Source organism: Castanea sativa, chromosome 4 (assembly GCF_040712315.1).
Source record: "Castanea sativa cultivar Marrone di Chiusa Pesio chromosome 4, ASM4071231v1".
Lineage (NCBI taxonomy): Eukaryota > Viridiplantae > Streptophyta > Magnoliopsida > Fagales > Fagaceae > Castanea > Castanea sativa.
Window position 1 is genome coordinate 48,871,120 of NC_134016.1, and position 144,179 is coordinate 49,015,298.

A 144,179-nucleotide genomic window follows, 5' to 3' on the forward strand; every position below is an offset into this window, starting at 1 on the left:
AGAAAAAGAGGGTTTTTGCTCCTGAACGAGACAATGCCATCAAAGAAGAAGTCCAGAAGTTGATTACCGTGGAGTTCATCTTAGAAGTTTATTATCTGGACTGGTTGGTGAACGTAGTCATGGTAAAGAAGGCCAACAGCAAGTGGCGAATGTGCGTCGACTTTACTGACTTAAACAAGGCTTACCCCAAGGACAGTTATCCATTGCCACGCATTGACCAGCTGGTGGACTCGACGGTAGGTCACAAGTTGCTGAGCTTCATGGACGCCTTCTTAAAGATGGACGAGGTAGATCAAGAAAACACCTCATTCGTTACTAGCCAATGGTTATTTTGCTACAAGGTAATGCCCTTTGGTTTAAAGAATGCAGGGGCGACTTACCAAAGACTGGTTAACCACATGTTCCGTCCTCAAATCGGGCGAAATATGGAGGTTTATGTGGATGATATGCTGGTAAAGAGCCTGGACAAGAGAAGCATCTAGACGACCTTCAAGAGACCTTTGATACACTTCGGCAGTATAACATGAAATTAAATCCAAGCAAGTGTGCTTTCGGAGTTTCGTTGGAAAAGTTTTTGGGGTTCATGGTTTCGTATAGAGGAATTGAAGCAAATCTGGACAAAATTCAGGCAATACTAAATATGGAACCACCGAAGAACATCAAAGAAGTCCAGTCTCTTACTAGACGAGTTGCCGCCCTTAACAGTTTTGTTTCGAAAGCTACTGACAAGTGTTTGTCATTCTTTAAAGTCCTCAGGAAGGCATTTGAGTGGATGGACGAGTGTTAGAGGGCCTTTCAAGACCTGAAGACTTACCTCACGACAACACCTTTGCTGAACCCATCTGTACTTGGTGAAGAATTATTTTTGTATTTGGTAGTGTTCCCACACGCTGTGAGTTCGGCGTTAGTTAGAGAAGAAGGACGAGTTCAGAAACCGGTGTACTATACAAGCCGCGCATTAAGAGGGGTGGAAGGACGATACCCGATGATGGAGAAGCAAGCCTTTGCCTTGATCACGGCCTCCAAGAAGCTGAGGCATTATTTCTAAGCTCATGTTATCAACGTCCTAACAGATCATCCCCTAAAGAAAGCAATGCACAAGTTGGAAGCTGCGGGGTGACTAATTCAATAGGTAGTGGAACTTAGTGAATTTAATGTCAAATACCAGCCAAGGAACGCGATAAAGGCGCAGGCGTAGGCAGATTTCATTGTAGAGTTCACCCCCAGCCAGGATGAGCTGGACAGGGACGAAGGAGTTGAAAGGTGGGTTATCAACGTAGACAGATCGTCCATGCTATATGCAGGAGGGATTGGAATCATACTCAAGTCCCTAGAGGGTGATAACTTGGAGTATGCAGCCCGTCTATAGTACCAAACCACCAACAACGAGGCTGAGTATGAAGCTCTACTCAAAGGGCTGGAATTGGCTAAGTCCTTAAGGGTGGAGTCAATAATAGTCAAAAGAGATTCTCAGCTAGTCATCAACCAAGTGAATGGAACATGTGATGCTTAGGAAGATCGGATGAAGAAATATCTATGCAAAGTGAGGCGGCCTGCCCAAAAGTTTACAGAAGTGAGTTTCGTTCAACTCCCAAGGGAGGAAAACATGGAAGCAGATGCCTTGGTGAAAGTAGCTTCGGGAGGAGGAGTTATGGACTCGTACAACAGAATCCAATACATGCTAAGCATAGACCTCCTAGATATACAGCAAATAGGAGGGGGAGAAAATTGAATGAGTCCAATAGTACTCTATCTTAAGGATGGAAGGCTTCCAGAAGACAAGGATAGGGCCAAGAAGCTGAGGGTTAGAGCAGCGAAGTATGTCCTCATAAATGAAGTGCTATACAAGCAAGACTTTTCTTAGCCCTACCTAAGGTGCTTGGCTTTTCTCAGCCCTACCGTTCATTAGATTATCAAAAGTAATAGTGTATGAAAATTATATATATAAGGTTAAATGAAATATCAAAAAATGGATTTTAAAATTTTCTAATTTTATTTCTTATGTAATTTATACTATTACCAGAGAACATCTCTTTTTTAGTTATGATTAGAAATATGATTTCCATAGTTAGAATTTGATTAGTTTTAAGTTTATATTTAGTACAATGATTGTATTTAATTTTTGATTACTGATTTAATTTTTTAAGTGAATTTAACGTACTATACTGTAAAGTTGTTAATGTACTCCATATGGTCATCTCTATTTTATTTTTTACTTGTCCTTACAACCTCTTTGTTTTCTAATTAATAGTTACTAATTGACGTTTGATTTTTTTTTCTTTATCTATACTTTATTACTTTGTATTGTTTTTTTTCTTTACCATCTCTCCCTCTCTCTCTCTTTCTCTCTCCATTGGCAACCTATCGTTTTCCAAAATTTGATGATGATTCTATGACATTGAATATGCATAAATAGTTTTTATTTATTTATTTTAATTTAGTGTTTCCAAATCGAGTTTTTTTTTTTTTTTTTTTTTTGTATTCCATTTTTCCTTTGATGCATTGGCTGTGAGAATGAGTGTTTCCCTAGCATTACTCCACTTTATGCGGACAATTTTATTTATTGAATTTAACGAAAATATTATATGTTTAATTTTTAAAATAAAAGGAGAGGAAATATAAATAATTTGTTGATATATGTGGGGGATGTGGCTAAATTTAAATGTTGAATAAAATAATATGAGAAGAAAAAAAAAGTAAAATAAAATATATAACAATAAACACCAACTTATCCAAATCATTCTATGTAATATAATAATATTATATTCTTATAAACTATCTTTAACAATCAAAGTGAACAAAAAAAAAAAAAAAAAAATTAAAACACAAAACTAAATTGCATCAACCCAAAAATAGAGTTCTAAAGAACACAAAACTTTATCAAGCTCAAGTAGAGATGCAAGAAAAATGAAAGAAAATCCACCAAAAAATTGAGGGAGAAAGAGAGGGAAATAACCATTTTTTGTGAGGAAAAATTATGTAAAGAATTGAAGAATGAATGACAAATTTTTACTAAGAGGATCATTATAAAAAGGAATAAAATAAAGGAAGATAAAGGGAAAAAGGAAGAGTGATATTAAGGTAGAAGGTTTGGGGAGATGAAAAGGTAAAGGGAAGGAGAAAGGTTAAAGGAAGTATAAATGCTAAAATATTACATTTTTTTAAAATTTTTTTAAAACGAAAAGGGAGAGAAAATATAAATAATTTAATGATAAAGAGGTTGAATTTCAATATTGAATAAAATAAGATGAGAGGAAAAAAATAAGTAAAATTAAAAGATATAACAATAAACACTAAATTATCCAAATCATGCTATGTAATAGAATAATATTATATTCTTATCTACTATCTTTAATTCTTTATAATGTAATCGGATAACATTTAATAATCAAAAAGAACAAAAAATAATAGTAATAACTTAAAAAAAAAAACTAAATCGTATCAACCTGAATTAGAGTTCTAAAAAACACAAAAAAATCTCAACCTAAAGCAAAGATGCAAGAAAAATAAAAATCCTCCAAAACATTGAGAGAGAGAGAGAGAACATTTTTGTGAGGAAAAACTACGCAAAAAATGGAAGTGAGGATAACAAATTTATAGTAAGAAGGAGTGAATAAGAAAATACAAATAAAGGAAGAGCACTAAAATCTTTTAGGGCCAAAGTGTTGATTTTTCATTATTGCAAGGCTGCAAAGGACACAATCTAATAATTAAAAATTGTGTAGGACAAATATAATTTTGTCATGATAATACACATGTAATCTTAAGTCAATAAACTTGCGTAAGTCACAAGATCATCAGGAGAATCAAGATTTCAATTTTGATTGAAGCTTCATATATATAGAAAAGGAAGTGGTGTCTTAATTTTTGGGTAAGATATTCCACTTCATATCCACGGGACATCTTGGAAATCTTATAGTCTGATAATATGGTTCATTGAACATGGGACTTTTAGGTTTGTGTCACAGGACCAATAATTCAAAGCAGAAGCATATATTTGTTTATTGAAAAAAATGATTTAGGCCAGGTTATTTTTACAATTGTATCATACAAGCAACCTTATATTTGACCAATCAACCTGTGAGAGCATGATTAGAGCCTCGGAGCCCTTGTTCAAAAAATATGAGTGACTTTTAAGTCTCCATGCATGCAGTTAGTGTGTAAGGTACTTAACAAAAGAAATTACAGTGTGAGGAACCTTTTTTTTTTTTTGGAGTGAATACTGTGTGAGGCACCTACCTAGAAATTATTGTTTGGGGGAATAACTACTTGCATAATCCACTTTCATCCAATTGTAATTCCATTGCATTTTTTTAATTAATTAAATCTATATTCAATTCATAGTCTGAAACTCTACCCTATAATAGTGTTAACTATTTTAGGGAAAAATAAAAAACTCATCCCCATCTTTTAAAGTGTGTCTATATATATATATATATATATATATATATATATATATATATATAATTTAAGAATCTGACTTTTAAGCGTGCCATTCATCACAGTAGCTTTTGTTGATTCAATTTCCTTTCTAAAATCTTCTCAATTTTTTTTCCCTTTTTTTATTATAAAGATTTCTCAATTGTTTAGTCTTCTATATTTTATAAAAATTATTCAAATAAGATAGATTCAACCATTTTCGTCATATAAGAGGAATAGATCAAGTGAAAAGCATCTGCAACATTTATGCTTTCAAACCATGCCGAGTTTATATTTGAAAACCTAAACATATCAATACCCAAGAGTACTTAAATAAATCAAAATACTAATGTTTATTTGGACCAATGACTCTATAGTTTGATAATGTAATAGTCAAAGAGAAAGACTAGCCGGGTAAAATCTATTAAAGTATACCAAACTTGAAAACTTTGCAACCTACTTTTTTTGGTCTTTCTTTAGCAAAAAAGATTCATTTGGGTAATAATAATAATAATAATAAACTACCCTACATATATACATACATACATATATATATATATATATATATATATATATATATATATAAATAATGTTAGGGATATTTTGTGGTATGATTGAATGGGATATTTGTGGGATATTTTGTGTTAAGTAATTGTGCACGTGTATTAGTAGTGTAGTATTGTATAGTGTGGGTTGTAATTGCTGGTGTTGTAATATGCAAGGCAGTGACAGGGCGGCAGGTCAGTTAGTTAGAAGTTAGTTAGGGAATTGGGTTTAGTTGGAGTAGTATCAGACACATTAGTCAATGGTATAAATGGAAGGGCTGTACAGACTACAGACATGGATAAGATGAATGTTCCCAATTTTGCTTTCTCTTTCTCTCTGATCCTTTCTCTGTTATTTTTTTCTTTTCCATTGGAGAACCGGCTGGATTCGAATCCAGCTAGAGAGACCAAATCCATTCATTCCATTCCTAACAAATAAACTATTATATTTTAGTTTTGTTATACACGTGTGTAACTTATTATTCTAATTATCTTATTAAAGTCATAAAGTTGGTTCTAGTTAGCTCAACTGGTAAAGTTTCTGATGGTTATATAAGAAATCTGAAGTTTAATCTCCGCTTACACCAAAAACTGATTGGTGTCTTGATCTGATAATAAAAAATTATCATAAGGAGCGGACGCCATATGTTGAATTTCTCTAAAAATATAATAATTATCTTATTAAATCAATGCACCATTGTCCTCCTTATTCTCATTTTTTTAATTAACAAGTCGCCATCTTGTAATAAATAAAAAATCTAAAGACTTTTTGGCTCTTGATGTAAATAAGATTTTTTTTTTACACTCACTCAATTTGAAAACAAAATTTTTCATAATTTTTTTCACAGCTGCTATAATATGTTGTGATTGGTGCTACTAAAAATAGTATTAGACTATTAGTGGTAGATTTATGTAAAAATGACAATAATCTAATTGCAACTTATCACAACAAAAATTACAAAAAAGATTATAATTTTTTTTTTGTATCCTTAATATTAATCATGGTATATTTATTTGCACCACCTCGCCTAATGCATAATTGTGTTTAAAAACATGTGTACGCCGATTTGGGCCCATTTCTCAATGTTTGTTCCTTTCAGACTGAAGGTTTCAGTTGAAAGCCCAGTTCAGCCATCTCCATTTCTGTATTTTCTTTTGAACCCAATAAAGAAAAGCCCAATGACCTACCCATCACCTTGGGTCTCACAAACGAGTCAGTTGTGTTTTTTTTTCCATATAAATTTTCAATGGAGTCAATTACATTCTAAAATGATTTTCACTATTGTGTAATTTTAGCCATTAGTTATTTTTGCCACAACTCGTCACGTGGTGAGTTGTGATTGGTAGATATACGATGGTGGGCTATGTGGGGCATACATTTGCCAATCATAACTCAGCATATGGTAAGTTGTGGCACAAAGTTGTGGCAAATTATGTGTTCCTAGCATTACTCGTAAGTAATGTTGAGGACACATAATTTGCCACAACTCATCATGTGGCGAGTTGTGATTGGTAAATGTATGATAGTGGGCCATGTGGAGACACATCTTTGCCAATCACAACTTGGCACATAGCGAGCTAAGGCAAATTATGTGTTTCTAGCATTACTTAATAGTAAGATACATTTTCTTCAAATAAATATATAAATAAATGGTGAGATACAATAAATTGATTTCACAGTACAAGCGCATTAACCATGAAAACTGCAGGTCAAACTCATAATTGAGACTCATGTGGACTTAGGATGTTGCGAAAGCAGGAAAAAAAAATTATAGTAAAAGCTAAATAGACAAAAACAGGAAGAAATAATGGAGCAAGGAACTACTGGGAATAGAAATTCATAATTTAGTTTTAACAAAACATTTGCAGCAATGCAAATATTGATGTTTATTACATAAATTTCCTCCAAAGGAAGTTTAAGATAAAAGTTCAAGCTGCCCAAGTGCTTGTTCCACAACTGTCGTGTACACATGCCAATATATCTCTGTACTCTCTATGAATAGTGAAGGAATCATATACCTTTCCATCGCTGCTTTTCTTGTACTCAAAAAGAAGAGAGGAGCGATTGAATGCTGTTAGTTTGACAAATCCAAAGTCGAAATCTCTGTATAAACTCCAATTGGGGATCCCAATGAAAGATGTTCCTAGGTGATGCCCTCCCCCTCCAACAACAACATGGATGGTTCCGTTCATGGTGCCCGAATAATGGGACACTTCTGAATTAACACATACATTCTACACCACCAGCATTGATAATACAAGATTAGAGAAAATGGAATGCAAGTGATCTTAAAGATATTTGGTGAATGCACTATCTGGAAATTCAAAAGAGAAACTGTAATGCTAAGTTAAAGAGTTGGCTAAGAAACAAAAGCATTTCGGTCTACATTGCTTATTGTGTTACCCTATATTGCATACCAATAGGAGTTTGCATTAAGTAGTGCAGTTGAGCCTCTGACATTACCTAGAAAGCCTAAGAGTTTATATTCAACCTTTCTAATGGTTTCTAAAATGTCCAAATATTATCCAAAACCTTCAATTATATATTTTTTTAATGGCTACCTTGTCGTAAGTGTTCACACTATGCCAATACCCTTAAAATCAACTCTAAAAAGACATACAAATACTAGCCTGTGATTAAGCACCTCCAGGCAGAAGTTTCTGCATCTACACAGCAATGTAGAATGCAGCATTCGATGATGGTGTGTCATGAGTTGCATAGAGACTAACTCATGGTGAAATCAATTAATTTAGCTAATGTATACATGAGAAAGAGATTAAAATGAATGCACATTCAAACTAAATCTAATTTTGCTCTATCCGTACCTGGTATATGGGGCATGTCCTTTCATAATCATGTACATGGCCATAAAATGCAATATCTACCCTGTACTTCTGCCAAAGCTTCTGCATGTCATCCCTTCCCATGGGCTCTGAAAATGAGCCCTCTTGGCCAAACCAATCGTTAGAGGAATACCCAAGGGGACGATGAGCAGCAAAGATCAACCAAGGTTGTTTTCGCCTATCAACTGATGCAAGGCACTTCTCAATGAACTTATATTGTTCTGAACCCTCTCTCCAGTCATGCTCAGTGTCAGCTATACAGAAGTGAAACATGCCGTAATCCGTTGAATACCTATGTATAAATGACAGTTATGGTCACAAAACTTAGAATGAAGGATATACTCCACAACAAACAAATTAATGTAAGAGAAATGGACCAAACTGATTGTTGGAAAGGTTTGGCAACTCCTCTAAATTTACTTTCATCTAAAAATAAAAACACCTTCAATTTTTGTAGGACTCTCTACATTCAAACAATAACAAGGGTGTGCAAATGTAAATAACATATAAATTCAATTTACCAGAACTTAGCTCTGTTCTCAGCAGGAACATAGTATAAGGTCTCAGCAATCACACCACATTCCCCACCTGAATCTGTACCAGTATAGAAGGAACCTGAATCCGGCCAATCACGTTCATGATTACCACTGCAAGATGATCAATTGAAAGATTCATTAACCAGTTTTACCAAGTAAGGCATATAATCTGATTTTTATTATAGATGGAAACAATTAGTGATCAATTACACAAACCTTGCAACCATATATGGAACAGTAGATGTAATGGGCTCCACCTGTTGCAGGAATTGATCCCAATCTGCGATGTATCCATCTGCATATGCTATATCTCCTATGTGGAATACTATATCATAATTTGGCAAGTCCTTGATGAGTTGGTCTGTAGTGTTAAGTGCACCTGGATCTTTATTAGCATATTCAGTTGAACCATCGCGTTCTCCCTAAAAGCATACAAGAAGAAATGTGAATTTTTCCCAATCCATCATTTACAAGAAACTCAAACGTGACTCAAATTTTTAACATTATACCAACAAATTTTTGATGGATTTGTATTAATATTTGGTTTGGTACATATAAATTTTTTTTCCTCAAAAAATTGTGACTGCTTCATTCAAAATTTTTTGATTGGTTATTCATTTGAGTTTGTTTTACCTTCCCCATGTCACCAAATATTATAACACGCTGTAATGAGTCCTGCCCAGGATATGGGGAGGATTTGAAAGAATGAGTTTTGCTCCAGATATATGAACCATTAGATAGGATATGACCCATCCTGTAAGAGTACCTGAAATACCATCATAGCAAACTTTAGCATATATTATTAAGACTTTCATAACACTTCAATGTCAAGAAATGAGTTAAATACATACACAGTGTTTGGCCACAAATTTGTTAAGAAACTCGTATGCGTAAAACCAAGATCGCGCCAGCCAACAGTCAGTGCAGGTGCACCTACAGGGTAAGAAGGAAATCTCTTGATGTTACAACATATAATTCACAAAATTTCTCCAATGAAAAGTGGGAAGAAAAAAAATTTAGTTGTAAAAATTTGTGCTCAAGAGTAATAAAAAATCATACTCAAAACATTGTATCCATTCATAAAGAAGAAATAAGCAAATTATCAATCAAAACATTGTATCCATATATAATATTGAATTGTCAGGATTTTCAACCATAAACTTTCTATTGTAGCTTTCTTTGAATGGCCACAATCGTGCACTGGTTATTAAAAATCTGTAGCTTTCTTTGAAGGCAAGAGGACAAATCCCATGTTATGGTGTGTTACCATTTACTATAAGTCACTCGAGAAAAACAGTTGCCAGCAATCCAGGAAAAGGCATGGTAATTTATAGTTTATATTGTGGAAGCACTCTTGTATGGGTAATTAGGACTATAGGTGAAAAGTTTTAGACAACTTAAGAGCTTCAACATATAGTAGTAATATTAGTTAATGATTGCAAATCTCAAATGCACTTGACAGCTGTTGATTGCTTTGTGACAGTTTACTAATACAAGAAATAAGTGAATAATCAAGAACTTTTATCATCATTAAATCAAGCACAGTGTGATCTAATTAGAATTCATAGTTAAATTATGTAATGTGGTGAAGTCAGGAGTAGGTGAAGTATAACATACCACACATGCTGTTTTGTTCAATCGTCAATGTTCCAGCTGGGGATCGCATATGTGTTTCTCCATGGAGACCCCACTCAACAAATGGAACAGCTTCATCTATGCAATAGCCACTCGTCCATGTTACTGTCATCTGCATAACATCAAAAAATTATTTACATATTTTTTCTCATCTAAGATGTACACACGTCTCAGCAAAGCTAAACTAGTGTCGATTAACCAAAGTTCTAGAGTTAATTTAAGTAATTCTCCTTGCAAACATGCTTTGCACATAAATTTACAAGAGAGGGAAAAAACAGAAAAGATTAACAAAGTTATCATATATTGCTTAGAAACTGAGACCTAAAAAAATTATTTCTATCAGAAGATTCTAAGGGGAACTTTCAATTAGTGCACACTTACTTCATTCCAGGATTTTCCATTAGCGAGGCGTGCAAATAGAGGTGCTTTAGGATTGGCAAATGAAATGTAATTTGAAACTGAGACCAGCTTAGGCTGCAATATTTAATAAAGTAATTACTTATTAGTCACATGATATAGTTATTGACAAATCATGGTGAAAATTAGTTAGGTGTTATAGAAGTATAGTAAGAGATGCAGATGGTTGGACACACATTTGACAAACCGCCTGAAAACAATGCAAAGGAGAAGTCTGCCCTTTGATTGATCAACTGGAACTTCAAAGAAGCTTTGCCCGTTTTGGCATACTTTAAATCGGAGAAATTTGCGTACTTATACTGGAAGAAAAACATTTATGTCACATAGGTTAGAGAAGCAAAAGCCAAGATGTTTTATGTGTTACTTTAATCTCAGTTTCAAAATTTACACTGTACACACCTTTATTGGGCTTGTACATAAATATGGAGACTCAGCTTCATCATTTTCTGCTGGACAGGTTGATGAGCTGCCATTTCAAAACAATCAACTTCTAGCTAGACTAATAGAAGATGCAAAATTGCTACATAATACTGCTCTCAATGGAATTGTCCTAGAAATTTTTTTTAATCCTTGAAGTTAATATGTGTTCTATTCAACATTGCTGAGTCCAGAAAACAATTGGCTAGACAATTCATAGTGACACAAAGGTGTACATTACTTGAATTTTGCAGGAGAAAAAACTGCAACCCAATCATCATTGGAAGGATTTGGATTTACAAGAACAACGGTCACCCATGCTGCGTCCTCACCCTGTAATCATATAACAAACTACCTGTCATAACCTTTGTACATGCAAAAACAATGTTATGGTCACAAAAGGTTGAATGTATAATCCAAGTTTCTGACAAAATTTACTTACTGGAGTGTCAGCAATTGTTATTTTGGGCCAAATTATGGGTCATGACATGGTTTCTGGTGTCTATGTCTATCAATGACACAAATAGCCAAAATAACCAATTCAACAAGAATAAGGATGTCAAAAAAAAAAAAAAAATGCTAGAGACACAAAAAATACTAACTTTTGCCACTACTCGTCACATGACAAGTTGTGAGTTGTGAAAATATGGATCTATCATTTTTTCTCTACTACTCACAACTCGCCATATGACCAGTTGTGGATTTTTGAGTGTCCTTAGCATTGCTCGCCAAAAAAATCTTATGATTTTGTGACACTATTTTCCTTTGGAAGAGAACTTAGGTTCAAATCTCTAGTCTTCCACTTGTGAGGAGGAGGGATTTTAATGTGTATTAAATCAAGAACAAAATTTAAGCATAATTCCTTAAGTGTAACACATTAGCTTCTCCAATCAGATTTAATCACGTGACTGCATTATAAATCATATAGTTTAATTTCATTGTCCTTAAGAGAAAATAATACATCTTATGCTAATCAATACAGTCGTATGGATGAATTTAATTAGGAAATTTATGGTATAGCCCTCAAGGAATTGTAACCAAGTTAGAACATATACATAGTTAACAATTAACCTCAACTTTCCACATATAAAATCCTCCCGATTCTTTTCCCATCTGTATAGGGCTATTTTTTTTTTAATTTTTTTATTTATATGCACAACCAATTGTTCCCAAAAACCCAATCCATCTTATATATATTAATGCATGCAGACTCCAGAGACACACCTACCATACACAGACAAAACAGATATTATAAAAAAAGATCGATGTATGATGTAGCTCAATGTTTGAGCGAGGAGTCGAACTATCGCATTTTTTTTTAAAAATTATTTTTTAATTTGGTAAGGCGAGCTGCAGTCACATTACGGGGATGGAGAAGAGAAGAAGATTAAGCGTTAAAGATAAAAATGAGAATACAAATCCTCCATTTCATTCTTAGTATTCCACTTCATACTTCACCAAACTACAGAATGTCATATGATTAGTAGAGTATAAAATCGAACATCAGGGTAGGACAAAGGATATTTAATTAGCGGTACCTTCAAGCCGAGAATGAGCGGGTTCGCTTTGAGGGAGACCGAGTCACGGAGTGCAACAGTGGTCTTATAAATGTCGATCTTGGATAATGGATGCTTGTCATATTCATGAACACGGTGAGCCGAAGCCAAGCACCAAAAGAACACAATGGTAAACAATTTCAGGCAGCTGCGAGAGCTGTCTTCCATGTCTCTTAACTTTTTTTCTTTTTATTATTATGGTTTTGTTAAGAATAGAATAACACTGAGTGAAGAAATATATAGAGAGAAGAAAGCAAAGAAACTAAGCTAAAGTAGCAAGAAAACCATGCATTAAAGGTTTAGACAGTACTGCATGAGAACTAAGAAAACGATTCTAGGGGTTATTATTATATAGAAGCAAAGCGTCGTTCCAATAATAATAAAATATACTGTGGAAGTCCACGTGCTTTTATACTGGTTCACAAGCTTTTCACAAAGTTTACAGATCTTATCCTTTTGAATAAATTATAACTCATTTTAAATCAATGGGTATGGGGTCCTATCAAGAAAAAAAAAAAAAAAAGAGGGTACGGGGGAATAATATCTTTATATATATATATTTTGCTTACAAAGTTTATATTCAAAGGTCCAATTTTCTGGATCGTTGTCTAGCAAAGAAAATTCTTATTGGTCATATCGAGATCTGCCATGTGCAACAGATTGTTTCATTATTTTTTAATTTCTATAAAGCATGCTGAAGCTGAACTCGTTTTTCTATAATATAATTCATCTCTTGTCCTCATTGTTATCACTTTTTATTTTATTTTTCTCTCAACCAACTCATCCACACCTTCAAATTCAAAAAAGAAAGGCAGAAGAATCCTTGCTATAATAATGGAGGTTGGAGAGATTTTTTTCATATGCTCCATATTTGTATTTATTTTGTTGGAGTTTCAGCGCATTCACACGAACAAGAAATTAAAAACATCTACTTAAAGACAATGGTCCGTACAAATGTGGAAACTCAAACCTCCTAAGTCTCAATCACTAGCTAGATAATTCTCAATGCTTTATTTCAAAATTGAAATAGACTACTTTGATTTATAGAAAACTTACCAACGTTCAAAAACATGAGAATAGGAACACCAATAACAAATCAGATACTAGCTAAAAACAAGGTACAATACTTGATAGGCGTAACAACTCAATCATATGCTCCCTAAAGATTGTGAACTACTTTGATATAAAACCAAATCAGGATCTGATATAGTCAAGCACCCACGTCCACCATCTCTGCACGTACTGGTTGCATCAGATAACAATGTTAGATGTGGTTCAATTTATTCCATGTATACATCTATATGTACTGCTCCAATTGATTGAGATCATGTCGGGTTCATATAGGGTATTCCACCATATACAAATGCTCTTAATGGCCGAAATTCAAAGTTAAAAAAAAAAAAAATCAATTTCAATTTTAATAATTAAATTAAAAAATTTTAAAAAGTAAAAAATTTTGTGAAAAGAATAAAGGTAATTGTACCCCACGCAATACCATAGATATTGCATGTTGCGCTAGGATATTGCATGGGATCCTAATCCGCCAAAATCCAATATTATTAACAAAATAGATTACAATTACGCCACATCATCCTCGTATGCCATATTCATAAATCACTTCACAAACATCACAAATACGTACTCAAAATCTCTTATATATACAAATTAATCCAAATCTCATTACAGTTAAAACAAACTTTCAATGTTAATTAACAAACTTGACACTCACAAGCCTCAGATTCCAATGCACCCCCCAATGGTGCTTTCATATTAACACAGTAAATAAACTTTTAGCTCACACAAACGAGCATTTTTCAATATTTAAAGAACTACCAAACGGAAAATTACTGTTTAAAAAAACCCAACATTGAAGGAAAATGTAAGACAACTGGATACATCGAATGATCGAGGGATAAGAATGAATCTTATCAAATCAGATGGCTATAGTTTATTTCCGTCTGTCAGATTAAAACTTTCTTTTGTATAGTTGAATAGATTAGGTCCCCATGAAAAGATAAGAAAATTAAATACTTGTCTTTTCTTTTGTATTCATCAAATATGTTGTAGAAGGCAGTCAAGGCACCAACAAGCTTTTTATTTTTATTTCTTTTAGGTCCCCCTACCCATTTTTTTTTCCATTAAAAAATTTTTATTTTTTTTTTATTTTTTCATTGGAGAGGGACACCAACAAGAAATTATTCACACATAAGTATATTTTCCAAATATTTTATAAAATCATTTATAATAACATAGCCAGTTGCTCACAAATCACAACTAGCCGTCCTTAACCACTGTTTTTCATTGAAAATTGTGTAAGTTTTATATAATTGGGCCAATTTTACTTAATTCGCCTCTAGTCCCTCACTCTCCTTCTATTCAAACTAGCCCTAAATAATTTATAATCTCATATACACTTGCTAGCAAGGAAGTCAATACCGTACCGGAGGCTGTACCGGTTTGGCCACCGGTACGATATATTTCGGATACCGGTCAATACCGGTGTACCGTTTCGGATTTACCGCTATTATATATATATATATATATATATATATATATATATATATATATATATATATAGACACACACACATACCAAAATCTCTAGAACCATGTTTATAAACATATAATATTTCACTTATATTATAGTAAATATAAAAGTTTATTATAAAATATTACCTCAATTCAAAACAAATTATTCATAGTTTTAGACTTCAGTATCAAATAAAAGAAAAAAAAAACACAATATAAAAAATAGAAAACTTAGTTGTTCATTGCATACTAAGAAAACAAATAATACTAAGAAGTTAATATAAATAAGTTACCATTATGCCTTTACAAAAATTTAAAAATTACAAAACTAAAAAATTAAAAAAAAAAAAAAAGTTTTTTTCTGTACCGGCCGGTACGCCCGGTACCGGCCGGTATTGCCCGAAATTGGCCGGTACGCAGCCGGTATGGCCGGTATTTTTTCCGGTACAATATAGAAGTGTACCGGTACCGGTGCACTAGCCGGTACGGTACATACCGGCCGGTACAGCCGGTACCGGTACGGTATCGGCCACACTGCTTGCTAGCCTTTTTCTTTGTCTGTTATAAATTAAAATCTTGCCAAACTTTAAAGCTTTTCGCTTACCAAAACTACATTAATTTTTTAGTGTTTGTCCAGCAAAAAATATTCAGTTCAGTAACAAAAACTACTAAGTATATTGGTTTTTGGTCCATAAAAAAAGAAAAAAAAAATACCATGTGCAACTCGGGGTTACTTCTATATTTATTTTTTCTAAGAACATGTGTAACTCCTTATTAAACTAACACGTCCTTATCGGGAATAAAAAAAAAAAAAAAAAACACGTCCTTATCCTTATTTTCGTTTTTCTAAGCAACCAATCGTTATCTTCCAATTAAAAAGAAAGTTTCAAAGATCATTGCTGTAAACGAGGATTGAGAAATTTTTTCGACTCACTCTATCTATATTTATTTGCATCACATGGTCCAGAATGCAAAATTTAAGTTGGTGGGTAGGCATTTTTAAAACGTGTCCATTTTTATGTGAATAAAAAAAAGTGGTAATTATACAAGTACAAATTATTTTATGCATCTGATATATACATCATGTCTAACAGCATATTTGTAAATGTATAGAATTCATCAAAAACTATGATAAGGAGGTTTTGTATGTAGAATGCACGGGACACCTTCTCCATAACTAGGATCAAATTACAGTAGATTGCACCTACATCTTGGAAATGACCATGATTTTGATTTGTGAGATTTTAGTCATTAGACTATGAGTTTAGCCTGTTTAGGACATTGCTCCTTGGTTATGCAGGACAAAACAAAGGAAAAGAAGGAGTCATAAAAAAAAAAAAAAGATATCAAATTTTTTATTACTGTAAAAAAATAGTTATAAAGGCATAGGTTATATCAAATGGGAATATAATATCATTTCTAAGCTATTAAGTATTATGTAAAGTTGTTATTTACAACTATTTTGTGTTGGTTTTAATTCCATGCCAAATTTGATTGTAATTTTGTTCAATCATGTTTATCCTGTATTTTATGTGGAATTTCATTGTATGGGTTGTGTGTGAGAGAGAGTGTGAAGACTCAAGTTTGCATTGAAGAAGGAGTGGTTTTCGCGGGTATCTCGCAAGTAAACTTCCCACGAAATAAAGCCATGTGAAGAGCACATGATTGGAATGCGAAGAGTCATGACAATCTGGTGACAGCTGGTTTTTGCCACTATCTCGCTGGTAAGGCCTTCCTGCGAAATACCCACGAAACTTTCTGTTTTGCTATTTTGGCTTATTTGCTTCCCCATGTCTTCACCTACACTATATATACCCACATTACCCACATATTGTAACGAGTGTTTTTCAGAAAGAAAACCCTAGCATACACACTTGAGAGTTAGAGATTGTTATACTCACAATCATCTACACGATCTTTTGTGGTTTTCCTTATACTCCTACCTCTCCATATCCATATCCATGAGAGGTTGATAGCCCAAACACTTACCACACCTAATCAGAGTGTCAAGTGAGGTTTTTGTGTTGCTGGGAAGTATTGGAAGAAGCCAAGTTTTAGCGGATGCAATCGGGTGCATTGCAGGATTCGGCAAGCTAGACAAGACACAGTTCTAAGAAGCCTTATTTGAGTAGGAGCTTGGAGGGTTTAGGCGCATTGGGTAGATTAAGCTTGGAGGGTCTCTTGCTATTCATATATCTCAACTTATTGTCTAGTGGATCGATTAACCGCTTGGAGGGTAGCAGAGAGGTTTTTTGCCGAATTCTTCAGTTTCTTCTTCGATAACACATCAGCATGTTATCTTGTGTTTGTATTTCTCTTCCCTACTCTTTTAGCTTTCGTTTTGTTAGGACATATGTGTTTCATGTTAGGAACATATATGTGTCATCATGTATTGGCTAATCATTTGACAAAACGCACTTTACTTGTAATTGGATAGATCTAGGATGTGTTTTATATTTCAAGGAACAATGTTTCAAATTCAAGTGTTAAAGCCATGCAAGTCTGTCCAAGAAACAAGTGAAGAAGTGCTGGTTTTTTAAATCTCGACAATTAGCTCGACAGCTAGTATCTATCAAGGTTTAAAAAGTTGTTCTAGCCTGATGCTTGGCAGCTTCTCGATAGATAGAGTATTTATCGAGATTTATGAAAATCATATTTATGAAAATCAGATTTTCAGTTTTGATTTCATTTCAATCCGTGAATAGATGTCTGGGCTTTCTTTTCTCACAACCCTAAACATATATAAGGATTATTTTAAGAGCCGTCATAGGTTGCACAGTTGCACGAGTGTGAAGCAAAGTGTTGTTCATGCTAATTGTGATCGGAAACCTAATTTGCTCTAGCTCTTCTTTCTCTTAAAGAAGCTACTACATTTGTATGTCATTGGGTTTTGTGACCAAGAAGTTTTGTAATCTTCATCGTGTGATGAACTGAAGAATTTTTGCAGTTAACATCCTTCTCAAGATGATGATTAAGTTGCATGCTAGGATCCGCGCATCTATTGGCTAGTCACGTACTGAGAGCTGTGCATTAAAAGGAGAGATTGTCACTACAGAACAAGTCCAATTAGGTATTGGGGTAACGGTTCAACTGTAAGTTGGTATAAGGTATCGAGATTCCTTTACTTGTAACTGCTTGTTGTGATAACAGTGAATTTTTGGGAGTGGTGACCTTAAAATTATCTAATGGGGTTTTTGCCTTGGAGGTTTTCCCTATTCGTAAACAAATCATCGTGTCAACTTTATTTTCCGCTGCATTTTATGTTAGTTGGTAATTTGTTTGTGTTGCCACACATATTGTATGTTAATCTGATTAATTGATCAACTTAGGTAATTAATTGGTTAATTCATTACAAGGGGTCAATACATTCTTGGCCTATCACATTTTACTTTTGTTATATGATGAATATGGCTTAGAGTAGTTTTATTGTTTGTTCGCTCACATTTACTCTATTCCGTACTTAGTTTAAGTTAGAGTAAAATCAATCGAGCCGTAATATTTTAAATTGGGGTCTGAAAAGCTCTTGTGTTTTTACACAAATCCAAGCTTTCATATTAAACTAGGTAAAATATTCTTATAAACTCATTTTATATCCAGGATTTTACCTAATATCTATAATTGATGTACTAATGTACACATTTTAAAATACAAAAAACTAATGTCCATAATTTAAATATGAAAATGGATGTGAAAAAAATAAATATAAGAGAATAAAAGCCCTTAAAAGTGAAATCTAAAGAACACAGTGACATGAAAAATCTACAAAACATTAGTTTCTTTGGTAAACAAGTTACTTCATTAGACCAGATAGTAAGATACAAGGAATTGTCTACACAAAAGAGGCATGTTGCATACTAGCCGTGAAAACTGCAAGTCAAATTCACAATTGAAATTCCTATAAACTATTAAGAGCATTGTACGTAATTCAATTGACCCTTTTAGTATTTTTAATGAAAACATTTAGGATTTACTTTCCCATTCCTCTAACTATTGAAAAAAAAATCCTATAAAATAGGATATTTTTAAAGCATAAAAAGAAAAAAATATCATTATTAGAGATATGAAGGCCTAATCCTATTTGTTGCTCAAGTTTGTTACTCTAGTCCATGTTCAATGCATTTAATCATGCTTGGATTATAAGCTAGGTAATCATAATTTTATTTTGTGCTGCAAACAAAGTAAATCATATTTCTATTTGTAGTACGAGTATTGTAACCACGAGTTAGTATGTATAGGAATTATCTTCTTATAAATACCATTATCATGAGTTGCAATGTAGATGTAGGCATTTAAAACCGAACCACATTAATTCCCTACTCTCTCTCTCTCTCTGGTATAACACTATGTCTTGCCTTTTCGGATATGGTATCGTAGTTATATTGTATCTTTTTTAATAATCATACCGTTAAAAGATAAATAAACAAAACAAATAGGAAATAATGGATGGAGTAGAAGCTTAGCAGTAGTAGATACTAATAAATATCTCACAAAACATTTGCATCCTTCAAGAAGAAGGATCCAAGAGATTCCTCGCCGTCTGAAATGGTCACGTATTTTGAGTGCAAAGGACATGGGCATGTGAAGAAAGAATGCTCTACGTATTTGAAAGCAAAGGACAAAGTCTTTGCAACAACCCTTAGTGACTCAGATGGTTCCAATTTAAATTCGGAGGAAAGTTGTGACTGAGAAGGAAACTACTCCGCTTTCATGGCCATTGCCCTCTTGGACTCATTGGAAGATTTGAGCCTTCTAGTGGAAGAACTCGGTGAGCACACCAAAGTAGAGTCTATAGGAATTGGGAAAGAATCCGATGATGAAGATGAAGGAACCAAGGATTTGCAAGAATCCTATAACTCTCTTATTGAGAAGATCAGAGAGTATGCTAGAGTGGCTAAAGCGGCCATCAGGAAATGAAGAGAGCTGAGCAAGATTGTAGGGGCATACTCATGAGGTACAAAGAAACGAAGTGTGAAGTTGAGGTACTGAATGGAGAACTAATCGAGGCCTACTCCAAGATCAAGTTTCTTGAGCTTGAAGTAATTCAAGCTAATGCCAAGGTGGAGCGTGTTGCCTCCAAGAAACTTGACGAAGTGCTTGCATATCAAAAACCTTTTTTTGAAAAAAATGGCTTAGGATATTCTGGAGAAAGTCGTTCAAGTGCCAATGTGTCCAAGGAGATGAAATTTGTTAAACTTAAGGAACCAATAGTAGCAACTCCAAGTGTTGAGAATGTAAAAGTGGAGAAGAAGCCAAATGGAACTGCTCAAAAGGTTTTAACAAAACCTCAAAATCCATTTGTGGCTAAACCCAAGGCTAAAGGGAAGTCTCTCCCAAAGCCTCAAAGAGGTCCTCAAGTTCAACACTTCTGCCATCATTATGGAGTTCAAGGACATACAAGACCTAACTACTACAAACTTCACGCATTGAAGAAAACGGATTCTCAAAGGCTAAGAGGACAAGAAAGAGGGAATTGGAATGCCAAGCCATCAAAAAGGAGAGAAGCTGATTCCGGTTTTGGTGATGTGATAAAGATAATAGATACCATTACTTCTTGTTTGGCAAGCTTCAGCCAAATGTTTAAGAATCACAGCTCTAGTACGCGACCCTCTAAGGAAATCACCCCAAACGCATGTGTTGTGTTGGTGAAGAAGGATACACATGCATAAGCATTAGACCATGTCCATGCATAAGTATTAGACCATGTCCATGCATCAATTCTTCCTAATATTGTGACTTTGGTTGGGTGTTCACTTTTGTTGTCATTTTAGCATGTTTCTTTTCAAGTTTATTTTTGTACTTACTGTTTATGTTGATCTTACTTTACATGTTCTGTTTTTTAGTGTGTTGAAAAATTCAAAAACCCATAAAAATTGAAAAATCTCCAAAAAGTTTGATCGCTCGTGTTGTGTATATCACATGTGAGTTTGGCCTAGTACCTTTATACCAATGGCGTAGTGCATTTACGAGCTTAGTTTGTTTTGTATGCATATCTATCTGTGTGGGAAAAATCTTGAAATCTATGTGTGATTGTTGTAAATCAATCTTCAAACTTGTCATGAATGATTAGTCAATAGTCTTGATGGTTTTGATATATGCATAGACTTGTGCCTATATATTTTCCTACATTTGTATGTTTTTGCTTTATAGCTCAACAAATGTCAAATCTCGAAAAGAGAAAATGAGCTGCAAAAGCCATCACACATACTAGTATTTGACTAGGAAAAAGGAAAAGCGACTTGTATTGAAATGTATGGTGCCTCAAAAAGCCAAAGGCTTACCCACAAAAATAAAATATCAAAAATTCAGGCATCGATCTCAAAATGAGATTTATTGTTCAAGAATGATTAAATGTTATGATTTGTATAGAAGCCAAATGAAAAGCTTTAAAGAGATGTAATCATTTTCTTGTGGGAGATCAGATTTGTTCATTTCTATAATTGAGATAGACCACTTGACTTAGTATTAGTTATGTATGACTTGATTGAATTGATCACTGAAGCTTCACTCTAGACTAAGGACTATTTCACATTTGATTCTCACACACAACACACAAGACTTTGTTCAACAAATGCTTATTTCATTTATGTGATTGTACGTGGTCAAGTGTGATGTGTATACTCAATTGCTTGTTAATCAAACTCAAAAAGATTTTTGAGTATTTTATATGTTTTTGAAAATGTTTTTATGCTTTTGTGTTTTGAGTTTTTGTTCAAAATTGCATTTTCATGTTTTTCATTAAAAAAAAAAACTCCTTCAAAGGCATTTTTGCTAGAAACTCGCAACTAAGCTCTTCCCACAAAAATGGGTTAAGGCAAAATATTGAAAATACAAAATTCAAACAGAAACTTTTGCAACTGTCTTGCAACTGTTTTGTGAGTAGTGTCTCCCCGCGAAAAGTTTTGTGCTTTAGATGTATTTTTCACGAGTAACTTTGCGAGAAGCTAACTCGCGAAAAATGTGCGTATTCAGTTTTAAAGGGCTGATGTAGACAGTTTTTCAAAATCACTTGTTTTTCCCTCACTTCATCTCCCACAAGCCTTAAACAACCCAAAACCTAATTTCACTTAAAAACCCAACCAAAACTCAAGTCCAATTGTTTCAAAATCATCTCTAAGGTTTGTTTCTACAATATTTTCTTTCTATTTACTTGGATTATGCCTTAGATTCTAGTTTTTTCTAAGTTGGGATCATTTTTGAAAAAGGGTTGGGAACTTTAAATTTTGTGAAAATTTTTCCAATTTCTTGATTGGGCTTTGTCCCATTTGATTTGTTTGTGTTTGTGTTGACCAAATTGTGGCATTTTAACATGTATTTAGGCAAGTTTCACTTATGTTCATGCATTGCCCACATGTTAGTTCTATAGGTGCATACCATGTGTTTGATAAAATGCCTAAATAGCATTTTGATGTTGTTTTGGACTTCATTGAGTTCCAAATTTTGGGGATTGTCATGATTGGACTCGTTTATCATGTCTTGATCATTGGGTGTGTGTTTTATACACTTTAACCCAAATGTGCTTAGTCATGCCCCGCACATGCATCACATATGCACACACTTGTCACTTGTCATGTTTTTGGATTTCAATCATGCTAGACCTATGCTATTACATGTTTAGCACTTTTTAACATGAGTATGTGACTGTGTTTTTTTTTCCTTTTAGGACTTTGTGCTTATCTTTATGAACTAACTTGGTACTAATCAAGTTTGTGTGCTTGTGTTTAGTGTTTTTGCACTTGTTTCTTTGTGTTTTGTGTCTGTTTTTGCATATTTCTCCTACTAAGCACTCTGCCACCAAGAAATCCTCAAAGCGTCCATGCAAGGACTTAAAGAATTTCTGAACCATTGAGGTAGACATGGCCTACAATGACTGCTACAAAAGTGCAACGATCATCATGGAAAGGGTTGTAAGGATGGAAACCCTTGAAAGCACTGTCATACCTTAAGTGTTCAAGGAAAGAACTTGAACAAAGTTGTTGAATCCAAGTGGAAATGTCTATGTTGAACTTATAAGGGAATTCTTCACTAATGCTACTGTGGAAGGAGATGACATCAAATGTTGGGTGAGACAAAAAGAATTCATTATCACAAGGGATTCCATTCAAGAGTTCTTAGAAGTTCATCCACCATCCCAAACAATCTCCATACAATATGATGATAGATTGGACTCTCTTGAGCGAATGGTAGAGCTCCTCGGTGGCTCTCTCAAAAAGAGGTTCATGAACACCATTCCCTTCAACATGGAGATGAGGACATTGGCTTATGTAATGATCCACAACCTCTACCAGGTGACGAACTTGACAACATTGTCCGCACCAAGAACTATTTTCCTGTATGATCTCTTCACACATAAGGAGATCAACATATGCGGACATATATACTTCCTCCTCACCGAAAGCATCAAAAAGAGGAACTCAAGGACAAAATTGCCATTCCCAAGTCTCATTATGGGTCTCATAACAAAGACAAGGCTGAATATTCCAAGCGGCCTTACCATCGTGCAAAAAGACTATCCCATTGGTGCTTATACGGTACCTCGAAGCTAAGCCCACATCACCGGATCAAAAAACCAGCATTTCTCAAATCTTAAGGGAGAATGTTGAGGAAGAAGGTGGCAACACGGAGGAAGAGATTGATAGATTTACCTCAGCCCCGGAGGGCTCTGCACAATCATCTTCCTAAGCACAAGCACGGGGAGATCGTCTTGATTGTCTCATTGCCAGGGTTGAGTAGATGTATGGTATGCTAGAATCCCATGTGCAGCACACCATGGATTAGTTTACATATGTCAAAGGCTAGATTAATGTGCTATCGTCTCAAATTGAAGACATGATGACGGAGCAGTGGCAGCAACAAGACGGATCCGACTCAGAATCTGACCAATTCTAGCTCCTTTGGCCATTCCGGTCAAAAAGGTGGAGAAAGTTTTGAAGGGGAGTTGCACAGTTTGAGGGGGAGTATAGCATAGCATATCATAGATATTGGTTCATTTTGGTGGCCTAGTGGTCTTACTTTATTTTTACCTTTATAGTTTTTATAACTCTTGGTTATTTAGTTATTTACATTGCTTTCTTTTAAAGCGTTTAAGTACTTTGGTTTAAAACCTTTTAGTTTATATTCAGTACTTTGTTTATTTATCCTTGCTTTGTAGCATTTTTTTAAGTACTTTTAGATTTTGTTGCATTATCTTTAATACTACATACTTGTTCCTTTGTTGGATCTTGTATCCTTAATGCAAATACTTTGGTGTTTTGCATTGGTTATGTGTTGGACATGCATACATCCTTACTCTATTGTGCTTTATTGGTTGCATGTTTTGATGATCATTTGTTTTGTTATGTGATCATTGTAGTCATTCCTATATGACTGTTTTGGTGTATGATCAAGTTGCTCACATGTTTCTCATCATGTTTACTTGATCGCAATTTACTTGTTACATTATACTTGTCTTTTTATCACTTGATTTACCTTGAAGGTCTAATGTGTTTTGTGCAAGTGTTTCAAGTTACAGGTACATATGTTCCAAGTTCATCTTAGATTTTAGATTTAGGTGTGAGTGAGTTTTACCATTGTTCCCAAACTCACGTTTAAGTGTGTTATAGGATGTTTTGTCATGGAATAGCCAAAGGGGGAAATTGTAAAGTTGTGATTTACAACTATGTTTTATGTTGGTTTTATTCCATGATAAAAAGTATTGTATTTTCTTTAATTTGTTCCTTGTATTTTGTGGAATTTTATTGTATTGGGTTTAGTATTAAGTCGGTGAAGAATCGAGTATGAATTGAAGAACAAATGGATTTCGCGAGAAGCTAACCTGCGAAATAGCCACGTGAGAAGCACATGTTGGAAGTTGAAGAGTCGCGCCAGCCTGGAGGATTTCGTGAGTGTCTTATGGGTAAGGCCTTCTCACGAGATACCCGCGAAACTCTCTGCCTAGAGGATTTTTAAGTGTGACTTTCTTATCCCTCACCCATACTATATATACCCTCATTACCCATAAAAGTATGAGAGGTCATTTAGAGAGAAAAACCCTAGATAGGTTTTCTACAACACACACACCCATCTTTTAGAGAGAGAGCTACTCATCTTTAGTGAGAAATCATTGTAGCCTCTTCTTTTTCCCTCTCCCATTGTCATACCTTGAGGGAAGATTTGTACCTAAACACAACCCACGCCGTTTCAGAGTTTAGAAAGTGTTTTGGAGCTTGGGAAGCTTTGGGGATTTGCCAAAAGAAGTCGGTGAGGCTTGGCGGATGCAATCGGGCGTATTGTGGGATCCGGAAAGCTAGACAAGACATGGTTCCGAGAAGCCTTGTTGGAGTAGGAGCTTGGAGGGCTTAGGTGCATTGGGTAGATTAGGCTTGGAGGGTCTCTTGCTATTCGTGTATCCCAACTTATTGTTTAGTGGATCAATTTACCTCTTGGAGAGCGACGGAGAGGTTTTCGCCGAGTTCTTTGGTTTCCTCTTAGATAATACATCGGCATGTTATCTTATGTTTGCATCTTTCTTCCCTTACTCTTATACTTTACTTTTATTGTCTGTTGTTCATGTTTATGCACTAGAGTAGTATCGATTCATTGTGCACATTTACTCTTGTTTCCACACTTTGATTAAGTAAGAGTAAAAGCAATCTAGCCGTAATCTTTTAATTGGGGGTCTAAACAAGCTCTTGTGTTTTTAACACAAATCCGAGTTTTAATATATCATATGATACTGACAACTATGGCTATGATTGTGAAATCATGATGTTAAGTGTGAGAAAGTAGACAAAAAGGGGAAGAAATCATGGATAGAGTAGAAACTAGCATGAGTAGATATTAATATATTTCACAAAACATTTGCATCAATTGCAAAGCAATGATGCTTATTCAACAAACATCATACATAAGTTTCCTCCGAAAAGGAATTTTAAAATAAAGTTCTAACAAACACAGCTGTCGTGTACACTAGCCGAGACATCTTTGTACTCTCTAGTAATGGACCTAATGGTGAAGGAATCATATACCTCTCCATCTCTACTCTTCTTGTACTCAAAGAGGAGAGAAAAGCGATTGAATGCTGTCATTTTGACGAATCCCCTGTCAGCATCTCAGTATAAACTCCAATTGAGTATTGTGTCAAAGAATGTTCCTAAGTAGTGCCCTCCAACTCCAACAACAACAACATGGGTGGTTCTATTCATGGTACCCGAATAATGGGATTCTTTTGATTTAACACATACATTTAGCTGTAATACTACTATTGGGATACACGCTTTTGTGAAGTTGACGCAACTTCTTGTATGCCTTAGAGTTATGTACCAAGATGCTTGTAGATCTTCAAGTATGGATTAAATAATTTTGCACCAAACAACAACAATCAAGTTTATGTGCAGTTAGTCACGGATTGAGAATTCATGCAAATGAGAAGTCTCTACAAGATCAAATATAATTGGAGATTAAAGTAAATGTTCAACTGTAAGTTGGTATTTTGGAATAGGTCGGGTAGTGGTAATATTCATTATACTTGTAACCATTTTTTCTTAATTAGTGGATCTTTAGGGAGTGGTGACTTGAAATTCACTTAGTGAGGTTTTTTTTTTGTGAAGGTTTTTCACATTCGACAACAAATTACCGTGTCAAGCTTAACATCAATAATACCTGACTTGCACTATGTGTCTAAATTGATGTGGGGATCATACCATAATTATTTACTTAAGTTTATGCCATGTATATACTTAAGTTTTTTAATCTTTGTGCCACATGAGTACAAAATACTAAAAATTTAATATTAATGAATTATCAAATTTAAAAATAGAAATCACATATAATCAATAAAAATCATCACAGATTTTATCTTATTAAAAATTAGAATTTTTTTTTCGTAAGTAGTATTAAATTTATGTAAGAATTTTAATGTAATTAATTATGTTTACTTTAAAAAAATAATTTAACTAATTATTTATACGTATGTATGTGTTACATACTTTTTAAAAAAATAATAATTTGACTAATTATATATATTAATAGGTAAAGTTTAGAGAAAGTTCAATTAGAATCCAATTTTGTGTCATATGTTTAAATTTATGTGGGGACCATACCATAATATGTGGTTACTTTAAAAAATTTGACTAATAATTTGAATAATTATTTATATTTTTATAATTAAAATTGTATTCAATTTTAAATACATTCATGCGTTTGCATGAGTTACATGCTAGTATATATATATAAAGCTAAAACTGGGAGAAATTTCAATTAAATATCAAATTAAAGTATAATTTGATGCCAAGTTTCCCATCCAAATCTCTTAATTTTTGTGCAACTATTTACTGCACCATAAAGTCAAATTTTAACCTTCCTCATTTTTTGTGTCAAATGAGTCATTGAGTGAGAGCCATAAAATCAAAATCTGTAAACTAAAAAACAAAAATCACCTTTATTGTTGTTGTTGTTGTGGTTGGAAAAACTAAAATTGAGAATTTCATAGGAAACAATTTAAATGACTTCTTTTTTCATTTGTTTCACACACACACACACACACACACACACACATATATATATATATATATATATATATATTACTTGTAGTTATTTTAACTTTTCAAATATACAAACATTATATATATTATTTATAAACTTATAAATATTTAAATACACATTTTGTTATGCTTATTTGTAAATATATCTCATGCATATGCATGAAGTTACAAGTTAGTTACATTTATGTTTATAACCATGCATGTCATTTTTTGCGTATGTATATATAAGGGAATAAAACATATAATTGTGGAAAATATGAAATTAAATGTCAATATAAACATAAACATGAACATAACTAAAATATGAATAAATATATAAGAAAATAATAAAAATGAAAACTATCCATTTTGTATTATGAGTAAGTAAATAATTATATTTACATGTTTTCACTAGAGTCAATATTTGGATTTATTATTTATAAGATTATTGTTAACTGGGGCCCCCAAATAAAATATTTTTGCTTTGCCACTGATTCACAACACAACTTTCAATGTCAATCACAATATCATTTTCTACACGATTGTTTTAAAAAAAAAATTTCAATCACAAAATTAAACACATAATGCTTGATAATAAAAATATTGAAATTTTTCTTAATGATAGTTGGCATTTTTTTTCTTCTAAACATTGTGATACAAACGTACCTTGCAATAAAAATAATCAAAACCAAAGGGCTAGCTTAATCCTTTAGATTTTAATTATTCATAATCTTTTAGAAAGTTTTAAACTATATATCTATATATATATAAATATATCACTACTAAAATTTTGGAGTTTAGCAAATGCCAAAACAACAATTTTGTTTAAAAAAAAAAAAAACCAAAGCTATAATTAAAAATACCAAAAATAATTCATGGTAAATTAGCAATTCTCTCAAAAACTTATATTGTTTGAAAATTGTGAATTTAAGCACCTTATATTGACCGACACAGAATTCTGTATAATTTCTTGTATTCTGTACTCTTTTTTTTGACATACATCGGCCTACTAATTTGCCCATTTTCATCATTCCCTCGCAACTCAATGACTCCTTTGAAAAGTTTGAACTATTTTTTACACTAATCTCTACAACAGCTATGAGCAAAATTAATGAAAAAATATGTAGAGGAAAGCACCTTGAAATTAGCTTTGTTAAATGAATCTAACAGATGCAGCTTAGCAATCTCTTCATTTTGGAGGGATTCTTGATTTTTCTCCAACTATATTCCGCCTAATGAGTAAGTTTAGGGTCGACACAATGCAAGCCCCTAGTGCTGTAACCTTCTAAGACAAACTTGTCATTAAGAGTTTCACACATAATACAATTGCAAATAGTATAGAAACTGACAAGAATATATAAAAACGATCAAGAAGCTTCTTTATGGAGTTTAAAATAAACATAAACATAAACATAAAAAAAAAAGATAATAAAATATTAGAAAGGAAAACTATACATTGTATATATGTAAAGCCAAAATTGAGGGAAAATCCAATTAGATTCCAAAATTGAAGTCTAATTCTATTCCATATGTCAATTTTTTTTTTTTTTTAAAAAAATTTGGATTGAGTATTTGTCACTCACTAGTACGTATGTAATGAATTGTAGTAGTGCTACTGATATTAGTTTGATATTAAACATATAAGACATTAGTTCGACTAGGACATTTATAGGTACTAAAATGGTTTTTTCCTAATATTTTTATGATATTGGCTACCCTAAGTTTCTCATTACAATACTATTATATATATACTTTTGAAAATTACTATTGGATACTACATATACAATATCAATTCAGAATTATTGTCTGTGAAATTCTACTAAATACGACACAGAATAAATTGATCTAATAGTATCTCCTAAATTGTATGAGGATAGGTGCATGAGATTGCTCAGCTCATTTATAATTTATCTTCACATACAAAGTATATGTATAGAAATAGTATAAAAAATATACTTATTAGTTTAGTGAAAAAATAAAAGCAAAATCTAAACAATTTAATTTGTATGAAAAGCTAACAAAAGCAAAATCCAATTTTAAATCAAATTGAATTTTCTCTAAGTTTTGGTTATATATATAGTAATGGTCCGTATAGAGTAATCATATATTACATAAGTGGCTTATAAATTTGAATTATTTTTATTTACTCAAAAAATGGCTCATAAATATAAAACCATTCAAACTCTTTCTTTCTCTAATTTTATATATAGAGTTAGATATATGATTAGGTTTTTTTTATGGTTTATTTATATTGGATTTCTCATTTTCTACACTGAATTAACTTACTTGACACAAAAATTGAAAAATTTAGATTATATAGGACATGTGGCACAAAATTAAACTCTAATTAAAATGTTTTTTTTTTTTTTACATTGAATTAACTTCTTACTTGGAAAAAAAATTAAAAATATAGATTAGATGGGACACGTGGCGCAAATTTAAACTCTAATTAAATTCCAATTTGAAATCTAATTGAGTTTTCTCTTAGTTTCGGCTTTTAATATATATATATATAAAGCTTAGAGAAAACTAGTTAAATTCTACAATTGAAGTCGAATTTTATGCCACGTGTTTTAAATTATTTATTTTTAGAGAGTTTTATTTCTTAATTTTGGAGCCAAATGTGGGACCACATTATAAATATTCATTTAAGTGAGTTATTGAGTACAAAATTCAAAGAGTCTAGAATTAATGAACTAAAAAAAAAAAAAAAAAGTGCTTCACAATATCAAAAATTAAGAATTAATAAAAAAAAATTTAAAAATATATGGACAATTTACATTTCTCCCTAATAATATTCTTACAAGCTTTTTTTAAAGAGTTAACAAAATATAAGAATGACTATATTGTAATGGTATTTAAATTATATATATATATAAAAGAATTTTATTATGTATCTTAATGTATTTTTTTAAGTATATTCATACATATGTATGGGGTTACAAGCTAGTATGTATATTTTGCCAAAGCTTAAAGAAAATCCAGTTAGATTTTAATTGGATTCTTAATTTTACGCCACATGTCCTATTTAATTTTTAATTTTGTGTCAAGTGAATTATTGAGTGTAAAAATTGAAGAGTCCAAACTCAATTAGATTCTAAATTGGATTTCAATTGGAGTCAAATTTTTCACCACGTGCATCTAAGTTTTAAATTTTTATGGCAAGTAAATAATTGAGTGCGAAAATTGAAGAGTCTAAAACCAATTAAATTCTAAATCATATATATATATATATATATATATATATATATGAGACACCATGACATATTTTAAAAATGTATGGTTTAAAAAAAAATGTAAGCTAATAGCACGTATAATTTGAACATTTTCTTTAAAAAATGTATAATTTGAACCCATGTATATGCATGAGGCTACACACTAGTCTACATATATGTGTGTATGTGCATATATATATGCTTTTTTAAACTAAAGTTTAGAGAAAATTTAATTAGAATCAAATTGAATTTTGCATTTGTTAGCTTTTCATACAAATTAATTATTTTTATTTTTGCTGTTATTTTTTCTTTGTTCTAATGAGCATATCTTTTTATACTATTTCTATCTAGATATATTGTATGCGAAGATATTGAACATAATAAATTGTAATTGAATTGAACGATTTCATACACCTATCTTCATTCAATTTAGAAGATACTATTTGACAAATTTATTATTTTTATTTTGTGTTGTATTTAGTAAAATTTTACATACAATAATTGTGAATTAATATTGTAAATGTAGTATAAAATAGTGATTTTCAAATTATATACGTAATAGAAATGTAATGAGAAACTTGGCGTAACCAGTAACATGAAAATTACAAAGAAAAGCTATTTTAGTACATCCAAATGTCTTGGTCGAACTATTTTTTATATGTTTAATAACTCAAACCAACATCAATTACGCCACTACAATTCATTATTCTCGTGCATAAGCATGAGTTACATTTAGAAATGTATGGTTTAAAAAAGATGTAAGCTAATACCATATGTATAATTTGAACTTTTTCTATATATATATATATATATATATATATATATATATATATATAAAATTTAAACCATGTAATTGTGATTATTTTTAATTGTATCTGTGCATATGTATGGGCGGTTACACACTAGTTTAAGGAAAGTTCTCACACCACTCTCATGAAAAATATAAAAACCTTTTCTCTTTTTTTTTTTTTCCTCATTAAAGTTGATCCTCCATGCATTTTATTAAAAATAAACCATTTAAGACTAAGAATGAACCGCGCGAATTGTCTGAAGTTTACTCAAAAGTGGGGCATGAACGTAGACTAAAATTTGAAGATGCCAATTGTAGGCGTTCAAAACTGGTGGGGACATATATTATTATTGTGGACACACAGTTATAACTTACAGGACGCCCCAAGTGGGTTAAAATTCTAAAAATAAATATTTTTGAACTTTACTTGAAAATTATGATTTTTGCAAAACATAAGGAATCCCCACTTTTTTTGGTGGGAAATAATGCAAAAAAAAGCTATTTTATTTATTAATAACTCCATGGATAAAAGAAATAGTCTAATTTCTACTGAGGATAAGTTTGGAGGTTAGGTTATGTCACGAGAAGTTTGAATAAATATTAAAAGTGGGGTAAGGATTTGTTGTAAACTAAGTTGCGATAACTCTTGCAAAATACACACATGTTAAGTGGCTATTTGGTGAAAAATCCAATCTTGACAATGAAATTTTCATTTAAATATAAGTCTGGATAGGTGTCTATTAAAAGCATTAACAAATGTACATTTTTGCAGAAATTGTTGCAAGTAATTAGTTTGTAGCAAATCTTTTCCCTTAAAAGTGTATGTTAATATCTGCTGAATGGTTTGTTCAATTTTTTAGCTTTTAAGGAAAAAAATTAAATTGATATGTTAGGACATATGTGGATCATATTAAGAACATATGTCATCTAAAATTGGGTAATCCTTTGACAAAACGCACTTTACTTGTAATTGAATAGATCTAGGATGTATTTAACTTCAAGGAATAAGAGTTCAAGTTCAAGTCCAAGTGTTAAAGCTGTGGGGAGTAAAAGGGCCCAAATGGGCATATGGGCCTTTGGGTTGTAACATGGAGGGCCGACCTGCTCCAGGATTAAACTCTATGAGTTGGCCCATACGCCGAGGGTCCGAGGATACAGCCGAGGGAAAGTTTCACCTCAGACAGATCCAGGAGAATTCAAGATTTTGTTATAAAGGTCAAAGGCACAACTCTGGAAATACTAATGGATAAAAGGGGACATCCTGAATCTTCTAGATGCACCAGTATTAAAGAAAATATCAAGAGTAAAGGCTGCCACCTCCGCATTAAAGGCTCTGCACCTACCTCCCTGGCCGCATTAATGGGGAGGTGACCCCTGAACAGTGAGGTGGAAACTTCTAGTCACTGTTCAAAAAGTATCAGGGAAGGAAGTATAAAAGGGGGGTAAAGACCAAAGAAAGGGGGGGATCGGAAAACTAAGAACAAAAATAAGAAATTGTAATCTTAAAGGAAGAAAGAGAAATAAAAAAGAAGTAGTCCTCGGCTCGAGTCCGAGGAGATCCATTTGCCTTTATCGTTCGTTATTTACTTGGGTTTATTTATAAAAGTTTGTTATCAAGCTCCCAGTACTTCTAATCTAGGTTTCAAGCCCACACTCTACAAATTTTTATTGTTTAAGGTTCATTGGGCCTGAGCCCGTGATCGTCTTTGGGTCCAGGTGCAATTGTGTACTTACAAAAGCCATGCAAATCTGTCCAAGAATCAAGTGAAGAAGTGTTGTATTTTTAAACTCGACAGCTAACTCGACAGATAGCATTTATCATGGTTTAAAAGACATGTTTAGCCCGATGTTCGATAGATAACCTATCTATCGAGATTTACGAAAATAAGTTTTTCATATTTGATTTCACTCATATCCTTGTATACTTGTTTAAGCTTTTTTTTTCTCACAACCCAAACTTTATATAAGGATTATTTTAAGGGCCGTCACATGGGATGAAACTTGATGCAAATGTTTTGTTTAAGCAAATTGTTCAAGCTGCTGCGTTTGAACACTATAGAGTTTTGTAATCAAAGAGTTTTATGATCCTCATCGTATTGATAATTTGAAGAACTTTGCAGCCAACATCCTTCTCAAGTTGGTGGCTAGTTATGTACTTAGATCTGTACATCAATTGGTTAGTCATGTACTAGGAGCCATGCAATGAAAAGCAGAAAGTGTCACTACAGAGCAAGTCTAATTGTGTATTGAGATGAGGGTTCAACTGTAGGCTAGTATAATATATTGAGATTCTTTTACTTGTAACCGCTTGTTTTGATAATAGTAGATTTTCGGGAGTGGTGAACTTAAAATCACCCGGTAAGATTTTTACTTTAGAGGTTTCTTCTTTCAAAAACAAATCACTGTATTAATTTTATTTTCTACTATATTTAATTTAATTAATAATTTATTTGTATTACTGTACATCTTAATTAACTTAATTAATTCCCTTGACTAACCAAGTTTAAATTTTCTTTTCCTTTTGCAATCGTATACTAAAATACAAGTTTTATCGACATATCATGTCAACCCTCAAAATTATAAAAGTCCAAAACGTTACATCTTACATGGCTTTCAATGAGGTGTCAAAAATGCTCTGTCATGTCCTATTCCATCTTGTCATCCTGTGCCAATTTTTCCCGCAATAAAGACATGACGGAATGACACATTTTGCTCACCTCCCCTCTCCTGTTTATAAGTTAATGTTTTATATCTATTATATTATAAGGTAAAATGTAAAAATTAAATTTTAAGTTTTTTCTAGATTTTACTTCAATTTTTTAATTTTACTTTTATTTATTTCAGTTTTTTAACTTTTAAGTTTATTTAAATAAAATTTTTTCATCAACTTTTATTATATGTTGTGGTTAATTTTTCAATTTTATAAATTTTTCTTCAAATTTTTTAAATTAAAAAAATTCAATTAATGATTGACATATATTTTTTAGATTTTTTTTCAAAAATTTTTAACAAAAGTTAACGAAAATGCCTTAATTAAAAAAAATTTGAAACTTAGAGGACTGAAACAAAATCTAAAAAAAGTTAGAGTATTAGTTTACATTTTAGCCTATATTGTAATCTATCTTAACACTCTCACAAATGTTAGTCATTTTATTTTCCATTTATATCTCATCAATTTCAAATTCACGTTGTAAGAATAATAAAATACCCCCAACCCACCTCCCACCTAAAGAGAGACGCGAACCTCATGATTAGACCCCACCCTACCTTGTTATCATCCCTAATATTTTGAAATAAAGGGCATGACAACAAAAGAAAAAAAATGACTGTTATTTAGAATACGTTTGGATACAGCGTTTTGGATCAACGTTTGCGTCTGGCTGAAGAATGTGTCTGTTAGTGGGTTCTATGCACTGTTCACAGGACTCACAAACCACTTTTTTCAGCAAAATTTTCATTAAAAATAGATCACATGACATTATTCATACATATAAAAATTATTTTGCTATAATGTTTTCAGTTTTAAGTAATAAACAGTATCCAAACAAACCCTTAGTGTATTATACTTTTCTCTCACATAAGGGTGCGCACTGCGCCCTATTACACTCCATTTTACACCTATGGCTCAAATGGCGCATTTTCAAGCGTAAAATAGTAATCTTGCCTAAGAAAAGCTAATAATGTCATTTAAATTTTTAGATGGACAAAAAATTATTTACAAACATCATCAAATCCCATAATGATCATAATGATAGTACGAGTGTTTAATTAACACTACTTTCTCATCTCGTAACCTATCATTCGATTGTTTTATTACTTTACCAATATTGTGATTGATTTGATAATTGAGAGTAAATTTCTACCTGTGATTGAATTTAGTTATCAACTTGTTGCACTCTCACTATCTAAAGTGTCAAAATAGAAATATTGGAATCCATATACTGTAATAGAAATTCAGCATATATCGAATGCACGAAATACCCTCTCCATCACTAAGATTTCTTTAGAGTAGATTGCACTCTTCAATTACCTTTTAGAAATGACCATGAATTCACGATTGTGTGATTTTAGTCATTTGACTAGTTGCTTGTTTAAGACAGGTCAATGCTCCTACTTATTCTTTTTGTCAAAAAATAAATAAATACTACCTCCTACATCCTAATTTGTTTGCCTATTTAGAAAGCACAACTTTTTAAGGAAATATTATTTATTATCTTGTCTTTTAAATAAAAAGATATAAATTTCCAAAATTACTCTTAAACGAAGTTCTCAAAAAAATTATCATTTAAAGTGCATGTGTTTAGTAGGGGCATAATAGAAAATTCAATAAATTAATGGCTTTTAATTTTAAAAACATGACAAAATTTTAGGACATCCTAAAATAGAATACAAGACTAACAATTTGTGACAGATGAAGTAAATATATAAATATGAATACTTGAGATTTATTGAAATCGATAGGAAAAAATGTGTAAAAATTGGAGCCACCAAGAAAAAAAAATTTTATTTTAGATTTTGGAATAATCGTGAAAATTAGTTATAAATTCATAAATATCTTAATCAAATGGAAATAATGTCATTTTAAGATACCAAAGCCAGTGTTAAAATTGACATCAAAAGAACACAAAACATGCAAAATCCAAATGCAACATAACATAATTTTCTTCCTTTTTTTCTTTCTTTCCGATAAATAAGTTATGTCATTAGACCATATAGTAAGATACAAGAAAAAGAAAATATATCATTTTGTTAAAACATTTGCATGATTGCATCAATGGAAGCAATGATGCTTATTCCATCAAACATCACTCATAAGCTTCCTCCAAAGAAATCTAAAAAACAAAGTTCAGGACGCCAAGGTGGTTGGTCCACAACTGTCATGTACACAAGCCAAGATATCTTTGTACTCTCTATTAATAGTGAAGGAATCATATACCTTTCCATCTCTGCTCTTCTTGTACTCAAAGAGGAGAGAAGAGCGATTGAATGCTGTCAGTTTGACAAATCCAAAGTCATAGTCTCTGTATAAACTCCAATCCGGTATCTCTTTGAAGAATGATCCCAAGTGGTGCCCTGCCCCTCCAGCAACAACATGGATGGTTCCATTCATGGTACCCGAATAATGAGATTCTTCTGAATTAACACACGTGTTCTACACCACCAGCATTAATTAATATTGCATGCAACTGATCTTAAAGTTAATAGGTAATTCACTACGAGGAAATTTAAAAGAGAAAGATATTGTAATGTTAAGCTATAAAGAGTTGGATAATTAAGAACTGCAATTGGGTATATGCATTGTTTAATAGGTTATTCTTCTACATATAACTAATGAAAATTTTTGCATGACAATAAAAGTTTATATTAAGCAATGGGGTTGAGTTTCTGACTCACTATCTTAAAAGCTTATATTCAATCTTTTTAATGGTTTCCGAAGTGTCCAAAAATTATCCAAAAACCTGACTACGTTTTTTAAATGGTTTCATTGCTTTGAGTACCGAAACTATATCCAGACCCTCAAAAGATCTATTAATAGGTAATGATTTAAGCACCTCCAGGAAGCATTTCTTGCGTGCATTGAGCAACACAAAATGCAACATTCAATGGTGGTTTGTGAGCAAGAGTTGCGTAGATACCAACTTATTAGGAAATAAATTACTTTTACTAATGTATGCATGAGCTTGAGCTTCTCCATATATCTAGCTTTAACCATACCTGGTAAATGGGGCATGTCCTTTCATAGTTATGGACATGGCCATAAAATGCAATATCCACCCTGTACTTCTGCCAAAGCTTCTGCAAATCATCCCTTCCCATGGGCTCATCAAACGAGCCTTCTTGGCCAAAGTAGTTGTTTGAGGAATAGCCGAGGGGACGATGAGCAGCAAAGATTAACCAAGGTTGTTTTCGTCTATCAACTGATGCAAGGCAGTGCTCAATGAATTTATACTGTTCTGTACCCTGTCTCCAGTCATGCTCACTATCAGCTACACAAAAGTGAAACATGCCATAATCCGTTGAATACCTGCATATTAATTGCAATTGTGGTCACAAGACCTAAGAATGAAAAAACATGCTCTACAACTTGGAGAAAATGGACCAAGAGTTCAACTCCTCTATTTTTAATTAAATCTAATAATACACAAAAGCATAAGTGAGTTGAATGTCTATGGTACCTAAAATTTCTTAGCTCTTACACTTTTGAGTTATTGAAAAATCTTCTATCACTGACTTAATTTTCGAAAGGTTTTTAGCTGGTACTATACTAGTGCTCTCGTAGGTTCTTCACTCCTTTTGTTCTTTAAGTACCCTAATTAATGCACATGTAAACATCCAATTCACTGACGATTTTGTGCATTATCAAAATCAACTAGAAAAGCACCTTCTAGAGTTTAGTTCTATAATTAATAATGGCTATATTCAATATAACAGGAGGTTGCAAATGTAAATGTAATAGTTGTGCATGACTCATCTCTTTGCATATCTCGCCCAATGTGGACTTTAACAGGTAACACACACCCGTGCAACACTTCCGATCAAAATCCGAATCTTGACAATCTGGGATATTACAATCTCACTTGATATGATTTGTTAAAATTCGAGGAAGCGCTAGTAGCATATGGGCTATAGCATAAATGACTATTCTCAATTAGGATTCCTTGTAATGGCTCATGTACCTTGTATCAACTTGTTAAAGCGCTCAATAATTTGAGACTCAGTACATGACCATGCAACACTGTCACAATCCAAATCCCATACAAATATAGAAGATATATACGAGCTACTACATGTGCACCACAAACTAACAAGGTCATTGACAAACCAAAGCGTCGCAAGTGCTTAAATGCCATGCCCTAGTTCTTGGGTGGAGTAATTGTTTTATGAACCATTAGTATGTAATATATCTTCTTTTATGTATAACTAATACCAAAAAGTGCTCTCCATGTAATCTACACAGGGCTGTTTATTCCAGTGTGAGTATGTTACCTGAATTGTTGAGGCTCATCCTACTAATGCAATGGATAAAACTACCAGAATATATATATATATATATATATATATATATATATATATATATATATATATGCCATTTATGTAAAACTAATACCAAAAAAATGCTCTCCATTTAATCTATATATACACAGATCGATGTTTATTCCAATGTGAGTATATATGTTTCCTATATTGTTGAGGCTCATCCTACTAATGCAATGGATAAAACTACCAGAAAAATATATACGCCATTTACCAGAACTTAGCTCTATTCTCTGCAGGAACGTAGTACAAGGTCTCAGCAATCACGCCACATTCCCCACCTGAATCTGTACCTGTATAGAAGGAACCTGAATCCGGCCAAACACGTTCATGATTACCACTGCAGAATGATCGACTAAAGAGTTTATTGAAGGCCATTTTCATTAAGTAATACGTAAAATCTAAATCTTAATATAGATGAAAACAAGTAATGATCAGTTACACAAACCTGGCAACCATATATGGAACAGTTGATGCAATGGGCTCCACCTGTGATGTGAATTGGTCCCAATCTGCAATGTATCCATCTGCATATGCTATATCTCCTATGTGGAATACTATATCATAATTTGGCAAGTCCTTGATGAGCTGGTCGGTAGTGTTAAGTGCACCCGGGTCTTTATTACTGTATTCATTTGAACCATCGCGTTCACCCTAAAGGAAACAAGAAGAAATGTGAATCTTTTCCTCATCTATCATTTACATGAAACTTGATTTAGCAAACAACATTCAATCATACACACAATTGTAGGGAAGGAATTGCACTAAACTTAGGGGAGGCTTGATGCATTTAGGGGCTTAAGGCAAAAAATGAATTGAGACCTTTTATATATATTTAAGAATTATTTTTTAAAAAAATAATTTAAATATTGCTTAAACTCTATGCTCTTATTTTATATGCAAAATTACTAATTAACATGAATTACTTAGAATTGTTTTTTGAGAAAGTGTATAGACACAAAAAATTTGATTAAACTTTTCACACCTGTTGATGTGACAGATTAATAGTAATTAGTAAAAAAGTGATGTTAGTGGTGGACCTAAATGAGAACTTGTAAAAATTTGTCAACTTAATTGTTGTGTAAAATGTTGTAAAAATTTTTGTGTATTGCTCTTTTTTTTTTAGAAATGTCACATTTACAACATTTTCACAACAAATCTTAAGTATTAAGTTGTTACTAGTTCTAATTTAAACTCAACATTGAAATTACTTTTTAAACTATCAATAACAGCTAATAACAACTTACCACTTAGAATTTATTGTTAAAGTATTCTGAAAAAATGTTGTGAACGTAGAATTTCTCTTTTAATATAAAAAATATTATTTTATTTATTGGCTAATATTTGAACTTAATTAATACTATTACAATGAAAGAAATAGTCATATTGGTTAAAATTAGGAGTTTTTTTTTTTTTTACTTGGATTGTTAAGTGATTGCCTCTTATATGGTAAAGCCAGTTGTGACTAGACTGAATGCAAGTTGTGTACATATGAGAGCCTAGTAGCTTAATTGGTACATCCACATGTACAAAATACTTGGGGTCTAGGGGAAAAAGGATTTAAACTGCAAGATTAGCATAGCCTATTGTAACTATCTCCACACAAAAAAAAAAAAAAGGTTCAAATCCTATTTATTATAAAAATATTGTAAATATAACACTTCTCATCATAGAAACAATCAGGTCTTCTTAGGGAAAATAATGATATGGTTTTGCTAATGATGTCAAACTAGCTAGTTTACATTTGACAAAGATAGAAATTTATTTTACAAAAACCAAACCAATGGTACAAGAAAAATCACTAAGACCTGGGTAAAACATTCAGGTAATTAAGACCTCATAGGCTAGAGCCGCCCATGAGGCTCAAGCTGGTACATGATAAAACAAACTAGAAGGAACAAAAGGACAAAACCAAAGTCTAATCAGGAGTTTCTTTGAGACAGAGGAGGGTTATTTTCTGTTGTTTATTATTTTGAGTTTGTTTTACCTTTCCCAAGTCACCAAATATTATAACACGCTGTAATGAATCCTGTCCTGGATATGGGGATGATTTGAAAGAATAGGTTTTGCTCCAGATATATGAACCATTAGATAAGATATGACCCATCCTGTAGGAGTACCTGAAAACCATTATAACAACCTTTAGCAAATATCATTAATACTTTCAAGATAAAAAATCTATTTTTGATGGCTTTCAAGAACAATTTTATGTCAGGGAAATTATTTTAAAAACATACACACTGTTTGGCCACAAATTTGTCAAGAAACTTGTATGTGTGAAACCAGGATCATGCCAACCAACTGTGCGTGCAGGTGCACCTGCAAAAGTGCAAATCAATAAGGAACTCATCATGAAACAACACTATTACCATTAATTAATTAAACTATTCTAGAAGGAACAAAAAAAAAAATGTATAGGTCTTGAAAATTTGTGTTCAAACTTCGAAGTGATAAAAGTTCATGCTCGATCGTTCCATGTAACACACCTAGAAATAAAAAGTAATCCATTTGTAAAGAGGAAATAAGCAAATTAATGATCAAAACTTTCTAACCATATATGTAATTTTGAACTAACATGATTTTCAAGTATTATTTATTCAAGGGCCCGGTTAACAGATTACCTTAAGACATTTATTAACTTTTCTCTTTATTAAAAGATTAGAGCTTTTTTAAAAAGGAAAAATGACAAGTCCCAAGATTTATTGTATCTCCGATTACTATAAGTAAATTGAGAAATACAATTGTTTGTAATATAGAACAAGGCTACTTTATATACTTCAGTCTGTGGAAGCACTCTTGGATATTATGAACTCTAGGTGAATAATTTAAAAATAATTTGCAAGCATAAAAATATAGCAGTAATATTAGTCAATGATTGCAAATCTCAAATGCACTTGACGACTAATGATTGCATTCTGATAGTTTACTAATACAAAAAGTATGTGAATAATCAGGGACTTCTTACATCACTAAAAGCTTTCTCTAAAACCAATAAATTAATTAGATCTAGTATGATAAAATTGGAATTAATAGTAAAACTATATATGTAAAGTGGTGCAATCATGAGTAGATGAGATTTTTTTTATAACATACCACACAAGCTGCTCTGTTCAATTGTCAATGTTCCAGCTGGGGATCGCATGTGTGTTTCTCCCTTCAAACCCCACTCAACAAATGGAACAGCTTCATCTATGGAATAGCCACTTGTCCATGTTACTGTCATCTGCATAATATCAAAACTTATATATGCAATTTTTTTATATATAGAACATTTTAAAGACAACTATCTATCAATTAGTGTAAACTTACTTCATTCCATAACTTTCCATGAGCTAGACGCGGATATACAGGTGCTTTTGGATTGGCAAATGATATGAAATTTGAAACGGCGACCAGCTTAGGCTGCAAGATAGTCCACATGATAGTATTATTAACATTTCATCATTGAAGCATAAGAAAATATGTAGAAATAGTAGTCCTTGACACACATTTGACAAACCGCCTGAAAACAATGCAAAGGAAAAGTCTGCCCGCTGATTGATCAACTCGAACTTCAAAGAATTTTTGCCTGTTTTGCTGTACTTTGAATTGGAGAAATTTGCGTACTTATACTAGAAGAAAGGCATTCATGTCACATAGATTAGCGAAGCAAGAACCAAGATGTTTTTTAGTGTAACTTTTAACCTCAGTTTCAAAATTGACACCATACACACCTTTATCGGGCTTGTACATAGATATGGAGACTCAATTTCATCATTTTCTGGTGTACAAGTTGATGAGCTGCATTTTTAAAATAAAATTCCATCAATTTCTGGACTAAAACAAGATGCATAATTACTACATAATACTATTCTCCATGGAATTGTCTGTGTAAAGTTGTTATTTACAACTATTTTTTATTAGCTTTAATCCCGTGTCAAATTTGTTTATAATTTTGTTCAATCTTATGTACCATGTATTTTATGTGGGATTTCTTTGCAAGGGCTGTGTGTGAGAGAAAGTATGTGAAGACTCAAAACAAATTGAAGATCAAAGGAGTTTTCGTGAGTAGCTTGCGAGAAGCCTTCTCGCGAAGTGAAGCCATGTGATCAACACATGACTAGAATGCAAAGGATCATAACAGATGGTGACAGTTAGTTTTCGCGAATATTTCGCGAGTAAGGCATTCCCGCAAAATATTTGCGAAACATTCTGTTTTGCTATTTTGTCATATCTGATACACCATGTCTCTACCTATACTATATATACCCACATATTGAGAGGAGTGTTTTTCAGAGAGAAAATTCTAGCCACAACCCTTGAGAGATAGAGATTGTCATACCCACAATCCTCTACACAATTCATTGTGGTTTTCCTCAACTCCTACCTCTCCATATCCAAATTCTTGAAAGGTTGATAGCCTAAACACTTACCACACCCATTTGGAGTGTCAAGTGAGGTTTTGGTGCTGCTGGGAAGTATTAGAAGAAGCCAAGTTTTGGCGGATGCAATCGGGTGTATTGCGGGTTTTGGAAAGCTAGACAAGACACGGTTCCGAGAAGCCTTGTTGGAGTAAGAGCTTGGAAGGCTTAGGTGCACTGTGTAGATTAGGCTTGGAGGCTCTCTTGCTATTGGTGTATCTCAACTTATTATCTAGTGAATCGATTTACCGCTTGGAGGGCGGCGGAGAGGTTTTTCGCCTAACTCTTCGGTTTCCTCTTCAATAACACATCAGCGTATTATTTTGTGTTTGCATTTTTCTTCTCTACTCTTTTAGCTTTCATTTTACTGCTGTGATTTGATGAATATGACTTAGAGTAGTTTTATTGTTTGTTTACTCGCATTTACTCTATTCCGCACTTAGCTTAAGTTAGAGCAAAATCAACCGAGCCGTAATCTTTTAATTTGGAGGTCTGAACAGTTTTTATGTTTTTAACACAAATCCGAATTTTCAGTCTATGAACATAGTCTCAATTAATGAATGAAAAATTCAATCCCTAAAGAAGCACAATTAATACAATAAGCTAGACAGTTCATAGTGACACAAATGTACTTGAATTTTGCTGGAGAAAAGACTGCAACCCAATCATCCTCGGAAGGGTCAGGGTTTACAAGATCCACTGTCACCCATGCTTTGTCCTCACCCTATAATCATATATAAAACATCGTTACAATCACAAAAAGTTTTTTTTTTTTAACTTTATAAATAAAATCAATCACAAAAGGGTTGAATGTATATAATATATGTGAGTTTCTGTGTAGATTTAATTACTATTAGTGTAGCCAATAAAATGATTTAAAAAAATTGTAAATAATACAACATCACTTATACATGAACTCTTTATTACTGGCATAATTTTATCACACCCCAAGCCATAACAACAACTAAAAAAAAAAAAGATGAAAAAAAGTGGTCAATTTTTTTGTCTCACTAGATTTATAATTTTTATATTTTATTTGAGCTGTAAACTGATGAGATACCTCTATTGTTTTCTTTGAAAATGAAATTACTCGTTCATTAAAAAATGAAAAACAAACAGGTTACCAGAACTATGTTCAACAAATGAACCACCCTAACATTAATGAAGTCAATTATAATCTTTTTATGAGAAAAATATACAAAATTCCTTAGTGATCTCCTCTTAAAATGTGAAATTTGAAGTTTTGACTTTCAGTGTAACACTTAACCTCTTATACGATATAGTTTTATGGATAAAGTAACATCTATTTTTCTTAGAGCATTAGCATTGGATGGTATAAACATCCCCCAGTTGCTATTTTACAACCCAAGACACCCAAATGGAACTTCATACAAGTATGCAAACCTAAAAAAATTTCAACCTTGCTACAGTAAGGTTGCATATATGCAACCTTATTGTTCATAGATTGTAAAGAAAAAAAAAATATTTTAATCTTGTTGTTGTGTGTGAATAGGAAAAGAGAGTGGAAAAAAAAAAAGAGAATAGTATTTTTTATTATTTTATTAGGTAGTTTATATTATTTTATTGGGTTGTATATAAAAATAAAGACTGAGATGTTGGGTGAGTTGTGAAATAAGATGGTAAAATAGATAAAGTGGTGTTTGAGAATGCAAAATAGGTTTTTTCTTTTTTCTTTTTTTCATCTCTAGATGCTAGTTCTCTTAGAGGATTTAGTGTAAAAGTTAAGCCCCTTATGATTTTTAGTGTAACATAAAACCACCATGTGGTACCATTTTACATGAAAATAATATAACATGCATCTCACATGAATAACTCATCATTTGTTTTCATGAATATTGAACAGTTTACACATAAAAGTATAAAACAACACAACAAAAGGGTTGGGTTAACTCAAAACTTCAAGGAATTCCATATTTTTCAGAAAAACCATAAGGGTTCTTTTTTGTTTTTTTTGTTTTTTTCCTTTTATATTAATTATGATGTAAAAATATGTACCACCAAATGTTCACGAAAAATCAATTAATCTTATTACATATGGACCCTCCTACATAGGACAAAACTAGAATTGAATTTCAACTTTGGTTCCGGGCCAAATCATGGATTAAAAAAGGAATTCAAGAATTAAAAATAAGCTAGGATTAGAGACTAAATCAACAACTGAAAAATAAAACTAGCATCCATTTAGTGTTCACAAAACCCCTCTTGATCGATTTTTCCTTAAAACACTGTACTCTCCTAAAATTTTGAGTGTAACATTTAACCTTTTTATATTATTGTTTTATGTGTAAATTATTAATTGTGTAACACCTAATCTCACTTTCGGAAGGTTTTGTGTATATTACTTAATTGTGCTCTAAGATTCCACGTGGACGCCACTTGGAAATCAAGCACATAAAATGCTTATGGAGCTAGGTATGAGTTAGAGCAACAAAAGCAAGTTTGTACAATGAGAATTCAGTACACATATTATTGCACGCAAAGTACACAAAGTATTTTCTAAACAAGACATTTTGAATGGAAATGACCAGTTTCAATATACAATGTCAATTCAAAAACTGAATTGTGTATACTTTGTGTGTAATAAGGTAGCACGTAATAGACATTATTGAAAAAAAAAATCTAAAAAAGATTCTCAAAAAACAAAAAATTCAACAAAGTGGTAGTCCCGTAATATACAACAAATGCAGGCCTAATCTATGACCAAACAAGATAACTTATGATTTCATTACATTCGTCTCTATTCCTTTATAATTTATTCATTCAATTTCTCTATGAAATGTAAAAATTTAAAATAATAGTTATAAGAGAATGACAGAACTTTACTAGCAATTTCAGTTTACAGCAAAATGGTGGATGGATTATCCCAGTGGATTGAAACAAAAAGTCAAGTCAAAATATGTCTTGATTAATCACCTCCTTTATTCTGGTCTACATATATAAATGAGCTAATAAAACCTTCCACTAAAGGGAAGAGGCAGAAAACTTGGTTTTACTCTAATATTGTTGAAGTTGAAGTCTTTTAGCTCATTCAAGGCACTCATTTGTTGTACAGGTTTTGTAGTCTATGGTCTCGACAAATTGTGTTCAAGGTATCTCTGTCCCTATCCATGATTCACAATGAAGCTAGATTGGAAACTCAATAATACACTGCTGTAATTATAAACTATAAATGGCATCATTTATAGGTTTCCAGGCATTGCCCTTTTTTACATCAAATTTGAAGAATAAGTGTGGGAGTCAAGTGCAAGTGAGGAGTTTAAGTGGTGCTGATTAAATCATAATGAAGCATTTAAATCCTCTCAATATCAAATTCTAACCACACTAAAACGAAAACCCAAAAATAAAAATTGATAAAATGATTTGAAACCAAAGAAGGATACATAGACGCTATATATGGTGACCAATCGTATCAATCAAATATTAATGAAATAAAGAAAAAATACTAAAATTATGAAATTGATACTCCTGCCAAAACCATGAATGTGAGAAATCCAAATGATAAGGAAAAAAAAAAGAGTAAAAGAGAGGGACCCTTAGCAATATCAATCAATAATTAGACATTCTCCTACATTTTTTACCAACAATAGAAATATAAGTAAAACAAAAAAAAAACACACACACACACACAATCCCAAATGCTATGATTCTGTAAAAGCCAAACTAAAAAAACAAACAAACAAACAAACAACATTTTTTATGCAAATAAACACAAATAAATTCACATGAAAAAATCACACAATAAGAAAAACCCACATGCAAACGCATATGATCATTTGAATTGCCAAGTATTAGGTTGAACAAATTTTCTCCCAAATAAGTTTCAAGAAAAATTCTGTCATAAAATTGGCCAACTTTTCCAATAAATATTGAGTGCTAAGAGGAAAATATCACCAAATGGCTATCCTAGCAAACAACTATATATATGTTCTTCCAAGTGGGGCACATAGTTACAATTGGAAACTCTAAAGTTCACATTTTTAATACCAACATACGGATTTGGATTCAATTCAACATCATTTTTGGACCAATGCAACAAAAAATTTCAAGTATACTCATACCCCAAAGCAAAGCGTATAAGTGAGAGATTGAGGAACTCTATAAACTATATTCTACAATCTGTCAATCTTCCTCATTTGTTTTCACATATACACAAAATGCCTCTATGAGAGTGTAAGTGAAACAATAATCTCTATGAAATTTAGAATAGAAAGATGTTAAAAACTGGAAAAAAAAAATTTGTATTTTTTTAATCAATAGCAGGTAACAAACAGAATCTTTTTTTTTTCCAAAGAGATTTTTCCCAGTTCTCAAATTAATCTATAAAGATAGATAAGTAATCATTTTCTACAATTTTCCTCAATTGTTTCACATATATACAAAAATGTCTCTATGAGTTTGTGATCGAAACAATAATCTCTATGAATTTAGAACAGAATGATATTATAAATTGAAAATTTGTATATATATGAATCAATACGAAGTTGGTGCAAAGAAAATGTACTTCAAAAGTGAGTTTAGGAGAAGAAAAGTAGACCTGAGAGAACTGGAGAAGGTTGTGAATATTGAAGGGCAGAGTGGCTGAGTATAGAAAGAGCGAGGTTTTGGTAGAGGATGAGGATTTGACAGAATGAGAGTGGAGGTGCGTGAGAGTGGAGACTGAGTGAGAGTGGAGGTGCGTGAGAGTGGAGACCGAGTGAGAGTGGAGGCGTGAGAGTGAAGAGGGTATCTGTGACTGTTTAATTTTGAATAAACACTTTATGAAATTGAGTCTTAGAGACTCGGTTTTTAGGTGGTTTTCACGTGGATAAACCACGTCATTCTCTAAACACAAAAATCAATGCTCAAAGGGTCGAGATATAACTCGAGCCTTTAGAAAATTATCTTCCGTTTTGAAAGACTATAAGCATAAATATAACTATTCTATTTTTTTTAAAAGAGGTAGAATTTTTATTTTTTAACTTCTTACTACCAACTATTTGACACAAATAATATATATATATATATATATGTGTGTGTGTGTGTGTGTGTGTGTGTGTGTTCTTGAGACCTATTACCATCTCCATTAAATTTTTTAAGAAAAAAATAAATAAAATATATTGATAAAAAAGATGAAGCACATATTATGCATAGTCAAAAGTAAGAGACTACCTTAAAAAATATAGGTTTTTGTTAATGAATGCCTTAAGGGGCAATGGTTAAGATGCATTAAATACTTTAATCAATAATATTTTTTTTTATACATTTTAATAAAAAAATAAAATCAAACTATACACATTTATTCAAAAAAGTACATACACATAACCACAATAAATTTTTGCGTGTAAGTCAATGAATAATTAACAAATGTTTTTTAAAATGTACAATATAACTCATAATTAAGCATTTATTAATTTATAACTTATGTCTAGGGCTGTCCAAACATATCCGGTGACTCGACCCAATTGGAATCGATCTGAAACCGGCCGACCCAATCTACTCTAGCGGTCAGCGGTGGATTTTCTCCACCAGAAACAGACTCCAACGGGTTGGTTTCGATTTCTCTCCCCCAAAAGCCCAAACTAACCGGCAAAAACCCATAATCCGGCGAAAAGCCCAGATTCCAACGAGAAACCTAGATTCCATTCCGACGAGAAAATTCCAAATTTCGGCAAGAAAAACCCAGATTCTAGGGATAAAAAACCCAAATCTCGGCAAAAAAAACCTGGATTTAGGTGCTATTTCACATAGATCCGACCAGATTTTGACCAAATCTAGCGAAATCTCATTGAATTCGGTGAGATTACCGCCGGATCTGGCGAAATCTCATAGATTCCGATGAGATTTTTGCCGGATCTGGGTTTTTCTCACCTTTTCTCGCAGTTTCCTCGCCGTTTTCTCAGATCTTTGATGCTGACCAACCCGTCCGCCACCCATTAAAGATCTAATCCGCCCGACCCGTTTACTCCGGCAGTCAGCGACAGGTGAGTTTTCCCAAAACCTGATTTCGTCGGGTCAGTTTCGGGTTTGGCACAAACCCGACCCGAACCGACCCATGGACAGCCCTACTTGTGTCTTTAAGTCATTTGTTAACAAAACCCTAAAACATAAATTAAAGATTGATATTGCTTAAAGGTCCTTGAACCCTTACTTCTTAACTAGTAAAAAAGTTTTTTTTTTTTTTTTCCTAAACGATATAACTACATAAAACATTTTTTTTAAATTTAAAGTAAAACAAAATTTTAAAATATTTTTTATAAAAAAAAGTTTTTTTAACCTTTTTTGGATCAAATGAATTCGGGAGTCAGGTGGGAGGTTTGGCATTTTCTGAGACAAATTATATTATAAAAAAAGGGTAAGGCTTCTGTTTAGTGGAAATTTTCACTGGACACGTCCGGATTTGGATACGTGTTCAAGAGTAGACACGTGTCCACCATCCAACGTGTCCAATGGAAACTTCCACTAGACACAAGCCACACCTATAAAAAAATTCTTTTTTTTCTTTTTGGGAGTGTGTTCCTTTTGATCTAACATCATAGTTATGTCCTGACACCGACACACATATGAAATAAATATTAAATACCATAAAAGAATGTGTACAAGTAACTCAAAATGGAAAAATATGAACGAGAATTGTCGCATTTTTTTTTGGTATATATAAGCATCACTCTTCCGCTTAAAAGAAGATAGCTAGAGTAGGATACTACTTACATATTTCAGAAATATTGTTCCCTCCTCTTATATGAGAGGACAGGCTTATGGGGGGACTCATAAATAGAGCCCACCCCTCATATAAGATAAGGGATCATTGCTTCCAAACTATCTAATTAATAATTTTTTCCTAGAATAAACACTGTATTATATACCTTGAAACCGAGAATGAGTGGGCTCACTTTAATGGAGACCGAGTTACGGAGTGCAAGAGTGGTTTTATAAATGTTGATCTTTGATAGTGGATGCTTGTCCAATTCATCATGTCTACTATGGCGGTGACTGTGAATCGAAGCCAAGCTCAAGCTTGCCAAGCAGCACCAAAAGAGCACAAACGTAAACAACGTCAAGCACAAGCAGTGAGAGCTTCTGTACTCCATGTTTGTTAGTATTTTTTTGCTTATCACCATTGCTGTTATTGTTTTGTTGAGATATGAGAACTGAGAAGTATGCAAAGGACTATAAATAGGGAAAAGAAAAAAAAAAGTACGTAAATTTAAAAAGATGAGCCACTGTCGGTGCGTGATAATGATATCTTCTATTGCGGTCTAATTACATTATTAAAGATCAGTAAGTAGGACCGCAAAAAACTAAAGAAAAAGTAAAGAATCTACCACAATAATAAAAATAAATAAATAAATAAGAGCAAAATACAATTTGTTGGGCAAATTTTAAAGCAAAGTTCCCCTTTTCTATAATTAAAGAAATTAATTAAGGAAAGGAAATTTAGTAGGCACAGATTATGTTTCAACGTTAAACTAATATAAACTTCGTGAAGCTCACAAGGTTATTAAACTATATATTAGTTATCAACCCTTGACTTAGTTTTAAAATAATGCTTATACTTAAAAAATATATATTTTTCAACTTTTTTTTTTTAAGAAACAAACACATACACACACACAAAGGAGAGGAAAAGGAGTTCTAACACAAAGGCACATCACAACTCCACTCAAAAGCCATGGTAACTTTTAAGGGATGGTGGGACAAGTTATACTACACTCAACACACTCTCTTAAGCAATGTGGGACAATTACCCTTTTTTTTTTTTGAGAAACAAACACACACATAGCCAAACAACCCCTAAAATAATCATGCATGCCCCTGACTGTCTTTGCATCCATGCAAATGATATAAAATTATATAATAATAAAAAAAAAACGCTAAGTATTATTAATTATTATTGTTGGGCTCAAAAATTTAGAACAGTTGGCAAATCGTGAATATAAACTTGTTTAGATATAGATCTTAGAGTTTATATGATTTATTAGATAATGTTCAAGGTTCTGCAAGTCAGAATACAAAAAAAAAAAAGGAAGCTACAGGTTCAAGAATTCGAAACATGCAAGGTTCGACCGATCAATATGCGTTTTTGTAGAATTTTAATTAAGTCCAACAGCTCATTGACCCAATAAGTGATTAGGCTTTCAAATATATTTCACATAGTATTTCAAAGAAACCCTAAGGCATGTTTTGTTAGGACTTTGGAGGTATTTTTGTGACTTGTGAGATCTAAAAGGTATTGTGCCTTCTCCTGCCAAAGTCACTACCAAAAATCATTCTCATACCATTAGAACCGGTAGATCTAAAGTTGCTGCTATAAGCTGATGATCTGAAACCTTTGAGTGGGATCTCAAAGTCACAAACGGGGAGTTTATGTTCAGCAAATCCAAGATAAAAGGGTGTAGAGTTGAAACTGCATGAGGTAGTTTTAGATTTAAAGTTTAAATTTATTGCAATTTTTTATTCTATCATAGTAGATTTGTTTACCTTGAGGATAGTTAGATTAAATCTTCTCTAGGTTTTTACCTTGAAATGGTTGGTTTCATTAGTTTTCTTTAGTCATCATTTTACTGTCTTTTTTACTTTTCCACACTAAGCGATATGATTGTATGTGTTTAACCTAAATCTAAATAATAAACCTAAGTATCAACTTGGTTAATTAATTAGGTTAAATACATATGATTAGTAGGGGTCTAAACATAAACAAACAATTATTGTACACAGTTTATTATACACAACCTATAAAATCATGTTTTGAAAAATATGATTTTACAATTTTAACTAAAATCATGTTTTAAAAAACACAATTTTAACTATTTGTACCCCATAAGACCCAAACACTATGTATAACTACCACAGACTCTTATAAACATTATTTAATAATTAAGTATTTCCCTTTTTCATGCTAATGATAAACCTAACTATTTTTTTGATAAACGATAATATTCAAACGTCTTTGAGTACTTGAATATTTTTTCCAGATGTATGCAGTCCTCCATCTCAAATGCACCAAGTTATAACAAGGAGGAATTCCATAGAGATGACCCCGAGATGCTAGCAAGAAGTTTCGAATTTAGGATCTTATGGATATCGTGAACTATTATTTCTTGAAGCGAATAATTTGAGTATTATCTTGAGGTATTATTTCTTGAAGTGCATAATCTATATATATATATATATATATATATATAACCGAAACCTCTGAAACTTTCATAATTTTTTACGTCAATACAATATTTAAATAAAAATATCATTTTATTTAAATAAAATTATTTTTATTTAGTCCAAACTTAAAGTCAAACTCTATCTCTCTAACAAGTTCAACTTAAACTCAAACTCATCATTATCATTTTTTAAACAAAATTATTTTTGTTTAATCCAAACTTAATAAGAAGTGAAACTCTATATATAAAACCGAAACCTCTGAAACTCTTACAATTTTTCACGTTAGCACAATATTTAAATAAAAATATAATTTTATTTAAATAAAATTATTTTTGTTTAGTCCAAACTTAGTAAGAAGTGAAACTATATCTCTCTAACAAGTCCAACTTAAACTTAAAATCAAACATTGATAATTTATTTCCAAATTTGCGAGCCGAAGCCTCTAAAGTTCTCTCATAATTTTTCACGTCAGCACAATATTTAAATAAAATTATCATTTTATAAATTTTTGTAAGTTATTCACGTTTAAACAATGACTTCTTTATCAAATTGTAACACAAATTTAAGTCATACAAAAGCAAATTATGCAATGATGTAGTTTTTTAAATTTTTTTATAAAATTATTTTAGTTTACCTTACAAATAGATAAGTTCTTATGCATAGCATGAGGTAATGACTAGTTTGGTTATACTCTTGAGGGATCGTGTCGGGTGAATCAATATGGCCTTTCAAGTTACAACTCGTGCCCATCAAAAAATATATTTAAAAAAAAAAGAAATTAAAACATTTCTCAATTATTACTTAACGATCAGTGGACAAACTATCTTCCTTTGACTTGAGTTGGGCCCAAAAAAATTAAAGTGTACATCACATATGATGGGGCCACCTCAAAGGCTCACAGACGCTTGGATACTTGGACCGATTGGTCCAATTCCGTGTTTTTTCATCACATACGGATAATTATTATTCGGGGACCAATGTTTCCTTTTCTCGTACCAAAAAATAATAATAATTATTATTATTTAACTTTATAATATCACCCATTATATATGGGAAAAAATAAACATTGGTTTCATAATTATAATACTCAATAATTCTTATCAAAAAATAAATAAATAAATAAAATAATACTCAATAATTTTCCTCACTCAAAGTAAGAGAGCTAATACCTTATGTGCCCATCCTATTATTTTTATTTTTATTTTTAGAAAGTTTCAACTTAAGACGTCTGTTTCTGATGATAGCTCTCTATTATCAGTTTTTGGTGTAAGCAGAGATTGAACCCCAGATCTCTTATACAACCATCAAACAGTTGAGCTAATTGAAACCTATGACCATCCTATTATTATACTGAATAATTTTCCTCACTCAAAGTAAGAGAGATAATATATCATGAGCACATCCCATTAAATGGGTTACTTAAAAATTTTGTGGATCTCATAGAGCATTGGACCCACAATCTATGGAGTATTCTCAATCTTATATGATTCAATTATAATAGAGATATCAATAATTCAATTATAATAGAGATGTCAGTTTTTTCTTAATAAGTAATATGAGACTCAAACTTTGTTTATACCAAAAATCAATTAGCATATTGGCATGATGATAAAAGAACTATAATTATAGAGTGGACCACCATAAATTTGAATTTTATGATTTTATAAATAAATAAAAAATCAAGCAAAGGTTATCCAGAAGGGGAGGAGGGGCCTACTCTATCTCTACTATTACATCAAAATTTGGACACCACATGTTCTACATTTGATATAGAATACTTTGGATAACAATTTCAAAGGTCCACTTACCATGAGAAAGAAATAGACAGATATTATTATTCCTCACACCTAAATGTATGAGAAAAGTGTTATTTTTTAAGACAAATATTATTAAGATTAGGGTAAAAGCTCTTCTATATATAGCAAAGACGGACCTAAGATTTCAAGCTAGGGGGGCCAAAGATAAGCGACAAAAAAAAATTAAAAAAAAATTAAATACACATCCATATAGTATTAAGAAACTTTCAATCAAGACAAATACACAAAAATTATTTTTTCTTAATATATTAAGATGCAATCATCAACCAATAAAAACAAAAGACACAAAATACTATTATTTTTTAATATGCAGGACACTTTTTTTTTTTAAAGATTTACATGGACTAGGTTGATGATTCATGATTTTAGAGATGTAACAAATTAAATTTTTTTAGTTTCAAAATTAATTAAATTAAAATTTTGAAATTTTGAAAAATAATTTATCAAACCTTAAGTACAATATCATTCCACACAAATATTTTGAGATTTAATTTGATACTTTTTTAAATATCACAAATTAATTTGTAATTTTTTAAAATTTTCAATATCTGATTTGTTACTTTTGAAATCATAGGGCTTAATTCGTTACACCTCTAAGTTATAAGATTTCTAATGCCAATTTCTATAAATTAAAAAAAAAAAATTACAAACCGTTGAAATGGCATGATGTGATTAGTACCAGTGTTTAAAAAAATATATATGAAGGGTGCGCCATTTGAAAATGAAATATCAACAACTATGAAATAAAAAGTCTTGTTTCTTTCGAGCACTATCAAATGAAGAAATCGTAATTTGGATGGGGGTCAATGAAAAACAAGCAAAGGGACAGAATTACTTTCAAATGTTCATTTCCATTGTCAATGTCATCATCTCCAATTATGCGCATGTGAACATTTTGTAATAAAGCTATGATTTGAGTCTTGAGATTGCTACACCAAATCTATTTTCATTCTACTATGAGCAATGTCTATAACATCTATTACACAGAAAATTATTTTAAGTGTGGATTCAATTAACTCAATTGGTAAAAAAATTTTAAGATTGAATAAGAGATTTAAAGTTCAACCTCTGCCTACACTAAAAACTAAGGGTCCGTATAGATAGAGCTTATTGCTGAAAACTGAAAACACTATAGTAAAATAACTTTTAAATGTGTGAATAGTGTTGTGGGACCCATTTTTAATATTTTTTTCTGAATAAAGTACTTGTGGGTCTCATGAACAGTGCAGCTACAGTGCATGAACAGTGAAATTGGTCTCCCGCACAGTGAAATAACGTGCATGAACAGCTCGGTTACTGTTCATGCACGTTGAAAAAAGAAGAAGAAAAGAACTACAAAACACAGAATCTGCAAAACGTGGCAACATTCATCTGTATCCAAACTAAGCTTAATTGGTGTTTTGATCTTACGATAAAGAGATATCATTAAGAACCAACGTCATGTTTTAAAACTCCCTCAAAAAATAAATAAACAAAATTATTTCAAGTCACGATTTCAATTATAAAAAATAAAAAAAAATAAAAAATAAAACTATTACACAACTTTGTATGCAATAGCTTGTGTGCTCTAGTCATTTCCCTTCTACTACTGGGAAGAAAACCCAAGTCGGGATTTTATATATAGATGAAATTCAGCCCATTAACAACATCCAAATCAGTCCAGACACCAACCCCATGGGCTAAACCATTCGACAGTAAAAGTGTAAAAAACATCCCAAATGTTATACCTCAAAATATAAATATTATAGAACTAATAATAATAATACAGTAGAATGACTTCCTTTCAAACCCCACTTTAATATCAAATATTGTTTGAATATTAAAACAAAATATATTACCAAGAAAAATAATGCAACTAGATGGAGGATAAATAGCTAAATAATGCAACCTTGTTCTTTTCAGAATAGTTTACAATGCTTAAAAATCTAAGTGTATCCTCAAAAGAATTCTAAGTTTTTAAGATGCTAAAGTGGTTGGTGCACAACTGTCATGCACACAAGCTAGGACATCTTTGTACTCCCTTGCTATTGTGAAGGAATCATATACCTTTCCATCACTGCTTTTCTTGTACTCAAAGAGGAGAGAGGAGTGATTGAATGCTGTCAGCTTGACAAACCCATAATCATAATCTCTGTAAAGGCTCCATCTGGGTGTCACTCCACTGAACGTTGATAAGTGGCTACCTCCACCTCCAACAACAACATGGATTGTTCCATCCACAGGACCTGAGTAATGAGACCTTTCTGACTTCACGCATTGATTCTACACACCAGCAAATTAACAAGAACACATTAGAGGTAGGAAATGGAAGTGATCATGAAACTCAGTATAGCATTGTGAGGGGTTCATATGAGGAAGACATTAAAGCTAAACCAAGACTTGGCTTACCAAATAAGCAAAGCTACCTACCCCAGGAGTTGCTTACAGAAAATGTTATTTTGCTGCATGTTATTGAAATATGGTAACAAGAATAGTTTCTCTTTTTTTTTTAAAAAAGGAGTTCATGCTGGTTCAGCCTCTTTTTGGGGAGATTCCCTATATATTTTAGTGGATTCAATCTTTGAATGGAAACTAAATTTTAGTAGCCCAGCTACAACCATGATTAAGCACTTTAATGATAATATGCTGTGAGTAGCACAATTTCTATAACTTAGTGGAATTAATGACTTTCAATCTTTGAATGGAAATCAAATTTTTCAATAGCCCTGCCATGGCCAGTGATTAAGCACTTTAATGATAATGTGCTATGAGTGGCATAATTTCTATCATTCAGTGAAATTAATGACTTCTACTTTCAAATATGAGTACATGCATAGATTATATATCATCAAGCTTGTTTGCATGAACTTGATATAACCTACATAATCTTGGCATTGTCATTACCTGGTAAATAGGGCATGACCTTTCATAGTTATGGACATGGCCATAAAATGCAAGGTCCACCTTGTACTTCTGCCAAAGCTTTTGCAAGCTTTCCCTTCCCATGGGCTCTTCAAATGCACCCTCCAAGCCATAATAATAGTCAGAGGAATACCCAAGGACACGATGAGCAGCAAAGATTAACCATGGTTGTTTCTGTCTATCCACCGAAGCAAGGCAATGTTCAATGAATTTGTACTGTTCTGTTCCCTCCCTCCAATCATGCTCAGTGTCAGCAATACAGAAGTGAAACATGCCATAGCTTGTGGAGTACCTTGCACATTCATAGACTTTATTTAAGAATTTGACAGAACAGCTTAAAATAAAAGGAACTGACAGCAAAGAAGGCAATGCTGAAAACAATTGACCAAACTGATTTGTTCGATCACATCTGATAAGGATAAGATTCCATTTTAATCAGTATATCCAAACACAAAAGTGCCTCCAGATTCATAGGATATATTAATTAAAAATAAATAAATAAATAAATCAAGGTTGAAAATGTACTATTATGAAAATATACAATTTATTTATTTGCCATGCCCCTTAAGAAATTTCTTTGGACTGTGGTTTAGGGAGAATTCTAATAATAGATAGTCTTGTTAGATGAAGGATGTTAATTGTGGATTGGTGTTGTATGTGTAAAAATGCTATGGAGCTATAGACTTCTGCATTTGTGGTATTTGGAGAGATGGCTGATGCTGAGATTGGTGTATGATATGCTTCGAACTTGGAAAAGGAAACAAAAACCATTCCAGAATAAAGTTTGGAATGCGGTTCCATCATGTCTTATGTGAATTATTTGGAAGGAAAAAATAAGACAACATTTAAGGGACATGAGCTTCTTGTAAAGAGAATAAACTAAGTTTGACAGTTCTTTAATTTCTTGGGTGTTATTAGATGAGAGTTCAAGAGTAGACCATCTATCATTGTATCATTGATTTTTATTGCAGGAGTAGTTGAGTATATAGCTTGTATACTTAAATTGTTATCCTAAATGGTTGCAACATTCTTTCTATTAATGCAATCTCAAACCTAAGGAAACAAAGAGTTAACTGCCATGGGGTGCGTGCCATAAGGCCCATAACATACTGACTCTGCCATTGAGGGACCAAAGCTCTCTTGGTGCCTAAGGGTAATGCCCAGGTGTTTAGGGTGGAGTAGCTTGTTCTTGTCACAAGCCATCACATGTAAGCTGGCTCTTGTATGTGCTGCTAGTTAAAAAGGAGGCTCATCTTTACAACTTTATAGGGAGGTTCATTTGATTGTATAAGCATCTTTGAGCCCAATCCACTATTTTGAGACTACTATAAATGCTTCAAATAAATATAAAGAACACATGCAATTTACCAAAACTTCGCTCTGTTCTCTGCAGGAACATAGAACATGGTCTCAGCTAGCACACCGCATTCCCCACCTGAATCTGTCTTGTCATAGAATGATCCAGTATTTGGCCAATCGCGCTCATGATTACCACTGCAGGAGAAATCAAAAGAAGATTCTTCAATCAGTTTCATAAAGTAAAATCTAAAAGCAAAATCTACATTCAGATGGATAAAAGTACTGAACAATTGCACTAACCTTGCAATCATATATGGAACTTTTGATGCAATGGGCTCCACCTGTGAAGTGAATTGGTCCCATTGGGAGATGTATCCATTGGCATAAGTTATGTCTCCAATATGGAACACTATGTCAATGTCATTTAAGTCATTGACAAGTTGGTCAGTTGTGTTTAGTGATCCTGGTTGATAATTACTATACTCATTTGAGCCATCACGCTCTGCCTGAAGGACACACAAAGAAATGTTGATTATTTTACATGTGTCAAATATGAAACTCAATTGAATCAGATTCTTATTTCAATAACAAACACAACACAAACAAAAAATGTATGGGAAAGTCTTGCATATGAGCCTTGAATCTTTAGCAAGAGTCTCAAGAAACCTAACTGAATGCAATTCTGTTAAAATTCAACAACCAGAAAATGAAGTAGTTCACAGTCTTATCCTCCCATTTCCAAACATAGATTTTCAAGTGGTGCCAATTAATTACTGGGTTCTCATTTTATAAGTATAAAATGCGGTATGAGTCATAGATATAAACATTTTTTCCTTAATCATATCTTTAGATAAATTATTAGATTTAACTAACTTTAACCATTCACCACTAGCCTCATGAAAAGAAAATTTTGAATCGGACTTAAGTGTATCTCTTATCATTGAAACAAAAGCATGAAATGATACCTCTGTGTGAGTTTGGCAAACCAGTAGCATTTATAATGCCTTATAGTATACACAGTTGTGGTACTCACAGGTGGAAAAGCCATTTGACCAAGAGGAATACAAAGCAAACCCAAAAAAGTTACCGACTTTCAAATCAAATAAACCCTCTTTAGAGTAAGGATCAAGGCAACAATACCAGATGGATGGACACAAATGGTATATGCAGAGAAGTAGCATGACCATTGCATTTCAGTTATCAAATATCTGAAAATCTAGATGGTAGTAAAATTCTTCCAGTCTGGTTATCTCCAGGATATTAGCCAACAGCGTTAAAAGTTTATGAATTAGGATATGGGCCATAATATGAAGACAATAGAAATATAGAGAATTTGAAGGCAGTAAGGAATGATCTAATCATTCTGGTTGGTCAAAATCACACTTTAATGTCACATCTCATCAATTCTATATTGTATGTGGAAACCCAAGCGGTCATTAATGTTATAATTAAAAGATATTCTAATGCAATACTTGGTTAGGTAACAAAGAATTTCTCCTTCAAAAAGATAACTACTTTTTTCATTTTTGTTTGCCATATTGTTAAAAGTTTCTTTTAGTCAATAAGGAATACTACCTTCCCCATGTCACCAAATATTACGACGCGCTGTAATGAGTTTTGTCCAGGATAGGGGGATGATTTGAAAGAATAGTTTTTGCCCCAGATATATGAACCTTTAGATAAGAGATGGCCGACCCTGTAAGTGTACCTGAAAATAACATCATAACAATGTTTAGAACAGATGAAGTCAACCTGTTGTGATAGTTTCACGTCAAAGGAATCCTGAAATGCCTACACAGAGTTTGGCCACAAGTTCTTTAAGAAACTTGTGTGTATGAAACCAGGATCACGCCAGCCAACCGTCCGTGCAGGTGAACCTGCAAGGTGGCAAGGAAATATCCTTATGCAACAGGCATACATACTGCATTTATAGAACTTTCATGATAAAAAGAAGTCTGGGTTGATAAGATTTTGTGCTCCACAGAGCTCAAAATCTATCAAAAATCAAGAAATTGCAAATTGGCAGCATGCTGCAATCATGATATAAATCAAAAGATTCATACCACACAAGCTGGTTCGATCAAATGTCAATGTAGCGGCTGGGGATTGACTCTGAGTTTCTCCTTGCCGACCCCACTTGACAATTGGAACTGCTTCATTTATGTCATAGCCACTTGTCCAGGTAACTGTCATCTGCATAAAATAAAAAAAGCACGCATAAGTGCACATGTCACAACAAAACACAACTTTTCAGGATTATAGTTAAACATACTACCATCAAGCATCTAAAGATTTACAATTAACCGAGGAAAGTTTTCAAGAATAAGAGGAGAAAACATATTCAGTGGGAACTGTGATGGGAAATTATTATCTTAAAACTAGTATCAACTATATTGCTTAGGAACCCATGATCAATGTCCATTTGCCAATGAGCTCTAGCTCAAACAGCACCTCATCTTGTAAGAGCGAGGTGGAAGGTGGGGTGAGGAATTCAAGATACACCAGCCACATGTTTATTACCAATTAAAATAAATAAATCAATGTCCTTTTGAACTTAATTAGTATTTGTTGAAAAAAATACTAAAACCAGTAGATGTAATTTTGACAAATACATAGCTTAGGAACCCATAATCAAATGTCCAAGAGAAGATTTCACAAGGAACCATAAATTAAGATAAACTTACCACCTACTTATCAAAATAAAAAGATAAACTTACCTCATTCCAAGACTTTCCCTGAGCAAGGCGTGGATATAGTGGTGCTTTAGGATTGTCAAATGATATAAAATTTGAAACTGCCACCAGTTTTGGCTGCAATACTCAGTTATATAATTACAATTAGTCTAGATGGTAGAATAATCTACATTATTAGGTTAAATAGTAGTAGTACAATATATAGGATCTACAAACCCTTTAGAAAGATGTATGTTACAAGTAAAGTTTGAAACAAAAAATGATTGGAATATCTATAAAGCATATGAACAGAACAAAGAATCATGAACACACATTTGCCAAACCGCCTGAAAATAAAGCAAAGGAGAAATCTGCACGCTGATTGATCAACTGGAACCTCAAAGAAGCTTTGCCTGTACTTGCATATTGTGAATTGGATTCGTGGTTTGCAAACATATACTGGAACAACAAATTGAATGTACATAGGTCAGAGAAGTATAAAAGAAATTGTGTAATAAGTCATTGTGATCTTAATATTATAATAATTACATCATACAAACCTTTATTGGGGATGAACATATATAAGGAGTCTGTTCTTTTGGGTCATTTTCAGGTGGACAGGTTGATGAGCTGCAGTATCAAATTGTAACAAATTACAATTTCTGAAACAATATATCATGCACAATTTCCTATTTATGTAGTAATAAATAGCTTCTTCTTCTTTTTTTACAACTGTAGTTGCAAAGAAAATTAGGGGATGAAAATTTCTCTAGTTGAAAAAACAGAAGTGGTAAGTCATATTCTGTTATACCATTATTACATGTTCACTTTTAAAAAAATAATAATAATAATAATGAATAAATAATCCATATCAACAAGAATGCACATTACTTGAATTTTGCGGGAGAAAAAACTCCAATCCAATCATCCGAGGACGGATTGGGGCTTACGAGGTCCACAGTTACCCATTCAGTATCCTCACCCTGTAATAATATAAATCAGAAACACATCACAAGCTTTGCACCTCACACAAAATGGTAAAGTACCATGATCACAAAAATCCAAATACAGTATCCAAATTCTTATATTACAAATAGATTCAAAAACCAATACTATAGTCATTAGTCAACTTATAAACTATGAAGCACGGGTGCGGGTGCGGGTGCGGGTACGGGTGCGGGACTCGGCAATTTTTGAAAAAGGTGGGTACGGGTGCGGCGGGACTCGGCAATTAAAAAATTATTAAAAATATTTTTATTTATATTTTCTATATATTTTTACTATTAAAATATTCTTAAAAAACATATTACTAATTTATTATGCCTTGATTCACAAAACAAAGAAAGAAAAAAAGCAAGAAACACAAAACACAACACAAAACCAAAAAGAAAACACAAAAGAAGCAACAAATATTCAAAATAAAATTAAGAAATGATAGATTTAGGGTTTTTGGGTCTCATTTAGAGCCGATTTCGGCTGTTGAAGCATGATTTTCGGCCTGTTTCGGCCATTTCGGGCATGTTTCGGCCGTTTCGGCCGTTTCGGTCGCCGGCCGATACGGCCGAAACAGACCGATTCTGGCCGAATCTGCTCGAATCGGCGCCGCGTCGGCGTGATTCAAGCCGCGTCGGCGCGAGTCGGCTGGAAAAAGAACGAAAACACGTGGCCGACGCGGCCCGACGCGGCACCGACGCGCGAGCAGCGGCGTCCCTCGCGCGTCGCCGCGTCGCGCCGCGTCGGACGCGGGTGCGGCACCTCCGGCACCGCGTCCGTGCTTCCTAGCTTATAAAGATAAGCCCAACAAATAAGATAATAGATGGAACATTACAATATACACCAAACCACTAAATGGGGTGCCAAAAATAGCAGGTCACAAAATTTGACACTCTATGATTGCTGATTACACATCAATTAATCAGATTCCAATGCTTAATGGTCCATAAATTTTGACACACACCAAAAGAGTAAATGATCCACATAACTATAACACACAATGGAAAGCACAATACTGCAGAATGTTGATATAAAGGCTTAAACTTTAGCATAGTGTGTGAAAAAAAACTGTACCTTTAAGCCAACAAGAGAAGGACTGACAATAACGGAGGCATTGTTGTTGAGAGCAAGAGTGGTTCTGTGAATAGCAATCTTTGACAATGGCTGCTCTCCAAAACCATTAGTGTGAGCCAAAGCAAAGCCCAACAAGCTCAATAACACCAAAAGCAATAAACTTTTCTCCATTTTTTTTTTCTCTGCAGAACAAAAACTGCAAAATGTGTGATTTTCTATATTTTGCTTCTGTTGGGTGTGTGGGACTTTGTATAAATAGGCAGAAAGAGTTGGCGTTTAGATTTTATGCTATTGAGATTCCCAGAATAATCTAATCTTAGTGGACTTCGTGGGTCTGTTTTGATATATATACGAGAAAACAGATAAAGTCTGCTTATAGTAGCGTGCTTTCTCTGTAGTTTCATATCTTTCAAACCCTCTGGACTTTGAAGTTTCAGACTTTCGAACGTTTCTATTGCTGGAGAACTGATCGCAGGTTTTGTATAGATCGGAAGTTTGTACTATTAAAAAAAAAAAAGAATAATGTCAACGAGTAATAAACATAATTATATATATATATATATATATATATATATATATATATATTGTGATATTAATTACTATATTGTGGGTTTCAGGTAATTTAGGTAACTTTAAATAAAAGATTTGAAGTTTTAAATTAAAAAGAAAAAAAAAAAGATCTGAGTTCAATTCATATTTACATCAAAAACTGATTGGTGTCTTGATTTGATAATAAAAGTGTGAAATTCTCTCTAAAAAAAATTTATTGTCATATTAATATAATAAGATTTTTATTTATTATACTGTTACGATTTTAATTAATATATTTATTGTCATATTATAGCTGGCATTCAAAAAATGATTAGTTTGATTTTATTTTATCATTTTATGCCATCTTTGACTTTAAAAGCAACTTTGGATTGGAGCAAAATTATGTATATATAAAATTTGTGCTTTAATAGTCTAAATGGTTAACTGGTTTATTTTCTCTCTACTACAAGTGTCTACAATTCATTAGTTATTTATAAAAAAGTTTACTTTAAATTAAACTTTATTACCGAAAATTTAATCTATGTAAAAATCTTTTACCTAAAATTTCAATAAATTTGTAAGGGCTTGTTTGGTGAGTTTTTAAATATCATTTTTTTTTGTTTTGCAATTCATAAAGCGGTGGGTCTCACACTTGAATCAATTGTTTGGCTGATATTTTCTAAATATAATTTTATGAAAAATGTATTATATTTTTCTTATTTAGTATATGATTTTGAAATTAGCTGAGAGGATGTTTTCAATATACAAAAAATATTTTTAATGACATAATTGTAAATAAATTAAAAACGGTAGACCCAACATATTTGTGTAAGCTTTTTTATCTCTTAAATTAACAAGCTCATCTTTACCACACAAAAAAAAAATCAGACTTATCATTATAAAAATAAAAATAAAAGGTATATAAGCTGTGGGGAGTAAAATGACCCAAGTGGGCTTATGGGCCTTTGGGCTGTAACATGGAGGGCCGACCTGCTCCAAGGTTAAACTCTATGAGTTGGCCCATACGCCGAGGGTCCGAAGATGCAGCCGAGGGTGAGTTTCACCTCGGACAGATCCAAGAGAACTCAAGATTTTATTATAAAGGTCAAGGCACAACTCTGGATAAAGGGATAAAAGGGGATATCCAGAATCTTCTAGATGCATCAGTATTAAGGAAAATATCAAGAGTAAAGGCTGCCACCTCTGCATTAAAGGCTCTGCACCTACCTCCCTGGCCGCATTAATAGGGAGGTGACCCCTGAACAGTGAGGGGGAAACTTCTAGCCACTGTTCGAAAAGTATCAAGGAAGGAAGTATAAAAGGGGGGTAAAGGCCAAAGAAAATGGGGGATCGAGAACAAAAAAAGGAATTAAGAAATTGTAATCTTTGAGGAAGAAAGTGAAATAATAAAGAAGTAGTTCTCGGCTCACGTCCGAGGAGACCCATTTGCAATTATCATTCATTGTTTATAAGTGTTTGCACATAAAAGGTTGTTATTAAGCTCTCAGTACTTCTAACCTAGGTTTTAAGCCCACGCTCTACAAATTTTATTGTTTAAGGCTCATTGGGCCTGAGCCCGTGATTGTCTTTGGGTCTAGGTGCAATTGTGCACTTACATAAGCTATATTCCCTTATCATTATCCAAAAAAAAAAAATATATATATATATCTAGATTCTTTATCACAAAAAAAAATATTCTTATCAATTTGAAACTTATCATTATAAAAAAAAAGGTACATAAACTTTATTTCCCTTATCATTATCCCAAAAAAAAAAAAGTAATCTCCATATTATTTATCACATAAAAAAATTCTCACACATCAAATTTGAAACTTATCATTATTTTTAATAAATAAAAAAAAGGTCATAGGCTCTATTCCCTTATCATTATCCACACCAAAAAAAAAAAGTAATTTCCATATTTTACACATTATTTTTTGTAAATTTTTTTATTTAAAAAATTCAAAAATAGAAATGATCTCCCAATAAAATTTTTTTTTTAGTATTTTGAAAATTTTTCTTAAAAGTGGAAGCCAAACACATATAATATAAAAATTATTATCTAAAAACTAATTTTAATTTCAATTTTTTGAAAATTGTTTTCAAATTGTTTTGAAAACAAAAACAAAACTCTATACCTAAGTTTCAATAAATTTTTTGTTTCTCAAGAAAAAAGAGTTTCAATAAGTTTTTTAATTTACCTCAACTAAAATTCTGTTACAAAAAGTTCTAGTAATTTAAAATATACCATAAATATATTATATATCTTTTTATTATATATATATATATATTTTTTTTGTCATTTGACTCATGGAAATAGTTAACTTATTGTAAGGAAAGCATTTTTAATGTCTCAAGTGACCCACTAATTATTATTATTATTAGTTAATATAGTTCGTTTAAAAAAAAATCATTAATATAGTTTGATTTATTTATACATAATAGTTTTTAAGTAAACAATAGAACTAGTTTTTTTTTTTTTTTCTCAGCAAAAAAAGAACTAGTTTTTTTTTTTTTTCAAGTTTAGCTCATATTGAAATAATTACTTGTGTGATTTGTCAAACATCCCTTAAGGCTTAACAACACCTATGCATTAAGGAATTGATAATGGGGAGTAACTAATATTCAAATTTTATTTTTCAATTCTTTAAAAAATAATTCTAAGAATAATTTTATATTTACAACAAGCGAGCAAGTATTTGAATCCTAAATGTTTCTCTTGAAAACATCAAAAAGTGTCTACCAATTGAACACAAGGCTATTGGCCAGCCCATATGAAGCAATGATTAATAATAATAATAATAATAATAATAATAATAATAATAAAGAAGAAGAAGAATTTTCCATCATATATACCATAATCTATTGCAACTAAGAAAAAATCCACTTTTCCGTAGGAATGAGATTCTTATCAAATTAGAAATTTCCCAGTATTTTCTATAGAAAAAAGCATCCTCTCTCTATTTTAAATGAATCAATTTCATTGTTCAGTTAAATTTTACAAATTTAGAGGTGTACCCTATGTCATGTCATTTGAAATTAGTATAAACACTAAAGAGTTTTTTTTTTTTTTTTTAAGAGAAGAACACTATTAGATATGAGAGGTAAAATCTTAACTATGATTTGGACCTCTCCATCCTATTCCTCGTCTAGGGCCAGCATGTAAACGTCAAATTTCCATGTCAAAGAGAAGCAAGGGTGAATAGCATAAACTCGTAACTGAAGTTCATAACTTTCTGTTTATTTTGTAGTAGTAACATCAAAACTGCATTGATAATGGAGGACCATTTTATTTTCAAGTACAATGCTGAATTATATTAACTCATGTAGCTAATGTGGTTGGTTCACAGCCATCATGTACACAGGCCAACACATCCCTGTAGTCCCTTGAAATGGTGAAGGAATCATATACCTTTCCATCACTGCTCCTTTTGTACTCAAAAAGAAGGGATGAGTGGTTGAATGCAGTCAGTTTACCAAAACCGTAGTTAGAATCTCTGAAAAGACTCCAACTGGTCTGCACTGGCCCAAGATCAGTTAAGTGGCTTCCTCCTCCTCCAACAACTATATTGATTGTTCCATTCACAGTACCTGAGTAGTGAGATCTTTCTGTATTCACGCACTGATTCTGCATCAGACACATATAAACATTAAGCATATCAGAATATTAGCCAAGTTATCAAAAATTGGTGTGACAATTGGAGCAAGTACAACAGATATGGCTTGAAAGGTTATCAAGAACTTGTTCTGTAATAGAGTTAAGCATTAGGCAATATTTAAAACAAAACTAAATATATATATAATTTCAGTTTGAAAAATAGAGAAATCTCTGGTAAAAGAAAGCAAATTTATTTGATATTCATAGTACAATACTAAACATCAGAACGTATTTACAGGGAACCTAGCCTAACCCTTTTCTGATCCTAGTAGAACTAGGTTACTTGTCCTGAAAACACAGGATTTTTAAGCAAAAGCTATGTCACCAATTGTGAGAAGCACCAAACCTGAGCATTTTCCTAACATTATTTTTCCACCAAAATAAAAGGATGAAAAAGCCCCAAAGAATTTCCCAAACTTATTGGTGTACTTACATGGTCTTCAAAACCATCATATCACTATCATTAATATCTAGATCAGATGGTACTGAAATGTATGGTTGCTTTGAAAACCTATGCACAGCACACAAAATTCCAAATATTACTACTAACTCTAAGCCTAAGGAGTAGCCCTTTACTACCAGCTTAGGGTCCAAATGTTCTCAGGACTTTTCTTTGGAAGCGATTAAGGAACACATAATTGCCATTCACAGCCTTAAAGTATGGTGTGAAGTTCATGCAGTTGTATAATGTTGATATTAATCCTCAAAGACTTGATGGAAAGGATAATGCACCTACATTAATCTTGTCCATACCTGGTAAATGGGGCATGTTCTCTCATAGTTATGGATGTGGCCAAAGAATACAATGTCCACTTTGTACTTCTGCCAGAGCTTTTGCAAGCTTTCCCTTCCCATGGGCTCTCCATATGAGCCATCCTTCCAATATGAGGAGGAATAACCTAGAACTCGATGAGCAGCAAAGATCAACCAGGGCTGTTTCTGCCTATCAGCTGATGCAAGACATTTTTCGATGAACTTGTACTGCTCAGAACCCTCCCTCCAATCATGTTCACTATCAGCTATGCAGAAGTGGAACATGCCATAATCAGTTGAATACCTGTAAAGACCAGTCAACAAGATTTTCAAAGGGATGTTTGGAGACATTGATGTTCCACATTGCAAGCACAGTGTAGTACTTAAAAAGCTTATAAAAACTGGCACTTAAAAAGTAGTTTCACTTTCTCTATGAATTTTCTGAAATCAATTACAAGGCTCGAGGTGATTAACTATCAAGGAACTTGGTTTGTTATGTTGGATAGACTCACATGCCATATGTAAATGTATGTCATAATGCCATGTCCTGATTAACTAGAACTAGACAACCTACTTGCTCATTGTTTGGTACGTCTTAACAATTCTTTTGGTCATTAGCCATGCCATTTCTTCTGCCCAGATACCATACCTCTAAGTTCTTTTTGTAGAAATTTAAGCTAATTTAAGTTGGATAGTTGACTCATATTTATTCTTTCTAAAATATTTCTCCAAATTGCACCCATTAAAACTCAGAGAGAGTTCACATTACTTACTAAAACTTAGTAACTGTTGGAAGAGTTCATACTACTTACCAAAACTTAGCTCTGTTCTCAGCAGGAACATAAAACATGGTCTCTGCAAGAACACCACATTCACCACCTGAATCATTAGAGTCGTAGAAGGATCCTGTCCCTGGTACATCACGTTCATGATTGCCACTGTAGGAGTACAAAATGTAAATTCAAAAAGATAGTTCAAACTTATAACAGTATTATACATGCAAAGGAAAGAACATTGCAGGCATGCGAACCTTCCAATCATATATGGTACAGATGATGCAATGGGCTCGACCTGTGAAGTGAACTGATCCCACTGTGAGATGTATCCATTTGCATATGGGAGATCTCCAATGTGAAAAACTATGTCAATGTTATTTAAGTCATTGACGAGTTGATCTGTGGTATTGAGTGACCCTGGCTGATAATTACTGTACTCATTTGAACCATCACGTTCAGCCTGAAACATGTGACACAAAAATGTTAATCTCCTTGTTTACAAGTGGAAAAGAGTGTAATGTTTACCTAACTAGCTATAAGGAAGAGCTTATTGTCATAGGACCGCAATTTTAATGATGTAAACTACCTTTATAGTCCATTCAACATTCTCTATGTAGTGAATACTTGATAGTTACAAGAGAGTATACTAATATGAAAAACAAAACAAAAATCATGAATGTCTTGAAGATCTATCAAACCAAAGGAAGAGGAACCGCTAGTAAGAAGAGATTTAGAGGAGCAGCTATAGTGCATATGTGATTATCAATTACCAGGATTTCATGTTTTCTGATTGCATAGGGCAAGCAATTGTTATTCTATCTGTTCACAATTAGATATTATTCACTCACCGAATGCTATAAATAATGACTGTTATTTTAGTTTAACTCATAATTGTTTTTAGTTGATTTACTAGGCATAGTAAGGAAGATGTCCCTTGATGCATGTTTTTTCACCCTTCATTTGTAATAAGTTTAGAAATCTGGTGGAAAGAATATAATTTATTAACTTTCACTAAAAGTATCAAGAGAATTTGGAACAAGAATTAAACTTTAGTAGTAGAGGAGAGCTCATTACTCACTGATAATACTTTCTACAACTCATTTTTCTTAATATTACCTTTCCCATGTCACCGAATATTACAACACGCTGTAATGAGTCCTCCCCTGGATATGGAGATGATTTGAAATAATAAGACTTGCTCCAGATAAGTGAACCATTAAATAGCCTATGACCAAGCTTGTATGTGTACCTGAATAAAAAATAATCATCAGAATCTTAATCAGAATTATCTAAGCACTTCCATGAAATAGTTTGTAGTTAAGGTGTTTACGGTGTGTTTGGCCACAATTCCTTTAAGAAACTTGTATGAATGAAACCAGGATCACGCCAACCAACTGTCCTTGCTGGTGGAGCTGTAGAAAGAAGATATCAACTTTGTTAGTATGATGTTATCTCCCTCCTTAATATTATACTCAGTCAACCTGTCAATAACAGATCACTGAACAAGTTAAAGAAGTAGATAATGCCAAGGTCAATTAAACTCATTCAGGGAATCACCAAAGTGTCCTTTAGATAACCAGGGCATTAACAGTTTAACAAATTCTTAAGGACGAAAATAGGAGCACAATCAAGCCACAACTGTGATATATAAAGTCATGCATGGAAGGATTTTCAATATGATACCTTACAAGAGCTTGCTAGGGGAACTGGTTCTCCATTTGAAAGGAAAAAATCAAGAAAGGTGAAGAATTAAAGCTTTTCTCTAGAACAATGGATTACATTGATGATCACAATCATCACAATAACATAATTAGAGGAGGAAATAGATCATACCACACATTGCATTTCGAGAAAAGGTCAATGTTCCAGCAGGCGATTGAGTTTGAGATTCTCCCTTAAGACCCCACTCAACAAAAGGCACAGCCTCATTTATGTTATAGCCGCTTGTCCAGGTTACTGTCATCTGCATAACAGCAAAATGATGTGTTACTGGCATGTTATAGCCTCTTGTCCAGGTTCCAATTGATATTATTTGGATTAGTGTTCAATAATTTAATTAGGAGGAATTAATATCCAGATGTCCATGAAAAGTAAAAAGGGGAAAAAAAAAACCATAATTTGTACTTACTTCATTCCAAGACTTTCCTTGAGAGAGGCGAGGATAAAGAGGTGCTTTTGGATTAGCAAAAGTTACGATATTTGAAACTGCCAACAGTTTTGGCTGCAATACAGCAACACAAACTTAGTCTACACTTAAAGTATCCTTGGTTTTTATGAATCATTTAGGCTTGAGAATTAAAAGAAACAAAGTAATTGCGCCAGGACAACACAAACAACTTGTAAGAAGTAATTATCACCATATGAAGCTTTAAACAATAAGAATAAAATTGACTACAAAGCAACAAATAACAGGAAGTCAAGGACTAACATTTGATAAACCACCTGAGAATAATGCAAATGAGAAATCAGCCCGCTGGTTAATTAATTGAAATTTTAAAGTTGCGTTCCCTGTCGTTGTATACCCAGCACTGGAATCATTGGCAAACTTGTACTGAAAATGAAAAAAATTATTATGAAATTCGTTAGATGAGTTAAATTCAAATGGTTCATAATTTATTTGAGTTCAGCATAATCCATAATGCAATAATACATACCTTTAATGGGGCTGAGCATATATATGGAGCCTGCTGCCTTGGCTCATCATCATCTGGGCAGGAAGATGAGCTGCAATAATAGAATGACTTATTCAATCCACAAGCTCATACTCAGATAAAAAAAATCCTACAATACATGCCTTCATCAACAATGACATGCATGATTATGGTTCTATAACCCAAATAACAAGGATTCCAAACAGCCAAACTATGTACAAAAAATCAGCAAGGAAATTCTTATGAGGCAAGCATTAATGAAAACATTACTTGAAATTTGCAGGAGAAAAAACTGCAACCCAATCATCTTGAGAAGGTTCAGGGTGTTCTAGTTCCACTGTTACCCACTGAGAATCTTCCCCCTGCATGAAAATCCATCAGACATCACCATCACATCAGCTTTTTAAAACACAGAGATGTAGCTTTGGGGAAACATATGATCCAGCTACTCATATGGATATGGTTACTATAGACATCACTCCCTCATGACAAACCAGGGAGAGCAATAATTATCTCATGCATCCAGCATATGTATCATATCTCTCAAACCAAGTGGAACATACAGACCTACATGTGAGAGAAATGCAAATGCCAGATGCACAAGATACCTTCTTCAAGGAGAGAGGCCTATGCTTTAAATTAGTGGGATCTATTTCTAAACCATATCTCAAGTCAGTATATAATTAGTTAATTACAAAGAGAAAGAGGCTTAAATGAAAGCTAATAGTCATACAGCAGATGTAACTGATTCAAGTTCAAATGTTTATATACGGAAGTAGTTATAATGAATAAATGTAATAATATCATAAGAATTTAGCTTTGTACTATGATATGAACATAACATATCAACCTATTTTAATGATCTAAACAATTCTGATAAGATTGATATGGTATTGGATTTTTATAATCATTCCTTTGAACATTTTACCCTCAATTCAATTTTTAAATCAAGAAAGAGAAATTTAGAGAGAGAAGCAGAGATGATAAGACCAAAAAGTGTTCTCTTGTAAAATATTTGTCCATTTTCAGTTTTTTTTTTTTTTTTGTTTGTTCATAAAGTTGCTTTTATTGTTTCCTATCATTTCTCAAATAACCAATCAAGAACTTTATAAAGTCAACAAATGTAAACCTCTTTATTCCAAGTTCCATGTGACTCAACAGAACCCAAAATTTCATATCATAGTACCATCAAAGCAACTCATAGAACTACACACATTGAATGAACATGAAAAGAAAAGAAAAATTCATCAGTGTCACCTTGGTACCAAGAAGGACAGGTTCCACTTTGATAGATGCATTCTCGTGAAGCGCATAGAGAGCCCTGTGGATGGCAATCTTGGATAGCGGCTGTTCACCAACTCCATGTCTACCATGAGCTGCAACACAATACACCAGAAACGACAGTATCAAGGGAACTTTCAAGGACAGAAAGCTCTCCATAGTTTTACGTGACAAAAGCTGTCCAAACCTCAATGTTCAACAATGAAGTCTCAGCCATCATATGTATGTATGTAGTCAACCTATAGTTGTTGTATAGTACATATTCTATTAATTGCTTCCAAGAAAATTAATCTTCATTTATTTTGACATGTGAGAAATTTTTTTATTGGGGAGAACTACAAGTCTATGTGAGAGTCATCTTGCTTTTCCCTTTCTTAAGGAGTGATTGTGATTGTGATTGAATTTAATGAATTGGCGTGTTGAATTTTCTGAGTGACTGATAAGGCAATTGGTGTTCTTTCTTGTGTTCAGACCAAAGACAGAAAGTAACCAAAAAAAAAGGTTAGATATGTATAATATTTTTCAAAATTGCTGACATGAATTGTGATTGATGCATAACAAATGTATTATCAGGTGTGAACACATGCGAAAGTGATGCTATTCCAGTCAAAATTGATCATGTCAACGGTTTTGAAAAAAATTGTGAAAAATTTTATGTATCTAACATTGCTCAAAAAGTCAACGTTTCATGATTGTAACTTCTATATCTTTATGTGGCATCCAAGTTTATATAATGCCTTCCTTTCGTTTCATAATTGAGGTGGGTAAATGTGTCCACAAGTGTTACACAACTCATATTGTTAAATCATCAATTGTTTGGTTAACGAAGCAATAATTTGGCTGGTGATTTTGATAAAGGTCTCCTCCTTAAGAGTTTGACTCTATTTCTACACCTATTAACATAAGCAAGTCTAATTATTGATTAAACAAAACAATGCAAAACTACTTGAGGTCAGCCACATGAATAAAGTGTGGCATTAAACATGTTGACTCAGAATCTTTTAGACAATTTCATCTGGGGTTGGGTCAACATTTATGGCTCTCTAGTATTGCAGGACTTGGAACTAGTAGCTCCACCTTGGTTAAACTCAACCGAGGTTTGACTAATGTATTGGTTTTACTTCTATATATTATGGTCTATAGGCTATAGAGCTAATAGAGAGAAATAAATAGCATTAGCAAATTTATGGTCAAGAGAGACCTAATTCAAATCAGGTTGATGGAGGATGGTATATTCTACGCATCTAAATGGATCAATGACTTTAATTTCACAACCTTCAAATTGTTAAATTGTTGTTGATTCTCATTTGGTCTCGGTCTATTACTTATATCACTTTTTAGTATTGTTTACAATTTTTTTTTTTTTTTTTTTTATAAAAGTATTGTTTACAACTTGTCACTCAAATGTTATGAAAAAATAATTGAAAAAAAATTATAACATTAAATTTCTTGCTTAAAAATACTTTGGATTACATGCTCTAAAGGCAATTGTTTTTTGATTGTGTCTAACACCTTAAAAATACCTTTCTTAAATTTTTTTTTTCAACCGCTAAGAATACTCATTCTATCACAAATACAAGATTCAAAATCCAATTTTATTTTCTCATAATTGCCTATGTTTTCCTATCAGCCAAACATGGAGTGTAGTCTTGAAAAAACTAAAATAAGATGCAAGATTACATAGAAGTGAGGAGTCCGTACCATTTCAAAATTTAATTTAATAAGTCTGAGTTCTAATCAGGGAGCACAGAAGCCACCGAATGGGGTCATTTGTGGAAAGGAGAAGACATTTAAGGGCGTTTTGGTAAATGGCGTTTTAAATTGGAGGGGCAGAAAAGGTATTAAAATAAATTTGGGCCATTTCTCGATTTATACATGTCCTCCTTGCGCAGGGCATGTTAATCTTCTCTGTATCGTTCCAATTTTATCGAATGTCCACAGTAAATTACTCTTTCCTTACACTTTATAAACTCTTTAGCTGCTTTCTAAGTAAACGATGTGGGACTCGACCCTCGAGGTATTGTACCACATGCGCTGCTTTTCCATTTCTTCACTATTAGTCGTGGTGGGCGCACGGTTGATGTGGCTTGAAACTTGGGAACACATCACACAGAGTACACTTAATTGTTTACAGTATTTTAGATGTGCTACGCTTAAATTCATATACTTGGTTGCATGGATGAATTTTTTGTTGTTGAGGATAATTAAATTTAAAGCAACCAAGAAGGAGTTATTTTAGAACTATAACTTTTATTCCATAATTTTTAATGTGATCGATTGTAAGTGTAAGCCTATTACTTTCATATGAATCTACCAATTTTTTTCTATGCACAATATCAAGAAAAGCACATATAATGACAGTGAGTTTATGCATATAAACCAATAAATCATTGAGAATTATGTTTTCATTTGATTGCTCATAATTGAGTATTTATTAGTCCTTTACCTATGCGCGCCTTATGCCCTTAATAAGAATACTTGTTAACAAGACCCTTTGTAATAAAATTTTCCTTAAATTTAGTATCTTCCTTATATATTTTAGGTGCATCAATTTTCAAAACCTAATATTAGATTTAGATCAGACTAGGTTTGAAGAAGAAACACAAATTTGCCAATGAAAGTCCCCTGTCTCAGGGTGTGCATGTCATGAATATTGAGGAATAATTTGACATCAAACGCCATGAAAAAGAGTCCAATGTTATGTCAAAAACTTAGGAACAGTTTCATCTCTTTGCAGCGTCCAAAAGCCAACATGACACTTAGACCCTGGTGAAAATATGAGCATGATTTTTGGGTTATACCGTTATAGGCTTCTAGCTTGTCAATACAGGGGTAAGAATGAATATTTGCATACCATAATCTATTGGACACCAAAAAAAACTTTCATTTTTCCCTGGGAATGAGATGCTTGTCAATTAAAGTGATGTTAGGAATGTTACAAAAATTTGGCCACCAATCATGAAAAAATTCCCTAACAGTATTGTGTAAAGCAAGCATGTCATGTACACTACAAACTCCCATGTTTAATAAAAGAAGCAAAGATGAATACCATAAATCTATATTTATATACTTCTAAAAGTTGAAGCATAGCATTTAATGTTGCTATGCTCATATTACACCACCTCATTCGCCACCTCATTTACTACATAATTATTCTTATTCTTATTTAATTTTTATTCCTAAATTTTTTTGACAATATTAAATGTATAAATATTTTTTTGAAAAGATATTAAATATATAAGTAGATTGACTTTACACATTCATCTTGGGAGGTTTTAACTTTATATATAACCTTGCCTTTACAAAACCATCTTGGACGGTTTTAACTTTATACATAACTTTGTCTTTACACATTTATCTACTTTAATTTAGATAATTATAACTAAGCAATAAAATCAATGAAGAATCTAAAACCAAAAACAATGTGTATACATGTCTATCTATACTATTATATAATAATGGAAGCTTTAAAAAAAAATTACAAATTAAGCTCTTTTTGTACCACGTCATTAAAAGCCTTTTTTATTTTTTGCAATTTTTACTTTGTTCAACCTTTCATCTTCTTCAACTATTGTCTTCTTAGTTCAATTTTTATCTTCTCCAATCATTGGCTTCTTAAATTTTTCATTCAATTTCCTTTATAAATTTTTAAATTTTCTTTATCATATCTTCATAAATTCTACCATTTCACTTTTGTGAACCTTTCATCTTCTTCCACCCTTCCTCTTCCAACTTGATTTTCTTATAAATTTATTTTTACTTCATTTCCAACTCTCTTCCCTATTCCTTCCAAGTTGTTCATGGCAAAAAGGTCAATACTCTCTCTCTCTCTCTCTCTCTCTCTCTCTCTCTCTCTCTCTCTCTCTCTCTCTCTCTCTCTCTCTCTATGAATTTTTTTTATTGTTTAACCACTTTCATTTTTCCCCTACTAATGGTTCTTTTTGTTATTGTTGACACTTCACATTTGTTTCCCTTTTTGGCAAATTTGTATCAACTTTTATGCATATTTAGTTATTTTGGTATTCCAATTCCCAATCCCAATTTTTTTCTTTATCCCATTATGTTGATTTGATTTAGGTTAATAACTAGTTGTTTTGCAAGTTAGAATTTGATTTTTTTAGTAATCCAATTAGATGTTAAACTATGAGACTTTACTGAGTACGTTTTGATTATTTTTTAATCACTTTGGATGAACAAAATTGTAGTTTTTGTAAAGAAAGTACTCTTAATAATTGTATAAGAAATACTCTATAATGTCACTTATTTAGATAAAAGCAAAGGTTAATTAAATGGAAATAATTGGATGAGTTACATATTTTAGCTTTTGCAATTGTATCTTCATTATTACTGTTGTTGTTGATGTGGTTGTTGTTGTTGTTGTTGTTGTTGTTGTTGTTGTTGTTGTTATAAACAACAAATTATTTTCCTAATCGATCAAATTGATTATTGTCAAGCAATGATTGATATGACATTTTGTTTTTTTTGCAAAGCATCTTCATATAGGTGTGTTTTGATTCAATGTATTTTCAAGGATGTGTTGAGATAAGTAATGTATTCAAAAAGAGATATTATGATTATGCTTTGTATACTTTAAAAGAGATAGATTGATTTGGGATTAAAGATAACGTTAAAATAGGATGCTACAAGTTGAAATTTTTTACCGGTGGGAAAAATCTATTTTCCTCATTCTTTTCTAATTGTCAAAATTGGAAAATTTTAATCCACACTATAATATGGATTATAATATGAGTAGATGAAAATCTTAATATAAAAATAAAGTAAAAAGTTTATATGATTTTTTTTATTTATAGGGAACACACCAAATTCATTACTTTAAAAAAAAAAAAAAAAAAAAAAAAAAAAGACCCTTGCCCTTTGTTGTCTTGGTAAACAGTTATATAAAAAAGAAAATTTCTTAGTTAATAGTTTAATACATTTAAAATGAAATTCTCTTATGAGAGATTAGTCCTAATATATAATTTTATGAATATTTTTAAAAAATTATATATTATATTTAATTTCAAAATAATCAGATATTACCTGGCATCACGCGGGTTGCAATTGGTTCATAACTAAAATTCAAGATCCCCTTATTTATTTGGTATTAATAACTATAACAACACGACTGCATTGATAACGGAGGACCATTTTCTTTTCAAGTACATTGCTAAATTACATTAATTCATAAGGCTAATGTGGTTGGTTCACAGCCATCATGTACACATGCTAACACATCCCTGTAGTCCCTTGAAATGGGGAATTGATCATATAGCCACCATTAAGGAATTGACAATGGGGAGTAACTAATATTCAATTTCTTTTTTCCAATTCCTTAAAAAAAATTTGTAAGAATAATTTGATAATTATAACAAGTGAATGAAGATTTGAATCTTAAATGTCTCTCTTGGAAACATCAAAAAGTGCCTACCAATTGAGAATAAGGCCTACGACCAGCTCATATGAAGCAATGATAAAATATATATATATATATATATATATAATAATAATAGTAAATAAATAAGAAAAGAGAGATTTCTGAGCTTTGGGCCATCAATACATAGGTTAGAATGAATATTTTCCATCATACATACCATAATCTATTGCAACTAAGAAAAATGCCACTTTTCCTTAGGAATGAGATTTTTATCAAATTGAAAATTTCCCAATATTTTCTGTAGAAAAAATCATCCTCTCTCCATTTAAAATGAGTCCATTTCATTGTTCAGTTAAATTTCCAAAATCAAGAGGTGTACCCTATCTCATGTCATTTGAAATTAGTATATACACTATTAGGCATGAGGAATACAAATCTTCTGTACCATTTTTTGTGTTCTACTTTATGTTCCACCAATCACAATTTGTTATGTATTTGTTTAACATTTCTTATAAAATAGCCAAAATATAAAATGGAAAAAATAAACACATGACAAGTTGTAATTGATAAAACATAAAGTGAAACACAAAATGTGGTACAGAGGATTTGTATTCAGATATGAGAGGCAAAATCTTAACTACAAATTTCCATGTCAAAGAGAAGCAAAGATGAATAATATAAACTCATAACTGAAGTTCATAACTTCCTGTTTATTTTGAAGTAGTAATACTAAAACTGCAATGATAATGGAGGACCATTTTATTTTCAAGTACAATGCTGAATTATATTAACTCATGTAGCTAATGTGGTTGGTTCACAGCCATCATGTACACATGCTAACACATCCCTGTAGTCCCTTGAAATGGTGAAGGAATCATATACCTCACCATCACTGCTCCTTTTGTATTCAAAGAGAAGGGATGAGTGGTTGAATGCAGTGAGTTTGCCAAAACCAAAGTCAGAAACTTTGTATATACTCCAATCGATTTTTAATGGTGAATATGAATTTAACTGATACCCTCCTGCTCCTACAACTATATGGATTGTTCCATTCACCGTGCCTGAATAGTGAGATTTTTCTGTATTCACACAGCGATTCTGGATAACACACATAAACACTAAGTGAGTTAGAAATAAAACGATAGCCAAGTGATCAGAGCTTCATGTGACACTAAGAATGAGTATGACATATATGGCTAAAAAGATACTTAACAACTGATCATTTAATTTGACATGTCAACCAATTGAGCTATAATGCTATTGGCAACTTATCCTTTAATTGAATTAAGCATTTGGTATGCTATAACAAAATATATTTACAATTAATGATGCTTCATATGTGATACCAAAATATACTTGGTATGCTATAACAAGCAATAAATTGTACACTTAATACCAAATCAATCATTAATTCTAGCAATTAATTTTTGGCTAAAATGCAAAACTGACCTTCTAAGTTTCTTCATATTTCATTTTAGTTCTCTAATTTTACTTTTGTTCATTTTAGTTTTCTAACTTTCAAGTTTATTCAATTAAGGTTTTTCCATCCATTTTTGTTATATGTTGTGGTTAATTTTTCAATTTTTTAGATTTATCTTCAATTTTTTTAATTAAAAAATTCAATTAATGATTGAAAAATATTTTCCAATTTTTTTTTTCAAAAAATTTTAACAAAAGTTTAACGAAAGGCCGTAATTAAATAAATCTGAAATTTAGAATATTAAAATGAATGAAAGCAAAGATATTAGAAGACTAAAATGAAATCTTAAGAAACTAGGAGGATCAATTTTGCATTTTAGCCTTAATTTTTCTACTCTATCATAGTGGTCATGTCATCCACTTGTTTCCAACTCTTTCTCTCTCCTTTTTATACTATTCTTCTCTTTATTAATTTTCCAACTTTGTCACAGTTCCTCCAACATTTCCCCCTCTCTTTTTTACATTTTGTATCTCTCCACAACTCTCTCCCTTATTATTACTCCATTCCTTCCTCTTTCTTTTAATTTGGCTCTTCTTCTCCCCATATTCTTATTATAAACTAGTTGAGTTCCCGCATGATGTGCGATACAACTTATTATTAGTTTTCTCCAATATTTCAATAAGTTGTACAAAAAATCTTGTAACTTAACTGATTGGCACCTCAATTTTTAATAGAAACATTCAGAATGTAGATCCCCACCCCCAACTATCGATGTATAAAAAAGATATTTCAATAAATTTCATTGTAAAAAATTGTAATTTTTAGTTATTTTATATATAGATAAAATAGAAATACATTAAGAGTAGTATAGTGATTTGATCATACTATATGTGTGTGTGTGTGAGTGTTTACAAATTGAAAATTGAATGATATAATAGCTAATATAGATAGGCATGTTTCATGCCTACTAAAAAATGCATATATCCTTCGATTATTTTTTTTACATTCTTGATTGTGTGTTACTAAAAAAAATTTCCCTTTTTTGTTGGATATGGTTTCAATTGTTGCAAAAACAACTAAATTTGAGTAAAAATGTCATATTTCAAATCAATTGTTTCTCACATAAAAAAAAACCAATTGTTTCTCATATAAATCTTAGAAAAATGATATTAAAATTTTATTATGCTTAAAATAATTAATATAACAAAATAAACATATTTATATTATATTAGTAGTCTTTTTAATTACATAGAATACATACTAAAGTGTTAGTTCCACACACACAGGCGCGCGCGCACACACACACAAAGGAGTTAGAAAATTTAAAGGATTAAGATTAGTTTTAGTGAATTCACAATTATTTTTTTTTATGGCTTTTGTGACAATTGTTGTCAAAGCAATTAAACATAAGTAAGAATGTCATATTCAAAATTTATTATTATTATTCCAACTAAAAATTATTTTCTATATAGAGTTTATAAAAATAATCATATAAATTCATTTAATATAAATAATTAATGCACAACAATCGATAATTAATATATGCATTTGCCCTATTGGTTAATTTAATGAACTAATACTTTAATATAAATGCAAACTTTGTTAAGATAGAAAACTAAATAAAGAGAATTTCAAGGAATGTGCCCACATGACACAACCTCATACTCTCCAATATAAGGTCTTTGCTTATATGTATATATAATTAATATATGCATTTACCCTATTGGTTAATTTAATGAACTAATACTTTAATATAAATGCAAATTTTGTTAACATAGAAAACTAAATAAAGAGAATTTCAAGAAATGTGCCCACAAAACACAACCTCATACTCTCCAATATAAGGTCTTTGCACGTGTGTATATATATATATATATATATATATATATTGATTTGTTGTTCTATCCCCCATTCAATCCATATTTTTCCCGCACAAAAAATGATTCTCTTTCTCTCTGACATCGGCTAGAATTAGTAAGTAGCTCATAACTACCACCCTGAGCTTAGATGCCAACATTGTCAGCACTTTGGAAGCGGTTAAGGAATATATTATTGCAATTCATAGGCTTAGGATATAGTAACATCATTATTTTATTGTTTTGTTTAATAATTTGATGGTTAAAGGGTAAGAAATCTTCATTCATGTTATCCATACCTGGTAAATGGGGCATGTTCTCTCATAATTATGAACATGACCATAGAATGCAATGTCCACTTTGTACTTCTGCCAGAGCTTTTGCAAGCTCTCCTTTCCCATAGTCTCCCCATATGAGCCATCCTTCCAATAATCGGAGGAATAACCAAGAACACGATGAGCTGCAAAAATCAACCATGGTTGTTTCTGCCTATCAGCTGATGCAAGACATTTCTGCCTATCAGCTGATGGTTGTTACTTGCATGTGATCACTTCTCTCATTTGCATAGTTAATATAGCTTTTTTTTTTTTTTTTTTTGATAAGAAGTTAATATAGCTTTAGGTGCATGCTAAGATCAGCTTTTGTCTCCTAAAGTAAGTAAATTTGATGCATCATGCATGTAAAGCAAGTGAATCACGCCTACATTAAATGTGCTAGAATTGCTTCATGGTCTTTGCCGAAGTTGTTGATTTCCTTGTTGCATGGCTTCTTGCTTGCTTGCCGACTCTTTGGTATTGCTTTGCTCTATATATATTGAGTTTGTTATTCAGAAGTGGTGTGGCGGAGCTGAAAAATGTGAGCCAGTGGTGTGGCAAAATGAAGGGGCTTGTTGGGGGGTTGTGCAGAGAAGAGAAAACTTCTCTTTGTACCAGGTGCAACCCCAAACTTTGTATTGAGTCCCAAACCTTTGTATTGAGAGAGAACTTTGAATATGTGTGAGAGAATAATTTAGGTGTATTTGGGTGTGGGCATTATGAGAGTGCCATTACAAATTTTTTATTCTTTCACATTTGTTAGTGAAATTTGTTCTGTCACCGCCCGTGGATGTAGGCTAAAAGTTAAACCACGAAAATTCTTAATGTTCTTTCCTGTGTGTGTTTGTGTCTATTTTCTTGTCAAGTTTTTTTTGTTTCCATTCCTATCACATATTTGGTGATATCTTTCAAAGGTCCAGAATATTTTCCCGATCAATCTTGTGAGGGAGTGCTATCTAGAGGCACTTCCTAGGACAATTTGGTAATAGAGCTTCCGCTATTTACAACATTCTCAGGGTGTAAATGTCATGAATACAGTGGAATGATTTGACATCAAACGCCATGAAAAAGAGTCCAATGCTATGTCAAACACTTAGGAACAGTTTCATCTCTATGCAGCGTCCAAAAGCCAACATGACACTTAGACACTGGTGAAAATATAAGCATGATTTTTGGGTTCTAGGCTTCTAACTTGTCAATACATGGGTAAGAAAGAATATTTGCATACCATAATCTATTGGACAACCAGAAAAACTTTCATTTTGCCCTAGGAATGAGATGCTTGTCAATTAGAGTGATGTTAATGTTACAAAAGTTTGGTCATTAATCATGAAAAAATTCCCTAACAGTATTGTGTAGGGAAGCATGTTATGTACACTACAAAATCCCATGTTTAAGAGAAGCAGAGATGAATACCATAAATTCATAACTAAAATTCAAGATCTCCTTATTTATTTTGTATTAATAACAATAACAACACAACTGCATCGATAATGGAGGACCATTTTCTTTTCAAGTACATTGCTGAATTACCTTAATTCATAAGGCTAATGTGGTTGGTTCACAGCCATCATGTACACATGCTAACACATCCCTGTAGTCCCTTGAAATGGTGAACTGATCATATACCTCTCCATCACTACTCCTTTTGTATTCAAAGAGAAGGGATGAGTGGTTGAATGCAGTGAGTTTTCCAAAACCAAAGTCAGAAACTTTGTAAATACTCCAATCGGTTTGTAGTGGCGAATGTGAATTTAACTGATACCCTCCAGCTCCTACAACTATATTGATCGTTCCATTCACCGTGCCTGAATAGTGAGATTTTTCTGTATTCACACAACGATTCTGGATAACACACATAAGCACTGAGTGAGTTAGAATGATAGTCAAGTGATTAGAACTTCATGTGACAATGACATAAAAAAGGAAGCATAGCAATTAATTTTGTTATCTTTGTGTCACATCATCCACCTATTTCCAACACTTACGCTTTCTTTTTTTTTACTCTTCTTCTCCTTCTTAATTTTTCACCTTACAGTTACACTTCCTCCAACCTTTCTCCCTCTGTTTTACCTTTTATATCTTCCCACTACTCTCTACCTTACTCTTCCTTCATCACTTCCTCTATCTTTTAATTTGGCTCTTCTTCTCCCTATCTTCTTACTATAAATTTGTTGCTCTCTCTTCCATTCAATCCATATTTTTCCCACACAAAAAATGATCTCTCTCTCTGACATCGGCTAGTATTAGTAAGTAGCTCATAACTACCACCTAGAGTTTAGATGCCAACATTGTCAGCACTTTGGCTGCGGTTAAGGAATATATTATTGCAATTCATAGGCTTAGGATATAGTGCAAAATTTAAGCATGTGTAACATTATCTTTTTTATTTATTTAATAATTTGATGGTTAAAGGGTAAGAAATCTTCGTTCATATTATCCATACCTGGTAAATGGGGCAGGTTCTCTCATAATTATGAACATGACCATAGAATGCAATGTCCACTTTGTACTTCTGCCAGAGCTTTTGCAAGCTATCCCTTCCCATAGATTCCCCATATGAACCATCCTTCCAATATGCAGAGGAATAACCGAGAACACGATGAGCTGCAAAGATCAACCATGGTTGTTTCTGCCTATCCGCTGATGCAAGACATTTCTCTATAAATTTGTGCTGTTCAGAGCCCTCCCTCCAATCATGTTCACTGTCAGCTATACAGAAGTGGAACATGCCATAATCGGTTGAATACCTGGAGAGATTGATATATTACTATTTGTCCCAAAAAGTTAAAACGGCTAAGAAATTGTGAATTTAATCTTTTAACTATTATTCTAACACTCCTCTCCTGAGTGGATCTAGACTCCTCCTAAATAAGTGTTACCCAACACATGGGCTTTTTCACCTTTTAAAGGAGGAGTATAGATAGAGTTAGAATTTAGGTCACCTATTTTGATAAAATAATAAACCATCACTTGTCCCAGAAACTTATACTATTAGAAAATGGTAAATTTAATCATTTAATTATCATTCTAACAGAGCTTATCAATCAACAACATTTTCAAATAGCAAGCATAGAGTAATCAACTGGAACTAAACTACTTGCACAATGTTTGGCACACTTTGAAAATTCCTGTTGACATTAACCCCATTTTTCTTTTGCATAGTTAAGTGCAGCTAATTTCAGCTTGTAAAATTATGAGCCAATTTAAGTTCAACACTCAGCTCAAGTACTCAACCCTTGAGTACCAACTCTTACTGTTTTATCTTTCAGATCTCTTACTTAGAGAAACCTAATATTACATGCCAAAATTGACTTACAGAATAGTTGGCATTACTTACCAAAACTTAGCTCTATTCTCAGCAGGAACATAAAACATGGTCTCAGCAAGCACACCACATTCACCACCTGAATCATTGGTTTCAAAGAAGGAGCTTGTCCCTGGTACATCACGTTCATGATTGCCACTGCAAGAGTTCTACACATCCATAAGATAGCACAAACTTATGCTTAAAACATAATAGATTGGAAGGAGCAAGAACATTGCAAGCGTGCAAACCTTGCAATCATATATGGTACAGTTGATGCAATGGGCTCAACCTGTGATGTGAACTGGTCCCACTGCGAGATATATCCATTTGCATATGTGATATCTCCAATGTGAAAAACTATGTCAATGTTGTCCAAGTCTTTGATGAGCTGATCTGTGGTATTAAGTGACCCTGGCTGAAAATTTGAGTACTCATTTGACCCATCCCGTTCAGCCTAAAACATGGGGACCAAATATAAAATTCACTTTTTACAAATGCTAGAAGATTGTAATATGTACCTGACAGGCTATATGGAACAATTAAATGTCATGTAACCACACATTTTGTGATGTAAACTGCCTTTATTGTCCATTCAACATTCTTTATGTAGTTGAATTTTTTTTTTTTAATACAAGATATAAATTCTACTCTAACCTAATCTAAGTGTATATGTGTGTGAAACTTCCTCCTGGAGACTTGAACTCGGCCCTTGCCCCTCACACCCCACAATCGCTTACACTTGTAGAATGACCATCTCACCAAGGGTGTGCGGTGGTTATGTAGTTGATACTTAATAGCGAATACGAGAGGGAATACACTTTATAATGTGAGAAATGGAGAAACCATGAATCTTTCCAAGATCTATTGACACCGAAGGAAAACAAACCACTAGTACGAAGAGATTTAGAGAAGCCGCTATAGTCCATTTTTTTTTCCTTCCATGTTTTTACACTAAATTTCTTAATTATAGATTATAAACTCATCAAATACTGGTAGTTATATTTAGTTTCACTCATGAATTGAGTATTGAAGAATTTACAATGCATAGTTTGGAAGATGCTGCTTGATGCATGTTGTTAACTATTGATATTAAAAATCTGAGGAAAGAGCAGATAAATTTATTAACTTCTATTTCAACTATCAAGAGAAATGCTTTAATATTCTTTTGATAACCAGAAATCATAATTAATACCTTTCCCATGTCACCAAATATTACAACACGCTGTAATGAGTCCTGCCCTGGATATGGTGATGACTTAAAATAATAAGACTTGCTCCAGATATAGGAACCATTAAATAACCTATGGCCAAGCTTGTATGTGTATCTGAATAAACAACCATCATCAGAGAGGCTTAAAAACAATGATCTAAGCACTTCTATGATATAAAGTTTGTTAGTTAAAGTGCTTACAGTGAGTTTGGCCACAAATCTTTTAAGAAGCTTGTATGAATGTAACCAGGATCGCGCCAACCAATTGTTCTAGCTGGTGGACCTGAAGAATGAAGAGTCCAACTTCATTAGTACTATGGTTTACAATTCTCATATTCTTGGGTGAATAGTTTTCCTTCTCAGGTCCACAGTGAGTTGCAGAAGCTTCAACTAATTTTTTAATAGTTTTCAAGTTCTTTTTATTAAGTAAAAGTTTGATACTTTATATTGAGTTTCTTTCTTTGTTTTGTTGAATATAATGCCAAGGCATAATGAACTCATTCACTAAATCACCAAAATGCCAATTAGATAAAAGAGCATTAGTAATAGCTTTACAATTATTTAAGGATGAAATAGGAGCACAATTGTGACATAAAAAAAACACACTCACACATAGCATGGCAGGATTTTCAACGTGACGCCTCATTTGACAACAAAAAATCAGGCAAGGTGAAGAAACAAAGCTTTTCTTAAGAACAATGGGTTACATTGATGATTAAAATCACCATAGTAACTAAATAAGAAGAGGACATAGATCATACCACACATGGCATTACGATGAAAAGTCAACGTTCCAGCAGGTGATTGAGTTTGAGATTCTCCCTTAAAACCCCACTCAACAAAAGGCACAGCATCAATAATGTTATAGCCGCTTGTCCAGGTTACTGCCATCTGCATAATAGCATAACCGTATTTTAGAAACATGTGAGTGCATGTATTCATACATCCGATAAAACAAATTGTTGAAAACATTGCTTCTTTATATTAAAGTATTTTGACCTCTTGCAGATTAAAAGGAAAAAGAATTTTGTAATCGGTTTGAAGACTTTATTTTGACTCCTCAAACGGACTTTCCTTCCAAGAACTTTTTTTTTTTACTCCATTAGATTAGTGATTCAAGAAGTTAGCTAGGTTTTGAGAATAAATATCCAGATGTCCATGAAAAGAAAAAGTATAATGAACTTACTTCATTCCAAGCTTTCGCTTGAGAGAGGCGAGGATAAAGTGGTGCCTTTGGATTTGCAAAAGTTACAGTATTTGAAACTGCCAAAAGTTTTGGCTGCAATACAGGTATACAAACTTAGTCTACAATTGAAGTGTCGTCAGCTTTTCTGAATGATTTAGGCTTGAGAATTAAAAGAAGTAAAGTAATTGCACCAAGACAATACCAGCATCTATGTGAGAACAAATATAATTTAAGCATTTGAAGCTTTGAACAATAAGAATAAAATTGAGTACGACTCAATAAAAAAACAGAAAGACAATGACTTACATTTGACAATCCACCTGAGAATAATGCAATTGAGAAATCTGCCCTCTGATTAATCAGTCGAAATTTTAAAGATGCTTTCCCTGTCTTCGTATACTCACCATTGGAATCATTAGCAAACTTAAACTGAAAATGGAAAACAATCATGATGAAATTAGTTAATACCTGGGCTAAATTCAAATGGGTCACAATTGACATGATTTTAATATTGGCTTGATTGCACTGATGCATAATTGCATACCTTTATTGGAGCTGAGCATATATGTGGAGCCTGTTGTTTTGGGTCATCACCAGGTGGGCAGGTAGATGAGCTGCCATTATAGGATGACTTCTTTATTACATAGGCTCTAAACTATAGATTAAAAAAAAAAAATCCTACAACATGCAGCCATCAACAATGATGTGCACAACAATGATTTATATAATAATTAAGACATTATTGCTAATTGATGCAGCCAACCTCCATTAATAAGGATTACAACTTTGTTGAGTTTAGTAGTGTTTTTGTAAATTTTAGTCTTACATGCAGTCAAACTAAGTAAAACAAACCAGAAAGGAAATTCAAAATAGCTGTCAATGCAAATATTACTTGAACTTTGCAGGCGAAAAAACTGCAACCCAATCATCTTCTGAGGGGTCAGGGCAATCAAGTTCCACTGTTATCCATTGAAAATCTTCCCCCTGCATATAAACCCATCAGATATTACTAATTCCCTATAACATCAACTATTTAGAACACACAGATTTAGCTTTGGGGAAACATATGATCCAGCTACTCGTATAGATATCACTATATGGTTACCTATAGACATCACCACCTCATGAAGAAACGGCAAGAGTCTCTTGCACTGTAAACAGTTGGGACCTGCTTATAAGCTATACCTCAACTCAATATATAATTATAGAGAGAAGAGACACTTGACTGATAGCTAATAGGCATGGATCAGATGAAACTGATCAGGTTCACATCCAATTACACATCTTTGAGTTTAAGTTCTACACAACCTAAAACAAAATGATATACATGAAAGTGTTTATAATTAATAAATGTAGTCTATCACATAAATCTAGCTTTGTATTTCTACAGACCATAATATATAGATTTGCTAACAGAGCCATGGAGGGGGGCGGACAGTTTGAAATTACACATAGATGTATTGCCACTATATATTCATGCTGAAAAAAGATGAATTACCCCTTTAAACCAGCAAGCAATTCAATTAATACACAATTTCATTCTTTTAGAAACCTTTTTGTATACAATTTTTTTAAATGAACTATTCTTTTTTACATGGGCAAAATGCACTGTTGGTCCCCGAGCCCATAAGAGATTTGAGTCTCTTAGATGACGTGTCTAAACTAAAAATTGACATGTTATCATTTCATTAGACACATTTATATCTATATATTACTAAAAGCTGAAGCGTAGCGTTTAATACTACTTTGCTCACGTTAAGCCACGTCAGCGTCCACGTCATTATCTTTTTTCTTTCCATTTTCTTATAATTATTTTTAATATTTTTTTATTTCATATTTATACTTCTCCAACCTTTCTTCCTCCCTTACCTTTTCATCTCCCTACTACTTCTCCAACCTCTCTCCTTCCCTCATCTTCTCATCTCCCCACTATCCTCTACATTAATATCATTCTTTATCTTTCCCTTCATCTTTCTTTATTTTTGTCTCTTCTTATTCACACCATCTTACTATAAATTTGATACTATCTCTTTCATTTTATGCATAGTTTTCTCTTTAAAAAAAAAAGGTTCTCTCTCTCTCTCTCTCTCTCTCTCTCACAAACACACACACACACACACACACACACAATTTTTGGGTGGATTTTTATTTTTTATTTTTCTTGCATCTTCGCTTTTGGTTAATAATTTTTTATATTCTTTAATCTACTTCAGGTTAATGCAATTCAGTTTTGTTTGTTTTTAATCGTTGTTTGTTTTTCCTCTTTTTGATTATTAAATGTTATCCTATTGCGTTATAAATTATTAAATATAGCATATAAATATATAATATTATTCTACTACATAGCATGATTTAGATAATTTAATTTGGTAGTTATTGTAATTTGATAGCATGATTTTTATAATGCTCAATTTAGATATTAAACTATGAGGCTTTAATCATTTTTGTTTATTTTTTAATCCTTTGTGGTGGACAAAGTACTCTTAATAATTGTATTAGAAGTACTCTATAATACCATTTATTTAGATAAAAACAAAGGTTGGCTAAAAAAAAATTATTGGATGAGAGACAAATTTTATCTTTCACAATTTTACTTTAATTACTATTATTATTATTTTACAACAATGCATATATAGAAATTTAATTCTTAGATTTTGCTAATAATTGTTTATTTGATAATATGCTTTGGGTGGACAAAATTACAATTTCTACTAAGAAAATAACCTTAGTAAATTATAAACAACAAATTGTTTTCCTAATTTGTCCAATTAATCATAGCTAAGTTTTATTAATTTTTTTAGTTACTTTTATCAGTGTTTTGGATTTTAGGCAGAAAAAATAAGTTTGAGAAAGTTTGTTTAAAACTAAAAGAATAATTTCCAAATTTTATATTCTTTTTAATTATTCACAAAATGTTATAAATAACTTTTATTAAAAATAAATATTTTCGTTAACTTGCCTTTTGAATTTCTAAGAAAAATTGTATTTTTTTTTTCAGTTTAGTACAACAAAAATTAAAATTTATGATTTATGATTGTTCCTATATTACATTTATGATTATTCTTATAATAAATAAAAATATAATTACAAAATACATTACTCTTTATTAAATTAGTTTAAGTTATATAAAAAAATTTAATAAAACCACTATAAAAATAATTATAATGCGCAACGCGCAGGTTCACGGCTAGTCAAGGACTAAAAACGATTCCTTTAAGTTTCTTAAGGGCTAAAAAAAAAGGTTCATTTTAAGTTATTAAGTACTAAAAGCAATCTCTTAAACTTCAGTGACCAAAATCACTCATGAGTTTAAAGTTTAAAGGAATAGTCTATTTTGACCTTTTAATAGTTTACCCTTTAAGTTGATCCTTGAATCGAGACTGAGTTGATAAGCTTAAAAAGTGCTCTTTAGTTAAGTCAGTGCTAAAAATTCTGGGTTCCCAATCTTTTCTGAAAGAACTAAACAATTGGACTTAAAGAATCAATCCAACAGACTCAAAAGAAATCAAAACTCAATACTACTGTTCCATCAAAGCCAACTCAAAAAACAACATAAGAGAATGAACGTGAACAAAAATACAATGTGTTACCTTGGTGCCAAGAAGGACTGGATCAGCTCTGAGGGAGGCATTAGCGTGAAATGCAAAGAGGGCCCTGTGGATGGCAATCTTGGACAGTGGCTGCACATCATCTATACCATCACCATGCACTACAACACAATTCACTAGTACTAGTAATAGCAATATCAAGGAAACTTTCAGGGACAGAAAGCTCTCCATAGTTTATGTGACCAAGCAGTACTCCAAACCTCAGAATTTAACAATGAAGTCTCAGCCAGCATATTTAGCAGTTTGGTATATTCTATCAAGTGGATTTATCTTTATGTAATAGGCCATGGCATGTAGTCTCTCTCCCTCTATCTTAAATAATCAATAAGTAAATTATACGAAGGTTCCAGCTAAGGGGGGCGCCTTAGAAAAGTTCTGACTTTTGATACCTCGAAATATAAGATAATAAAAAAATGGTAAAAAAAATCAGTTATTTTTACCAATGCCGGCATCTGTTAACTTTTTTATTAAACAAATTTCTATGTTGAAATTTCTGGGTGGCTTCGAACTATAGATGAGTCAACCTGATGTTGTGTCTTTCAGGGACAAAAAGCTGTTCATAGTCTGTGTGACCAAGTAGCCCAAACCTCAGAATTTAACAATGAAGTCTCAGCCCTCATTTTCAACAGTTTGGTATATTCTATCAAGTGGCTTAATGTAATGGGCCATGTAATCTCTCTCCCTCTCTTAAATTCAACGAATTGGTATGTTGAAATTTCTGGTTGGCTTCGAACTTTAAATGAGACAACTGCTGTTGCATCTTTTCTTTCATGCAAAAGACAGAAACGACGAAACAGTTACTAGTATTTCTTGACTTTAGATTTTTTTTTTTTTTTGGTCCTAAATCTAGATATTTTTGAGCGCGTCCTTGACTTTTACGCTACAAAGATTTATAATTTATGAGAACAAATTGGGTCCGGAACTGGCGTAAAACCAGTGTTTTACGCCAGCCAATGAGACCACGCCACGTCATTGATTCAATAAAACCAGTATTTCTTTTGCAAATTAAAAAAAAAAAAAAATCCAAACTTGTAAAAATCAGATCTACCAATGTGTCTTTGCTTTTTGAAGTACTTTCCTTTTTGTTTATTCACTTCTTCTTTTAAAACCAGTGTTCAGAGCCACCGATGGTTTCACGATTCCAAGGCAAAGCTAGAAAAAAAAAAGGAAAAATAAAACCATTTTTAAGACTCAAGAGCGAACTGAGTTTGTAACAGATCATTAGGTGCCCACACTACATCCAAAGGGCAAGGCCAGTTAGCATCAAGTCGAGACCATGGGTTGCCTTTCCCACTCCAATGCAAGAGACTCACTGGACTAGGATGCAAATCTCTACACAACCCATGAAAGTTGTCCCCACCAAGACCATGTTGCTTCCACTTGTAGTCTATTAGGGCTATGTTTCCAGCAAAAGCCAACATAAATGGTGGCAAAGAACCAGCTCATAGATCCACGTTCGCTTTTGGAGCTCCATCCATTTCACTATCTTTGTTTTGTAGTCACCGCTTCTCCACTGCTCAAGATACCAAAATACAGAAAACCCATAACAAATCAAGTTATTAACATCCCAAAAAAAATCCAAACCATCAATAATTCGAAATCTAAATGGGGAAAAAGGGCAAATTATTAAAAAACAAACATTGGAATCAGGAAACCAAGCTCACGGCAGCTCCGGCATGTTTACTAGCTCCAACAACGAATCCGGTGACTTGTATGGCGGCGTGCGTCAGTGTGTGGAGGTTCGGGCAAGAGGAAGCAGAGCTGCAAAGGAGATTTTTCAATTTGGTCTGATCAGTGTTTGTGATTTGGGATTCAAGAGTGATGTTATTGTCTGCGGTAGGGTGTTTTTGGCTTTCACTGAAATATTGACTTGGCGTCGTCTCATTGGCTGGCGTAAAACACTGGTTTTACGCCAGTTCCGGACCCAATTTATTCTCATAATTTATTACTTGGATAATTGAAGCAACCATGGATTTGAGGAGTCATGACTTTTGCTCACGTGCGGGAGTTGGCATTCAAGGGCGTTTTGGTAAATTGAGTTTTGAATATAAGGGGGCAGAAAGGAAAAAAAAAAAATTAGTCTATTTCTCGATTTAGCAATGATATCAAACTGCTGGATGACTAGAGAAGCAGGTAAGCCGGATTAAAATTCCACGAAAGCATTGCCACCACAATAGAACTCGAGTTTATCAGACTCAAGTTTCTTCACTAAACTCAAGTATTAAAGAGCTTAAGGCCTTGTTTGGATTTTGCAAAACTCAGTTTTGTAAACCGAGTTTTGTTAACTCATAACCCAAAAATCGTGGACCCCACATATACAAACATTGTTTGGCTGGGAATTGGGTCAGTTAACTCAATTAACAAAACTGAGTTTCAAGAGATGTGAGTTATCAATTTCGGAAACAGCCCAAGCTTGTTTTCAAGTTATGGGTTTGTTCACTTGGGCATTTTTTGTAATTTACAACACAATTGGGTCCCACGGAGTAGAGTGTTGTTCCATCACTGCAGCAACAGATGCTCCAACGGGTAGTATTTTGTCATAACTTGCCCAACTCCCCATCTCACTTTCCCCTTTCCTTCTCCCAAACCCACAACACCGCAAAGCAAGTCAGCTCCAGAAACGCCAATCAGCCCAACGCCGAGCTCCAGCAGGTCAACTCCGTTCACCGATTCTGCTTTCCAGTGAGACCCAAATTTAGATGCTGGGTTTTATTTTGATATTTTTCATTTTTTTTTCCATGTTCCTCCATTTCCATTTTCCTCCATTCATAGCCAAGCAGGACTACCTGGCTTACATCGAGTACGAGACTCAGCTCGACTTTAAAATCGGAACCAAATACTTCAAATTTGTTACCAACACCACATCTTAAAAATAAAAAAAAAAACCCAATTCATAACTTAATCTATTTCTCATTTCTGTAAACAATGGAGCAACATAAAGAAGTACAACAAATATGTGATCTATACATGACATACCCAAGTTGGAGTATTAGGTTTTTTGCCTAATTTTTAAAAAAAGAAGAAGAAACATTCATACCCAAGTCGGCACCAAGTTGGTGCTCCTTTCTTGCAGTTTTGATCAGCGCCGCTACTACACGTTGGAGGAGATCTTGCAAGCTGGGTCACGATGGGCACGAGGTACGCTTGCTAGGTGAAGGCGGAGATCGGCGCCGCAGGCAAGGACGATGGAGGAAGGCGGGGTTCGGTGTGGGTTTTGGGAGAAGATGTGGGCTGAAGGGAATAAATGAGATGAAATTGGGTTTGGGGTGAAAGTATACGCGGATAGGCAAACTAGCAGACATAGTGCTCAGTCAGTGGGTCACACAAAAAAGGTAAAGTTTTTGAGTTATTAGAAGGAAGAAACAAGTGCCAAACATGCCTGTAAAAGAAGTTGGGGTATTTTGAATGACGAGTGATAAGTGATGAGTAACGAAAATTGAGTGATAAAATGATAAAAAAAAAAAAAACCAAACATGGCTTAAAAGACTCGAAATACTAGTTTTCTAGTGTCAGTAAAATAATGTTAAATGGCAAAAAAAACACTCACACTCTACTATTTCGTTATGCTTTATAACCGCTTCAGCTGCTTTCCAAGTAAACGATGTGGGACTTGAGCCTCGAGGCATTGCACCACAAGCACTAAGGTTATACGAGTGGTTAGCACACTGCTCAAGATTTTTGTGGGCTGGAACTTGGTACTCACAACACTTTTTATTTTATTTTTTTATGCATAAAATTTTAAAATCCACTCACATAATATTTATGTAAAATGAATAAATAAGTACAAGTGTTTTTGTAAAATACAATGTTGATGAGTATGCATAAAACTCTAAATCGAAGTGTTAAAATTTCTCGAGCTGTCATCTTTATGATATTTTCAATTTCTCTTTTGTAAAATGTAAGGACCAAAAATCATGCACAAGCCCAAAAGTCTAAGGGAGATCCAATAATTCAAGGCCCAACACAATGAATTTGTAGAGAGGGAACAAAACAACAAAGGACAGTAACGTCCTGAAGGTTTCACTTAGATAATCAGTAGATATATGGTCCTCGGGCATTTCCCTTGAAGGATCTGTTACATTCACTTCTCTCAATTCCTTCTCTTTTCTCTCCTTCTCAGCAAAACAAAAATCAATCTCCTCCATTCCTAGCCATCTTCATCCCTATTTATACTCCCTGTTTTTGTTATCTCCTCACTTCATCTCTCACCTAACTCAGTTCTTTTGCTGATACTTGTATATTTGCTTATAGAAAGTGGTGGAAAGAAGTTCCTTAGCTGTAACTTATACTGTTCAGGTCACCTCCACATCAATGTAACAGATAAAGCTAGTACTCCCAATTCAATGCGGCCAGAAAGCCTAGTACAGAGCATTCAATGCGGCGTTCACAGCTACCTACCCTCAAACCCGATATTTTCCCTTTCTCTATTATGTATCACCAATCTACCCCTTGTACTTCTCTAGGCAATTCCGCCTTTGCATCCTCGAGTCCTTGGGCTCTTGACTTTCATCTTAACTGCCATCTCTTTTGTTCCTTAAGCTTCACATTTGGTCCTCGGGTTTTCATCCTAGGTCCTCGGGTCCCCACATAAAATACTTATTCAAATCCCCTTTTGAGCCATCATCTTTATGCATATAATCCCATAAATCATTGACAATTGTGTTTTCATTTTCAAACGATATGCATAATTGCTCATAATTGAGTATTCATTAGTCCTTTGCCTATGCCCTTAGAATGCTTGATAACAATACTATTTGTAATAAACTTTGCCATAAATTTAGTATCTTCCTTCTAGTGCATCAATTTTCAAAACCTACTATCAAATCAGAATAACTTTAAAGAAGAAATACAAATTTGCCAAACAAAGTCCCAGAGCCTTTATTTTCTCATACATAAGAAGCTAGATTTAGATTCTCTGCTAGAAAATGGATTGAATTGATTGTAGCCACTTCATTTGAACTAGTCGCAGACTCACGCGATGCTCAAGAATATATAATTATTTTGTAATATGGTATAATGTATAATTTATTTTCTAAAAATTATTGAAAATAATTTGTTCTCCTTAAAAATTGAACTATTTTTAAAAGTATTATCCATTTCTGTTCTATTATTTTGGGTTTTTTTTTTTAAAACTAAATCATGAAATCAATGAAGAATCAAAAACCGAAAACAATGTCTATACATATCTATACTATATATAATAATAGAAGTTTTGAAAAAAAAAAAAAAACTTTCTTTCTTCCCCTAAATTTCCTTAGAAACATCTCTGACCACTTAAGAAACTTTCATTGTCAAAACTAAACCCTGCAAGAACCAAATTCCACATTTAGCATTATCAAAATCAGATAAAAATTAAACCCCCAATCATGTTTTGAGATTTTCTATTCCCTCATGACCAAACTTTTGAGGTAAATTTTATATTGTCTATTGGACTGCAAGATCAAATTATTATGTATTGCACATTATAAGAAAAAGTGTGCTAAACATAATATTTGTCGAAGCCAAACAAAAATTGAGAAAGTCTCACAACAAAAAAGAACCATTGACTTAAAAAATATGAAAGCAGTAATTGGAGTGTAATTATAGCGTATACTCTATTATTGTTTCAAAACTAACAGAGGTAAATACATTAAACTTTTTTTTTTTTTTTACATAGAGTTAAAAAAATTTCAAATGTAAGAAAACTAAAATTTCAAAGACAAACAAATTGAACGGGTAAAACAAAAATATAAAATAAAAATTGTACAACATGAATATAAAGTAAGAAGTTGTTGTAGAGATTTCTAATTCTTGAAAACCCTTCTAATAACCAACAAACCAATCCTAGCCACTCATAGCCCCAAAGTGATCACATTGTCGACAACCCACAAAAATACATATCATCCAAAAACTTTAGAAATCCAATGGAAAAACCAAAGTTGGGGGAAAAAAAAAGAAAAAAAAGAAATAACACATCTCAAAGGGACTTTTCAAATCTGATGTCACTTTGGCAACTTTTGCAGAGGTGGAGGTAGAGAGAGAAATTTGAAATTTATAGTGTTAAAAATAACATACTTAATCATAAAAGTGGCAATTGAAGGGTTTAAACTTCAAAAGAGAGAAACGGTTTTGAAGGGTAAAACGAAGAGTTGAGAATTGGAAGAAGGCAAAATTAATGTGAGTTGGATTTAATGAGTTAAAGAATATGTAAAGTTGTTCATAGTGAGTTGGATTTAATGAGTTGTAAACGGTGTAAAGTTGCACTATTTATTTATATATTAATATTGTTTAAAAAATGAAGGGAAAAAAAAAGTGACATGGTCGATAATGTAACTCAACTAGAGCATAACAACAATAAATACTACGCTTTAACTTTTATATATATATATACACACGGAATTGCTGATTGAAAAGGTACTATAAGCCAGATAGTACTTGCATGTGATCACTTCTCTCATTTGCATAGTTAATATAGCTTTTTTTTCTTTCTTTTTTTTTGATAAGAAGTTAATATAGCTTTAGGTGCATGCTAAGATCAGCTTTTGTCTCCTAAAGTAAGTAAATTTGTTGCATCATGCATGGTAAAGCAAGTGAATCACGCCTACATTAAATGTGCTAGAATTGCTTCATGGTCTTTGCCGAAGTTGTTGATTTCCTTGTTGCACGGCTTCTTGCTTGCTTGCCGACTCTTTGGTATTGCTTTGCTCTATATATATATTGAGTTTGTTATTCAGAAGTGGTGTGGCGGAGCTGAAAAATGTGAGCCAGTGGTGTGGCAAAATGAAGGGGCTTGTTGGGGGGTTGTGCAGAGAAGAGAAAACTTCTCTTTGTATCAGGTGCAACCCCAAACTTTGTATTGAGTCCCAAACCTTTGTATTGAGAGAGAACTTTGAATATGTGTGAGAGAATAATTTAGGTGTATTTGGGTTTGGGCATTATGAGAGTGCCATTACAAATTTTTTATTCTTCACATTTGTTAGTGAAATTTGTTCTGTCACCACCTGTGGATGTAGGCTGAAAGTCAAACCACGAAAATTCTTAATGTTCTTTCCTGTGTGTGTTTGTGTCTATTTTCTTGTCAAGTTTTTTTTGTTTCCATTCCTATCACATATTTGGTGATATCTTTCAAAGGTCCAGAATATTTTCCCGATCAATCTTGTGAGGGAGTGCTATCTAGAGGCACTTCCTATGACAATTTGGTAATAGAGCTTCCGCTATTTACAACATTCTCAGGGTGTAAATGTCATGAATACAGTGGAATGATTTGACATCAAACGCCATGAAAAAGAGTCCAATGCTATGTCAAACACTTAGGAACAGTTTCATCTCTATGCAGCGTCCAAAAGCCAACATGACACTTAGACACTGGTGAAAATATAAGCATGATTTTTGGGTTCTAGGCTTCTAACTTGTCAATACATGGGTAAGAAAGAATATTTGCATACCATAATCTGTTGGACAACCAGAAAAACTTTCATTTTGCCCTAGGAATGAGATGCTTGTCAATTAGAGTGATGTTAATGTTACAAAAGTTTGGTCATTAATCATGAAAAAATTCCCTAACAGTATTGTGTAGGGAAGCATGTTATGTACACTACAAAATCCCATGTTTAAGAGAAGCAGAGATGAATACCATAAATTCATAACTAAAATTCAAGATCTCCTTATTTATTTTGTATTAATAACAATAACAACACAACTGCATTGATAATGGAGGACCATTTTCTTTTCAAATACATTGCTGAATTACCTTAATTCATAAGGCTAATGTGGTTGGTTCACAGCCATCATGTACACATGCTAACACATCCCTGTAGTCCCTTGAAATGGTGAACTGATCATATACCTCTCCATCACTACTCCTTTTGTATTCAAAGAGAAGGGATGAGTGGTTGAATGCAGTGAGTTTTCCAAAACCAAAGTCAGAAACTTTGTAAATACTCCAATCGGTTTGTAGTGGCGAATGTGAATTTAACTGATACCCTCCAGCTCCTACAACTATATTGATCGTTCCATTCACCGTGCCTGAATAGTGAGATTTTTCTGTATTCACACAACGATTCTGGATAACACACATAAGCACTGAGTGAGTTAGAATGATAGTCAAGTGATTAGAACTTCATGTGACAATGACATAAAAAAGGAAGCATAGAAATTAATTTTGTTATCTTTGTGTCACATCATCCACCTATTTCCAACACTTACGCTTTCTTTCTTTTTTACTCTTCTTCTCCTTCTTAATTTTTCACCTTACAGTTACACTTCCTCCAACCTTTCTCCCTCTGTTTTACCTTTTATATCTTCCCACTACTCTCTACCTTCTCTTCCTTCATCACTTCCTCTATCTTTTAATTTGGCTCTTCTTCTCCCTATCTTCTTACTATAAATTTGTTGCTCTCTCCCCCATTCAATCCATATTTTTCCCACACAAAAAATGATCTCTCTCTCTCTGACATCGGCTAGTATTAGTAAGTAGCTCATAACTACCACCCAGAGTTTAGATGCCAACATTTTCAGCACTTTGGCTGCGGTTAAGGAATATATTATTGCAATTCATAGGCTTAGGATATAGTGCACAATTTAAGCATGTGTAACATTATCTTTTTTATTTATTTAATAATTTGATGGTTAAAGGGTAAGAAATCTTCGTTCATGTTATCCATACCTGGTAAATGGGACAGGCTCTCTCATAATTATGAACATGACCATAGAATGCAATGTCCACTTTGTACTTCTGCCAGAGCTTTTGCAAGCTATCCCTTCCCATAGATTCCCCATATGAACCATCCTTCCAATATGCAGAGGAATAACCGAGAACACGATGAGCTGCAAAGATCAACCATGGTTGTTTCTGCCTATCCGCTGATGCAAGACATTTCTCTATAAATTTGTACTGTTCAGAGCCCTCCCTCCAATCATGTTCACTGTCAGCTATACAGAAGTAAAACATGCCATAATCGGTTGAATACCTGGAGAGATTGATATATTACTATTTGTCCCAAAAAGTTAAAACGGCTAAGAAATTGTGAATTTAATCTTTTAACTATTATTCTAACACTCCTCTCCTGAGTGGATTTAGACTCCTCCTAAATAAGTGTTACCCAACACGTGGGCTTTTTTACCTTTTAAAGGAGGAGTATAGATAGAGTTAGAATTTAGGGCACCTATTTTGATAAAATAATAAACCATCACTTGTCCCAGAAACTTATACTATTAGAAAATGGTAAATTTAATCATTTAATTATCATTCTAACAGAGCTTATCAATCAACAACATTTTCAAATAGCAAGCATAGAGTAATCAACTGGAACTAAACTACTTGCACAATGTTTGGCACACTTCGAAAATTCCTGTTGACATTAACCCCATTTTTCTTTTGCATAGTTAAGTGCAGCTAATTTCAGCTTGTAAAATTATGAGCCAATTTAAGTTCAACACTCAGCTCAAGTACTCAACCCTTGAGTACCAACTCTTACTGTTTTATCTTTCAGATCTCTTACTTAGAGAAACCTAATATTACATGCCAAAATTGACTTACAGAAGAGTTGGCATTACTTACCAAAACTTAGCTCTATTCTCAGCAGGAACATAAAACATGGTCTCAGCAAGCACACCACATTCACCACCTGAATCATTGGTTTCAAAGAAGGAGCTTGTCCCTGGTACATCACGTTCATGATTGCCACTGCAAGAGTTCTACACATCCATAAGATAGCACAAAATTATGCTTAAAACATAATAGATTGGAAGGAGCAAGAACATTGCAAGCATGCAAACCTTGCAATCATATATGGTACAGTTGATGCAATGGGCTCAACCTGTGATGTGAACTGGTCCCACTGCGAGATATATCCATTTGCATGTGATATCTCCAATGTGAAAAACTATGTCAATGTTGTCCAAGTCTTTGATGAGTTGATCTGTGGTATTAAGTGACCCTGGCTGAAGATTTGTGTACTCATTTGAATCATCCCGTTCAGCCTAAAACATGTGGGACCAAATATAAATTTCTATTTTTACTAATGTTAAAAGAGTGCAATATGAACCTAACAGGATATATGGAGCAATTCAATATCATGTAACCACACATTTAGTGATGTAAACTGCCTTTTATTGTGCGTTCAACATACTCTGGTTGATACCTAATAGCGAATACAAGAGGGAATACACTTTCCAAGATCTATTGACTCCGAAGGAAAAGGAACCACTAGTAAGAAGAGATTTAGAGAAGCCACTATAGTACATTTTTTCCATTCATGTTTTCTGATCACCTCCCCAGACCACGCTAAGTGGGACTTTTGTGCACCAAGTATGACCTTTATGTTTTCTGATTATATTGGGCAAGAAATTTTTACGGTAAAATTTATTAATTATAGATTATAAACTCATCAAATACTGGTTGTTATATTTAGTTTCACTCATGAATTGAGTATTGAAGAATTTACAGTGCATAGTTTGCAACATGTCGCTCCATGCATGTTGTTTACCATTGATATAGCATTAGATTAAAAATCTGAGGAAAGGGCAGATGAATTTATAAACTTCTACTACCACTATCAAGAGAATTGCTTTAATATTGTTTTGATAACCAGAAATCATATTTATTACCTTTCCCATGTCACCAAATATTACAACACGCTGTAATGAGTCCTGCCCTGGATTGGGTGATGACTTAAAATAATAAGACTTGCTCCAGATATAGGAACCATTAAATAACCTATGACCAAGCTTGTATGTGTATCTGAATAAACAATCATCATCAGAAATGTTTAAAACAATGATCTAAGCACTTATATGATATAAAGTTTGTTAGTTTAGTGCTTACAATGAGTTTGGCCACAAATCTTTTAAGAAACTTGTATGAATGTAACCAGGATCACGCCAACCAAATGTTCTAGCTGGTGGACCTGAAGAATGAAGAGTCCACTTCATTAGTACCATGCTTTATAATTCGCATATTCTTGGGTGAATAGTTTTCCTGCTCAGGTCCACAGTGAGTTGCAGAAGCTTCAACTAATTTTTTAATAGTTTTCAAGTTCTTTTTTTAAGAGTTTGATACTTTATATTGAGTTTCTTTCTTTGTTTTCTTGAATGTTTCATTCAGTCAACATGTCAAAATAAGAATACTGAACAAGTAATAGAATTAAATAATGCCAAGGCATACTGAACTCATTCACTAAATCACCAAAATGCCCATTAGATGAAAGAGCATTAGTAACAGTTTTGCAATTATTTAAAGATGAAATAGGAGCACAATTGTGACATAAGAAAAAAAAAAAACACATAGCATGGCAGGATTTTCAACATGACGCCTTACAATAGATTGCTAGTTGAAGAGGTTTGTCATTTGATAACAAAAAATCAGGCAAGGTGAAGAAGCAAAGCTTTTCTTAAGAACAATGGGTTACATTGATGATTAAAATCAACATAGTAACTTAATAAGAAGAGGACATAGATCATACCACACATGGCATTACGATGAAAAGTCAACGTTCCAGCTGGTGATTGAGTTTGAGATTCTCCCTTAAAACCCCACTCAACAAAAGGCACAACATCAATAATGTTATAGCCGCTTGTCCAGGTTACTGCCATCTGCATAATAGCATAACAGTATTTTAGAAAGATGTGAGTGCATATATACATACATCTGGTAAAACAAATTATTGAAAACATTGTTCCTTTATGTTAAAGTATTTTGACTTCTTGCAGATTAAAAGGAAAAAGAATTTTATAATATCAGTATGACCACTTTATTTTGACTCCTCAAAAGGACTTTCTTCCAAAAAGTAATGCTTGGGTGTTAAGTGCTAACACCATTAGATTATTGTTTCAAAAAGTTAGCTAGGCTTTGAGGATAAATATCCAGATGTCCATGAAAAGAAAAAACATAATGAACTTACTTCATTCCAAGACTTCCCTTGAGAGAGGCGAGGATAAACTGGTGCCTTTGGATTTGCAAAAGTTACGGTATTTGAAACTGACAATAGTTTTGGCTGCAATACAGGAATGCGAACTTAGTCTACACTTGAAGTGTCCTCAGCTTTTCTGAATGATTTAGGTTGAGAATTAAAAGAAGTAAAGTAATTGCATGAAGACAATACCAGCATCTATGTGAGAACTAATATATTTTAAATATACAAAGCTTTGAACTATAAGAATAAAATTGAGTACAACTCAATGAAAAAAAGAAAAAGAAAAAGAAAGACAGTGACTTACATTTGACAAACCACCTGAGAATAATGCAATTGAGAAATCTGCCCTCTGATTAATCAGTCAAAATTTTAAAGATGCTTTCCCTGTCCTCGTATACTCAGCATTGGAATAATTGGCAAACTTATACTGAAAATGAAAAACAATCATGCTGAAATTAGTTAGATAGATGGTTTAAATTCAAGTGATTCATAATTAACTTGAATTCAACATTGGATTGATTGCAATGATGCATAATTGCATACCTTTATTGGAGCTGAGCATATATGTGGAGCCTCTTGTTTTGGGAAAACAACAGGTGGACAGGTAGATGAGCTGCCATTATAGGATGACTTCTTTAGCACATAGGCTCTAAAATATAGATTAAAAAAAATCCTACAACATGCAGCTATCAACAATGATGTGTATGACAATGATTTATATAATCATTCAGAAATTATGTTAATTGATGCACTAATAAGAATTACAACTTTTGTTGAGTTTAGTAGTATTTTTGTAAATTTTATTCTTAGATGCAGTCAAACCATGTAAAACAAACCAGAAAGGAAATTCAAAATAACCGCCAATGCAATTATTACTTGAACTTTGCAGGCGAAAAAACTGCAACCCAATCATCTTCTGAGGGGTCAGGGCATTCAATTTCCACCGTTATCCATTCAAAATCTTCCCCCTGCATATAAACCCATCAAACATTACTAATTCCCTATAACATCAACTATTTAGAACATAGTGATTTAGCTTTGGGGAAACATATGATCCAGCTACTTATAAAAAACTGGCAAGAGTCTCTTGCACTTTAAACAGTTTGGTACCTGCTTATAAGCTATATCTCAACTGAATATATAATTATAGAGATAAGAGACACTTGACTAATAGCTAATAGGCATGAATCAGATGAAACTGATCAGGTTCACGTCCAATTACACATCTTTGAGTTTTACTTCTACACAACCCCAAAACAAAATGATATACATGAAAGTGTTTATATTGAATAAATGTAGTCTATCATATAAATCTAGCTTTGTATTATGACAGAACATAATATATAGATTTACTAACGGAGCCATTGTCAGGCGGAAAGTTTGAAATTACAGAGAGATGTATAGCCACCATACATTCATGCAGAAAAAGATGAATTACCAACATAGTAACATGAGATAGTACCCCGTTAAACCATTAAGCAATTCAATTAATACACAATTTCATTTTTCTAGAATTTTTTTTATTTTTATTTATGAACCATTCTTTTTAACAGGGGCAAAATGCACTATAGGTCCCCAAGCCCATGAGCTATTTGAGTCCCTTAGATGATGTGACCAAACTAAAAATTGACATGTTTTACTATGTTGTTATACACATTAGGGACTAAAGCGATACTTTCAGTTTCCTGAGTAAAAAAAGTTTAAGTTATTAAGGACTAAAAAGAAATCTCTTAAACTTCAGTGACCAAAAAGTTTAAAGTTTGAAGGAATAGTCTTTGACCCTTGAAGTTGATTCTTGAATCGAGACTGAGAGATGATAAGCTTAAAAGGTGCTCTTTAGTTAAGTCGGTGCTAAAAAAATTCTTGGTTCTCAATCTTTTCCTAAACAACCAAACATTTGGAATTTAAAGAATCAATCCAACTGACTCAAAAGAACTCAAAACACTCTTTACCACAAGCCAACTCAAAAAACAACATAAGAGAAAGAACGTGAACAAAAATACAATTTGTGTTACCTTGGTGCCAAGAAGGACTGGTTTAGCTCTGATAGAAGCATTAACGTGAAGAGCAGAGAGGGCCCTGTGGATGGCAATCTTGGACAGTGGCTGCGCATCATGTATACAATCACCATGCACTAAAACACAATGCACTAGTAATAGCAATATCAAGGAAACTTTCAGGCACAGAAAGCTCTCCATAGTTTATGTGACCAAGCAGTACTCCAAACCTCAGAATTTAACAATAAGTATCAGCCAGCATATTAATCATTAGTTTGGTATATTCTATCAAGTGCCTTTATTTTTTATATGTAATAGGCCATGTAGTCTCTCTCCCTCTCTTAAATAATCAAAAAGTAAATTAAAGGAAAAGTTTCAGTTAATGGGTGCCTTTCGATACCACTTTTATAAGAAATATAAAAAAGCTATCAAAAAAATCAGTTATTTTTATCAATACCCTTAAGGCGTCTGTTAACTTTTCTCTTAAATGAACTAGTAGATTGAAATTTCGGGGTGGCTTCCATTTATAGATGAGACAAGCTGATATTGTGTCTTTCAGGGACAAAAAGCTGTCCACAGTTTGTGTGACCAAGCAATCCAAACCTCAAAATTTGACAATGAAGAAGGCGTTTGGATCACGTTCACGTTTGGACATTTGGCGTTTCAGCCTTTCTTTTTCTTTTTTTTAACCAACGCCTATTGCACTATTCCATAAACAGTGCAAATATGCAAATGAACAGTATTTTGGTATGAACAGTAATTCGGAAATTATTTTTTATTATTTTCAGTCTTTAATTTTCAGCAAAATAAGTAGTATTCAAATGCAAGTCTCAGCCCTCATTTTCTACTGTTGGTATATTCTAGCAAATACCTTAATGCAATAGGCCATGTAATCTCTCTCTTCCTCTATTAAAAGAATCAATAAGTAAATTCAACGAATTGGTATGTTGAAATTTCTGGGTGGTTTCGAACTTTGGATGAGATAATGATAACTGATGTTGTGTCTTTATTTTATTGTCTTTCATGCAAATGACAGAAAGAACAAAACAGATATTAGTGTATCTTGATTGTGACTTTAGATTTTGTCCTAGTACCTAAATATTTTTGAGCTTGACTTTTACACAACATGATCACCAATTATTTGTACTTGGATAGTTGAAGCAACCATGGATTTGACATTCAAGGGCGTTTTTGGTAAATCGAGTTTTGAATTTAAGGGGCAGAGAAGGGAAAAAAATTAAAACTTGGACCATTTGACACCGCACCACTCTTTCGTTTTGCCAAACGCTTAAGCTGCTTTCCAAGTAAACGACGTGGGACTCGACCTCGAGGCATTGCACCACATGCGCAAAGGTTATTCGAGTGGTTTGCACACAAACTTGTTTTTATGTTTTTTTTTTTTTTCCATAAATTTTTAAAATTCATTCACATAACATTTATGTAAAATGAATAAATAAATACAAATGTCTTAGTAAAATACAATGTTGATGAGTATGCATAAAACTCTTTATCGAAGTATTAAATTTCTTGAGCTGTCATCTTTATGATATTGTCCATTTCTCTTATGTAAAAAAACTCATTAAAATCCCCTCATTACTTTTTCTAAGCCCAAAATAAAATAAAAAACAAAAACAAAAACCAAAAAAGACAATAATTTGAGGTAAAATAGAATGTTGATGAACATGCATAAAACTCTAAATGGAAGTGTTGAATTTCTTGAGCTGTCGTCTAATCTTTATGATTTTGTCCATCTCTCGTATGTAAAAGACCTATTCAAATCCCCTCATTAGTTGCTCTAAGCCCAAAATTAAAGCAAAAACAAAGACAATAATTGTGGAATGAGACCTGATGCATCGGTGCATAACGTTTGGTTCTTCAAACGAATCAACTCAAGATATTAAACCTTGGGCACCTCATTAAATTGATGGTATGCCTTCATATTACTTGTGGAATGGGATCAATTTGGCAGTCGAAAGGATTGCTTTGTCATTTGATTGTTCATCATCTCATGTTACAACTTATCTCTAGGCTGTAAATAAATATTCCTAGTTACCTTGGCAGACAAACACAGCCTAATATTAGAATCAAATTAATCCATACTAGGACCCTAAAGCAAATGTGAAACCAAAACTAGTGCATTAAAATTAATACAACTTGGAGCTTGGAAGCATGCTGGCTAAGAAACAATATATACTCATCCTAGAATTACATGGAAAATTTTGCCAACAACTTGTCCTGCTTGTATCCATCAATGGAAGTAATGCACCAAACTTGAAGTGAATTTCTTAAGGCATTTTTGTACAAATTACAAGCAATTATTATCCCCCCAATCGCATATGAAATGGAAAAGGGTATACCTAGAAGCAGGACAGAACTTCCCTAAATCTTTTGAGGTGCATTGGAGAGAGAGAACATCTTTTGGTACACAGGAATCAGCACGGCACTTCTGAGTTTGCATAGGCAGAGATTTGCAGTTTCAAGATTCTTCATTATTTTCCATCTTGTTGCTTTGAGAAAATTGGGGAAAGCAGCTTCTCCAACTCCACCAAACTGAAATCCAATTAACGTAATTAGTATGCACGCTGCATCTAGCAATATGCACAATAAGAAACTCGGCTACATAAGATGCAATTTAATAAGAAAAACTTCATAAGCAACGTACATCTCATATTTGAGATAGGCCTCCTTTCTTTTCGTCAAGAATGCATCACCATCTTTAGGTAGATTAATTATAGCATTGCCTGCAAAATAGAGAGAAAGAAAATGAAAATGTAAGAGAGGGGGGTGCATTGGAAATTATTAAGTTAGGTAACGTATATTGTACACTAGAACAATAGTAAATTTGTAAACATACTTAGGAAAAAATGGCAACAAGAATTTAAATATGTAATTCTACATCCATTAAGTTTGGGAATGTTTGTCACAACAAAATGTAGATGATCTGATTAGTATGTAATGATTGGAGCAAACTTTGGTTGGTTAATCCAATCAATTAATTGATGGTTGTGTACAACGGTCCTAATTATTATCCTGCATGTACTCTAACAGCAAAATTGAATGAAAGTATGATAGGAAAAGATAAAAACTCCTTTAAACATGCTCTTTTTGAGTATAACATCCAACTGCAATGTAAAGCACCGTTAAAGGTGCCAAGGTATCTTGAAAAGAGGTGAAAACACACACACACACACACACACACAAGTTGTTGCCATAAACAGGATTCGTGGAGGCACGTTTGACATCCCACGATAACATAATTACTGCATTGTATTTACACAACATTTATAATGAGTGAATTCATGCTTCTTCCAGAATTGAGCTTAAAAATTTTCCTTTTATAAGGGTCACCTCGAAGAACTCTTAGATATCATTTCAAAACTTTCTGCTACTTTATCCCCCTCCCTTTTCTTTTTGCAGAGGATAGACTTGAAAGCAAGCAGTCATTCCATTTCTATTAGACATCCAACCATATTTTAAAACAGTAGGAAAAGCACCATAAATGAGACATACTTTGAAGCTCTTCTGGTTGTTTCATGATCACGGTTCTGCGAACCTTTAGAGAAGTTTCTTTGTTTTGCTGCTGCTGCAAACCCTGTTCAAGCAAACCAGTGGCATTAACTAATTGTGGTTCAGTAATAGATGCACAACAGTCAAGCAAAATATTAACTATAAGTAAACAGTAGCAGAAATCAATCTTCTAAGTTCGAATTTTTAGAAGTGGCCCATATATCCCAATTTATTAGCATAATAACTCTTTGAGACTACAAACATAGAGTCCGTTTGGATAGAACTTATTGCTGAAAACTGAAAACTGAAAGCTGAAAATACTGTACAAAAATAATTTTTTAATGTGTAAAAATTACTGTTCACCCCAAAAAGTACTGTTCATTGGCCTAAAATCACTGTTCATGGCCAATGAACAGTGACACATGCGCGTGGAAAAAAAAAAAAAAAAAAAAAAACTGGCCAGACGTGGACGCAGCCCTCCTATCCAAACGCATTCATAGTAAGGAGAAAAAGTATAGGGCAAAACTCAGCCTTATAAGCATGAGAAGTAGGATGCATCTATCTAATAAACATTGGCATGTCAAACTCTAAATAACATAAGAACATTCCATAACTTTCAAGTGCCAGATAGGACACTAACAATTCCCAGGATAATAAAAGTTAATAGGATAAAGTGTTTTATACCATTTTCCTTTCCTTCCTCTTCAATATCTTTATATGGCACTTTTTGATGTAGTGCATCAAATGATATCGAGTATGCCTAGAGCACAACTGTTCTTGGATGTCTGGATTCGCGCTAAGCCAATCAGAAATTTCTTTTGACTTCACCACCTCCTCTTGATCCAAAGATTCTAACCAAGAATAAACTGGTCTCCATTGATCGGTACGCTGAAATCGATATGGCGGATTTTCAAGATCAAACTGACTAACTTCTTTTTCCTGCCATAAGAAGGTTGGCAAGCAACATTGTTATAATAATAATAAAACAAATCTCCCCTTCTAATTGTATGCATTACTAATATGAAAACATTTTTTTTATGACAACGAGGCAAAGCAAAAAGGGAAAGTAGAAACCCTTTAAAAAAAAAACATTGTTTCCCAAAAAGTAAGAGATTAAGAAAAAAAAGATAACACATACAAAATCCTAAACATAAAAGGGAGAAGAACAAGGACCTTCAAATGAATCACATACAAGCCTCAGCACCAACTACTACATGCAATACTTATTAATGACTAACCATATTTGTTTCCTTACAAATATATAACTTTTATCAAATCACAGAATTTGCAAAGCTAAAAACTAAGGACAAAACTCAGGTAAGTGACATTTGAGTAGGTTTTGAATCCACAACATTACCATTCACCCTTTCTTATGGGGGAGTAGGTGACATTTGAGCTAGAGCTCATTGTTCCCAACCTCCACCCACATCACTCTTACTCTTACCAATTCCTATGTTGTACCTATTTTATCATAAAGCCTACTAATGTTATTAACTTAGGACAAAACTTGGGTACAGTTCCTTAAATACTATACTTTACATTCTCTGCTTAAATTCAACCACGTAGCGACACTAACAAAATACATCACAAACGATAATTAAATTCAACCATGTGCCTTATTGGTCGATTGGCCAATGCAACCATGTAGTTACATTCAACTGGACAACCTAAGTTACAACACCTAAAAAATTGTTCCTAAGTTTTACCCATTAACAAATTACAGCTCAAATGTCCCCATTAGGTGACATTTGAGCTAGAGCTTATTGGTCCCAACCTCCACCCACATCACTCTTACTCTTACCAATTCCTATGTTGTACTTATTTTATCATAAAGCCTACTAATGTTATTAACTTAGGACAAAACTCGGGTACAGTTCCTTAAAATACTATCCTTTACATTCTCCACTTAAATACAACCACGTAGCTACACTAACAAAATACATCACAAACAATAATTAAATTCAACCATGTGCCTTATTGGTCGATTGGCCAATGCAACCACATAGTTACATTCAATTGGACAACTTAAGATACAACACCTAAGAAATTATACCTAAGTTTTACCCATTAAAAAATTGCACCTCAAAACCCCCGGAATGTCCGTGTGTCCCCATTATGTTGGGAGAAAAAAAAAATCATTGAAAAAGAATTCCTTTAATTTTAGATTTTTTTTTTTAAGATTTAATAGTTGTAATTTATTTTGAAAACTTATAAATAAACATAAAAATATACCTATAAACAAATACAACATACCTAAAAAATACTTTTTCTTTTTTTTTGAGAATCCTAAAAATACATATTGTTAAGTAATTGTGATATCCCCACTGTTTTATGTCCTAATTTTTCAAGAATTAACTTGTTCACCGTGTCTTGTGTCCGTGTTCAGTGTCCACATTTTCCTTCCTAGTTCATACATAGGCCTTAAATTGTTAATACAAACATATTGCACTTTGCAAATACTTCTAGTGATGATGCCAATTACACAAAATTATTGCAAATATTGTGCTTCAATCAAACTCTTAAGGATTCAAGAATGTAAAAAAGAAAAACAGACAGTAAATTTAACCAAATTCAAATTCTTCAAAAAATTGGGAGAGTACTTTATTGTACCTGAGTGGGGAGTCTCATTTTCTGAATGGAAATGAGTCTCTGACAGACATCAGAGCGAGGCATCGATCTGATTCCTTCGGGGAGAGAGTGGTGATTGGAGTCGATCCAAGCTTCGACCTCGTCCATGGACACAGCTTTGGCCTCGGGAAACGAGAGGAGCCAAGCGCGAGCCATGGTTTCCCATTCCTGAGTTTGCTGCTGCTCGCTCTGCTGCTCGCTAGGGTTTTGATCGGAGGAGGAGGAGTGCGGTGGTGGTTCGACGACGCCTCCGTGATCTTCTTCTAGGGTTTGTTCGCTTGAGTTCGACATTATCGTTGGGTTGTTGTTGTTGTTGTTGTTGTGCCGCGAAAAAAAGAACAAGAAGAAAGATCGTTTTGTTAGTGAAAAGCTCGTAGTTAGTGAAAGCAAAATTTTGTTTTTACTTTTTATTGATACCTACTGCGTCGAAAGTTTCGCATTAGTAACTGAAAATCTCGCTGTTAAAGTAACCACATTAGCTCGTTTAAATTTTTTGTCTATTTTACACACAAAAATAAAATAAAATTTACTTTTTCTATTTTACACCTTCATTTTTACAAAACATCAACATCAGTTTATCTATTCTACACATTTATTCAATAAAATATTCCTTCTTTTTACATTTTTTATTATTTCTTTCCCTCCCTGCATCTTCTCCGGCGAGCCACTTTCACTCCCTCATTGAGTCTTCTCCGGCGAGCCACTTTTACTCCCTCACTGCGTCTTCAACAAACCCATTCATTGAACAAAATCGGCGGCAAGATCCTTCAACAAAATCCTTCAACAAACCCACCGATCCGTCGAGCCAAACCCACCGATCCGTCGAACCTCACCACACCCAAACTCATTCATCACCCACTGATCAGCCACCCTTCAACAAAATCCTTCAACAAACCCACTGATTCATCGACCCAAACCCACCGATCCGTCAAGCCTCACCCACACCCAAAAAAAAAAAAAAAAAAAAAAAAAAAAAAAAAAACCAACGAATCGAAGCAAGATCGATGCCTCGCAGCACCACCACCTCCTCGCGATGGCCGTCCGGCGACTCTGCTTGCTCGACCTTGTTCTTATCGGCGGCTAGAGGAAAAAAATGGATGAGATGAGAGAAAGAGAGAGTTGTGCTGTGTCTGAGAGAGAGAGAGAGAGAGAGAGAGAGAGAGAGAGAGAGAAAGGGAGGTGAGAGTCAGTAGGGAGGAGAGAGAAAAAATTATTAAAAAATCAAATACACCTACTACAATACCCGTGTAAATTTACACGGTACTGTAGCCAAGTGTATTTTATAGATGAGTTTAGTGGCACTGATGTAGAGACTTTTTGCTCAAAATGTGTAAAATTAATGACTTTTTCTCATTTTGCACATTTATACACACTTATCCATCCATTGATGTGGATGCTTACAGAATGTATTCTTAACAATCGTTCAAAATAAGTTTTTTTTTTTTTTTTAAATTGTGCCTCGTGGTTTTAAAAATTGGATTGGACCGGATCGGCAAGTTCAAATGGTTTAACGAGAACTGGACCTTAATCTGGTCTAGTTATCATAAAAAAAATGAAATTGAAGAAAAAGCAAGAAAAACTAGATAATCGCATGTTCAACCGGGAATCGATGCGGTTAAACCTGTTCTTGTAATTGAAGAGGAAAAAAAAAACTAGAACCAAACTTCTTAAATCTGCACTAAAATGATATTAAGGAAAATTTTAGATTTGTTGGTGAAAATAAAATGAAAGAGATACTTATGTTGGATGAGATGCTTTGAACCCTTGACTTAAATTAGATTTTGAAGAACTTGTCTTGAGAGAGAGAGAGAGAGAGAGAGAGAGAGAGTTTGTGAGAGAATCACCATGTCTTGTGCCATGAGAAGGAAAAGAAACTGAAAAATGAAAAGAGTTTGAACTTTGAAAAGTTGAAACTTTGAATATGATAAGACTTCAAATTTAAAAGTATTGACAGAAATAATGGTTGAAACTTTATATATGATAAGACTTAAAACTTAAAAGTACTTACAGATATAATGGTAGTAAGTGATAATATGTAGAGCTAGATTTTGGGGGTTAAAAAAAACAAAGAAATAAACTAATGTAAACGTATGTGGTTACTAGTTAGGAAGTGGGGAAATTGGATTGGTAAGTCAATGACTTGTCTTGTCATCATGACATTTGAGTTTTAGTTTTTTTTTTTAATAAATAAATAGTTAAACTATTATTTATAAAAATAAAATTACAAACTTAGCAAATTATACTGTCAAATAATTACTAACTAGAAAAAAAAAGGACTATGTTAAAAAAATATCTTTATATTTTATATATTTTCATAATATAAGTTATGAAAAATCAAAACTCAAAAAATTATTTTAATATTTTAATTATACTAATTATGACATCATCGATTTGACTACCGATTTGACCCCGATCAAACCAAAAAATTGGTAATCAGTCTTTTTTTCGATTCTTTGTCTATATTGATTTTTAAAATCATGCTTTAAAGTTCAAACTTTAAGCATTAGTTTTTTTTATTTTTATTATAATATCACCTTTTTTTTTAATCAGATATTATATCACTGTGTTTTTAGTTTTAAAAATTATACTTAAAGGAAAAACACACACACACACACAACGATGAAGGAAATGGGTTCTCTTTATAAATTTATTTCAAAAGTGATCTTCTTTTAGATTAAAATACTAAGTACCACTTTTTTATGCTTCTTTATACTTTAGTATTTTCTATTACGGTTATAAAAATCATCAAATTTTATTTGAAAAAATGGTAATAAATTTTTAAGTAAATTTTCTAATTTTTAAAATCTTTAGATATTTTTTAGTCAATTTTTCTAATTTTTAAATTTTAACATCTCCATTTATATTTTATTTAATTACTAAATTAATAATGACATATTCATTACTCAACTTCTAATCAAACCATAGCCCAACCTCAATTAAAATCTTAAAACCTCCCTCACTCTTTTCCAATTCTTTGAACAATTCCGATTTTAAAATCGAACCATAGTCCAACAATTCGGTTTTTAAAATCGAACCAAAGTCCAATCTCAGTCAAAACCTTAAAGCCTCCCCCTCCCCCTATTCCAATTCTTTGAACAATTCGGTTTTTAAAACCTTGCTTTATAAATGGTCCGTGGGTAAAACCAGGAATGAAGAAAGTAACAAAAGGGAACCAGCAAGCACCAAATACAAATGCTAACCTTACACCTCGGTAAATTAAGGTTTATTTAGCTTCCCTTCTCAGTAACCACGTACTATATGTATACAAATTGCAAAACTTTACTTCCTGACCAAGTTAAAGGTAAAAAGAAGTTACTGCTCAATGCCAAAATTGCTACTTCCCCCACAAAAATCAAAATAAAAAACGGCTTACAAAATTATCTAATATATTAACTTGTCTGCCTTCATATGTAGGCCAGACACATAATAGCAACTACAAGCAACTATCTAGTCTTGTGAGATTTGGCCAACTTCTTCTTTCTTTTCTTTACTGCCTTGGGCACTTTAGTTTTCCGAGCCTCCCTCTTCTCCTCTTTAACTTTCTTTTTGTTCTCTTTTCTAGCGGCTTTCTTATCTGCAGGGGTCTCTGAATCAGTTTCAGATGAAAAACTCCCTTCTGAATCACTTGAGTTCTCTTCATCTTCAACCGTTTGAGACTCTGTTACACTCTCAAGAGCATTAATCTGACCAGTGGTATTAGCAGAGGACTCTTCAATAGGGTTTGCTTCTTGTTCTGCCGGAGAAGGTTGAGCTTTTAAAACAGCCTTAAGTCCTGTTATGGTCTTATAATTTATATCTTCAGTGTCCTGGCCACTGGTAATCCGGAAAGCATCTTCCTCGGCATTCTTTACATCGTCTAGCCTCTTTGGAATGTGTGACTATAAAACAAAAAATAATAAAAAATTCAACAATTTATTACTAATAAAAATTTATCAGGGTCAACTCCATTGTCTCTAATTCTCCACTTGCATACACACATGCACAGAGACACACAGACCTGCCTCAAGAACCAATTGTGGACTATCAGTCCCCACAGAAACCAAAGGGAAACTAGATCTCCCATTTCATGGATTATGTGTATAGTGTAAATAAAGTGAGGCAAATGTCAAGCATTTAAAATATCTTAAAAGCTAAACAAGAGGCCCAGATTTTCAATCCTGTCACTTGATCTGGTAACTGGGGAATTGATAAATCATAGGAAGGAAAATATCATATGAGATTGATCAAATGTATCAAAACTTCAATGTGCAAAGATTGGGGGAAATGGTGTCACAACAAGCCTCCAAGCCAAGCTGAGGGCTCTTAAGGATGGGCTGAGTACAGCAATAAATATGGGAATTACATGGTTAGAGATTGAACTTGACTCTGACAGTTATTGAGCTAATTAAATCAAACAAGACCACTACTGCCTTTTTAAGACCTGTTGTGGATGAGTGCAGGTGGCCTAATAGAGAGGCTTGAGCAGCAGAACCTGCATGACATCTATAGAATCTATAGAGAAGCCAAAGGTTGCACAGATATTCTTGCTAAAGCTGGCTGAATCCAGCAACTTGACTTTGTCTTATGTTACCCCTCCAAGTCATGTACTGGAGGCTTTAAAGTTTGATGTATCTGAGACCATGTGTAATCATGCAGTTAATCATTGCATTTTGATCCTTTCTAGCCCCCCAAAAAAAAGGTAACTAGCACGCTTAATGTTTTAGGGGACCTGCTTGAAATTTACAACGTACAGGAGATAGGTAATAAAAAGAAAATCCAATAACATTCACTGGCACACAGGTTACCTGCTTAAACTCAGAGTCTGCCCTCTTATCCTCCACAGATCTGCCTCCTCTAGACAAAATTTTTTGTTCCACCTGAAATAAGTTGAAAGCAGTCAAAATAAAAGCATTCTCAAGTTCTTTAGAAATTTTGACAGGATAAGGAAGCTAACCTCTTCCAGATAACTGTCCACAGCTTCTTCAGCAATAGTAGGATCAACTATAAAATCAAAGAGTTCTCGAATCGTCATAACAGCTACGCCATGTTTTTCAAAGAAATCCTGCAAAGCCACTTTTGCTTAATTAATTCATTCCACAGATTATAAACACTTGTCATATGATAATTTATGTTTGGAAAAACTTACAGAAACATGATCACAATCTTCAATTAGGAATTCAATGGCACGGGGGTGATCAAGATCAACAGATTGAGAAACATCAATTATATACAAGTGACCCTGCAAATCAGGAGGAAAAATAAATCAAATCAATGACAAATTGAACCGATTCAATATTGGATAAGCAAAGGGGAAAAATCACATACACAAACTTTTCTTTTACAAGTAAAACACATACACAAAAACAATTGGTGCTCACCTCAAAATAAAGTATGTTATATTCGCTGAGGTCCCCATGAACCAGTTTGCACTTCTGATATAATGTGCGCATTGCAATAATCACCTGAAAAAATGAATGGGAAGAAAATATTTATATCAGTTAAAAAAGACAGTCTTACACAACCCTTTTAACTTGCCAAAAGAAAGTTATAAAAGTAGCATTTGCAGTTAGTGTAAATAAATAACAAATTTGTTCAAAAATAAAAGTATGACTCCATAAAGCTAAGCATGTCTAAAGATAGATGAGTTTAAATAACTAAAACATCTCTAAAGGAACTCTTCATCTAGGCTACTCCAACCTGATCAATCCAAGTGATAAACCTCAACTATAAAATTAAGCATCCTACTATTGTTCTAGATGACATGTTCCACACTTCCACTTGAGATAACCAATTACCTATAGGTCCACAGAAGAAACCACAAACCCTGAGTGTTGCCCCCAACATTCTAGAAAGCAGGTTTCACTTCACATAATTAATAACTCTTAAAGAATGACTTAAAGATATGGACACACCTCCACATAACCTTCACGTAACTTGTCAAGAGATAAAGCAGCATCCTTAAGACGAGGTGCAGCCCAACCTGCTTTTCCTGTACAAGCACAACCACCAACAAACATCAACCAGAAATATAACTGAATTTTTAGAAGCTGAAACTTAAATCACTCAAAAGGGACTAAGAATGAAATTAAGCAGTATCAAGGATAACCATAGGGACTCCACTGACTACAAACATGTAAGGTCAACCTACAGGGGGATATAAGCCCAATTAAATCAGTCTTTGCACAAAACTCTGACTAAGAAGTCACATCCATCTGACTAAATTTTTCTTATAACTCACACATGCACACAATACCTATGAATTCCATGACCAGAACATGAAGTCTCAAAAGAATTGGAGTTGGGCATCTAATTCCTGCTGCCTTTAGCCTGCAGTTCAGAATGACCATATTAGATATGATATGATAGCACTATTTCTCAAACAACTTCTAAATATGTTCATGACATTTTTTTTGTATTGGTAAATTACACATGAACTCAGTGGGTCTTGAACCACAACCTCGCCCTCCTTGAGCTAGAGTTCATTGGCCTAAATGATGGTCATTTCCTTCCCATAAACATTAATATCCTAACAACAGTTAAGTATCAAGAACAATGCGTTGGACTTACCTCATGAGGTTCCTCATCTCTTTCTCGGCCCATGTTTTTACCATTTTCCTGGGATTACGCCTGCAGTATCCATGTCTGAAACGGTAGTCACCTTGTACATAACGATCTCTGTCCCTATAATTGTTTAGAACAAGAAGTTAAATTCATGACAAGAAAAAAAAATGAGAATACATCTCTGAACAATGGAGTTCAGCCACAAGATAAACTCATTAACAAGCTAAAAGGTTCATCTCAACATACTTAAATACCAGAATAGAAGTTTTGTATACTTTGATTGCCAACTCCTGACTATCAGCTTTGATTGCATGATAAACATTTGCCTGTTGGGAAAGGGGAAAGACAATTGAATGATTCAGCTTTTTAAGAATTAAAAACTGGAACATGCAGTAGGTATCATCAGTACAGAAATTAAAGTTCATACATACTTCTTTTCCAGTTGAAATGCAGCCATTAATATCATGAAATACACCTCTGTTCAGCATCTTGAACAAGACCATGCGAGTTCTAGGATCAATGGCCTGGAGGAAAAGTATGTTAGTCACATACTCCTGTGAAGAAGTCTTCGATGCAGCTCAAAGCAAAATATTGAAAAATAAACTTAAAATGAGTAATAAGTAAAACTAGGACTGCACAACAAAACAATTATCCTCAAAACAAAAATGCAGATAAGTCCACAACACAACCAAGATGAGATAACAACTAATTCCTTCAAAAGTGGAAAAAAAGGTTAAGCATGTCACTTCAATGCTGAAGTACAAACAAGAGTGATTTTCTGCTAACGAAAGTCAAATAAGCAAATAGTCCCTCAAAAGTTGTATAGAACTCCTTCACAAATTACCATCAATAGAAATCCAGAGCAAGGAGACACCAGAAGATATAAACAAAACAACCTAGTAGAAATGATTTTAGCTTCAAAAACAAAAGGAACAAAGAACATGAAGAAACTAAAATAAAGACACTTTTTTGATAATTCAAAGTTGCGAATAAAATTTTAGTACAGTTCACCTGCTCAACAGTCGCACGATCTGATTTCTCAGTAGTTCTAGTTTTACCAATAGCCATCTCCCGAACACTTCCACGGATTGCAGTTGTCACAGAATTTGACATGCCAACACATCTCCCCTCCCACTCCTGCACCATCAATTGACTTGGTTAAAAATCACAATACTCATAAATATAACCGATCAAACCCAGCCCACATATACATGCAAAAGCAGAGAAATTATAGCAAAAGAACTGACAATTCTTATCGTGGTTACTCATATTAACTACAACAGTAAAGCAACAGCTATGCATTATGCAGAAAATTGGTTCACACCAAAATGATATTAAACCCACCTTCACAGTAAAAGTAACAACACTGTTTACCATGGTGACTTGTATCAACTATGCAAGTAAGAAAACAACCATGCAATAGGCAGAAGAAATTTTGACAATGAAACAGTTTCAAACAACACCTCCATAGTCTGTCTTAGCAACTTTTTTTTTTTTCAAAACCAACAAAAAAAGGTACATACAATCCCCTAAAATTTTCGATAAGTCCAAACAATAGGTAAAAAAGGATAGTCAGAAATCTCGTGTGGAAAAATGCTGCTCATGGCACCGAGGGTACGGTGCTGCACTAGCATAGAGATAATTCATCATTCTCTTCAACAAACAAAACAATAACAAAGTGACGTAGATGAATAGCACCAAATCTTAGACCTCATCCTTCTCTTCAACAAGTCAACAAAGGATCAATGGGGTTGAGTTTATGCAAGCCGAAACAAATCCCATGAAAATAAACCAAATAGCCAATGTGGAAAATAACCACACGAAAAAAAAAAACCCCAAATTCACCAAAACTCAAAAAATATTAATAATAACACTTCACAAATCTTCTCAAAATAATGAGTCTCATACTGAGAAACATGAAATATAATCATGATCTCTATAACCCCAAATGAGCAAATTTTGCTTTGACACATAAGCAACTCATACATTCTTTACAGAAGTCATAAAATTTAAGGTTGATTGCAAGTTCCTCCCCTTAAAGTCTTAACAATGGCGCGGCTACAATTTTCCCTAAACTTCAAAAACCGAGGCATTTCACCCTTAACTATTAGTAATACCATTAAATTTAATGGTAAAGTCAATTTTTATTTTCCAAAAAACTTCTATCACAGTAATTAAATTGAATTCACCAAAACTTTCAAAACTAACACTATGCATATCAATATCATCTCAAATTAGTGAAATAACTAAGTCTATATCTAAAACCCTAAAAATGTAGAATTTAACATAAGAAACTCACACATTCTAAAATTCAATGCATAAATCATCACCATCTTTTCCTGAAATTCATTCACAATAGCTCAAAATTTGATACCTCCAAAGGCGAAGCTCGAATGTGATGGGCGAACTTCTGGTTTCGATTCGAGAGAGGCTGAAGCGTCGACGTATTGAGGCGAGAGTGAAGGCCACCATGCGCATTGGGACGCCGAGGATTGAGCATCATAATCGTTCCTTCAATGCGTTCTCCATCGTCCTTTGAGTCCAACCAGTCCAATGCTTCTTCAACCTCCGAGTCCGATGACCACGTCAGCTCTTCTTCTTCATCTTCTTCTTCCCCTTCTTCTCCTTCATTCAGAGCCACTGGTTTCTCTTCCACAACAGACATTTTCAAATTTTCTTTTTCTTTTTTCTGTTTGTTTCTAGGGAAAATGAAAATTGATTACTTTCTTTTTTTCCTCGAATGTTTTAAAAAAAAATCGAAAAATTCGGAAGATTTTATTACAGGTTTATGGTTTTGCAGAAACCCTAGCGGCGCGTATTGAGTGAAATAAAAATTGATATTTCCGTTGTTGAGGTTTTGGATGTTGGAAAACGATGTCGTTTTGCTGTCTTACTAATTGGATTTGGGCTTTTAGACTCTTTTTTTTTGTTTTCTTGGATCGTTTTCATGTGGTGATGTGATAGGGTTGAGCCCATTATTGAGCCCAATATCTATATACCACATTTTCTTGAATTTTTTTTTTATAATAATTTGATAACTAGGGAAGAGATTTGAACTTTTGGTATCTGTTTGGATCCACGTTTTTTTCTCAAGTTTGTGTTTTTTGCGTTTTTTTTTTTTTTTTTTTGTTCTCCAGCACGTATGAACAGTAACCACACTATTCATTCACATGGATTCACGGTGTAGGAGACAAAATGCACTGTTCACGCCCTGTTCACGGATCCCATGACACTATTCACATATTTAAAAAATATTTTGCTACAGTGTTTTTTGTTTTCAGTTTTCAGCAAAATAAGCTGTATCCAAACGGACTCTTGATGTCTTGAATGTTATTTTGAGAGGCCATCTATTATAACTTTGATTCCTTAATATTTGTTACATTCTCAATTTTGTTCATATACTTTTAATTGTCTCAATTTCATCCTTCAACTTTTAGAATTGTCTTTTAATTTTTAAAATAACGTCAATTTCTACTTTAAAAGTTCATAGTTCACTTGATTAATTTTGAATAATATTTTTGAATTAAAAGTAAGGTAGTTTGTTAACACATAATCCACTCATACATTTTTTTAAGGAAAAAAAACATACAAATTCAAAATTTAAGGGTTTATTATAAATCTCTCCCCATAACTATTGTGCAGTTGTAAATTTGTAATGTCCAAGAAACTTTAAAACTAAATAATTCACCCCCTTCAATTATTAGCAAAGGGCATAGCACTCCACCTGCTACCATCAGAATTTCTGTCAAATTTTATTGAAATTTTTTTTTTCTTTTATGTATCGTAGAAATTTGATTTTTCTATTAAATTTTTTGTGTAGGGTGAAAGTGCTTATTTCCAATATTTTAATATGTTTTTGGATTGGTTTTTGCTTATGTGCTTAAACCTTGAAATCGGCAAGAGTACACCTTTTTTTTATTGAAAGTTACCATTCCATTTCTAACTTGAGTTGTAGAGTGCCTCCAATCAACTTTGTTGGTTGGCGATTAATAAATCTCGAAAGTTGCCCTCCTCTTGTAAGATTTTGACAGTTGAATCTCTACTCTCTAAACATCCAATCATTTCGCTCATTCAATTAGTCATAATCTTTGATGTAGTTCGTGTTACTAAAATCCATCCACCTATTGGGGTAAACATTGCAAATATCCCCAATTTTTTCTTAGAATCAAACGTCTCCAAATGTGAAAAGAATAACAACTTTTTCCCCGGCTTTAAGAGTGGGCTCAACCAAAATGGGTTTTTAGTGCTTTCATATTCATGGTTCATTCAACAATTGGTACAAGAAAGAAATGGCTAAAGATAAATCTTGAAAGTTGCCCTCCTCTTGTAAGATTTTGATAGTTGAATTTCTACTCTCTAGACATCCAACCATCTCGCTCACTCAATTAGTCATAATCTTTGACGTAGTTCGTGTTACTAAAACCATCAACCTATTGGAGTAAACGTTGCAAATATCCCCAATTTTTTCTTAGAATCAAACATCTCCATATGTGAGGAGAAAAGCTACTTTTTTTCACAGCTTAAGAGTGGGCTCAATCAAAATGGATTTTTAGTGCTTTCATATTCACGGTTCATTCAACAATTGGTACAAGAAAGAAATGGCTAAAGAGCAAGTTGATCTAACTTTTGTTTGCCTCACACTTTTTCTTTTTCTAATTCCACATAGCAAGTTAACAGCACATGCATTTATCATTATCTTCTTGCTGTCTGTCCTTTTCTCTTTATCAACTTTTCTCTCTCAAATCCAACGTGGGTTTTCTTGGTTTATCTATGTACCCACATTGTTCATAGAATTCCCATCCAACAAGTAAAAACTAATCCGTGATTGGAAAATTTTGGCCACCAAGACCTATTAATGAGCATGTGATGACTCTTTTTAAAAGTTGCATTAGTTGGAGTCGTGAAGCAAATCATAGATTCGAAGTCTACTCAAAAATCCATGACTAGTAACTACCATATTAATTTATATGTACAACTTTGGGTCCTCTACTTGGACCATTTTCACTTGCGTGCACATAATAATGCATTGGTTTTCCTCTTTTAAGTAAAGACAATTTTCTTAGCCTGCAAGTACATCTTTGGTGCCTCTAACTATCCTACTATTATCTTCTTCTTCTTTTTTTCCGAATAAAAAAATGGTTAGGGGAAGGAGAGCGATTAGTATGCCTTTTCTACCTAAATGTTACTATAGTAGCACCATAACTACTACCCAACTAGACCTCCACTCTGTATGTAGTACATAATACAAAAGGCACCAACAAGTTGCTAGTGCACAAGGAGAAACTCGAACCCACGAGTTGCCAATCGGTAATTATCTTATGCATATAACAAGTGGATCATGAGTGCAAATGTGCAATAGTGGCTCTTGTCCTCTTTCTGCGCATAGTGCATTCTTTCAAAATTTCATTATCTTGGGTAACTTTTGGAGAAGTGTCCTCCACCTCTTTTATTGGTAGGTCTAGTGGTGTGCACTATGAGCTAAAAAAAATAGGTGTAGAAACTAGAAAGCATCCATTTATTTGATTCTCTTAGCAAAAGAGGAAAATCAATGGTCCATTCATTTGATCGACTCATTATGCACTGTGACTTTATATTTAAAAGGAAAATGAATCTAACATCTTGTCAATCACGAAAGCACTTTTTCCCTCAACATGTAAAGTGGGAAGGGACATTTGTGTTATGTTTGATTTTTTTTTTCAAAGAAATACTTTTAAAAAAAAGTACGAGAGATATAATAAAATGAGTAATGATAAGGAGACTGAATAGAATGAAAAATAATATATCTTACTGTTGTGTATGAAAGAAAAGAAATATATACTTTCACCATTATTTGATTAAAGAAATAGGTACCATTTGCAACATCATCTCTAGTGAGCAAAACTTAAGGAGAGTAATTTAGGTGTTGTTCTTTAAGTTTCTTTCTTAGGATTTAGCTATGTGACTACTTAATTAAAAATTACATTTTCATCCATGAAAAAAAAATTCATATGGCAAAATCTTAAGAAGGGAACCTAAAGAACAATACCTAAGTGCTGTACCTAAGTCTTGCTCATCTCTAGTATATGTTACAAGCTACGGTTTTTTGGGTTTGTGTATAAATATTTCACATGTTAAAAGGGAAGGTAACCGACCAGCTCACATCTTGCTCAATATACTAAGTATATTGATAATTATGTAACTTAAATAGAGGGAAATCTGGATATTTTTAGGTTTACTTTGGCTCAAGATGTATTGAACCTATTTTCTTCTTCTTAATAAAGTTTCAGTCTTTTCACATACAAAAAAAGGTACATGTTCTTTAAGTTCCTCTTTTAGGATTTTTAGCTATGTGGCTACTTAATTAAAAATTACACTTTCATCCATGAAAAAAAATTCACATGGCAAAATCTTAAGAATGGAACCTAAGGAACAATACCTAAGTGCTGTACCTAAGTCTTGCTCATCTTAGTATATGTTACAAGCTACGGTTTTTTGGGTTTGTGTATATTTCACATGTTAAAAGGGAAGGTAACCGACCGGCTTACATCTTGCTCAAGATACTAAGTATATTGATAATTATGTAACTTAAATAGAGGGAAATCTGGATATTTTTAGGTTTATTTTGGCTCAAAATGTATTGAACCCATTTTCTTCTTCTTAATAAAGTTTCAGTCTTTTCACACACAATAAAAGGTACATGTTCTTTTGAGTTTTGAAGGAATATCTTAGAAGATAATGAAATGGAATGGACACTCTCTTATAGTTATTATATTCCTAACTTTTATTTATAATCAATTATTCTATTCCTAACTACTAAAACCCTCAAATAAGAGCATAGATAGAATATGCTTTCAAGCAGAGGAGTCAATCTCGTACTGGAGGCTGTACCGGTTTGACCAGTTGAACGATATATTTCGGTACCGGTCAATACCGATATACCATTTCGGGTTTACCGTTATTTTTTATATTTATAAATAAAAATAAATAAATATGTGTATATATGTATGTATGTATGTGCACACACACACACACACACACACACACACACATATATATTATAATAAATATAAAAGTTTACCATAAAACATTACCTCAATTCAGAACAAATTATTCATGATTTTAGACTTTAACATCAATTAAAAGAAAACAAAAACATAATATAAAAAATAGAAAGCTTAATTGTTCATTGCATACTAAGAAAACAAATAATACTAGTAAGTTAATGCAAGTTAGTTATCATTTTGTTCTTGCACAAATTCAAAAATTACAAAACTAAAATAAATAAATAAAAAATTATGTGCCGGCAGGCACGCCTGGTACCGACCAGTATTGCCCGAAATTGACTGATACGACTGATATTTAAACTACTATGAAACGTTGGTGTTTCAATACCAATATATGTATTGGTACCGGTACGGTATTGACCGCATTGCTTTCAAGATCTTTCCTATTATGATTTCCCCTCTTCCAAATGGAGTGTTAAACCATATTCTATCTTTGAAAAGATTGGACAGCATCATTAACTCTTGAGAGATGCAACCCACGTAAGGGAAGAATGTCATAACACAAAGGCTATTTGCCACTTTGTAAGGCAGTCCATACACCTTTCCCTTTTCCCTTTTGAGTGATGGCAACTTTTTCTTTTTTACAATCGATAAATGGACAAATTCAATATTGATTTGTTTAACCTACAATTAATTAAAAATGATTTGATTTGTACAAGTACATGTTATTCTTTTAAACATAAATTTGAGTAATTACAAGAATTTTCAATTGTTATATTGATAAACTATCATTGAAACTCTTAAAGTTCGTAGTACTTTTACACAAAACATGGGGATAAAAAAAAAGTTTTTTTCATTTTATTTTTCATAGATTCTATTAAACGAGTTGAAATTAATTGTATTGTGTCTACCCATTCAATAAACAAATTGCGTTAAAGGTGAACCATTTCGACACAGTTTTGAAATTAATTATTTTAGGATTGAGATATGTATTTGAACACCCTTACCTTAACACTCAATAAGAAAATGATTCGCTAAGACAAAGTGCCTCCTCTAGTATCAAGTTGTGCACGAATCAATACCAATTTCACCTCACTACACCACTAATACCATCATAATTTTATCATGCATCTATAACAACACCACAATAATATTGTGAAGAAAAATGTGTTATTATACTTATTGCTTTATTTTTCTAATGTGTCAAAACTAATTGTACGCATTTTCTAAAATAATCTAAAAGTTAACAATAAGTTCATAAAAAATAATCAACCAAGTAACAATTTTTTCTCCAAAACTTAAAAAAGTAGCACAAAATATTCAAAAGCCTTTACACGCTTCATACAGCAAAATTCGAGCTTGAAAACTCATACACCAAGTTTGATATCACCAAGATCGAGCTGAGCAGCAATTTCCTCGAGCTGCTTCTTGACACTCATATCAATCAACTTAGACCCAGAACTCCCATATCGAATGGTGAACCCAGCCACCAAACTGGGGTCGATCACAGTCTTAATCCTCACATTCTTAGCCCCAGTAAGCTTCTGAACCTGTTTAGCTATCTGGGCCAAGTGCTGCGACTCCAACTTCACCACCGAGCTCACCACGGCGAGCTGCGTGTCGGTGAGGTTGTTGTACACGACCTCGAACTCCGACACTATGTCCTTGATCAAGTCGATTCGGCCCGAGTCGACCAAGATGTTGAGGAAGTTCGCCGTGTGCGGCGACAGGCTCGACGAGGCCGCGATCTGGTCGAGCATCTCGCGCTTCTTCTCGATTTCGATCACTGGGTTGGCGAAGAAGTCGAACACTTGCTGGTTGGTGAAGATTTTCTCGATCTTCTCCACGTCGCCGCTCGTCGCGTCGAGGGTGTTGTTCGACTTCGCCACGTCGGCTAAAGCCGAGGCGTAGCTAGTGGCTGCCGACGAGGCCATTTTTGCCGATGATGCTCCGCCGTTAGTGGTGGTGGCAGCGGCGGCTGCGGCGGCGGCGGCTTTGAGTTTGAGGGATGGGAAGGTGGCGGAGAAGGAGAGGTTGTGGATGAGGTTCGATCGAGATGGAATGGAATGTGGGGATTTGGTGGGTTGGAGGAAGATTGGGGTGTGTTGGAGAGAGGCCATTGTTGCTTTTTCGTTTTTAGGTGGCAATGGGTGGGGATTCGATTTGTGGAAGAGTTTTTTTTTACATGATTGACGGTGGAGAGAGAGAGAGAGAGAGAGGATGGGGTTATGTTATCTTTTAATTTTTTATGAGCACCATAGGTCTCTTATCTTGCAAAAAAGAGATAAGAGGTGACACGTGGTTGCATTTTTTTGTGTGAGGGAGATTTTTTGATTTTAGGGCTCATTTTTATATCCGTTTATGATTTTGATTTTAAACATAACTTTATATCTAATTTTATGCTAAAACAAAAATTATATAAAAAAAGTAAGTCGATTTTTTTTTAGGGTGAAAGTAGGTAAAAAAAAAAATTTTTGATAGGATCTGCAAAAAGTTAACTTTACAATGACATTTTGAGGAAAAACACTCCAATGGGACTGTGAATAGTAAAGTATGTATATGTTTGGATTCGCGTCGATGTTTACTATGAGTCCATTTGGATAGAACTTATTTTGCTGAAACTGAAAACTGAAAACTGGAAACACTGTAGCAAAATAATTTTTAAATGTGTGAATAGTACCGTGGGACCCATTTTTAATGAAAAAGTTGCTGAAAAGTAAAATTTGTGGGACCCATGAACAGTGCATTTGTACACTGTTCATGTCTGGAAAGTCAAACCTTGCAGCTGGGTTAAAAAAAAAAAAAAAAAAAAGGAAGCAAAACGCGGGACGTGGACGCAGCTGTTGGATCCAAACGCCCTCTATGTTTGTGTTTTCAGCTTCTTTTTTTTTCTTTTTCTTTTTTTTCTCCAGCCCATATAAACAGTAATTGTACTGTTTATCCACATGGATTCACTGTGTAGGAGACAAAGTATACTGTTCACAAGTCCTACGGAACTATCCACACATTCAAAAATTATTTTTTTAGAGTGTTTTCAGTTTCCAGCAAAATAAATTGTATCCATACAGACCCTATAGTTCACGTTTTTATTTTAAAAAAATTTAGGTGGGACCTATATGTATTTGACCTTAAAAATAATAATAAGCAGTTGAAATTGAGACTTGTGTGGGACCCATAAATTATGCATAAAAGTTAGTTTGAAAATTGAGTGCCAAACTCACACTAAATCTTATCACATCACTTATTGCAAAATTATTTTCGCAGTTTATTGAGATGTCTAGTTTAGGGATGGTCTTGGGACAAGGGCAACGTAGGATCATGAGTGCCCCATCCCCACCTTGTCTCCACTTCAGGATAGGGAAAACCTGTGCGAGACGATAGTGAGGCAGGTTGGATTCAAGAGGAATTGGAAATATTTTACTAATATGAATGAGATTGCTCTGACTTTGATGAAATAAAAATGAAATACGATAGGAAAGGGTGATCGTGAGAGTATTAAGATTTAAGAAAGAAGTAGACACAAATGTTTTTGAAGATAGTGGTAGAGAATATATATATAGTCAAGGTATGTATAGAAAATATTATATTAAATGTATAAATAAGTTAAAATATATTACATAATATATGTCTTTAACTATGCATATGTCCTGATCCTATCACCTCTCTGTGATGAGAAAAATTTGTGCATGACGAAGTGGGGTAGGAGTGGGTCATTTTTGCCAATCCTAGTTTGGTTGCTAGTGATGAAAAGTAAAAGTGGGACCATTGATGAATTATGAGTTAATAAAAAAAAATTGTCTACTAATCACAATTTATTACCTCACTAAATAGTAAAAATAAGGGTAAATTCCACAAACATACCTGAGGTTTGGCATAATACCAATCAAGTCTAAAGGATTTAAAAACTGACCACTTCGGTCCTTAAACCCAAACGGCTTATAACGCCGTTATCTATTATTAATTCTATTCCAAAACTCTCCTCTTTCTCTCATCTGTCTCCTTCAGTCTCTTTCCTCTTTTTCTCCGACTCTCAGAGCTTTCCCCGTAAACAAACAAGAAGAAGAAGAAGAAATTGTAGAACACGTTCCCAGTAAACAAACAAGAAACACAACAAATCAGTTCATTTGAATATTCAAATCCAAGTCAAAGAACCTGCCGTCAAGAACCCTACCCAAAATCAACATCAACACAAAAATCAAAAACCAATCTCAGCTTCAAATCAAAACCAAACCCAACAAATCAAAACCACCAAAAAAATCTTCTCAAATTCACAAAAATGTCAAACCCCAACACAGAATCAAAATCCAATCTCAACTTCAAATCCAAATCAAAACCCAAAAAAAAAATCTTCTCAAATTCACAAAAATGTCAAACCCCAGCACAAGCAACTCATTTCATTACCAAAACTCTGGCTCTCTATGAAAAATCTCCAATTATTATTATGATGAAAAAGAAGAAGAATCAAGCCATGATCATCGGACCAAACAAAGCAAACACGCACCAATCTTAGAAGAAGATCGAATCAACGCCTTACTTAACTCGATCCTCCTCAGCATCCTCTGCTTCTTGCCCATTAACGACGCTATCAAAACAGGCGTTTTATCCAAAAGATGGGCCTCTCTTTGGACCTCCCTTCCTTCTCTCAATTTTGACTTCGATTCCTTTGAATACTTAGAAGATTTCACCAGGGCTGTCAATGATACCTTGCTCCTACATAGGGCTCACAAACTCACAAAGTTCGATATTCGATCTGAGTACGACACATACCTAGATCCTCACCTCGATATTTGGGTTCGTTTCGCCACAAATGCCAAAGATAAAGAGAGGTTAGATAAAGGGACGAGGAAGCCATACGGAGAGAAGAGAAAGGAGCTCTGGGACAAAGAGGAGAGAGACTGAAGGAGATAGATGAGAGAAAAAGGAGTGTTTTGGAATAGAATTAGAAATAGGTAACGGCGTTATAAGCTGTTTGGGTTTAAGGAATGAAGTGATCAATTTTTAAATCCTTTGGACTTGATTGGTATTATGTCAAACCTCAGGGTATGTTTTGTTAGGATTTGTGCCCTTAAATCTTATTGTATGATGCTATGTATGATATTATGTATGACATTATGTATGACATGATGTATGACTTAATATTGTGATTGATAAAGTTATTTTATTATTATCTAAAATAATTGTAACATGAATATGAGACATTATCATATAATCCATGAGATGCATTGTATGTGATTTATGTGAAAAGTCACAGAAGATGTAAATCACAAGTTCTTTGTAAACTCAGAATTTATAGTTCGTAGTCGGTGATGAAATTGGGCATTTCATCTGAGAAGACTATAACGTATCAACTAAGATGATTTGTCTTGATCATGGAAGTGGAGACTTCTAGTTGATATGTTGATATGTTTTAAGAGTTAAGACATATTAAACATGACCGCTGTGAGATTTATTATTCTCCTAACAACTGTCAAATGAATAATAAATCTCACGACTTCTATTTGTATGAACTCTTAATCCTGAGAGAAAAATTGACCTAATCATGAGGTGTAGATTGCTTTGATATATCAAGAGTGAGATCTAAAGTGACGGTCAAAACCTCAGTATGTTGGGTAGCTACATTTAGTATTGATGAAACATATTCTCAAGATGAAATTCATAGTCTTTTGATGGAGATATAAAATATTCTCTTGAGATAAGTTTAATGGGTTTAGTTATTCAGAGAATTAGGCCTAACCACTTTAGTAATAAATTACTAAAGTATATATTTATGAAATTAGATTTCATAAATATATAATGAATAACTTTAAAGGATTAAACCGGGTACTCAAGGATAAGATGTAGTAATTTACAAAGTGACAGTATACATTTATAATTTTGTATTACTACGAATATTTTATAAAGGGGTTGCATGTATAATAAAATCTTGAGATATAATTTATTAATAAGGCCTAGAGTGCAATTATATTTATATAGTGGTATTAAATATAATTAATGGTAACTTTGGACTTTGCAAGAGTTGACGGAAAAGCCCAAGGTCCATTGGAGCTAGTGTCTTATTAGTCCCTTTTGGTCCCACTCCAAGCCACACATTAAAGCCCAATTGGAAATGCCCAATAGGTCAGCCTAATTAGATAATCAGTTAATTATAAAGGGAGAAACATACAAAATTTTTATTAGTGAAAAATAAGAAATGGTGTGTGAAAAAGTGTGAGACACACTTTTATTCTTCCTTTGAAAACTGATTGAGAGATCACATATCTTGGGCGTAAAGTGAAATTGGAGTAAAGATTAAAAGTGTTCCTAAGTGCTTCTAATCTTTGTTTTGAATTTCTCCACACCAAGGTACGCTATTTTGTTCTTAAATTCTGAAATTTACATAGTGCATGTTATCAATTATGAATGAAATAGATCATTACTTGTTGCTTCCGCTGTGTGTTTTGCATGAGATGCAAAACTAGTTTTTCCTTCATGTTTGTGGAATTTACTCTAAAAATAAAGTTGAAAATGACCTTGTGTTACGCGTGGTTCAACTGACACCTTATAATGTTTCTAACCTAAATATTTAAGGTTCAAATCTTTTTTTCCTATTATTTAGTTTTAAAAGAAAAAAAAAGGCTGTGAACAAAATATAACGAAGTTGTCAAAAAGTTAGTAGCTTTTAAAAATTATATATATATATATACACACAGTTCAAATTTTCCTTATTCCAACTATAGTGTAAAAAAAATCTACAAATATATTACATTATTATTTTTTCTTGGTAAACAGGCATGGATAAAGAAGACTACAAATTATTATTTTTTTTTTTGGTTGATAAAATACTAGAATTAATGTACTTTATCTTTATTTTTTTAGCAATATTTTTTAGATTTTTAAAATTTTTTATTTTTAGTGATTGAAAATGAATAATTAGGATGAGTGAAAGAGAATTATGAAGGCTAGTCCCAAACCTACTCTAAAAGGGATATTTTAATTTATGACCTTAGTTATTAGTTGTTTGGTGAATGGTAAACAAATGATATAATGTATAAATTTAATACTCTCTCCATTCAATTTTTTTTGTCCTATTTGAAAAGTCAAACTTTTTAAGGAAACATCATTTATTGTCTTGTCTGCCTTATAAAAATATATAAGTTTACAAAACTACTCTTAAATAAATTTATCAACTTTTTTAAAAAAGAGTTATTCATAATGAGACAATTAAAAAGGTGTCCCAATTAGATTAATTTTAAAATATATATATATATATATATATATATATATATATATATATATTAGTTAGTTTTCTTTTCAAATAGTTTTGAAAATGAAGCAGGGGTATAATAGGAATATTAGTAAACTAATAACTTTTATTTTTAGAAATAAGACAATATTTTGGGACATCCCAAAATGGAATAGAGGACAAACAAAGTGGGACAGAGGGAGTAATAGATTTTAGTTAGCTCAACTAGTAAAATCTCTGATGGCTAAATAAGAGATTTGGGGTTCAATTCTCGCCTACACCAGAAACCGATTCATGTCTTAATTTGATGATAAAGAGTTATCATCAGAAACGAATCATAGGTTAAAACTCACTAAAAAAAGGTATAAATTTAATGGAGTTGAATGAGAAATATAAATTTTCATCTCAATGACTTTAATGCGAAGTTCTTAGTCAACTTATTTATTAGTTGTTGGCTGATACTTAGTAGTGCCTTAGAGGTAACCAAATTATATGACGTATAAATGTTGATGGGATAACATTGAACTAGTCAATTTGAAGATATAAAATTCAAACCCCTAGAGTTTCTTTCAAATTAGGCTATCTTTGCTAATCCCACAAACATAATGATATGTGTTAGTACTTAGTACTAACAATCCAAATTGACTAGTTCAATGTTCGTACTAGCATTGAAATACACCATAAATCGATTGATATCTTGACTTGATAATAAAAGGTTATCATTAAAAATAAACGCTATAGGTTGAAACTCTCTAACAAAAATGTATAAATTTCATGAAGTTGAATGAGAAATATAAACTTCATCTCAATGACTGTAATAGGAAGGTCTTAGCCAACTTATTTATTAGTTGTTGGTTGGTACTTGGTAGTGCCTTAGAGGTAACCAAATTATATGATGCATCAATGCTGATGGGATAACATTGAACTAGTCAATTTGAAGATATAAAAATCACACCCCTAGAGTTTCTTTCAAATTAGGATAACTTTGTTAATTCCACAGACATAATTGTGGGGATAAACGGCTCGGATAAGGGTATTGGGCCCTGGGCTGCGCCTGAGGATGCCAAAGAGCCTAAGGACAAACAAGTATTAGTAAAGGCAAGTAGGTTATCGGGCCGAGGACAAGAGTTGGTCACGATAAGCAGGTGATGTTATCTGAGGAGACAAACCTCCTCGGGAAATAGAGTGGAAGCTTGAAGTCCGACCACCCAATAGGTATGAAGAAGTGGACAACCATGCTTGGAAGGAGGATAAGTTTTGGAAAGGGAAGAGTCAACAGAGAATTGAGAAATATCTGGGAAAACAGCTGCTACAACCACATTGAATGCTCTGCACCTAACCAACTGGCCGCATCAATGTGGTGGTGATGCCTAAACAGTGACCTTTAGCCATACAGTTACCCACAAGGACTTCAAGAAAGTTATGATGGGACAAGTATCAAGAAAATGAGTTATTTGATCAACAAGTGGAGTGCTAAGATGAGGAAGGGTGAAGGACTATAAAAGGGAAATGATTCCAATAGGAGGAGAGAGGAACTACTTTGTAATGAAGAACTTGAATATTTGTATAAGTCTGAGAATTAAATACAAAAATATGTCATCCTTGGACTTGACCAATGAGTGTTTTTCTTTTCAACTTGTTATTCTTGTGCATTCCAACATTAAACTAACCTATAGTGATTCTTACTTGACTCGTTGAACATTCAATATTAAACCCACTCTCTAACAAATTTATTGTTGTGGGCTTATTGTGCTATTATCAAAATCTATTGGGCCGTGAACCAATTTACGTCCATACAATAATGATATGTTTTAGTACTAACAATCCAATTCCGAGGTGAAGGTACCCTCTCCAACTTCAACTCCAACTCGACATGGGCTACATTTGAGTGAAATTAAAATTGTATTTATTGCTTGACAATAATATAGAAAAATTATAAATGATTAGTTAAATATTTTATTTAAAAACTGACTATAAATAAAACAATAATTAAAAGACTCTTATGATGACACATTGTTTTAGTTGGTTTTTGTCGGAGAAGCCGCCTTTGTAACGAGCTTTTGCTAAGCTCATGTTGTATGATTTCTTTCTTTGAATAAATATTTTTGCTTATCTTCAAAAAAAAAAAAAAAAAATCATAAAAATAGTTAATAGTCACCATCCTTAGGCTTACATATTGCTCAATTAAGGTTGATCCCAAATCAAACTTGCCACACAAGCTTTTTTTGGGTTTTCCCTTGAAATCATTTTCTAGCTTCAATTATGTATAATTAAGTGTCAAGATCTTATCAACTATATTTTTATCGATTAAACATCTATAATGATTTTTTTTTGATGAACAAACATTTATAATGATAGTGTTTGTTGAAAGTCGATATCTTAATGTCCCCTAAAATAATAACAAACGTTATATTTATTCTAAGGAAAACCACAAAACAAAAATGCTACACGACATGCGTATCTTAGTATCTAGGTAACCATGAATAATATAGATCGATGTGTCACATAGCTCTATCTCTTTCTATCATAAACACTTCCGTGTATCTCTACGCATGCTGCAAGTTGGTCGATCAGACTTGTCAAGATGAACTTTGTGACTTGTGTCATCGATACTCGTGATACTGGATCTTCTGATAATGAAGTTGAGTTCAATGGTAATGACTCGTGAATAGGGACGTGAAAATCAAGTCGAGTTCAATGGTTATTTTCAGTTTCATCCTTTTTTTCTTTTTTTTTTTCTTTTTTTTTTTTCTTTTTCTTTTGTTTACAAATAACGGAAAGTGGAATTTAAATCCGAGTTCTTCTCATTGAAAAGAACCCAAAAAAAAAAAAAAAAATCCAACCTTTTTTTTTTGAAAATTATTATTACATAGTACATACTATAAAACAATCTAATTTTTTGCTTTTTTTTCTAGGCAGTTTCAAAAACTAAACCAAGCATAAGATCTTTGAAATAGAAACAGCCACTAAAAAGCAATTAGTTCAAACTGACTGTCATGGATTTTGCACTCCATAATTTTTGTTAAAACATCTTTATCCAAGTGTACGTTTTTTTGGCTGATCGGCTGATCCCATCGCATTGTTCATAACATCTTTATCCAAGTGTACTTTTGTTTAGCACTGCATCTGCGTTGAAGCTGCGTTTGCATTTTTTTGGCCGGTCCCATGACACTGTTCATAGGCCAGCTAAAGCACAAAAACGCATGAACAATGTTTTACCTTTTAAAAAATATTTTGCTACAGTGTTTTCAATAATAAATTTTTAGTTTTTAGGAAATAAGCGATATCCAAACAGACCTTAAATATGCAAAACACGTAAAAATGCAAAAAAGATGATACTATTCACAAAAAATATTTTGTACAAAATTTTACAATTTGCTATAGTGCTTATTGTAAATATTCATAAACATTGTAGCATTACCTAACTTACTTTTGTGTATTTTATTCCTCCTCTCTATTCTTTCTCATGTTCTCTCTCCTTTCTTATTTTTTTATTATTATAATATGATGTATTGTAAAATGAAAAATGAGATTTAGGGTGTATTAATGTATTATTTAAGTTGTCATGTAATATAGAAAAAGTAGATTATTGGTAATACAAAATAAATGAGTTTGACATAAATGAATAGGAATTCTCTTAGCTTATTAGTTAAAAAGTGTGATAAAAATTAACTTTGAGTATATAAGTTAAATTACTTTTTCAAGGAAAAAACAGATATTAGTTTCTTTATTTATTTTTAAAGGTGAGATAAAAAGTGATATTAATAAAAATAGTAAAAATACGAGATGCAGCATGTTACTACTCATGCTTTTTGTTTTTTGTTATTTTAATAGGAAGAGTAACTAAGAATTTTATTCAAATAGATAAATAGAGATTATATTATGGAGAATGAATTAAGAGCCTTTTCTTAAAAGAAAAAAAAAAATTCTCTTCAATCCAATCAGAAAAATAATCAATACCCAAAACATATTTTTCTCACTAATGGACAAGTCTTTTGCCTTACCTGCATACATATTTGAGAACTCGATTCTACAAAAATCATGGCACTGTTCTTGCTTTGACAATTCATTATAAACACTTAGTAAAGTTTGTGTTTGTAAAGTTTAATGTGAAGGGCCTGCTAGGCTGTAATACATGCATTTTCATATCACTGGGTGCGCAATGAGTCATAACTCAAAGCCACAAAAGCTCAATTATTGTACTTTTTTTTTGTTTGGTAAAAACAATTATTATACTTACATCTACAACGAATTTGACTAAAATTGCAGTTAACATCAAAAGATTAGCCCATATTCATATTTTTTTTTAAATGCAACATGATTTGACTGCATGCTATCACATTCATCATTCGCATCATTTGGGGGTCGTATACAATAAACTTTTAAATTCATCCACTCTCGAGTCTCGATGACATCAATGATCGATAAACCCTCTATTTTTGCTTTCACTTTTTTGGTCCATATCCCATGTACTCGAATTTGTCAAATTCATTAGCTCACTATTTTGGCAAATTTTTACGTTTTATTAGGACATAAAAGATACGAAGAATCCTCTCATTTTTTTTTCTAGTTTCCCCTTCAATAAAAACAATTTTATATGCACCACCTTATTGAAAATTTCATTTACGTACAATTCACAAATACAATAAGTTCATTTATATAATATAAACATAAAAGCATATGAAAAATATAGTATAAATTATATATAAATATACATATTCTTCAATCTGCTTCAAGAATCGCCCATAGAAACACAAATCTGGTCATTCATATCTATCATTTCCTCCATAAATAATGGGTAAACAATGGCCATTATTAGTTGCATGTTGAATAAGTTTTTTAACGTAATAGTTTGCGTGTTACTTAGTGCTATATATCAATTTCCATCATCCGCCGAAAGAAACACCCAGTCACCCACAAATTAATCAAACCTTTGACCTCAACTTGCCACTACAACATTGGTGGCATACATTTCTATCATATAAAATGACTGTGATAATATTAAAATTATTATCAGATGTGAGCAAAGAAAACATTGTCACTATCCATGGTCTACAAGGGACAGACATTCTGGTTTTATTTATCATTTTCGAGCCAATAAATTTGGGATTAACCATGACCACAAGCAAAGGTTGAATCTTCACCAAAAAAATTATTATTATTATTTTTTTTTCATTTATGAGTCATGGCTTCTTGTCTAAATCAGTCATTAGTCCCATGAATTATTTGCTTGATTGATTAATTACTTGATTTCTTATGTACTGATTACGAAATGTGAGTTCCTAATTGCTATTTGCTAATTCATTCTTACCAAAGTTATATCTGGATAATATTTGGTGGATTGACATCCCTCACTTATTTGAGAAGCAAATTAGCTAGTATGCTGATGTACTGGATAAGAAAATTGTAACAATTATGAAACCAAAACACATGCGTATTGATGAATACAAGAAAAATAATTATCCATAATATCAGGCGACTATAAATGATCACCAAGTCAACAGGAGCATTATAATTTCTTTTAATGAGGGCCCAATTAATGACTACAAACAGGAAGGTTATATTTGAGAGCTTCCTTGAACAGAGAAATGCATACAATCTGATGGGGATCAACTAAGTTTCTTTCTTTCTTTTCAAGACTTACCGCCATTATCATAGCCCGAAGCATTTCAGCCCCTACTGATTCCCGTATATCACCACAATCTATATTACTTTTAATTCATATTAAATTTGGGAATTCGTTCTCAAATATCTAACTTAACCATCGAAGGTCCTTGGTTAAAAACAAGGAGGAATGCACTCAAGCCATGAGTAGATATAAGAACAAAGATGGAGAACAGGGCAGCACTCAAGGAATTGAAACTCAGAGAGATTGGATCAGTCCAGAGCTATTAGAGGTAATTGAATCAGTTCCTTATCATGAATACTTTATTCACACGTATGAAGGAGTCTTGCCACGTGGATAGAAGCATGATGTAAGCAGCAATTTCAATTTGTACACGTGGCTTGATGATTGGGATTGTTTGTAATTTATTTTCCCTCATTCACGGAGTTAGTTATTTTTCTTTGCTTCCACAGATTGTATATATAGATAGCAATAGTGTCTAGATTCATGGTATTGTATTCTCATCTTCAATCAATAAGGATCTTTCATTTTATTTAGAGAGGGGGTTCTAGAATTCTTTACATTGACCAACACCACCTTGATGACTATAGTTTGTATGCTTTCTATTTATTATTTTTTTTTTTAAGGTCACATCTGATTTCTATTGAACCTAGATGAGAAATTCAACTTACGATGTTTGACATTATCAGATACGATAAAAGTACTAGTAATAAATTGTAATACTCATGAAATTTATGATAAATGTCTTATTTTCTTCAAATACCTGATTTAATTTATGGATTGTTTATATCCAAGATTTTGCTATACAAAATTAAATGAAGCTTCTACCATATAATAAGAACTTATTAAGAGAAAAGTAAAGAGAAGAAAAGGTTAAAGAATAAATGGCAAGGGAAATCTAATTCCACTTCTGTTATGATCACTTCCGTACACTTTTTTTTAATCACAGATGTGATAGTGATTCCGTAAACAAGAAATGCTTCTATTTATTGTTAACGGGTGGCTTCCGAGTAGGGACGGGTAACATGCACACTGACATGACTTGTATGCGAAATTATTAACATTTCCTTTACGGAAAATCTTATCTTGACTATAAAAAATAAAATAAAAAAAGCTTATCTTGTAGTGAATTTTTCTTTTTCTATAATATGGATTTTTAGGCTCTTAAAAAGCTTGACTAATTCGTGAATTACACATGGGCGTACAGGAATTTAAAGAAAAGTAATTGCGATCTTCTTACACTCCTGTCTGTCCTTTACTCATATAATCGACATAGCTATATCAGAGATAGCCCAGTCTAATGATGCTCACCACGTGTCAAGTAGCACATTATCAAAGGAGGTCATACCGTAGAGAAAGAGTTTTAGGGAAGATGTTAGCTTTGACGTGACTGAAGGAATGGTGGCTGCCACCACATTTATTGCATCCCACCAAACCTCCTGGTTGCATTTATGTGAAAAAGACCTCTAAACAATGCTGCCTTAGTTGCCACAACTCACAAGAGTTTGAGAAGGTGTCTGATGGGACAAGCACTCAAGTAGTGGCCTGGACAATTAACAAATGGAGGGTCAAGATCATCTAAAGGGAGCTATATAATGTAAGAGATCCTCCAGGGAGAGGGGATCAAAAAATCTGTAGAGAAAACACTGTAGCAACAAGGACTGAAATTGTATCCTAATTTAAAAGACATATAGATAAGGACCACTCTCCTCGGATTTTCCCGAGGAAGTTTTTCTTTGCACAGAGCCTGTTTTTCTTTACTTTTTTACTATCTTTGATACACTACGCGTGTTGTGTGATCTATTGAATCCAACTTTTAAGCTCACTCTCTACAAATTCATTGTATTGAGCTATTTGGGCCTTAATCCATTCATCTTTTGGGCTTAGGAACCAAAACCTGACCCTACAACACACATTAGATAATTACCAAAAACAATCCATTGAAATTGATTTTAAAGTATTGACCGAAAGACTTATACACAAAACTTCGTTAATTATATTGGGCCTGAAAACCACTAAATATACACTAAGGATGCATTGAGTGTTACACTTAGTCTAGTGACTTCCTCGCACTTGATCTATTAAGATTACCAATGGGTAGTAGGGATGGCAATGGGGCGGGGCGGGGTCGAAGGATGGGGTCTTCGTCCCCGCCCCACAAGGTTTTGTCTTGCCTCATCCCCGCCTCGCCTCGCATGACGAGGAAAACTTTCTCACCCCATCCCCGCCCCTTGGGGCCCTGCGAAGCCCCGCCCCACCCCGTAAAACTCTACTTTTTGTTAATTTTCCCTACAACTAGTATAATTTTTTTTTAATGAAACTTATTTCATTAATAAAAATATAGTTGAAATTACAACTAAATTTATCCTATCAAATCAAATCAATTTTTAGAAAAAATTGAATAATATATCCAATTGTATAACAAGACAATCATAAATAAAAAAATTTAAAAAAATCTCATAGTATAACACATAACAAAATAAAGGCAGAGAACTATATTGGGTAGAATAAAATAAGCTAATATTGATATGTTTGTTTACTATAATAGAGTTTTAGGATATAAAAAATTTACAATTATAACACTTAGCAACGCAGGGCGGGGTGGGGCGAGGACGGGACGGGGTGGGTCTAAAAAGTCTAAACCCATCCCCGCCCCGCCCCGTGGTACGGGGCTAAAATCTTGCCCCATCCCTCGCCCCACCACTTTTGCGGGGCGAGGAAAACCCGCGCGGGGCGAAGCGGGGAGGGGCGGGTTAAGCGGGGCGGGAAAAAATTGTCATCCCTAATGGGTAGGGATGACGTCTTGCTCCAACCCGTCTTGACTTGTCGCATGTAGATTTTTATTACCTCGCAAAGATGGTGGAGTGAAAATATTTACAAAAATAGCCTTGTATTATTTATAATTCATAAAATACCCTAGAGGTTATTGTATTACTAAATAATTAAATGATTGGATATTAACATCTCTTGTTTTCATTGTGATTTTATCTCGTTAAATACTGTAGATTATATTATTGAGTCCTTGGTAAAACCTAGTTTGGCTTAATGTGATCAATTTAATCGCAATTTCACATACGATTTATATTATCATAACAATCATTGACGAGGTTGGCACAACGACACTATATTACAAGATGACGATGGGTCACCCATGATCTTGGCCCTGCTCCCCCTTAGTCTCCATCCCTATCCAATGGGAGGTTTTTTATTTGAATTTTTCTTCACCCTTGCTTGAAACAAAACTCACTTATCCAAACACAAAGAAATGAAATGTGAAAGACTATTATGCATATCATCAAAAAGAAGCAAGATATACTTTTCCTGCATTAGCTTGTGATGTACCATTTAAAATTGACACGCTTGTTATCGGTGCAAGTGGTGGGACTTGGGAGACACTAATCTCTTTATTTGGTATGGGGTGGGCCAATTATCCCGAAGTTAATTTCGTGTAATCTCATATAAGAGCAGACCAGGTCTTTCAAAGACTGTGAATCAAAAGGGCAGTTGGAACAACAAATAGATATATTCTTGTGTGACTTGCAAGAATTAGAACTCCCTCTCCTATGTTCTTCTAGATTAAACAAGGTTTATAAAAAAGAATTAAAAGTTTCCCAATTCAATTCAATTCAATTCAATATCCTGTAGTAAGGGAGACTATCATCAGGTGGCGTAGTTGGTTAGATACTGAGCCAACAAGTCTCAGGACTTGAGTTCGAGTTTTAACAACTAATTGTATGTTAATCTTTCTTATATCCTATCTCTATTTCAAACGATCAAAAAATAATAATAATCAGTTTTTCACGAACCGAAAATATGGGGTCTTGCTCGAGAGTGGATATAGTGTGCGTTTGGGTTAGGATGAAAAATGAAAACTATTTCATTATTCATCTTATTTTTGGTACTATTTATGTGCTCTATTGTACTTTTTGACACTACTTATAAGCTCCACTGTACTATTTTAATTAATTTTTACTTTTATTTATCTTATTTTTAGCAATAATTTTTTAATATCAATAAAACCGTCTCTAAACAGTATCTAAACATACTCATAATAACGTTGTAGTCAGGTCTAGATAGAGAAGTTGCTCACTCTACCCATTAAAAAAAAACGAAAAAAAAAGGTACTACAGGTGTCCTCAAAATGCACAGTGTGATGCACTTATACAAGTCATCAAGCACTGAAAGTAGCAGGGCAAGTGTCAGCTTGTCAGGTACAAGTGACGTGAGAATCCAATACACATGCCAAACTGAGTCCATAATCCAAGAGAGCCTCACTCTATTAAAATTGACCATTCAATTTCCTTTCTTTTTTTCCTTTTTTTTTTTTTTTTTTAAATGGTAAGATTGAGGATACAATTTTTTTTTTTTTAATGTTTAAGTTCCCATCAATTCCACCCTCTCAAGTAATAAGTTTAGTTAATTTTATATATGGGTAATTATTGATTTAGATAGTAGACTAAGTAAGGGTATGACTTCTATTCAGTGTCTTGTGACATTAAATTTGTTGCAATCATAATGTATGTCTATTTTCAAATACATGTCATGATCGCAATGGCTCCAGTGCACTAGAGGCCCTGGATAGAAGCCACGCTCACTAAATAAAAATAGATATAATAAATGTATAAAATATTTTATATATTTGTAAAAAGTGTATTATATTGTACATATTTTTTGCAAACAATATAGTATACATTTGTTTAGTAAGATTTTACATTATTAGCACAATATAAATTAAGAATTTCCCTTTACATAGATATAGTAAGATTTATTTTTCATATGAGATGAGAAAGTATTACTCTCTTATAGTTTTCTTAATTTTATTATTAAAAAATTTTTATAATTAATATAACAATAAATGAGATTAATGTTCCATCAACAACATAATAAATAAATATCTTTTTTTTTAATTGATAACCGTAAATTTGAAAGAATAGTATAATAAAATATGTGATGTTACTCAAAAATTTTGCAAGCTTTTTACAATTATTGAGGTGTTATATTTGTAATCAGTGCTAATAAAAATAATACTGCTGGTGAGATTATATGAAAGGTAAATGTTATTTGACTTATTTCAACCATAACGTACCGTATCAATACTTGCAAAATAATAATCTGAAATTTTGGGTCCCTATTCTTTTAACCACATCCATACTCTTTGTAATGTTTATCAACCTTAATTTTTTTAAACGAAGTAAACTCAATCAAGCACAACCAGATATTTTAGAAGGCAACGGCGCCGAAAATCTTTTTATATTGCGTTTCTTATTCGTTAGGTTCTTTCACAAATTAATCAAATTATTAATTGAATTACAATAAAATTTTATTACTAGATTGTCATGCAGGTCTCTTTTATTGAGTTAATGTGGAAAAAAGTAGTTAGAGATAATGACTGAAAGTAACTAGTGCATTATAATAAACATAGAATTTAGTCGAAATAAGAAATTTTCATAACATTCAATTAAATTTATAATAGTTGGTTGATATTCTACTTTACCTTGGTGATTTTGTAAAATTAAATCTAACAAACCTGATTTAAAAAATCATAATCTAAGTTTTTTACTTACTTATACCCAATGATTTGCATAAAATATTTGATGGGGTCACATACTTTTTGTTCCTTTCTGTCCTAGAACTTATCTACATATATGGGTGCTTGTGCCTCCAATGCTCGAATTTTCTTTCTCTATGTTATGTAAAGCATGTGAATCTGTGACGATGGATCGACCTTAATATAGAAATCGACTTTAAATGAAGGAGAAACTTCATTGAAGTTTCCCAATAAAACTTCTCTCACCAAGCAAGAACCAAATTTTTTTTTGGCTTTTTCTTTGAAAATACTTGATGCATTAGTGTGTGGTTCATATAATTTCACAGTATTTGTGTTTTTTTTATACCCTTCTATATAAAATTAAAGAAATATTAATCTATGTCTTAATTGAGTTTTAGTTAGCTAAAATATTTGGGGTCCGTTTGATTAGATATTTATAGTATTGTTGTTTAAGTGTTGTGAAAATACGTGTAAGTTAAAAAGTATTGTGAAAATATATGTTTCAGTATTTAAATACTAAAAACTGTCAAACATTCCTACCAAATATCATCTGATAGTTGAGTAAGAGATTATGAGGATTTTAATCACCGTCTACACAAAAACTCGATTGATATCTTAATCTGATGATAAATAGCACAATCTTCAAAAGCCAATATATAGTAAATAATAATAAAAAGATTAATCTTGATGTCTCAATTTTTTACAATTAATTTAGTTGTAACTTATCAAAGACTGGGTTATTGGCTTATTGCTCAAGTCATGTAAAGATAAGAATTCAACTAGTTCTGCAAGTATACAAATACTGATAAAGACAAAAATGGATTATGGGAACAAGTTGTAACTTAGTCACGAGAAGGTTACTTTATGGGTTGGTTCTATCAAAAATAGTTAGTGGATCAATTTACTGCTCACTAAATATAAGTAGGAAATAGATGAAGAAATTGTTAAAGTGGGAAATGGTTTTTTAAATTTTAAACTCCTATCCGTTTCCAACACAACGTTATGATTTGCTTTATGTCCCTTTCAAATGTATCTTTCATTCTCTTTCATTTTTCATGCTTAATTTGCACACAAATCCAATCTTTGTCCATATGCTCAGTTAGTCCTACAATTGCCTACTCTTTTTCTCTCTCTAGGATAAGACTTTGAAATATAATAATATAAAAATTCAAAGTTAAAGAAATATACTTCAACGATTTTATTTATTTCTCACCGTATATAAAATAAGGCATGGTTAAGAATTTTAATCCATATATATTAGTGTCCATTTCTGATGATTGTGTTTTTTTTCATCAAATCAAAGATATCAATCGGTTTCTGGTGTAAACAAAAATTGAAATTCAGATTTCTTATTCAACAATTAAATACTTTATCAATTGAATTAACGTGTACTCTTAGTCTGCATTTGAATATCACTTATTTTATTGAAAACTGAAAACAATAAAAAAATATTTTCTAATTACTGTTATTATTGTTCACTACTATTTAACGCTGTTTATTTGCCTATTTGCACTGTCCATGTCTCAGCGCAAGACGCGCTGAGCTAAAAAAAAAAAAAAAAAA

At 32.9% G+C, this 144,179-nt stretch overlaps 7 protein-coding genes, 1 non-coding gene and 1 pseudogene across 15 annotated transcripts; all 9 read right to left on the reverse strand.

Annotated features, from left to right (window-relative positions):
- Nucleotides 1-6,775: 6,775 nt before the first annotated feature.
- Nucleotides 6,776-12,681, reverse strand: LOC142631849 (putative inactive purple acid phosphatase 27). Its single transcript, XM_075806173.1, has 12 exons — nt 12,352-12,681; nt 11,055-11,146; nt 10,796-10,862; nt 10,573-10,695; nt 10,361-10,453; nt 9,962-10,091; nt 9,196-9,277; nt 8,978-9,110; nt 8,561-8,766; nt 8,330-8,455; nt 7,791-8,100; nt 6,776-7,199 (listed from the first exon to the last, which is right to left on the reverse strand). The coding sequence occupies exons 1-12, from the start codon at nt 12,535-12,537 to the stop codon at nt 6,894-6,896; spliced, it is 1,854 nt and encodes a 617-aa protein (XP_075662288.1). The 5' UTR covers nt 12,538-12,681; the 3' UTR covers nt 6,776-6,893.
- Nucleotides 12,682-36,034: 23,353 nt separating this feature from the next.
- On the reverse strand, nt 36,035-49,969 carry LOC142631766 (putative inactive purple acid phosphatase 27). Its single transcript, XM_075806078.1, has 12 exons — nt 49,698-49,969; nt 43,467-43,558; nt 42,148-42,214; nt 41,923-42,045; nt 41,744-41,836; nt 41,528-41,657; nt 40,672-40,753; nt 40,422-40,554; nt 38,883-39,088; nt 38,649-38,774; nt 37,115-37,424; nt 36,035-36,551 (listed from the first exon to the last, which is right to left on the reverse strand). The coding sequence occupies exons 1-12, from the start codon at nt 49,950-49,952 to the stop codon at nt 36,246-36,248; spliced, it is 1,923 nt and encodes a 640-aa protein (XP_075662193.1). The 5' UTR covers nt 49,953-49,969; the 3' UTR covers nt 36,035-36,245.
- A 5,569-nt stretch (nt 49,970-55,538) lies between these two features.
- LOC142630716 (putative inactive purple acid phosphatase 27) lies at nt 55,539-63,233 on the reverse strand. The gene is made up of 12 exons (XM_075804748.1): nt 62,747-63,233; nt 61,571-61,662; nt 61,240-61,309; nt 61,013-61,138; nt 60,725-60,817; nt 60,071-60,200; nt 59,803-59,884; nt 59,583-59,715; nt 58,308-58,513; nt 58,077-58,202; nt 56,691-57,000; nt 55,539-56,069 (listed from the first exon to the last, which is right to left on the reverse strand). The coding sequence occupies exons 1-12, from the start codon at nt 62,915-62,917 to the stop codon at nt 55,764-55,766; spliced, it is 1,845 nt and encodes a 614-aa protein (XP_075660863.1). The 5' UTR covers nt 62,918-63,233; the 3' UTR covers nt 55,539-55,763.
- Nucleotides 63,234-66,448: 3,215 nt separating this feature from the next.
- Nucleotides 66,449-90,903, reverse strand: LOC142631888 (putative inactive purple acid phosphatase 27). Of its 4 annotated transcripts, none has more exons than XM_075806230.1 (12): nt 90,657-90,892; nt 71,386-71,477; nt 71,119-71,188; nt 70,893-71,015; nt 70,593-70,685; nt 70,298-70,427; nt 69,795-69,876; nt 69,581-69,713; nt 68,719-68,924; nt 68,501-68,626; nt 67,689-67,992; nt 66,449-66,905 (listed from the first exon to the last, which is right to left on the reverse strand). In XM_075806230.1, the coding sequence occupies exons 1-12, from the start codon at nt 90,843-90,845 to the stop codon at nt 66,600-66,602; spliced, it is 1,854 nt and encodes a 617-aa protein (XP_075662345.1). In that variant the 5' UTR covers nt 90,846-90,892; the 3' UTR covers nt 66,449-66,599. The 4 variants fall into 4 exon arrangements, with proteins under 4 accessions (XP_075662345.1, XP_075662347.1, XP_075662348.1 ...); XM_075806232.1 differs by lacking the exon at nt 90,657-90,892 and adding an exon at nt 72,373-72,597 and having other exon boundaries at nt 66,450-66,905; XM_075806233.1 differs by lacking the exons at nt 66,449-66,905; nt 67,689-67,992; nt 68,501-68,626; ... (6 more) ...; nt 71,119-71,188; nt 71,386-71,477 and adding exons at nt 78,426-78,868; nt 83,807-84,110; nt 84,701-84,826; ... (6 more) ...; nt 87,611-87,680; nt 87,959-88,050 and having other exon boundaries at nt 90,657-90,903.
- Nucleotides 74,243-74,345, reverse strand: LOC142633178 (U6 spliceosomal RNA). The gene has a single exon (XR_012843821.1). It is a non-coding gene; the product is annotated as a U6 spliceosomal RNA (small nuclear RNA).
- Nucleotides 90,904-98,318: 7,415 nt separating the features above from the next.
- LOC142631806 (putative inactive purple acid phosphatase 27) lies at nt 98,319-104,777 on the reverse strand (annotated as a pseudogene).
- A 1,746-nt stretch (nt 104,778-106,523) lies between these two features.
- Nucleotides 106,524-111,106, reverse strand: LOC142631342 (uncharacterized). Its single transcript, XM_075805486.1, has 5 exons — nt 110,680-111,106; nt 108,754-109,008; nt 108,073-108,154; nt 107,225-107,303; nt 106,524-107,112 (listed from the first exon to the last, which is right to left on the reverse strand). The coding sequence occupies exons 1-5, from the start codon at nt 110,986-110,988 to the stop codon at nt 107,052-107,054; spliced, it is 786 nt and encodes a 261-aa protein (XP_075661601.1). The 5' UTR covers nt 110,989-111,106; the 3' UTR covers nt 106,524-107,051.
- A 2,212-nt stretch (nt 111,107-113,318) lies between these two features.
- LOC142631341 (uncharacterized) lies at nt 113,319-120,068 on the reverse strand. Of its 5 annotated transcripts, XR_012843603.1 has the most exons (13): nt 119,612-120,011; nt 118,249-118,374; nt 117,669-117,761; nt 117,484-117,563; nt 117,244-117,357; nt 116,930-117,003; nt 116,589-116,665; nt 116,055-116,138; nt 115,823-115,915; nt 115,631-115,738; nt 115,482-115,553; nt 113,981-114,575; nt 113,319-113,409 (listed from the first exon to the last, which is right to left on the reverse strand). XR_012843603.1 is itself a non-coding variant. In XM_075805484.1 (12 exons), exons 2-12 carry the CDS (start codon nt 119,900-119,902, stop codon nt 114,141-114,143), a joined length of 1,752 nt encoding a protein of 583 aa, XP_075661599.1. In that variant the 5' UTR covers nt 119,903-119,936; nt 120,020-120,068; the 3' UTR covers nt 113,885-114,140. The 5 variants fall into 5 exon arrangements, 3 of the variants coding, with proteins under 3 accessions (XP_075661599.1, XP_075661600.1, XP_075661598.1); XR_012843602.1 differs by having other exon boundaries at nt 117,484-117,761; nt 119,612-120,013; XM_075805484.1 differs by lacking the exon at nt 113,319-113,409 and adding an exon at nt 120,020-120,068 and having other exon boundaries at nt 113,885-114,575; nt 117,484-117,761; nt 119,612-119,936.
- Nucleotides 120,069-125,452: 5,384 nt separating this feature from the next.
- Nucleotides 125,453-126,465, reverse strand: LOC142631053 (ATP synthase subunit delta, chloroplastic). The gene has a single exon (XM_075805129.1). It carries the CDS (start codon nt 126,338-126,340, stop codon nt 125,588-125,590), a length of 753 nt encoding a protein of 250 aa, XP_075661244.1. The 5' UTR covers nt 126,341-126,465; the 3' UTR covers nt 125,453-125,587.
- Nucleotides 126,466-144,179: the final 17,714 nt, after the last annotated feature.

Bases quoted from the DNA above. Each gene is read 5' to 3' on its own strand.
- LOC142631849 (XM_075806173.1), bottom strand. From the start codon at position 12,537: ATGGAAGACAGCTCTCGCAGCTGCCTGAAATTGTTTACCATTGTGTTC. The intron at 10,454-10,572 runs GTGTGTCCAACC...TAAATATTGCAG, and splicing joins TTTCAGGCGGTTTGTCAAAT to CCTAAGCTGGTCTCAGTTTC. The intron at 8,767-8,977 runs GTAAAACAAACT...GTATGCTTTTAG, and splicing joins TATTTGGTGACATGGGGAAG to GGAGAACGCGATGGTTCAAC.
- LOC142630716 (XM_075804748.1), bottom strand. From the start codon at position 62,917: ATGGAGAAAAGTTTATTGCTTTTGGTGTTATTGAGCTTGTTGGGCTTT. The intron at 61,310-61,570 runs GTAATGTGCATT...TTGATACTGCAG, and splicing joins TTTTCTCCCGCAAAATTCAA to CTCATCAACCTGTCCACCTG. The intron at 57,001-58,076 runs GTAAATTGCATG...TGAATGTGCAAG, and splicing joins GAGAACAGAGCGAAGTTTTG to GTACTCCACAAGCTATGGCA.
- LOC142631766 (XM_075806078.1), bottom strand. From the start codon at position 49,952: ATGGTGATAAGCAAAAAAATACTAACAAACATGGAGTACAGAAGCTCT. The intron at 41,837-41,922 runs GTGTGTCAAGGA...ACTATCTTGCAG, and splicing joins TTTCAGGCGGTTTGTCAAAT to CCTAAGCTGGTCGCCGTTTC. The intron at 37,425-38,648 runs GTAAATGGCGTA...ATTAATATGCAG, and splicing joins GAGAATAGAGCTAAGTTCTG to GTATTCAACGGATTATGGCA.
- LOC142631342 (XM_075805486.1), bottom strand. From the start codon at position 110,988: ATGTCGAACTCAAGCGAACAAACCCTAGAAGAAGATCACGGAGGCGTC. The intron at 109,009-110,679 runs GTACAATAAAGT...TTCTTATGGCAG, and splicing joins AAATGAGACTCCCCACTCAG to GAAAAAGAAGTTAGTCAGTT. The intron at 107,113-107,224 runs GTACGTTGCTTA...ATTGGATTTCAG, and splicing joins GCCTATCTCAAATATGAGAT to TTTGGTGGAGTTGGAGAAGC.
- LOC142631341 (XM_075805484.1), bottom strand. From the start codon at position 119,902: ATGTCTGTTGTGGAAGAGAAACCAGTGGCTCTGAATGAAGGAGAAGAA. The intron at 117,004-117,243 runs GTAAGTCCAACG...TCTGAACTGCAG, and splicing joins GAGATGAGGAACCTCATGAG to GCTAAAGGCAGCAGGAATTA. The intron at 115,916-116,054 runs GTGAGCACCAAT...CCTGATTTGCAG, and splicing joins ATAACATACTTTATTTTGAG to GGTCACTTGTATATAATTGA.
- LOC142631888 (XM_075806230.1), bottom strand. From the start codon at position 90,845: ATGGAGAGCTTTCTGTCCCTGAAAGTTTCCTTGATATTGCTATTACTA. The intron at 71,189-71,385 runs GTAATGTTTTCA...CTATTATTGCAG, and splicing joins TTTTCTCCTGCAAATTTCAA to CTCATCTTCCTGCCCAGATG. The intron at 68,925-69,580 runs GTAATATTAAGA...CACATGTTTCAG, and splicing joins TATTCGGTGACATGGGAAAG to GCTGAACGTGATGGTTCAAA.
- LOC142631053 (XM_075805129.1), bottom strand. From the start codon at position 126,340: ATGGCCTCTCTCCAACACACCCCAATCTTCCTCCAACCCACCAAATCC.